Here is a 144,179-nt window from a genome sequence, read left to right on the forward strand (position 1 = left end):
TGCCTATTGTCTAGTTTAAATTGCAATGGCAGGCAAATATGGAAAATAGAAGCAGGTGCAACATAAAATTTAGCTGTGCCGAAAGAGTAGGAATTGAAGCAATGTTTTTCAGCATGCAAAGTAAATGTGTTGATATTCAGCTGTGCTCCTATTCCTTTTCCCTTTGATTGCATTCGAGATTGCATTCTACAGATTCTCATGTAGAACGTAGCTCAGTAGACATCACATACAAAAATGTGATCTTTCCAAAATCTTAGGAAAATGGGAAGTGAGAAATTTCATACTCACACTAATAGAAGTGGTAGAGATTCTCCAGAAAGCAGCATGCAGGCCATAATTTTCCTGCAGGTTTCAATTACAGATATAGGAACAGCTTAATCTGAAACAGCGTCTGTATGCAAACCATGACCCATTTCTAAATGCATATGCCTATTTGTCTGATGGCAAATATTGTAGCAGGAAAAAAAGATATCTAAGGAAACTAGGTTTATCTAGCTTCACCTTGGGGTGATATGATAGTCATATTCCAATATTTGAAGGACTGTTGCAGAGAAAGGAAGACAATTTATTCTCTAAAGCACCAAAGCTAAGATAAAAAGCTTTTCAAGCCTGCCATACCTACATTCTTCAAAATTTAGAGAGGAGAATTGACATCACCAACGTGGTTATCAGCTGAACAGTAGACTGAGAAGTATATTAAATAAACCATTATATGATAGTAATACGTGTACTGTGTATGATAGCATCCAGAACATTCTGATGTGGACAGATTTAACATGATTCTTGGTATTTGAGTACATTAAAGACAAATAAACATGTTCTGTGGAAGGTTTTGAAGATAGAAGTGTGAAAGCATAGAAAAATAGAAGAATTGTGGGTAGGAAAAACAAAATTTCAGTCCCCAGACCTGACTCTGAGACATTGTGACAAAAGTTTATTCTCTAAAAGGTTTTTTTTTACCCCCACCCCCACCCCCATGCCTTCACACTTCTACTTATAGAGTAAGATGTTTAACTTTATTTTCATCATTAGCATCTTGGTGTGAACTGATGATAGTAGGATGTCTAAGGTATCAGATCTGGGCTGAAAAAAGGTTATTTATTTTAACAGTCTACACACTTATCCATATTATAATACAATGCTGTAGTGTAGATGGTGAACAAAAAGATTAAAACAAAAGCACAGTATTAAAAAAGCAACCAGAACTGATATTAAAAAATATATACCAGATTGAAAAATACATTCCATTTCTAATCCAAGGATTGGAACAAAATAAATTAATCAACAAATCTTCCTTCAGCTCTGGTTTCAAAAGGCATTAAAGACATGGGACAACAATCAGGTCTTTATAATAATGCTACATGAAAGATCCAAAGGGGTTAAGGATATCTGATACTCTTCTAGGGGGTAACTTTATCAAAGATAAGATATAACTACTTTATCCTTATTTAACAGGCAAAACCTGGAATATGCCCATCTTTTCTGCAAAAACAATCAAAGACAGGCAGTCGCACAGATACCCTTTATGCAATGACTTCTAGCTGGCAATAAAATAATACTAAAAAAAATCTGACATCTAATAATTATGTAGATTTTTGCACTCCAGATCAAGTAGGTCTATTGGAGCCCCAATCACACAAAAGGAACAAGAGAGTTCCAAGGTCAAAATAGCAAGGAAGAATGGGCAGAGTAGTTGCCAATTCTGGCGAAATCAGCAAACAATGGCTAGGCAAGCAACCATTTAAGACATAAAAGTTCAATCACTATTTGTTCATAAAAAAGAAGGCTATCATTTCTTGCGCTAAGAAACTAACACATGGACATATGTCTGAAAATATGAACAAAAAACTTGTGGTTGGTCTGTTACCTTAGAAATGCATGCTGTAATGTCTTCTCTGCTCTGGTTGAATACTTAATAATCATTTCTCCTAGGCTTCACTAGCACATTGTCAGAAGATTGCACAATTCTCTTGCCTGGAATAATCTATTTTTCTTCTTTATGTGGTGAGTAGATTATCATTTTTGTTAGAACTCATTGTCAGAAACGAGTGGCAACCTTTGCCTCTTGTCTCTCCCCACCAAAGTTTTCCATAATGCATACTACAGTATTCTGACGGTTTTTTTTTCTCCTTTTACTGAAAAATTTGTTCCTTAACATATTAATTCACTTATCAATGGACTTAATATGCTGTTTTTTCTGCCAAAGGTTATCAGAACAGTGTGCATATGCGCGCGCACACACACACAAACGCACACATATCAAATGAAATAAAAATCTTTATTACAGGCATAGGTCAGTATAGACACCCATCACACATGCACACACAGTATATAAAAATAATATAATTTTTTTAAAATCTAATCATAATATAAAGTTCACTTTAAAAGGTTTTGTGGCAGGTGGTGTCTCACAAAGCCAGGGGTGGTATTCAGCCAGTTCTGGAAATGGAAATTTTGAGTAGTTCTGAGAAATGGCAAATACCACCTCTGACTGGTCCCACCCCCATCTATTTTCTGCCTCCCAAGTCCCAGCTGATTGGCTGGGTCTTCTTCTGTTGCCCTGCACAGGAGAACAGAGCTGGAAAGCAGGCTAATGAGGTGGGGAGGGAATGGGGATTTTACAGTATCCTTGCCCTGGAGTGGGATAGAAATGGGGATTTTGCAGTATTCTTCCCCTGCCATGCACACCGAGCCATGACCACCAAATCACACCACACACACAGAACTGGTAGTAAAAATTTTGGAATCCCATCCCTGCACAAAGCCCTGGGTAAAGAAGCATGTTTTTAGTTGTTATTATTACACACAGACACAGACACATACACAAATACAGACACACATTCTACATGGGGATCAGTTGTTTTTTCTTGGGAAAATTTTCTAACTGAGGATTGACCTGAAGGAAGGCTTAGTCCTAACCATTATAACTGCATCAAATCCAACAGTGAAAGTTGTATGGGAACGAAAATGAAGATAACTGCAGAATTATTATTTTCCCTTTGTTTTTCATGTATTATTATACAACCTGTGCCTTGTTGGGTCATCCTTTCAGAGGTAATTCCTTACCTGAACAAAGAAACAGAATGACCACAGGGCGTAACCCCCCCCCCCCTAGTGATTTCTGAAATCCTGCCAGTTTTCCCATTAATATTGCTTGTGAGAAATTAGCAGGGAATGTTGGAAATCACTCTTCCTCCTCCTTGGTTGACCTGAGGAACTTTCTGCCATTTTGTTCAAGAACCATGAAGAATACTCATCCTGTTCCACATCCCAGCATCTTCCAAAAGGGCCTATCCTTCCTGAGAGGAAGTGGCTTATCCATCAACTGCCGGCATTCCCCAGTCAGCTCTACCACACAGCATTTATCTGAGTTGCTGCTTCATCCTCATAACCCGACCATGGTTAAGAGATTTGTCCCTGGTTCCAAAGCAGCTAACTGCCACTCACTCATCAGGCTCTTCCACCAGCCAAATAGGAACAGGAAAAGGAAAGAGAGTGGGGACATACTCCTCCCATTTTCAATTGCACCGCATAATCTATGAGTTTGGGGAATGTATACTCAGTAGTGCTGAAGCTGCCAAAACTTTATCAAATTTAAATCCCACAGGAGTCCTGGATCCCAGATTTTGGATGCATTTTGCAAGTTAACCCATCTGAGTTACATTGGTTCAAAATCTGTTGCCCTATAATGCACAATTTCACCCAATTGAAGGTTGCAAACAGACACAAGAGCTTTAACAATATAATAGTTTGGAGAATATTAATTTGATAGTTGAATAATGCTTTAAATTTTATCTCCCACAACACTAGTCTTAAGCCACTTCATTTTTTTTTTCTGTACTGGATGATTTAAAGCTAGAAAAAAAGTTGGCAGATCTAATACAATGTTTTCAGCATAGCCTTAATTTTTATGCCTTTATTTACAACATCATCCTATTAGATATGGATCTGCCCAAAATTATTTACTCTGCATTGCTGTGAAATTAGAGATTCACTATAACCATTGGGGCTATTAAAAATAAATTAAATTTCTGCAGTTTACGTGTTTAGAAAAGGAAGCAGGTAACTTAGTTCAAATTTTATCTATACTGTTTGTCTGTATATCCACAATTACATTTCCTGAAAAATAATCCTTGCCTACGTTACTTTTAACAGTTAGGGTTTATCACTTAGTTTTTCCAAGTGTGTAAAAAAATAAAACACACCTTGATATTTTAAGGAGCAATTTATACGTACTTTTGAAAAGTCAATATATATTTATGTTAAAGCACATACATATCATAAACATATATTCCTGTATACAACACAGTAAAATGTAAATTATATTTGTAGAGTGAACTATTTGTTCGTAAAAGTGAAGTCTGCAGAATTATAATGTATGGTTCCTTACACTTGAGGGCCATTGTCTCATCTGACTCATATGGGAAACATCATTAATTGTGAGAACCACATGATGGGATGTGTTTTCTGAAGTTATCTTTTCCCATATGATGCAGAAGATGAAAATTTCAAAAGGAAGCCTTTCTGTCTCTGGGCCTGGTTCCTTAAGTCTCACAGATCTTAACTTTAGAACATTGTTTTTTTGTTTCTACATTTGTAAGACAGAAGACTTTATATCCCTTGGGATATAAGGATATCTGCACTAGATCAAAGAGTTTCTGCTTCTGGGTAGTTATGTATCTAGAATCAGAAATTGGTGATTTATTAGGGATTGTTCACTGGTAATTAGCTCACCTGTATCAGTCTTGTGAAGAGCTAGTTTGATATTAAAAGGTTTGGAAAGAATGTAAGATGAAAATATTGTCAGTGTTTTGCAGAGATTTGAGGAGGGTCTGCCATTAGTGGTGGTGTGTGGTGTTTTTCCAGAACCTAAAATAACTGGGGCTGACAAAGCTTGTTTCAAAACCTCTAATGTTTTATCATAATGGCTTTTTCTTGGTAGTTGAATAAAGATTTTGGTTCCTTTTTTAAATTATCGTTTCTTCTGGAACTATATTTGGCATTGAGAGAGTTAAAAGCTATACAGTTAATATTCATTGTCATTGTTCAAGGCTGACTTATCCAGCACAAGTAGCATTTGTTTTACTCTGGGTTTGGGGTCTTAGCTACACACCTCTGATTTATACTAGGTGGTGATGGCTTAATGCAGCTATCACAAAAAAACACAACTGAGAACATTTGAAAGAATTCCAAGTCGTTTTTCATTTCAAAAAGAATGAACAGGATAATTAACATTTTAAAATTAATTATCCTACTGTCTTCAGAGGAACTAGAAAGCCATTCTTTTGTCTCTGGGTCAATTTGAGGAACTGGAAAGCAAAGTAATTAGCTGAGAATAAAAAATAATAATTGTCTTAAGGGAAGTCCATTTGTTCCTCTTGGTGGGGTTTCTGATAGCAAGTATTATTAGTACATACAGTACATAAGAGGATTCAGCCAGCGGATAGGATATCATGCTCCTATTTGAGTCACTTACTCCTCTCCCCAGCTGCTAAGGGTTACCTTCAGCAGACACACAGGCAGACAGATGATTTAGAAAATGATGTCTGTCAAGTTCGTCATTAATGGAGGCAAGATGTAGATGGATCAAGGATGCGCTGTCCTCTGAAAAACTAAAAGCATTGACTTTAGAGCTGTTCAGAAAGGGAACAGGCAAGCAGTGGGAATTCATGTGTGGCTCATCTCGACTGGGCTGTTATTATGTTTTGTTTGTAAGCAATGTATAAAACACTCAGAAAGGGAAGAAGGCTCATTGTTTATTACAATAGCTCTAATTTTAGTTTCAGTTAGAAGTAAGCAATGAGATTGATTGTTTAATATGAATAAATAATCTTGTCAGGGTTTCAGGTAACACCCCTAATGAAAGAAGGCTCCAAGGCTTGAGGTTCCTCAAAGTTCCATTTTATTAGAGATGTCATATTAGCACATCTGGGAAAACCCAAATCTGAAAGTTTCCAGGTTTTCCCACCCAAGTGAAAATTCAAGTCCCTGCCAAGCATCCACATGTCCATCCCATGATCCAATCAGACACCACTCAAAACTGGAGATGCCTCCCAGTCACCTCATCACAGTTGCAGGGCAAGGTGTCATTGACTCTCTGAAATTTTTTATTTATTTTGACTATATATCTCCCATACGCCATATAATCTCCCCTCCTATTTTCTCACAGTAGAAAATGTGGGAGGCCTGAAAGCCCAATGTAAAAGATGCTTCCAGGTCTGACACATCTTTATTTCCCAAGGTGTGCAGTCTACCACTGGAATTAATTCATCAATTTTCACTTATTTTGAGGCTTTCATGGGCTTGGGAGTATGGAATTTGTTTATCCCTTCTTCCTCTCTGCCTACATTGCAGCTGATAGTAGGCTTCCAAGAAAAGCCAGTATCTAAGAAAGAGCGGGTAATTAAAAATGAAATGAAAGTAAAATAAAATTAAGCATACTAAAGCCTACACAGAAATGTAATGAATAAAGCAGAGGTGCTTTAAGTAGTCACCATCTTGACTACATACGTATGCAAATCAAATACAGGGCATAAAGCTACATATTTTCACTATACCACTGTACTACGTGTACAAAGTTGGTATTACATGCTAGTAATCATGTACTTGCACTAACAGCCTTTCCTTCCTGCTTTCCGCTGTCCATATAAAGTCTCCAGAATGGATCCAGAACAGAAAAATCCAATCAACTGTCTGATAGTCAATAACACAGAAGATATAGCAGGTTTCTTATCTTTGTTTTCAGTGCAGAAGTGGAAAGAAATGGCAGAGAAGCATAGTCTGATGAAATGTTAGCTGAACCACCTGAATTGTCTTAGTGACAATTATATAATGTCTGATCTTTTTGAAACACTACTCTGCATAGTAGAGTGAGAAGTCGAGGTTGTATTATTTGCATGGTGTGCACAATGTATACTGTACTATTAAGCTTTTATCTCTCCTTAAAGATGGAAGCTTAAGAAAAAGAAAGAAAAAAGGATATTACTGGCTCCAGCTAAAATTTCCACAGTGGAATACAATTAAAGGGAAGAAGACTGATAGTTCAAAAATGTGAAAAATAAATAAATAAAGGGCAATATTAATGCATCAAATACATGCTCAGCTGCTCAAAGCAAAACTCAATTTAACCACTTACCATAACAATATTTCAGTGAGTAATGTTTCAGGTTAGCATTCAAATCATGCAATCAGTTACCAAATTTTCGGAGTATAAGATGCACTGGAATATAAGACTCACCAAGAATTTGAAGAGGGAAATTAAAAAAAAAAGTTTTTCCACTCTTCAGACCTCCCCAAAATGCCTCCCCTTTTTTTTGCAAAAACAGGCCTATTTTTTTGTAAAAAAGGGGGGGGCATGCATAGCCTTTAGGAGGTTTATAGAGTGCTCCTGGGGGCTGGGGGGGGCAAAATTGAGCAAAAAGCGGCCTGTTTTTTGTCATTTCTGCCTTCACCAGCCCCCAGGAGCACCCTGAAAGCCTCCTAAAGGCTATGCATGACCATTTTGATGAAGGGGCAAGGTTTCGGGAGGCAAAAATTGCTGCATTCAGTGTATAAGATGCACCAAGATTTTCATCCTCTTTTCTGAAGAAAAAATGTGCATCTTATACTCCCAAAAATATGGTAAGTCCTTTCCAAGGACTCTCAAGTCCAGCTGCACCCCCACCCCACTCCATTTTCCATTTCAATTCCTCAGCTGTTGCTACTTAAGGTAAAGGTTCTCTTGTACATATGTGCTAGTCATTCCCGACTCTAGGGGGTGGTGCTCATCTCTGTTTCAAAGCCAAAGAGCCAGTGCTGTCCAAAGATGTCTCTGTGGTCATGTAGTCGGCATGACTAAATGCCAAAGGCTCATGGAATGCTGTTACCTTCCCACCAAAGATGGTTCCTATTTTTCTACTTTCATTTTTAACATGCTTTCGAATTGCTAGGTTGGCAGAAGCTGGGAGAAGTAACGGAAGCTCACTCCGTTACGCGGTGCTAGGGATTCAAACCGTAGAACTGCCAACCTTTCTGAGTAACAAGCTCAGCATCTTAGCCACTGAGCCACTGTGCCCCCAGCCCACCCCATTTTCCATTCCAACTCCTCAGCTATTGGTACTTAGCATTTGGTAAAAACTTAGCATATTTGATCCTCACTGAGCTCTATTTTCCCTACAGAAGTTCTATTATTCTGTATTCTCTTACTGAATTCATCCCGGTAACAGTTTTGTTTGCATAAGGTTGCACTCAGCTTGGCATACCCTATTCTCAGAATCATTGGTTTGGATTCCGACGTTCAAAATCTTCTGTGGTCCAAAGTGGGATCTGCTATTTCAGGGTCTTTGGTCTGTCAAGTCAGAAAAATAGTCAGGTTTGTATTTAAATTAGCAGAATTAGCAGAAGGTGGCATTTGTGGATACTGAGAAAAGGATGTCCCTCAAGGCTTCTCTCCTTACTGAAATGCATTTTAGCTGTTTCCTAGTTTACAGGAAGGTATCTGTGTTGTTCAATCAATGTCTTGTATAGCCTACAGTACATTCTAGCTGTTAGAGAAGCTTGTGGTTTTGGTGCATTGCATCTAACTGCTGCATTGCCCTGCGACATTAGCCTTCAGAAATTAATGATGCCTGCACTCACTTGCCATGTATGAGAAGCCATTACAGTATTAGACCTTTTTAATATGAATGAACCTGATCACACAGTACAGCAAGCATATAGCCGAAAATTTGTGCACCTCTATATCAGATGTTTCTATGGCTATTTTATATTTCTAAGGTTTTTTTTTACATATTCATAACTACAGGACAGAGTTTAAACTACCCATAGTTTAAAAAGCAGACAAATTTGTAACACTGTAATTCAAGGAAATTTATTACCATCTGTAATTCCTGATACTGATGACCTGTACATAGTAACAGCACTGAATACATTTTCATTGAAACAGAGGACTGATCTGTTTTGAACTTGACCTCCTCTAGTCTCCAGGGACATGATCCTATCTTACAAGAATCTGTGCTCATTATGAACATGCAACTTGTTTCTGAATGCTGTTACATTGCCAAATGTGCATTAATGAATCACTTGTGCTATTGAATAATATATTCTATTGGGCAATAGCAATTTTGAATCAGAGAAAGTTTTTATAGAGATTAAGGGGGGGGGGGTTGTACGCAGAGACACACATACCATATGTGATCCCATATTTCCAGAAATTCAGAGTGCTTTCTTGTATGTTTCAGTGGCTTGTATTTGGTCCTGATGTCATACAGCAGGGATAGTCAACCTTTTTATACCTACCACCCACTTTTGTACCTCTGTTAGTAGTAAAATTTTCTAACCGCCCACCGGTTCCACAGTAATGGTGATTTATAAAGTAGGGAAGTAACTTTATAAAATTTATAAAGCAGAGTTACAGCAAACTCCTACCGCCCACCATGAAAGCTGGAACGCCCAGTAGTGGGCGGTAGGGACCAGGTTGACTATCACTGTCATACAGTGAAAATATTTACTCTTATAATATTAAGAAAAAACAGCTAAATGGAACTGATCCCATGTTAGATACTAAGGGTGGTTTCACATATTTCTCTGGAACTCTGCATCCATGATTACAAGCCCACATGTTGAATTCATGACATCAGAAGTGAGCAACAAGTTCATCTCCCAACAGCTGTGATAATTTCCCTCCATGGCATATCGCCACCATATTTCAGCTCAAGGATTTCATAGTTAAACAGGAACTGAAGACTGCTATTATATTCCATTTTATTGATCAATTTCCTCATGCTATTATCTATTAAGCAAATACAGGTATTCCTTGAATTAAAACAGTTTATTTAGTGACCGTTCAAAGTTACAATGGCACTGAAAAAAGTGACATGACCATTTTTCACACATATGACCATTGCAGCATGCCCCTGGTCACATGATTTACATTTGGATGCTTGACAACTGACTCATATTTATGATGGTTGTAGTCACACAGCCCCTTTTTGTGACCTTCTGACAAGCCAAGTCAATGGGGAAATCAGATTCACTTAAAACCGTGTTACTAATTTAACAACTGCAGTGATTCACTTAACAAATGTGGCAAGGAAAGTCATAAAATGGGGTGAAACTCACTTAAGAAGAATTTTCTCACTTAGCAACATCAATTTTGGGCTCTATTGTAGTCATAAGTCGAGGACTAGCTGTAACCTATACAATATCATTTTTTAATTATGTAAAAAGCTCACAAACAATATTTTAATACTTTATATTTTCATATTTTCATTCTTGCACAACACATCTAAGTTTTGAATTGAGTCTTAGGAATATCTTTTTTGAATCCATATTTTCAATTAATCAATCACTAATTTTTATTTGGTCATAGACCAGCAAATAAAACAAAGATCACACTTAAGATAAAAAAGAGACATAAAATTCTAAAATATTCTAATTCTAAAATTCTACAAATATAAGAAAAATTGGAGGAGATATTACAGGGTATTATACAAACTATAGAGCACTACTTAATTGTCGTCAGCAAAACAAAATTGGAATGATCAGTTAGTAACTTGAAATAGAAAGCATTGTTTAAATTGCCACAGTCTTGGTTCAAAAGGGATATTTTGATATTTCCTTTCAATGACAGCTGTTGAGAGGGCATTACATCTCGCCAAGGATAAAGCTCTTCTAAATTTCAGAGTTGTTATGGAAGTTAGGTTTCTATCTAATTCGAAAGAATATGTAGAATGGCCCCAAAAGACGTTTCTAGGTAGGATTGATAAATCAGATCTAGATTCATGATACATTGCACATTTCTAGCCTATAAAGGTGATGGCTGCCCATGTAAAGCCATAGGATCTATTTAGCATGTATTGCCTAGGACTAGGAAAGGGACAAGGCAACTGGGGAAAAAGGAGCTTAAGCCAACAGGAGGAGATGTAAATCCAAGCATAAGTTTCTGTTTAAGAAAAGACATGATAACTGCTTTTCAAAGAAAAGCATCAGGAAGGTCATCTGAGTTAATGTTTTACCCAATACTAACATTTCCTATGGTTTGTCCTAGTATTCTTTATGGATGAAAGGTAACTTTCTAAAAAAAAATTTGGCCAGGGAACATTATCCTATATTTAGACTTGTATACCTTTATCTTAAACTGAAATGTATATTGTTAACGTGATTATATCTGTGATGGTGAACCTATGGCACGCCTGCCACAGATGGCATGCAGAGCCCTCTCTGCAGGCATGCCAGCCCAGCTCCACTGTGAATGCATGTGCATCTCCCACTAGCCAGCTGGTCTTTGGGTCTCTGCCGCAAATGCATGGGAGGTGGGGTGCATGTGGGGAAGACATGCACGTATGTGCGGGAAGTGGGGCGCATGTTCAGGGAGAACTTACATTGCATTTTGGGGATTCACACCTCTGTTTGTGTTCTCCTGTGTCCCATTTTGGGCATGGAAGCCAAATGGGGCACCGGGGCACTGCATGAGGCCCCCCAAGCTTCGTTTTGGACCTGGAAGGCCTCCTGCACCAACCTGGAAGCCAAAAATGGGCGAGGGGAGCCAGAGCGCATGCACAGGGGACACATACATATGTGTGCAGGGCAGGTCACATGTGTGAAGGGTGCATGTGTGGGGAGCACTCGCATTGCATTTTGAAGTTTTGCATGCACGTATGCACTTTGAACACTCAGCACCAAAAAGGTTAGTCATTACTGGACTACAGTATATCATCTTTGGTTTGGAAAGAAACATGCAGCCAATGAAGGTGTTTTTATTTGTAGATTGTATGTAACTCATTATGACTTAGATTAATGAATAACCAAAGGATGAACAAGTGAAGCTAAAACACAGCACCAAATAAAACATTTCAGAGCAATCTTATCATAAGGTCACTAGAGATACTAGCCAAATCTTGGGGTTCCCCCCAATAGATAGTGAAAATGGTATACAAAAAGTGCTCTGAGCAATGTCAGGTTTAGGGCTGCTCACAAACTATAAATCTGATCCCAGAGGTTTTCCCTAGTTGTCAATGGAGCATTCCATCAATACCACCTTTGCTCTGTTTTTATCTGAACTAAGTTTTGATTTACTTACCCTCAGCTATCTATAGCAGTCATATTCTACCAGGATCTGATGGAAGGAGAAACAGAGCTGAGTTTACTGCTGTGTCAACTTCCCATATCAATTCTTCATTCACTAAAGCAACCTGGACTTTGAAAGGCAGGTTTGCCAGGTCACGATGAGGTGAGATTAGAAGACAACTCCAGTTTACTACTGTTTTAATCCAGTCTTCTATCTTTGCTATAATAGAGCCTTTCTTAGCTCATTGAAATGAACTGGTTATCAAATAACAGAGTTAGCTCTGGATTTTCCCATTTCATTTAAGAAATATTTTGTCTAGTTACTTACAGTGAAACATCTGATTCAGCAATTATTTAAGTCTGTTTTTTGCATCTTTCTCAGAAAAGCTTGCTCTCAAATGTAACAAGATATAATATGGGTTTCCATGCTAAATCAAACACACAGCCCCTATCTACAGATGGATAATACGATCTTCACAACTGTTAGGTATGGAAGAAATAATAGATAAGTATATCATGAGTCATTGGTTACAAAGGTCAAAGTACTAAATAGGAAACAAGAGATAAATAGATAATAGAACAAAGGTTTAGTTTCAAATGCTGGCTCACATTCAAATCTATACTGAGAGGGAACAAAAAAAATTATATGCCAAGCCACTTGTAGCTCTTCTGAAAAAAAAAAACATGACAGATTTCAAAACTTCAGAGGTTATAAAATATAGAATTTATAATTAGTTCAAGTGCCCTTTACTATACCTTAATCCCCAAATGATAGCCAATTTCTGAACAGCCCCCCAACCAGAGAAACTCTTCTTTCTTACCAACAAATCTGCTCACCAGTTTCTTCTGTTCTTCCTAGGTCTCCTTCTCTTTCAGTTTTTTCCTGTCCCACCTAACCTTTTAGATACGTTTATTACCTCTTAGATTTATATCCCACTTTTTCCTCTCAAAGCTCAAAACAGAGTTGATAGAACTTCATTCTATAATTTTTAACCACAACAATGTGAGGGGTGGGTTGCTGCCGGTTTTACTACTGGTTTGCAACCTACGCACAACGTGTGTCAGACATGTGCTGTGCGTGCTATGTGCAGAACAATTTACAGTGAACTGTGCACGTGCAGTCACTAAAAACCAAACAGGCAGCAGCCCGGTGGCGGTGAGGGAACCGGTTCGTGGGCGTGGCAGTCCTGGGTCGCAATGTTCCCTCTAATTTTTTTTCAGTGTGAGCAGAAAAGTATAGTGTTTGAGCGGCATATTTTCATGCCTGAGCACCTGAATTTTTTTCACAGATGTCACCTAAGACAACAACGAAATCAGTATTATTTGAAACTCAAAGTTATGTTTATTCAAGGTACCCGCTTAATTAAAAGTGTTATATAATATCAGTATCACTTAACAACGGTCCTGCTTAGCAACCAAAATGTTGGCTTAGAAACTCTGGCATTGAAGCATGCAAGTCTTAAAGCTGTCAAGTTACAAGACCTTTGCACCCCTAACCCTTTAGGAAAAAAAACCCCAGGGGTCTTCAAACCTGACAGCTTTAAGCCTTGTGGACTTCAACTCCCAGAATTCCTCCTCCAGTCATGTTGCAGCAACGTCATCTGCGTGGATCTGCTCCATCTTCGGTTTTTTTCACAGGGGGCAGGGCTACCACTGAAGATGCCAACGAGCCCCCGCCGCCACTAAATAGCTGCTGCCTCCTCCTCCTCCTCCTCCTCCTCCTCCTCCTCCAAAAGCACCAACATATTTGCTGCCCAGCGCTGCAGCCAAGGTGAAGCCTCCAAAGCTCCCACAGGCGCCCCCGCCCATGGCAGCGGCGGCGGTGCCTCCCCCTCCGCTCGGAGCACCTCAGCTGGGCTCTGGGTTACCCCTGCCGCCGCCTCCACCTCCGCGGTTTTTCAGAAGCCATGAGGCCTTTTTTCCTGCTCCCCCCCTCCGCCGCCTTCCTACTAGCTCCCGCGGCCAAATGGGTCCTCAAAAGCACAGCGGAGGAGGAAGGGGGAGGGGTAACACAGGGGCCAGCTCAGGTGCTCTGTGTTGAGCCTCCACACACAACCAGTGTGCTCCACAAACGTTCCTGCTCACTAGCTCAAAAGGGCCCTCGCTGTTTCTCCAGGCAGCCCTCGCCCCTCCGTCCAGCCGAAGGTCGCTCCTGGCGAAGCAGGCTCCCCGCAGCCGCTCAGAGGCTCGCTCTCCTCCTCGTAGCGCCATGAAATCCTTGGGTGGCTCCCAGCTCCTCTGCAATACAGGCAGTCCTTACTTAGCCTCCACGCAGAGCACCTGAGCTGGCCCCCGTGTTATCCCTCCCCCTTCCTCCTCCGCCGTGCTTTTGAGGAGCCATTTCGCCGCAGGAGCTAGTAGGAAGGCGGCGGAGGGGGGGAGCAGGGAAAAAGGCCTCATGGCTTCTGAAAAACCACGGAGGTGGAGGCAGCGGCAGGGGTAACCCAGAGCCCAGCTCAGGTGCTCCGAGCGGAGGGGGAGGCACCGCTGCCGCTGCCATGGGCGGGGGCGCCTGCGGGAGCTTTGGAGGCTTCACCTCGGCTGCAGCGTTGGCGGCAAATCCGGCAGTGCTGTTGGAGGAGGATGAGGCAGCAACAGCTATTCCCCTCAGCTTCGGGAGCCTGTGGCAAAAATCACTGGGCGCAGTTTGAAACGGCTGCGCGGTGTTTTCTTGCCATGTGCGCGGCCACACAGCCGCGCACCTTAAAGGGAACAGTGCTGGGTCGCTGCGGGTTCTGTGACCCAGGCCTGAATTCCACTGGTGGTTTGGCTGAACCAGGTCGAACCATGAGCAACCCACCTCTAGTGTGAGCTAAATTGTGTTAAGCACCAGTGACTGCCACTCTCATTCTGAGTTTTCATTCTGAGTTTTCATTCTGTAGGTGGTACTTTTAATTGCATCTTCCTTCTCTTGGGCCACTCCTATAACCAGAGGTTCTCTCCTCTGGGGGACACAACCATTGTATGATCCCTACAACCTTATTGAAGATCACACAGGCTAGAAAACATGAATATTTATTGCAACCCAATTGTGAAATTAGGAAGCCAAAAAACATTGCTGGGTTCCAGCTTCTTTTGCAATTCAGAATTTGAAATTTAAGAACTGAATGCAGATGTTAGCTTGTGTCACTGTTTCTGTACTTAAGATGCAGAATGTAGAATGGATCAAGTACAGAAACTGCCTAGCCATGATTATCTATCACTTCCATGTTTGAAGAAGCACACCTCTAGAACAAGACATAGGCAGCATTCCATGGGTGGGACTGAATAGGCAGATGTTGATGTACATGAATTTTGATTTGCTGATGGTTCTGAATCCAATTCTCCCTTCCAGATTCAATAAAAATAATTTATTTAGGGTATTTTTCTGTAGGAACATCAGTGGCAACTTTGGTGCCATCTGGGATGATACCGGTTATGTTCCCTTTCAGTTCATGCTAATACTGCAGAATCAGATATACTTTTTAAACCGATGCCAACAAATTTCACCTGAAGAGTTGCTCTTTGCATATTGGGTCTATTGTCTATGACCATGAATTATTTATTTATATTCCATATTTGTTATTTTTGTAAATAATTCATGGTGGCAAACATAGCTGACATTCTTCCTTCTCCTATGTTTTCCCCACCCACCCAGCGAGGTGGGTGGAGCTGAAAGAGAGTGACTGGCCCAAAATCACCAAGCCAGCTAAAGCAAGGCTAGAACTCATGATTTCCTTGATTGCTAGCCTGGTGCCTTAACCAGTAAACCAAACTGACTATATATGTGACCATATCTGGCTTTCTGGATGATCAGATCGCAACCATGCGCTTCATAGTTGTAACTGGGTGAGTCATGTGGAGCCCCACAGCAAGAAGCAATATTTATCCTACATTCTGAAAAGAGTTGGGGCCTATAATTGCAAACATTCCTTTCTTAGTGAGTACAAGACAAGAAACATGGTCTACCTCAACTGAGGTGCAATGTATATAAGAAGTAAGCATATTTGCAACTATGCCAGCATTTCCTCCCTGCATTGGTGAGAGAGAGGATATCATCCATCTGCATTGAGAGCATTTGTCAGCTATGATGCCTTCGAAACATCTGCCTGATAGCTACTTCCACTATTGTGCAAATATCCTGCTGTACTCACGAGCTGACGCCCTGCTGCTGGATAGCATCATGGGCTGCCTAGTGTTGCCAAAGGTGGGAAGGACATCTAGGTGCCTAAGCAGATGCGGAAACAACCACAAGAGCAAAAGACACCTGGTGTTTTTCTCTTGCTCAGATATTTCCTACAATAGTTGTAGAACATATAACAGGTGTTTTCAAGCAGAACCTTGATCGGATTCCATATTATGTTACTTTTTGGATTGCTGTGCCCATTTGGGTCCACCATGGCCATGGACTCAAATTTGAAAGGACAATTCCTCCTAATCTTGACCTTTATTTTCACTCCTAGTTGCTAATTGAGAAGAACATGCTTGTTGCTTGAAGTGTTAATCTCATCACATTTTCTGGTTTAATTTCAATCATTTCCAATCAAAATAATTGTGTTTTGATTCATATTCAAAAGTAATTCTTGTTTTAATTTGTATTTGTATATCTTTGGTTTCATTTGTGAACATTGTATTCCAAGTTCTAGGCTTGAAATGGGTAATTTTCAGACTGTTTTGGATATCCCTAGGGAATAACCATTGCTTGTGGGATGGATGTTATTCATTATAGCACAGTGACGTGCGGTCAGCTTTAGGCCTGGTGAGGCACTTTTTAGACTTGTGGACTTCAACTCCCAGAATTCCACAGCCAGGCATGCTCAATTCCGATTTAAAGCGACAGCATTTTCCCTCCTTGCAAAATAAGTTTTCCCATTCTTTTTCTTCTCCCTCCCCCTCCTTCCTCCCTCTCTCCCTCCCTCCCCCCTCTCTCAAACAGACACACGCACACAGAGAACTTTGATCCCTCTCTCATTCACTCACTCTCAAACACAAACACAGAAGTTGGATTGGATATATTTTCCAAAGGCTTGAAAGCAGCTCCTCTGCCATACTCCCCCCTTCCCCTGCTGCCTTCCGATCAAACGTTTTGAATTCCTCCCCCCTCCCCACACAAACCTTTTCCAGCTGTTTCAGAGATGATTTCAACTCTGCTTCTCCCTGTCCTGCCCTGCCCTTCCCTCATGAAAGGCCAGAGCTCTGTCAGACTGAGCTAGTTGTTCCCAGAGAACTCTAAAAAGCCTCTAAAAATGCCCTCTACAGAAGGCAAGAGAATACGTGCCTCATTTGCATAAGGAATCTTTTTCTTGTTAACCCTTGCTTAACTCTTAAAAGGTAAAAAAATCCTTATGCAAAAGAGGCCCTAGTTCTCTGGCCTCCTCCTATGGTTAACACAAAGCACTGTTCCAAGTCACTGTGAATCTGGCAGCAACTACCTTGGCTTTAATTATTTTAAAAAAATTCTTTAAAATTCTTCTTCTTTTCCTCATGACTGGTGAGGCCACGCCTCCCTTGCCTTTAGTGACTGCACATCCCTGTTATAGCAATATTAGTAAAATTTGAGATGAAGTCTGGAACATCACTGAATCATCATTACAGTCTGCTTCTACATTTCCTGCAACAAACTTGATGCAGGAGATGACCAGGCTGAACCCAAGGGAGGGTCAATGCATCATCAGTCTCAAGTCTCTTTGTACCCACAAGAAATCTAAGTCCAGCCCACATTGAATTCCATTGGCTCTTATCTATCAACAATTTGCTTTGACTATTAGTAGTTCAGATTCTTGTAAGGAGCTTAAGCTTGCAATAAACCTTTTTTTTGAATTGGCTGTATTTTCTTATTTCCCCATGCTTCATACTTAAAGCATCAACACCAGCTATTTCCCTCCAATACCACCTCACTCATGCATAGTTCTGAGGAACTTAAAAGATTTCTGTTGGCTCATAGTCATGTACATAGTCTGTTCCTTATTTACTTACAGAACTCTGTGAGATAGGTTATAGAGCTTTTGAAGTCTTTTTTTTTTTAAAAAAATTCCCTCTCAAATCTTAAACACTCACAATGTATCTGAAGCAAGTGGGTTAATCTCAAAATGATCTAAGAGAAAAATCATAAACATTGGACCTGGAAAGTGATGAGTTGTTGCTTCTTGTCCAATTATGTTGATTTAGGGAGAAGACCAATTTCAGCAGTAATTACTGCTACTTAATTTAACACCAGTTGTCAATGATGTGCTGAGTTGGCTTTTTCACTAAGTCCTGAAAACAAATTGGTCATACTTATACACACCGACTAAGACTAAGGCCCATTTTTCCATTGACAGGTAACTAGGCAATGATTATAGATGACTTAGTCATTTCAGATATAAAGAATAGCAGTGTCTTCTTAGTAAATAAGTAGGAATAAAACAGCTGATCATCACTAGAGCCTGGGAGCTGTCCTGAAAAACCCTTTGATAATAACGTATCTAATTTGGGCCTTCCGAATGAATGTTTTGTGAAGTGAAATACAATTAAAATTTGCTTCTGAATTTTTCAATGCAGTGCTTCAGTTTTTAAAAATGCACGGTTTATGTAAAGATTTGAAACACACACATATTTTCAAAAATAATGCATAAAAGTTCACTAAACTAGGGGAAATGTTCTGTAAAAATAGATTATTATTCGAAGGTGCATAAGAAGATGATAAATATATATGACAATTATAGGAACAATTCAGCTTTTTTTTTTTTTTTTAAATTAACCTGTGCAAATAGGATGCAATAAATGTAAGACTGAAAAAAACAAGGGCAAATTGAAACAGATTAGTTTGCCCTTATCTAAAGAATTTCCTGATGCTGGAGTTAATTTTGGTATTGCGGTTTTGATTGCTCTATTTCCTGTCTTCTCTCCTTGCCTGGATGAACTTTGTCAGAAGTAAGAGCTTAGAAGAAAACATGTCATACGTGACTCTAAGCCACCATGTGGTTTGTTTGGAGTTTTTTTTCTTGTTCAATATGTTGTTTAAATACAGCCCTTGTGGTATGTATGCCATGTTTCATTGCTTAACACCAAGTACAAGTTCCCACTTCTGGTTCATCCAACAAACCATATTTACACAATACGTGGCTTAGTGCAATGTGGAAAACCTGTCCTTAATTGATGCAATCTGATGTCTTCAGCATTTAAGTTGCATGTAACTGCAGCCCTCACCCAGTGCTAATCAAGACAAAGACTGCACAGCATCAGATTCAAGGATGTTCACTAATATAATACTGTGGCATTAAAATATTATGAAATGTGTGATTGTAAAAATAACTGAATACATGTTCGTTGGTGATATATTAATAGGCTGCAAATCTAAATATATTGTAAAATGTGTGATCCCATTCTACCCTGTTATAAAGGTTTGATACTCTTACCATATCCCAAGTCTAATTTGTGCAGTATAACTTTAAATATTCCTAGAGATATACCATTGTGGTTCTTGCTGTGTCCCTTGGCACCTGATTACGGCAGTCTGCTTACAAACAAATGCCAATGCTCTCTGAGTGCTGCAAAGCAGCATTCAGGGAGTATAAATCATGTCAGCTAATTCACTGTGTCAAGTTATATGAAGGGACATATATTTATTTAATAACTTTCTTAGCTGCTTCTCAACACTAAAATTTTCACTGTACCTCAGGACATATAAATAATATAACTCAATACCAATTTAAACTCAAGCAATTTAAAAGTTAAAATGAAATTCCATTTAAAATATCTAACAGCTATAGCTTACTGCAAAATTGGAGTGCTGAACTGATGGGCTCATGGACACCCCCTCCCTGATACCCCTAGATTTCTTTTAAAAGTGATAGGCTGTAATTCCAACAGGTTGGAAGGTGGAATTTATTAAATATTTTAAAAAATGGAAAATGGTCATTGTAAACAAAAATAATTGAATTTCAAGTAAACACACATTAAATATTGTTTTGGTTTGGTCTTATACATTTTTGGGTGCAGAAAGGATGTTAGCTGGAAGTGGGGGTTCAGGAGAAGAATAGGACTTGGGAAATAGGACTTTAATCTTTGATTAAAGAACCACATGCCTAGTACTAGAATGATGGAACTAAATAAAATGATAAGGAACCCAAGGAGGATAGTAGAGCATTTCATTTCATTTTTTCATTTATTGAACATTTATAGGCCGCCCTTTTCCCTGAGGGGACTCAGGGCGGCTTACAATCACAAAGGAAAGGGGGTGAAGGACAGTGCAAAAAGAAATGTGAACAAAAAATAAATTAAACAATAAAACTCAACATTCACTCAACATTCGGGAGGGGCGAAAATAGGCTTAGCCCCAGACCTGACGGGCTAGCCAGTTCTTGAGGGCTGTGCAGAAGGCCTGGACAGTGGTGAGGGTACGAATCTCCACGGGGAGATTGTTCCACATTAGTCAGGAAGCATACAAGTTTAATAAATTATTATTGATGAAATAGGAATAAAAGCAATAGGCCCTAACTGATTAAAACGTTGTTTAAATTATAACAAGTTGCAGCAACATTTTCTTTCCTGAAATTGAGGGAAATCCATAAACTATAATAAATGAGCATATTGGGAACCAGATCTTCAGATTTATTTTTCTTTAAAATAATTTTTGTTAATATGAATTCAGACATGGATGAAATAGTGCAGTCATATTTACATTAATCCAACATGCTCTTTAAAACTGCATTGCATTGCTCCTTTCTCTTGTCAACACATACTGAGCAACAGCAATGACTACTAAATCTCTACTGTAGGCAACAGCTGGGAAGCATTCACACCTCAGTTGGTACTGCTGATGTGACAAAATGGGTCATTCCATGAGTGAAATGCAGCAGACACTTTGAAAATGGAACCTACTACCGAATTCATTACTCCTCAATCTGCAACATGAATCTTATAGAGCAACATAGTGGAATTATTTTGTTGTATAACTTGAATTTAATTTTTGATCTAAGAAGTGAAATGTGGCAAGTAAAATATAGCTTGAAGCATCCTCAGGAATCTCCTTATCTAGTGATGTTCCTGACTTAAGAATTTCTATGTGGCACCTCAAATTTTCAGTGTGTCCATTGAAACATTTCTTGGCACCCCTGATGTTTAGATTATGATATTTTATTTTTTAAGAAATAAAATGTTAGTTATGCAGGGTAAATATCACCCACCATTATTATTGATGGAAAATAACTAAGAAAGCAGAAGGAAGAAGAAATGTCTAATGGGAAGGAAAGTCATGGCAGAAGAGATGACAAATTACATTCTTATCAATTTATAGTTTGCAACAGATTGTTACCCCAATTGCAGGCATTTTGTGAGAGCAAGTATTCAAAAAAGGTTAGAGATCTTTGTTCATGAGTGCCACTTTTGGCCTTTGAGTGGCATGCTAGAGTCTAAAAAGTGGATAAGTGCCAGGTAAAAAACGAAAACAGGAGGTAGCAAATAATTTGAGAAAGAAAAATAGCTTTGGAAAAAGGTTGTGCCTATTTTTTAACGTGTGCATTCCTTGCATAAAGGTCAGTATAACACCTAATTACAATTTCCCCCGACCCCAGACTGTTCAAGGTGTATTTCCTCTTTTCCCTCTGGACAACAGTGAGTTGATTGCTTTTACTGAAGTTTTAGGAGGTTGCATGACTGTATTTGAACTCTACAGACTTCCTCTCTGTTTATTTTGGGCCTAAAATAGAAGGCTTAGCCATAGTATATTGCTGGCAGTAAGGGCATCATTCTAAGCATTTTTGGGAGTTGTCAGTATGTGCAACCACTGGGAGGGGGGGGGGGACTCCCACATGTCCATATTGAAAAAGTATTTCTGATTGGGATGGGTGCCTCATTTGAGGCTTCCTCTCCCCCTGAAAATAATCTCTGTTGCTTTCTCGTGTAGTTGCAAACACTGGTAACGAGGGGGTCTTTTTTTTTTCCAAGCAGGAAACAAGTGACCTAGATTGGGAGCCCTCAGTGGGTTTTTTTCCCCCAGAATAAAGGCAGTTTAATTCATAGTTGGTTTTAAAATGACTCTTGATAGAACATCTATAATAAGATCATACAGATGTTATCATACAGATGGGAAGTGCTACAAATATTACAAAAGCTAAGTTGAGTTTAAGTCATAGCTCGAGAATTCATTGAAGGTTCATGCCACAGGGCGAAAGTGACTTTTTAAAAAAGAAATATTGGAAATTGAATGTAGAGAAAAGTGCTTTATTCACTGGACTCCCTTACAATTCATTTATAATATCCTCTCCTGCACTCCACTCAGTTTTCACAACTAAAGTTTCCTCTGTTGTCAAAAGAAGAAAATATATATTGTGGACAGCAGGTGATTAGGACTTAGTTAGACCAAGTTTGGGGTTCCCACACACCTGTTTGATGTATTTTGCTACAAGGAAAAGATCAGTCCTACCGAATCTGCTTTTTAACTCCAATAAGCATCCTATTCAATTGAAATGGATGCAGTAAATTATCTACATTGAAATTGGCACATATTTGATTGGCAGCATTTCATGTGACAGGCTCAACCTCGAATTGGCCTCAAATGGTTGTGTAAAATGAATTTGGAGACTTCTAAGACCTCACTCTGCAAATGACATCTAAGTGGGCTGTCAAAACTAGATATACATAGAAGCTGAATTACTGTTGTGGAACCAGATGTATTTCTGCAGCACCATGCAGTGTAAGTGTAAAAAGGTACTGTAATATTTTGATCTTGTGTGGAATGTTCCATAAAAGGAAATATTTTATGCAGAAAAATATGTGGAAAGATTCTAAGCCAGATGTCTCCCTACTGTGGAAATGTTTTCACTCCAGAAATTGACATTTATACACACAGTACATACAAGAGCATGATACTTTGCAATGATCAAGTGACTTTCCACTGCAGGCATAGTCCTGCTTGATGTTGTGGACTGGGGCAAAAAACCATTACATTCTCCGTCAGGGTATCTGGAGAGGGGAAAGTGCAGGTAAAGCTGGTTATTGTTTATCTAGGAAAACATAACAAACTACTTTTTCCTATCTTCCGTTGAGGATGGTCCAATTTTCTCTATTGCTGGGAAAAGGTAAGTGAGCAATTAAAAGCAAGGAATGTTCCTTCCTCTTTTCACTTTTTGCTGGGCAATCTTCTCCAACTCAATGGGCTCCAGATGTGTTGGACTTATCTCAAAAACTATGCTGGCTAGCAATTACAAGAATTAAAATCCAACCTATTTTAATGGCATCAGATTAGGGAAAGGAGCAAAGCATTTTGTGCGTTACAAATCACATTGATCTAAAGCATGGGGAATGCTGGAAGTTGAAGTCCACACGTTTTAAAGTTGCCAAGCTTGAAAAACATTCCTTTATATGATGTGTTAGATTTGATTCACTCTCACAAGTTAAGCCAAAGACCAAACTAATTCATTAAAACTGAATTTTTAATTAAAATTTTGTTGAAATAATGCACGAGTCAACCCATCGAATCAATGATTGCTAGTCATCACAAAAATCATGGGATAGGAAGTTGTTTTCTTATTCTGTAGTTGACAATACTTGAAAGTGACAGGTCTGCTGTTTAAAATTTAAACACAACATTAGTATTATTAAACGTTCTTCTTTCTTGGTTGGGCATCTTAACGGACAGACGATTAAATAAAACATTAAAACCCCACTTACAAGAGTATCTTCCACTCCTGGAAGTTGCAATTGCGCTGCCCACAGAGAGAGGGCGCTCAAGGGCACCCCGAAAACTGCGCGTGAGCACTTTTCGGAACACACTACTGCAGTGCGATTCTGTAATAGAGTTGCCCTGCAAATCGCCCGGACGGCCACCAGATGGGAGCAAATAGACAAAAGACCATTATAACTTTTTGCTGCTATCTAGCGCACGTCGGGATATTTCAGTTCCGAACTGACAGCAGCAGGAGATAGGAACAACTGGCTGTCTCCCCACCCACCTCCAAAGGGAACGAGGAAATGTTGCAGAAGGTCGCATGTGCTGCTGCTTCGGTGGATCGTTCCAGGACAACTTCCAACCCGTGAGTGGATCCGGGCCCCGCTCTGGTGGACGAGAGACGACTTAAAAATTGTAGCTTGACACTGCTCCTCCATAGCAAGAGTTGCCGGTCGGACGTCATCCACGCAAACAGCGACGCACCCTTGGGGGAAGGAAAAAAAAAATCAGCATACAGAAGCGAAAGAGCAGCTGGGCAGAGTCTCGCTGTTGCTCCGCCGGGCCGCCCCGGATTTGCCGCGCTGCTCCTCCGCCTTCCATGCGTCCGCCGCCCTCGCTCCTCCCTCGCCGGCTCCAGAGCCCCGCCTCAATCCCAGGGAGGAAGGAGGGGGAGAGGCGGAGCGCATGAGCTGCCGCCGCCGCCACCACCGCCGCACACTGGAGCCATCGAGCCTGGAGCGAAGGCAAAAAAAAGAAGAAGAAGCAGGCAGGTAGCGAAGAAGCCGGAGGAAGGAAAGCAAACAGAGCAGCGGGCGGCCGGGCTAGCCCTGGCAGGCAGCGGCAACGGGGTGAGCGGGGGCGGCAGGAGCGGGGAAGCGGTGGCGGGTTTGCTCGGGCTTCTCCTCCTTGTGCGGGGCCCGGTCACCTCCCTCTCGCAGCCAGGCCGAGGGGCCCTGCAGCTTGGCTCGGAGCCCGGGAGGGAGAGAAGGGGCCGCGGGAGCGACGCTCCTGCTGCTGCTGCTGTTACTGCTGGGGTGTCTCCCACTGGAGAAAAGGAAGGGGACCCTGTTCCTCCTGCTCCCCTTCCCGTAGCGGTGGCGGTATGACTGCACCCCGGCAGCAGAAAGGGGGGCTCTCCGGAGGGAGCGCCTCTGACAGCCAGGCTGGAACCGGGCCAGAGAGTGAGCTGCCCTGGAGTGCACGTAACGTGTGCGTGTTTGCGGTCGGGGGGGAGTTGGCCCGGCGTTGGGGGTGGGGGAGTTGCTGAACGAGGGGGAGCCGTGGGTGATCGCGGGGTTAAAGTGGCGAAGTTCTCCGGCGTATCTTTTGAGGAAGGGAAAAAAAGGTAGGAGTGCCAGGTGGGAGGGGGAGGAGGAGGAGAGGAGGAAGGGAAGGTTATTTTGATCGATTTGACAGCACAGATACCTTTCCCCCATTAGTTAGAGAAGGTCGCTGCCTCTTTCCTCTCTCTTGCTTGTTTAATTCTGGTCCTTCAGGACAGGATGGAGATTTCTGCCTTTTTTTCTGGGGTGCCCGGAGATGGTGCTGCTACCAGTACAGCTCAAAGGTCTCTGGGTACGGTTGAAAGGTGGTCCTTTCCTCTAGAATAGTGGTTCCCAACGTGGAGCCCACGCCTCACAGGAGGCCAATTTGATTTTTAATGAGGGCAGTTTGAACCTTGTTTAAACCAAGTTAATGGCCTTTTAGGCTTCCTCTGCGGGAGTAGAGTTTACTTTTTGAGTAAAGTATGAATTATATGTCATTGGGGGGGGAGCATCAGGATTTTAGAGATGCTTAGGTGGGGCATAGCCAAAAAAAAAAAAAAAAAGGTTGGGAACCACTGCTCTAGAAAGACTGTTGCTGTGATGTGATTTTTCTCCATGGGACAGAGAATCCTAAGGACTGAAGGGAGCTGCTCCTTTTTTGGTGATAACACTGTGGGTGCCATGCATTTTTCAGACTAGTTTCTGGAACAATACAGTGTGGCTGACATTGGCATTGGTCTTCTGAACATAAGAGTATGAATAACAACAGAACTTTAATTCTAATTAGTTATATTGTAATCTCCTTTCTAACTAAAGGTGTTCTGCTTTTATTTGTATCTCCAGCATCCATTAGTGACAACTCGCTTTGATGTGCTGGTGGAACCAAACTTATTATTTTGAAGTCATTGGCATGCTGGGTTCTTAATGCCAAATACTTGAATTACTGCCAGAAAGACTCAACTTCCTCTCATCCCCTTCCCTTGAATTTCTGCTTCTGGTTGGTTTCATTAATGAGGAAGTAAAATACAAAATTTCCCCACGTCTCCCATGTAGCATGTAAGGAAAAGAAACTGGACACTTGACTTCTCTGTTTTGAACTTTTGTGGTTGGGGGAAGATTGCTGGCACTTTGCTGCCATCCTGTTTCAGCTTTAGCACAGCTTTAGGTCTTTTGCAATAGCAGTTTTGCTAAGGATCCCCATTTGGGTCAAAAGACATTCCTTAACTTCAGTTGCTTTTGTCTGCCTTAGATGAATAGCTCTCTCCTTGAAAGAACCAATAACTTCCTGCCAGCTGTAAACTTTGTAGCAAGCTGCCTTTTGAATATTTCAGTGGCTGAAAGCAGTACTAAACTGAATTCTGTGTAAACCAGGGATGTTTTTCTACTGTTATCATAGATACCATCTAGTATGGGGTTGGTGCAGGGGCTCATTCTCTGTATTGAGTTGTCCATAGATTGAATTATAAATTATTCGGGTTATAGTAATTTCTGGCTTGAGGAATCTGAGCAGCTGCTTGCAATTCTAGTGAATGGTCATTTTTTTTTCTCATAGAAAACGTATTTGATGTGATATCACCTGGCTGGTTCAGCCATGACTCTATGGTAAGATAAAAGGTCCATGGTCTTGAATTCCAAGTGCATATTAGACTCATTTGATGGGTTTGTATAGACTCTTAATTTATTCTCCCCAAAGCATGGAAATAAAAAAAGAGCAATGCATAAAAGCAAAAATGCCTTAGGTCTCCTGAAAGCTAGTTATTTTAGGAAATAAGTTAGGTATGCATGAAGGTGTTTTTTTAAAAAAAAATTCTTGGAGTGGCATGATTGGAAGGTAAAAATTCAAAGGGAATCCACTCAGAAATGTATATTTAGCACTTTAAGTTATTGTTTAATGCTTTCAAGTCTATATTAACTGCTAGGAATTGCCTAGAAAGTCCCTGCAGTTTTCTTGGCAAGATTTCAAAAGTGTTTTGCCATTGCCTTCTTCTCAGGACTGACAGAATAAAACTGGCCCAAAGTGACCCCGCTGGCTTTGAGCGAAAGGCTGGTCTAAATCTCACAGTTTCACAGTTACTAGTTTGGTGCCCTAACTACCAAATTTGCTTAATGGAAACTAGAATTAGTACTGATTTGCCGAGTTGATAATATTTGAACGTATTCAATTTGAAATGTTCTTTTTCAGGGAGATGGGGAGCGACTGGGTTTTGAATGTGAAAAATGAGCTTAGCTGATCATTAGTACAGTTTCCTAGCTATAGGATTTCCTATTTTGAAATACCAACAACATCTTCAAAAAGGGAAATGCAATATACTATTTGCAGTATGTCACAAGACAGAAGGGCAGTCACATTGTCTACACTTCATGCCAGTCTTCTATTTTAATATGTGGGAAGTATAATTCTTATCCATGTACATCATTTCCTTCCTGAGTAGTACCCCATGTCAGTTCATCATGTCTGTACTTGTTTGTGTATATTTTAAAGTTTAATTATCTAGATAAACACAGATTTGTAGATTGCTTCATATAGCCCCCCCCCAATTGAAGTTCCAAAGCATCTTAACAAGCTGCATGTATTGACCAATGGAAAGATTATATTCTCTCTCATTGTAAAATTTTCAGAATAATTAACTTTCTATAGTAATAATCCATGAGATATTTTTTGTGTGCCAATATTTGTTATTTGTAGAAAGACTGGAAATAGTTCAGATATCTGAGATGTTTGAAGTCAGAACAAAATCATCAATTAAAACTAAATATTATGAATATAAATGAATGTAAATGAAAGTAACATTTATATATGGGCTTTTAAAAACTTAAAATTAATAATTTATGTTTACAAAACTAGCTATATGTTTACAACTCTTTCAGATTTCAGAACATAACAATGTTCTGTCAAGAACTGGAAGTTTTCATGGCATTTACTTGTCACCTTAGTATTTTTGTAGTTGAGCTTAACAGCAGCAGTTTGATTGTCAGAATCAATACACAATGTCTTCGTTTTAATTATTCCATGTTACTTAATGACAGAGTTTAAAATAGTCTGGGTGGGAAATGGATTTTCAGCTTCCTTAGCCTTTTAGTTAACCCAAACCCACTGAAGTGCTATTTTTCAAATCAGTGAGCTATTTTGATATGTTGAACCCTGATACTTACCATATTTTTGGGAATATAAGACACACCTTTTCCCCTCAAAAAAGAGGCTGAAAATCTGGGTGCGTCTTATATACTGAATACAGCATTTTTTTGCCACCTGAAACTTTGCCCCCTTCACCAAAATGGCTGTGCATAGCCTTATGGAGGCTTTTAGAGGACTCCTGGGGGCTGGGGAGGGCAGAAATGAGCAAAAAATGGGCTGTTTGGGGGAGGTTTGCAGAGTGCAAAAACTTTTTTTTAAAAAATTTGCCTCTTCAAAACCTTGGTGCGTCTTAATACTCCGGTGCATCTTATACTCTGAAAAATACGGTATATACATACCAAAACAAACATTCTAGTGAGAGGTTTAGCAGTGCAAATTCCACTGAAATAAAGTAGTGTAAAAACAGTTACAATACTTGTATAAACTAGTTTGAAAGCCACTTTGGTTTAGGGATTAAAGCACCAGATTATAAAACTGGAGACTGTGTGTTCTAGTCCCTTCTAATCCATGAAAGCCAGCTGGGTGATCTTGGGCCAGACACTTTCTCTCAGGCCATCTTACCTCACAGGGTTGTTGTGAGGAAAAATCAGATGAGAAAGGTTGCATTAGATACGTTTGCTGCTTTTGAGTTCTTCATAAAACCAATAAAGGCTGGATATAAATTAAATAAATATATATAAACTTTGAGATAATACATGTGTTAGTTTTAAGGTGCTATGAGATGTTTGGTGTTTCTGCCACAAAAGTCGAATGTGACTCTCTTTTGGAATCTTACTTTAGAGATACCCAAAAATGCTGGTTACATTGTGCATATTAGTATTCAAACTTTGCAAAAGCAATATAAAATACTATAACTCATATGTCTATAGTTCTATTAAAACAGCATTAAATTACCAATCATTGTATTCTATTGCCATGGATTTTTCCCCAAATAATAAATATTCACATATGATTTGGAAATTACTAATATTAATGCTTTATTATTTTGTTTTTGGACTATTTGATTATTCTACTGCAGATTTGAAGTGTGTTTTCTTTACAGTTGGTGAAAAAATGTATTTATGTCAGTAGAACATATGTAGTTTTTAAGGTGGAGCTGAATTAATACAGGAAGTCCTGTGTTCAACTAATTCTGTAAACAGATCTATTTTCATACATATTATTTTGTGTGAAAGCTTGACACTTCAACAGAACAGTGGTTGCTGTTTCAGAAAGTCATAATGTTGATCCCTGCTATTTAGTATAGGTTATAATTTAGGAACAAAACAAAACAATTATATTGTATTCAATAAATATGTAACTGACAATGGCTCACTTTCCCAGATAGATTGGAGGACCTTGATTAGAATAATTAAGGGAATACTATTTCTGAATGGTAGCAAAAGTGATAAGTTGCAGAGTTTTGTATTGAAGGGGCTCTTACAATCTTTAAACTAAAATGTATGACTACTTCCTAGTTCTATCAGTGTCCTATTGCAGGAAAACATTAAAATTCAATATACTTCATAAGTACAAACATGATGACTTCAGGAAGTTTTGAGACAAAAGAATAATTGTATACTGATAAGCCATCTTTGCATTAAAGAATCTAATGACCTGTATCTCCAATAGATATTTCTTTGATTTTGATAAGAACTAACTATAGATGAACCCTCAGAATTTTAAAGTGATAAATGTTTCAATATCTATGGAGTGGTGGTATACTGTGGATATTTTACTTTCTCCATGATTGATGATTGATTTACACATGTCAGCATATTGCCCCCAACAATCTGGATCCTCATTTTACCAACCTCAGAAGGATAGAAGGCTGAGTCAATCTTGTCCAGGATCGTGGGCAGAGTTACCCTGCAATACTGCATTCTAACCATTGCACTATCACTGTTGTAATTTTGCTTATCTCACCGCTGGGTGAGATCATTCGACGGCACGGGATAAAATACCACCAGTATGCGGACGATACTCAGTTGTATCTGTCTGCCCCGTGCCAACTCAACGAAGCGATGGATGTGATGAGCCAGGGTCTTGAGGCTGTTAAAGACTGGATGGGGGTCAACAAGCTTGTGCTCAATCCGGAAAAGACCGAGTGGCTGCTGTGTTTCCCTCCCACTAATTGGCCAAGTGTTCCATCTCTCAGGCTGGGGGGTCAAACTGTACGCCCCTCAGACAGGGTTCGCAACTTGGGAGTCCTCCTGGACCCACAGCTGACCTTCGAACATCATTTGTCAGCTGTGACCAGGGGGGCATTTGCCCAGGTTCGCCTGGTACACCAGTTGCGTCCCTACCTGAACCGGGAGGCCCTCACAACAGTCACTCGTGCCCTTGTGACCTCTAGGCTGGAATACTGCAATGTGCTCTACATGGGGCTGCCCTTGAAGAGCATTCGGCGACTTCAGCTAGTCCAGAATGCGGCCGTGCGAGCGATTGTGGGTGCACCTCGCTTCACCCACGTAACACCTATCCTCCGCGAGCTGCACTGGCTGACTGTTGATCTCCGGGTGCGCTTCAAGGTGCTACTTATCACCTACAAAGCCCTTCATGGTAGTGGGCCTGGGTACTTGAGAGACCGCCTACTGCCAATTACCTCCACTAGACCGATACGATCGCATCGATTAGGCCTCCTCCGAATTCCATCTTCCAGCCAGTGCAGACTGGCAACTACCCGGAGGAGAGCCTTCTCAGTGGCTGCTCCGACCCTCTGGAACGAACTCCCCGTGGAGATTCGGACCCTCACCACCCTCCAGTCCTTCCGCACCGCTTTAAAGATCTGGCTGTCCCGGCTGGCCTGGGGTTAAGACTCTAACCCCACCCGAATTGTGTGACTGTTGTGCTTCTTTTAATATGTTGTATTGTCTTCATGTTTGGAAAATTGTTTGTCCTTCCCCCCTCCCCTTTTTGAACTGTGAGCCGCCCTGAGTCCCCCCAGGGAAAAGGGCGGCATACAAATAAAGGGAAAACTAAACTAAACTAAACTTATTAAGAACAGGATAAATGAAATTCTCTCAAATGTAATAGATAAATTTAGTCATTATTTTGTATAGCTACCTCACTCAATAAGGGTCTTTGAGTGGCAATGAATTATTTTCCCATGTTGGAAATACGTGTTGAATGTTCTGTATAGTTTTGAAAGACAAGAAGTCAGAAAATAGAAAGGACTATAAATACAAGGTTAATCAAGGTTAAAATTTCATGCATTGAAACCAAGACTGAAGAAATAAGCAGACATTTTATATAAAGATCTGAAGTTGATTTAAGAATCAGAATCAGTTGTAAATCCTATTTGAAAAAACAAATAGATGTGAGTCCATTTTGAATTTAGATAGGAAGTAGATAGAGTTCTCTGCTTAATGAATTCTGCCACCTCTGGGCTGGATTTGAAAGCTAATTAATACATATATGAGGAAGACAGAAGTGCACACACTCTTGAGGAAACCATTTTTTGATCAGCTGTATTGGACAACATCTACTCTGTCTGCAGTCCGGCTTTTTAGGGAAGATTTCTGAATCTTCTAGTCATGATTCAGGCTTGGGTATGGGAGAGAAACAGTGTTAGTTTCTCTGGTGAATGATTTATGCAAGGACCCTGATGGAGAGAATGCTCTCCTCTGGTTGCATTAGACCTCTGAGTAGTGTTTAAAATGATTAATGATAGTATTCTTTATCTTTAACCCCTGCAGTCCCTATTGGAAATGGGAAACACCTTAACCGAGTTTCTGCATCTTCCTAGATCAGGTCATTCCAGTTGGTGTACATGGGAGAGAATGTTTTGAACCCTGGATTACATCAATGAAAGTATCACAAGACCAGGCTGTCTCCCATCTAGTTTAATATATACCAGAAATTGAAACTCTGAATAAATACATTTCAATCAGATTTCAATTTGCACATCCCCGAATTAAATAATTCCTATATTTGTTTCTATTGTCTGTTTCTCAGATGGCTAAGCAGTTCTGTCACAGCTTCCTCTCATTCCATTATTGTGATGGTTTGATCATTTCACAGACAGACTTTATCTGTTCTGGATACCTTGTGGGTTGCCCACTATTAAATAAGGCATACCACCCAAATATCTATGAGTGTGCTTTTGGAATCTTAAATGACTAACTAGCCTCAAAACACACACACACACACACACACACACACACACACACACACACACACACACACCCCTATTCCTGAGTGAGGGGAAGAATTGTATTTTCTTTTTCAAATACAGCTTAAAAAAAAACTGGTGGGGCAGTGATTAGTATGCAGTATTGCAGGTTAACTGTGCCCACAGTCTGATGTTCGATTATGATGGGGCTTGAGGTTGACTCAGGCTTCCATCCTTCCGAGGTTGGTAAGATGAGGATCCAAATTTTTGGGGGCAATAGACTGATGTTGCAATATGGTCAAAAAGTATATAAAGCACTAGGGAGCGGTACGTAATCTAAGTACTATTGCTATTACTATTGCTATATTCATACAATAATTTCAATGCATGTCTTTGATAGGAAATGATAAATAATATTTGAGGTTTTAATTTATCTTTCCTAAGGTGTGTTTATAAGATAGCCACCTTGATTTAATCACTGCAGAATAAAGAGCTATTGATCCATTGATTTCTCTTAGAAAATTCATGCAGTATTTTTCTCAAATGCTAATGACTAACCTAGCTTGAAGATCAGAATTTTGGCTAGAATAAACGTCATTATTGATATCCCCTGTTTTCTGTATTCATGAAACAATGATTAGTGATATTTATTTGGTATTAACAATATAATAAAAAGGAAGTAGATTGTGATTTAATAGGATGCAAAATAAGAATTTTGATATTATTCCTTGAAAGAATTTCTTATTCTTTATTGAAAAGCAACACTATTTACATTTACTCTTTGTATAGCTTTATACTTAACTACTTCTCAAATTATACATATGTGCTTTTACAACAATTCCTGGATTTGATAAATGCCTGTGGAATGGAGACAAATCTAGAACTGAATCTATCCAGTTTCCTTGTTTGGAAACTTAATATATCATTAAAATACACAAAAGAAAAAAAAATCCCTCTTCTCTGAGTGGATCTTAGCAATTTATAGTTATAATTGTTCCAGTAAAGTACTAAAGGTAGCATCTGAAGTGATTCCTTCGGTGAAAAATAACTATGTGAAGTTATTTAAAATAAAATTATGTTTGAAAAAATACAGTTCAATCTGTACAGCTATCCTCAGAATTAGATGGAAGATTACCTGTGTTCTTAATTTTTTTTTACAAAGAGTACAATATTCTAAAAAGAAGTTGGTTACTGTCAGTTACATTGTAAATATACTAATGCCAAAATCACCATGACTTTGTACTGGACTGACTGATATGCCAATATAAAATTGCACATTACTGTTTCTTCTTTCAACTTGGTGGCACTTGCATCACATGAGTGAGAAAATGCAGTACTTTCAAAGGCTAATTGCAGACTGAGATCAAAGATGAAGTCTGCTTCAAATCAAATTCACAGCTGGTGACTTCCTGGACTTCTTCATATTGTTTTCTTAAGAATATAGGTACTCCTTGATTTACAATCATTCATTTAGCAACTGTTCAAACTTACAGTGGCACTGAAAAAAAATAAGTTATGATCTGTCCTTAGCCTTATGATTGTCACAGCCTCCCTAATGTCATATGATCAAAATTCTGGAGCTTAGTAACTGGCATATATTTATAATGGCTTCAGTTTCCTGGGTCATCTGATCACCATTTCTGACATTCCCAGTCAGTTTCCAACAAGCAGAATCAATGAGGGAAACTGGTTTTGTTTAACAACCACATGATTCAATTAACAACTTCAGCGATTTGCAGTGAAAGATCTTAAATTGGGTATTACTCACTTAACAACTAACTTCTTTAGAACGGAAATTCTGGTCCCAATTATGATTGTAGGTCTAGGACTGCCTGCAATATGGAAATTGTTAACCAACATGTTCTTCCAGGTTTTCTTGATTTTCTTGCTTGATTCTTGATTTTCATTATTCTACATCCAACTATGCTTAGCTTTTCAAAACTAATCAAAAAAAGACTGTCCTGCCATTGGGCAGATTAGGAGGACAAGGGTGGAACATTTAGTAGTAACAATCTATTTTAGTTTCCCTTTGAGGTCACATTCCTAAGAAATGTTGGGTCCCCTATTACATGCTAGAAGATGGTGGTCCCATAGTCCAAAGTGAGTGAGACTATGCACTTTCACAATTCTCTATTACTATTTATTTTTCTCGGCACACCTTTACTTTCAGTTTTATGCTATTACATTTCTCTTTTCCACTCTTCTTTCCTTCCAGAGAAAGGGGGAAAGGACTTTATTCATTTGTAGTTCCTATTTTAGCCAGTACAAATAGACCTTGTTATTTATGGATGTTACATTCCAAGGTCAACCACATATGATGTAAATGTGGATATTGAGACCTTGAAGCCTATGAGAATGAGGAGGGGAGTTAGTCTGGGAGTCCTAAAATGACTGAAATGTCCACAGATTTCTCCAAAAATACAAGTAGAAGTAAAAAAAAAAAAAAAAAAACCCAACCCCTTCTGTATCAAGGTCATAGCACAACTTTTGCTTTTCTGATTTATTTCATTATGAATAAAGGTTAGGTAAACAAAAACTAAAGCGATAATAACTCTTTTTGAATATTATAACTGTTTTAATTCTTTTTTTAAAAGCTGTAGAATACAGATAGTCCTCGTTTAGCGGCTGCTTTAGTGACTGATTGCAGTTTAATAATGATAAAAACATTAACATTGTGACCAATTGTCACATATATGACGTTCACAGGTCTGTAAAGTTGAAGTAACAGTTCACCTAGGTATCACCTCATTTTTTGGGTTTCTGGTTCCAGTGTGCTTGGTAAATAAGAAATATCTGTACAGAAGAAATAAGCAATGGAGTGCCTTCTCTGCATTGTTGGAGACAGCTGCTTTTCCTCCAGCATTTACAGTAGGATCTAGGTTTGTAATTTTTCCTCATTCCAGTGTTTTAAATCTAAAGTAGTTGTACTTCTTGAGCAGCCTTTACAAATCTTCTTCTGCATTAGTAAAGAAGTTCTCAAAGTTTCTGAGATTCTGACACCTCTTCTGACAAGCCCTTTACTTTACAACTAGGCCTGGCAAATTAAGCAACAGCAGCAAATAAAAAACAAGATGAAAAAATACCCTGAAATTCAGTCATAAGAGGAAACATCCTATGTTATTAGTCATACAAAACTTTTAAGATCTTATTTTGGATCCTTTTAAAGAAACCTTTTTCTACAGCTTCTAGATCTGGCATGATATCTACTTTTGAGCTAAATTGAGGTGTAATCAGTGTGTTAGCAGTACAGTGATTTTGTTTTCTCCAAAATCATTTGGCATAAAAGTAGGATAATATAAATATGGTTTCTTTTTTGGCTTTATTTTTATTGACCCATCAAATGGTCTAAAGCAAAGAACAAAGTATTCCATAAATGTATTTAATTCTCATAGTGCTGCCTCCTTGCATCATTTCAGCAGTCATTTTTTGCGCTTTGTTATATTCTCTTTAACACAATTGCAGCCCTGGAGATTTTCATGCCACTGATGTTGACCAACCAGGCTATTTTGGGAACTCCTGCAATTTGGATTTGTGTGCCTATCCAGAGAACCGGAGCTGGCAGACTGTTCCATATAAACAAAAAAGATCCCAGTTCCCAAAATAATAACTTAGTACATAAAGAAAAATGAATGAATCTAAGGCTGTTTTTTAAAATTGTTCTTCAGAAAAAATAGATTTATAAGTTTTATCTTATTATATCTTTTATTTCATATTCTCTTTCCATATATGTTTTTTAAGGAATGGTTTTTTAGACTAGATGCCAAATGTTTGCAAGTTTTACAGATACTATTTGTAGTCTGTCCCTTTCGTCAGTAGCATTTAATAGATCTAGTTCTATATGCAGTGTTTGGGAAAAGAGTAGAGCTTTTTGTAATTTTGCAGTTATCTTTTGATGTGCTATCACTGATAACTAATAAACCGATTAATATTTTTGGTATAGGATTAATAATTCTGGTAGGGGATCTTGCTCATCTACTCTAGTCTAAAGGTGTTAGCTTTATTATTATTATTTTATTAAAAAAATATTGATTAAAAAAAATCCAGTAAGAATGATCTGAATACAAACAGGTTTCCAGCAACTGGAAACCTTTTGGTTTCAGTGAAACAATTGGGACACTTGCTTTTTAACAAATAAAGTTGCATTATTTTTATAGTGATTATTTAGGGAAATACATTGTATGATTACATCATTTCAATATATGTAATAATATATTGGCAAATAAGGGCAGGAAAATGTAAATTCACAAAGTGTTGCAATCTGAATTTATAGAAACTAATAAAAATGATCTAGTTGTTTTGACAGATAGGACAATGAAAACATGGCTTTAACTAAGGTGACGCTAAAGAAGACCTATGCTAGGAAGCACTACAGAATGAGTAGTGCCTTTCTCATGATGCCTTTATCTGCAATATAGGAAGTATTATGAACAGTTGAGCACACCACTGGAGTAAAGGATATCCTGGAGATGGAAACACATGGAGAAGAGGAAGCATTTGAAGCATTTTCCTTGAAGCATTAATTTTTTGACTATAGGGAAAGGAGTTTATGTCAAGTTGAACTGCAGAACTTGCCTCCCCTTAAAGACATTCCAAGGACATTTTCTGAATTGTAATTCTTAATTTTTAGAGGAAATATATGGGAAACATATTGTGTATTTAATTACATTTATTTTTATCAGACTTAAATTAAAATTTGCTCTTATTTTAACCATATTTCTTCTTGTCCTGGCTGTCTTGCTTTTTAAAATGTGATGTTCAGCACACTATTCAATTCTAAGCCTCAAATTCCTTGGCCTTAAAATTGTATTAAAGGTATTAAAGGTAGGTGTTTACAGTAAGATGAGTTGGAATGTCCTATATTTATTATTATATTTTTATCCCACCTTTATTTTGGTTAACTCAGCAATATAGCTGGTGTTCCTACCTCCAACTTTCTCTCCAACAATAATTATGTGAAATAGTTTAGGCTTAGAGAAAGAGACAGAGTCACCTAGCCTGCTTTCGTGCCTAAGGGAGGCCTGGGCCTTCCGACTGCTAGTCTAGCACTTAGCCAGTGCACCAAACTGGTTCTCCTTTTCTTTGTGCCTGCTTTCTATTTTTCTTTCATGATGGAAAAAAAATCTGGTTTACACAATGAAATGTACTGGCAAGTGATTCATAATGGAAAAGAAAGGCCTTTTTCACAAAGCACATTCAAAGTTTTGTGGCTTCAGTGAGATTTCCTCCCAATTTCTTGGTAGTTGTTAATCTAAAAGCGGATGATATGGCCCCAGTTCTGCATCTGTGGTGTATCGTTTCTTAACATGAAATCTTGAAATACGTATTCATTAACTCTATTAAAATAACCTACTGTATTGCTCAAGACACTTGGTAGTATTATTTTAATCAAGTTTACTCTTTTCTAAGTGTCAAAATGTTAACTAGCAAAGTTTTAACAAGCTGTTTTACTTAAATATGGCATTAGGGTTGCTTTATTATGAATGTGTAATTTTAATTCATGTTGCTCTATAGTGACTTTCTAGGCCATATTTTGTTTGCTTATTTAATGTATAGTTTCCCATGCAATCACATTCTGTGATGGTTTACACAAATATTAAAATGCAGCTAAAGAATATAAAATATATTAATTGCTTGATCATGTGATCACCGAACCAATTGATCAGGGAAAGGGAGTTTCAACACATTATACAGACAGTAATTTGTGACTAGAACTCTTTTAAGTTCATTCATCATATTAAATCATAATGTGATATGTTTGACTTTGGTTTACTGACCAGCTACTGGGACTTAATGTTATATATGAACTGAGAATGATAATTTATTCAGTAAACTAAGGTTAAACAAACTATACTGGTGTAACTATGATGCTATTTTTAAAATAATAATATAATACTAATCACCAAAACCAGGCGATTATGGATGAAACGTCCATTGTCATCAGGGCACCTGGTACCATGTCCAAGAATTTTTCAAAATACATCAAGAAATTGCAGCTTCCATAATCTTTTTAAACTGTTCCTAACAGCAGCTGCTAGGGATACATTGTTTTGTTATTAACATTTACTATTCCTTTTGCTTAGAATAACATTGGTTGGCTGATGATGCTAAATGTTAAAATTAGACAAAAACACTGGAAGCTAGGAAATATAATTTAAGAGAGGGAAACTTTTTATATATGTATTATACAGTAATGATTTTTGAAGATAGAGAAGATTCTGAAGTAAAATATCTTGATATTTTGTTTTAAATTAGTCATGTGAAGAAATTCAAGAAAATGCTAGCTTATAGGACTTCACCTGTAGGTTTTTAGGCTGATGCTTAAATACAAGACTGGTTGTAGCTGTGTAACAGGCTGCAATATTTAGCATTAGATAATTGCAGTTGTTCAGTATTCTGATTCCAATCACTTGCAAGTAGGAAACTTGCCTAACTTAATTGAATTGAATAGTGCTGTCTCTTATAACTTACCAGAAAAAAGGCAGTATACAATTCTTGATATCCATTAATATAAGGATATAACAAATAGGTAAATTACCAATATTACTGATTTGCAGAAGATCTTCCTGGAAGAGCAAAAGAGTAGCCAAGTATGAAATTTCAGAAGTTATGTCATTTTAAGATGATTTGGTCATTAAGCTCTAAAGAGTAATGGAGATCTGAGTTTCTGAACAGAATCTCTAGAGAAATATTTTAAAGTAGTGGTGATGTGATTGTCTAATTATTTTGACTTTCTAAGATTCAGTAATACAGAGAGTTCTATTACCGTAATTATTTTGGAAAAAAACCTGGTGCCCCATATTTTGTCTATCTTGTAATTTTAACATGATACGTAGTCCAATTCTTTACTTTCCTGTATGATACATACTGGCTGAGCAAGGGGGAGGAGTCAAGCAGGGCATCAGTTTAGAGTCTCTACATAAGTTACAAGAGAATGAAGTTCAACCTCCCCTTGAATGCTGTTGACCCTTACCTAGTTTAACCCAGGTGCAAACTGTTAATCTGAGAAAATTTCTTGCAGAGCCTTGAGCAATCAATCAGTAAGTTTGAACCTTCATATGTGGATCTGGTTGTTTGCGCTTGACAGTCCCATTGTAACTGAACTATAATTTGTGTAATCTTTTCTGTTCTTAATCCTTTGTGTCTTCTTAATTCATGCCTGTGACCCTTCTAAAGCTAAACATGCCATGTGGATCTGGAATCGCCTGTCTTTAGCATAAATTAAAGTTGAAAATCAACCTGTATATCAGAATCATAAACAGGTTTTTTGGGGAGAGTATGTTGCACGGTGTAAAATGGCAATAAAAACCAAAACTTCCCTTACAATAAATTCATTCTTCTAATATTTAAACAGAAAGTATTATATGAAAAAAAAACTATAAGCAACTCTGTCCCTCAGAATTCAGTTACTTGTGAAGTGATTAAGACTGCTTTCTAATAGTAAAGTAGTCTTATGTCTGCTCAAAAAAGCTTGATCCAATCACAGACTAACTACTTTGTGTCCTGTGATGCTAAACTATAAGAGGCCTTTCTAATTTCTCCCTCTGCCCAACCTTTCTTCCCTGGGGATAGGTGCCAAATTAATTTTCCTAAGAGGTTTATGGGTGGCCTGCCAGAATTTCTATCCATTTACAACAGGCAGTTTCAAAAAGACCCCAGTCTTTGAGAAACTTTGGCAAATGTTATAAACAGTAAAAAAAAAAAGTTGGTCCCCTTCTTTGACTACTAAGGCCTAGTTTGGCATCTCCACTGCAGTGGTCTGACACACACCCGACTCAGAAATGAAGAAAACAGCTACCAGGTTAGGTATGCCACTGGGAAATTCTTATTCTCTATTATTTCAAGCCTAATTTGTATGAGTATATTTCAAATAAGTTGGATAAATTCTTGAATTTGTTTAAACTGTTAAAGATGAAAAGCTGATCTCATACTGGGACATTTTGACTATTTATGTTGATATTGCAACACAAGACTCTTGGCGGTATAAAAGTACAATAAATATTAAAAAAATAAGAACTATAAAACCCAAAGAAAATATGTGGTATCAGATCCCTACAGCCTTCAGGAAAGATTTGTCTTCAGACTTTTTTAGAAGGCAATTTTGGAAATAAATAGCAATAGCAATAGCAGTTAGACTTATATACCGCTTCATAGGGCTTTCAGCCCTCTCTAAGCGGTTTACAGAGTCAGCATATTGCCCCCAACAACAATCTGGGTCCTCATTTTACCCACCTCGGAAGGATGGAAGGCTGAGTCAACCCTGAGCCGGTGAGATTTGAACAGCCGAACTGCAGAACTGCAGTCAGCTGAAGTAGCCTGCAGTGCTGCATTTAACCACTGCGCCACCTCGGCTCTTGATAGACTATGATTGGGATAAACTATGATTAGCTAGTTTTGTACATTGATTAAAGAGCAGAAAATAGAGATTATATAAATAATTGGCAATATCCTAAATGAAGGTATGTGATTAAAATGTCCCATAAGACCTATAGTGATTATTTCTAACTGACATGTAAATAATCAAAAGTTAGAGATAAGCAGTGAGATGTTAAATCTGTATAGAAATGGTAACTAAAATATATAACTGAAATTTCACCTATTTGTTTAATAGAGACCTAGTTCAATCAGATCCATTCTGTTTTCATTCTGCTTTTAGGAACAGGTTTTTGAGCTGTCAAATTTGGAATAGACATGGGTTACACTTAGGATAGTATAGAGCTTACAAAAAGGAAGAATGATGATAAGCCAATTAGGCTCAAGTGATTATATTTGCTTCTTTTTTATTTGGAAAAAAAACTATGGGAGGGATATTGTAGAACATGAAGATACTAGATAAGAGAAATTTTTCATCCTTGGTTTCTTCTGTTGAAACTAAGATGGTGGGAAATTCAGGCTTGATAAACGCAGCGCTTCAGTTTTTAGGAATTGTTTTGAGTTCACTGATTGAGTATTCATTTGGATGGCCCAAGTGGCCTTTTCCAAGTCAGTATTTTCTATCCCATAATTCATAATAATAGTCCCAAATTTAGATGGCTTCAGGAGGGAGTTAGACCAATTCCAACAGCGACAGTGCTTGTATGTTGCAGATGCTGGGAGAGAGGCATGTGTTATGTCTGCTTCTGGGATATGGTTGGGTAGTACTGGAACATGCTGCTGAACTAAATAGTTATTGGACAAGTCAAGTGTATCTTTTAGATACAGATTGATATGGTAGAATAGACTTTATCAAGGTAGTCATATTTGTGTCTGCTGACTATGAACTGAAAACCAGCCCAGCAAGCAAATGAGAAAGCTTTTCTCCCATTCACTAATTTAATATGACTTTAGTGTGTGTTTTGCTTGTTTGTTCTTAATCCAACTATGTCCTGAAATTTTTTAAAAATTAAGAATTGAGCTTCTTTTATTATAGTTTTAACTGGTACATTCCATTCTGCTCACTCATTCTATTACATGAGTGCACTCTCCTCACTCTCTGCAAAAGGCAGAACCAAGACATTGCAATTCTTCCTCAAGTTCTCTAAAAGCCGCATGTAGCTGGCGATTATGGGAGCTTGCTGTGCAAATCAGGGACCAACTTGCTTAGATGCAAGAAATATAATTTAAAGTAGGAAAAAGGCTCATGTTGAATTAGACTAAAATCCAACTTCTATTTTCAAATGTTTTTTGAGTAGCATTAAGGATTGTGTGCTTAATAAAATGAACATCTTCATTCCCTCCTGCATTACTTTTAAAATCTTGCTACTATTATTAAATAGTTGCATGTTTTGAATTCAGAAATATTGCCACAAAAGAATGCCAGGTACCTTTGATTCCTTCCTTAGGAGCTTATGCACAGTGGATATATTGGAAACTGAGAGAGCCAGAGATATTTCCATTAACATGGTGCCTCAAACATGGAAAATTAATCAAGCATTTTGATAGAAAATATATATAAAAGGTGTGGAAAATTAGCTGTGTATTGTGCGATCATTACATATGCATCCATCTAGTCTAAGTGTTATGTTAAAAAATGTGCTCTTTGCAGTCTCAAAGAATTTGCTGAAGGTAAACAAATAATTTTAGGGCACAGGAAAGACTTTGTGTGTTGGGAAACAAATTGCTACCTTTTGGCATAATCAAGAATGTTATTCTCACTGCATTTCATTTGCATCTGATCCAGCCTGGAGTGTGCCAAATAAAATTAAAGATTGGTGATGTGGTTTGTGAAAAAGCAGGTTTTTGATGAACCTCCCAAAGTGTTGTGATTTAAAATTTAGATTGAATACAAAACTGGATTATTTTTAATGTCAGTACAATTATCATCTATTGACAGTCTCTTCTGGGAATTGTCCCATGAAAAGCTAGAGCTGAGCTCCTTAGGCATATTGTAACTGAGTTGCCTTTAGCAGTGGTTCCATTCAGTTTATTCTTAGCAATATCATACTGCCTCCCAATTAAATTTAAAAAGATATAAAGAAAACTTCAAAGAGTAAATATCTCTCTATATAGAAGGGAAAAGTTTAATATTTTAAATTTTATTGCTTACTTATCCAGCTATATTTAAATCTACATTTAAAATAAATACTTAAAACATTTACTTTAAATATAGACTTAGCTTGGCATCAATGACCTGTCACATCAGATACAGATGTGACTGGTTCTCAACATTTTTATAGTGGGAAAAAAATAAAGTTGCTTAGTTTTCAACTGAAATATTTTTTTTGTCCCGGTTGCTTACTTAATGGATGCAGAGTCACTTGGTGAGAGGGCAGCTACAGAAATAAAATGATTAAATATCATTTTGTAGGATTTAGTCCAAAGGCACTCCCTATGGATGTATCAGAAGACCTGAAGCAGAAAGGTACTGGTATGAAGAACTTGTAACAATTTTCTTAAAAGTGACATCCTCTAAAAATGCTCAACTACATCTCTCATCTTCAGCCAGCATCTGAAAGACCCTTTCTCTATCCATTTATCTACCTACCTACCTACTCATTCTCTTTCCCTACCTATCTACTGTATTTCTCTCTTTTTTCTCTTTCTCTCTCTCTCTCTATCCCTCTACCCACCTACCTACATTCTCTCTCTCCCTACCTACCTACTGTCTCTCTCCCTCCCTCCCTTTATCTACCTACCTAACTACTCTCTCTCTCCCTACCTATGTACTGTGTTTCTCTCTCTCTTTCTTTCTATCCCTCTATCTACCAACCTACTACCTACTCTCTTTCTCTCTACCTATCCACTGTATTTTTCTCTATATATCTTTCTATTTTTCTCTCTCTATCCCTCTACCTACCTACCTACACACACTCTGTCTTCTATAACTCTCTCTATTTCTCTCTCTCTATCCCTTTATCTACCTACCTACCTACCTACCTACCTACCAGGGGTGGGTTTCTCGCCCCGTTCCAACCGGTTCAGTTGGAACGGGGCCGGCGGCGTCCTCGTGCACGCGTGCGGTGCACGCATGCGTACTAGCATCTGTGCGATGCTCCAGCTGCTCCTGGAGGATCGCGCAGGCGCTGTATGCGTCCTGCACATGCGTGGAAGCGCAGAACTCATCAAAACCGGGTAAGGAGCGCGGGCGGGTGGGCCCTTCGCCATTCCCGGAAGTTACTTACTTCCGGGTTCGCCGACCAACCGGTTCGCAGGGACCGCCGTGAACCGGTTGAAACCCACCCCTGCTACCTACCTACCTACCTACTCTCTCTCCCTATCTACCTACTGTATTTCTTTCTCTTTCTCTCCCTGTCTATTCCTCTATCTACCTACCTACTTTTTTTTTTAATTTGCCTCTTCAAAACCTTGGTGCGTCTTATACTCCAAAAAATACGGTATATGTTTTCTATTATACAAGACAATTAGACGAGGAGAACTGAACTTAAGTTCCATGATTATTGTATAAGGTGAAATCTTCATATGTGCAATCTTGGCCCGTAAGGGAAAAGGCAGGCTAAATGTATTATAATAAAAAGCTACTATTTCCCATCCATATGCCTGAAGGACACTAACCTAGGGAAGGCTAAATTGCAAATATCCTTATCCTTCATTAATGAAGTTCTAATTTAATCCATTAGAAGGGAAATTGCTTCTACCATCCTTAGGTTGGATAGTCATATATTATAGAACATTGACTCCATTCTTTATTTCAGTAATATATTTGGCTATTGTAAAGACTCACTGTAGCTCTTTATGTACTATCAACATATTATGCGTTTCTTTTGTTTTTATAACACTTTTCTAAAAATACTAGGTCTTGAAGGAGGCATGTTTGAAGTTCTTTTTAAAATTGTAGGAATAGTGGAGACAATTATGTTGGAAAATACCAACTGACCTTTATAAACCTAAAATCTAATTACTGAAGGTGCATGCTCCCTGACTTCTATTTATTTCAAGCCAGTCTATTTCATATTTCTATCTTAGATAGTATTTACAAAGTATGTAATGTGTCGGTTTCCAGTGAGATTTAAGTTGGAAGGGAACTGGGAGAGCTCACTTTATAGAGATGGCTAGAAAGTTTGGAAAGCAAATGTCAGACCATTTTGGTAAATTAATTAAAGGTCATCTACTATTATTTATTTATTTATTTATTTATTTATTTATTCTGTGTATCTTGTCTGTATATGATCTGAATAGGACAGGTCTAACACTCATCTGTTTATATCTTAGTAATTTTTAGTTTACATACTCAAAATAGAGATGATAGATGACAATGCATAACTCTGTAATATTTTGTATACGTTCAAAAAAACCAAATAGGTTATGCTCTTCTGTTTTGATAACTTCCTCTATGTCCATTGGTTATTTTAGTTTAGGCTATCATGTTGAGGAAGATATAAACATACTAATATTTCATGCATATTACATAGTAAAGGTAAAGGTTCCTTTCACACATACTGTATGTGCTAGTCATTTGCGACTCTAGGGGGCGATGCTCATCTCCATTTCAAAGCTGAAAAGCCAGCACTGTCCGAAGATGTCTTGGTGGTCATGTGACTGGCATGACTAAACACCAAAGGCGCACGGAATGCTGTTATCTTCCTACCAAAGATGGTCCCTATTTTTCTACTTGCATTTTTATGTGCTTTCAAACTGTTAGGTTGGCAGAAGCTGGGACAAGTAATGGGAGCTCACTCAGTTACACAACGCTAGGGATTTGAACCGCTGAACTGCCAATATTTCTGATCGACAAGCTCAGCGTCTTAGCCACTGAACCACCTTATTACACATGTAAAATATTCATATAGGAAGAGTTGGATATAATTTCTAAAATATGGTCATATTTCTGTTTTTCTAGACCAGCAGTGAGGAACTTAGCCTTTTCTAGATGGTATTTACAGCTCCAATCATGTCTTTCAACTGGACTTGGTTTAATGTACAGCAATATCTGAAGGGTCAAAATATCCCCATAATGCACTAAATACATTGTTCTTAGGCCAGGTGCCTAAGAGTACAGGAACAATACATTTGGGAGGTCTGAAGACAATGATATTTTGTGTCTGAATAAATTATCATAAAATTGTCGTGCTGGATCAAATCAAATGTATATTTAGTTTAACATTATCTTTCCACAATGGACAATCCAATATCAAAATAAGTGAATAAACATGAATAACAGTACCTTCCTTTCTAAATGGTGCCTCTAATTTTGAGGCAGTATAATATTGCCTATTTCCCTGTGTGTTCTAGTCTTTTAAAACTGCCCAAGTTAGAGGCCATTTCAGGCCAGGGTTTACATGTGGGTGAGTAGCATGCTAGGGTACATTGTTTAGATAGTATGTCAGCATTCCTTCGATTATCAGATACAAATAAGAAATAATTGATAATTTCACCCATTGTTTATTTATCATACATTCTGAGAGTCGATTGACGTACGTAGAAGGAAACCGTTGCCTCAGGGATATTCAGATTGGTTTGAGGTGGAGGTGCTTCACGATTGAATCATATTTCCTATTGTTTTGTTTCAAGTATCCTTTAGGAATCCTCTTAAATTTGCTTGGTTGCCATGAAGGCATTTAATGTAACGCCTACTGTATGTGAAGCTAGATTGCATGCAGAAACACACATTTTTGTTTCCTAAGGTGACTGTTCTTCCAAAGATATGTATATGACTTGTTTCTACTTTTTAAATAGGGAAACATAGATGCTAAAAATAATTCAGTGCTTTTAGAAAGTAATTCTTTTAACCAAATATGGGCAAAGTTTTGATTTCCACACTTGCTTGCTTTGAGTTAGTTAAATAGTTTGCTTTCTGGTGTGGGTCGCAAATATTTATTTGTGCTTTAGTTTAATCATATAATTATTATAATATACAGTGTTTGGAAAGCTATACAAATGTGAGACCTAATGACGTGGTTTATTGCCAGAGACAAATTCAAATGGGTTTCCAAAATATTCTCAGGGTTTTCCTAACTTGTATGATTGTTATAATGGCCTGCCATTGGCTAAATTTACCCATCAGACTAAGCTACAGTTCAGTTTCTTTCAAATTAATTTAGTATTATGTATAAGCACAATAATTGTAGTTTGTAAACATGTGAATCAAGCTATCTTGGCTAGTTCAGCTAATTATAATTAAAATAGGCACAAAGTGATGCCCAAGGACACTTTCACAGATCCAGATTATTTTCTCACTCTTACTTTAGGCTAAGAGTAATGGAGCAAGTAGAATGATAGTTTGAACATACATAGAGAAATACTTTTGCTACAGCAATAAAATGCAGATTGAAACTCATTATTTGTGCAGGAACTTTCTAGCAGAATTGTCTTCCTGTGTAATCTAGAAAGAAATGTTTAACATGAGGAAAGGCTTAATAGAACATGACATTGAAAGAGAATTGGACAAACATAGAAAATGTTACTATGAAAAAATGGAAAATACCATATTTTTCAGAGTATAAGACGCACCCTTTTCCCTCAAAAAAGAGGCTGAAAATCTGGGTGCAATTTATACACTGAATACAGCACTTTTTGCCTCTTGAAAGCCTGCCCCTTCACCAAAATGGCCATGCAAAGCCTTTAGGAGGCTTTCAGAGTGCTCCTGGGTGCTGAGGAGGACAGAAATGAACAAAAAACAGGCCGTTTTTCACTCAATTTTGCCCTCACCAGCCCCCAGGAACACTCTATAAGCCTCCTAAAGGCTATTCATGCCCTTTTTTGAAAAATAAAAAAAATAAAAATTAAATAAACAGGCCTGTTTTTGCAAAAAATGGGCCATTTTTGGGAGGTCTGCAGAGTGCAAAAACTTTTTAAAAAAATTTGCCTCTTCAAAATCTATTCTGGTGGGTCTTATACTCCGAAAAAAACATTACTTAGAAAATAAATTTGCCTGCAACCAACATGCTTTAGACTCACAATGCTGAGCTTCGAATCTAGAATCAACATGTAGATATTAAAGCTTGCTTATTGAGACATAATCCTTGGGTGAGTGCTGGCAGTCATTTATGTGCTTGATCACATCCTGTGATTGTTGTTTCTAATAAGCAATAATGGAAACATAGATTCAGGAGGTTTTAAATTCTTTTTTGAAAGATGTGGACTAACACAAAACTTTTGTAAAGAGCCATCAGGTCACTCAACAAGCCATTTCTGGAAAAACAATCTGCTCATAGATTCAGAAGCAAGGAATATATACATGACAGCACTTATCTTTTGTTGGGCAAGATGAATGAATGCCAGCATATAGCAAACCTAACTTGTAGCCACATGGTACAGATTTATAGAATCTTCTAGTGTCAACGAAATAGTCTTGTGCCAAAATAACAATAATGCAGAAAGGACTTACATCAGCTCAGTTATAACTGAGTGACACTACTAAAGATGCTATGAGTCAACTTTAAACTTTGTTTGATTTGTTTGATCCTCTTGAAAACTGTGTGGAAATCTTTGCTCAGAAAGAAGTACTGTCTTGTATGTCTCAGCAGCTTCATTATCAGCCAAAATATCCTCCTGGATTAGCTATTAGAACTGGGAATTAATGGAACTATTTCCAGAATGTAACCATGGGATTACTTTACTCCATGGCAAATATGCAGTGTTTGTAATTTTATGCTGCTTTTTTTTCTATGGAACTTCTGGTGGAGATTATGGATAGGGTAATGTATTGGTTAAAGAGCTGGTAAAGCTTAGTCCAAATAAGACAACATTACTATTTATAGGAAGAAGGATGATTTCTTTGCTCACTTCAATACTATTTAGTCTGTTCTGCAGAGCAATGAAAGCACGTAAAGGATCAAATACACAATATCAAGCTGTTCTTAGACCTGTTATTGTTATTGGTGACTAAGATAGCCTTATCCTTTAGAGGTGACCTCTTTCAGGTCATGTCCATATACTAACAGTGGTCTTACCTGGACACGATAGTCTGGTATTGAAAGTAATAATCTTTTAATTGGATTATATCAATTTATTATATGTAGGATCTTCTTTAATAATGGTTCAGGGACTTCAGCTAGTTTAAAATAATACTGTTGAAATTAATTATGCTTGCTAAATAACTTGTGTAATGTCATGCTTGCTTGCTTATGTGACATCAAATCAATGTTGATTCTTAGCAACCACACAAATAGATTTTCTCCATGGTGATTTGTCCTAACTTGGTCTTTTGAATATGTATGTATGTATGTATGTATGTGCATGCATGTGTTTGTTTACTGCCTTTTAATTAATAACAAAGAAAGAAAAAGGGAAAACACAGAAATAATAATGATGGGGATACATAGTGTCAAAGAAAAGAGGGGAAAAAATAACAAAAAATGTTTATGCTGTTGTAACAATAAATAGTTATAATTCAATATATTTATCTAATGCAAAAATTATTCCATCATGTATATATTTCTAATGCATTTATATGATTATAATTTTTACCTGATGTATATGGTATAAACGAGTTCCATATTTCACTATATTTGTATATACAAAGTCCACATTTATAAGCAATCTGTTTTATAAATTTCATATCATTTCAGTGCTGCAATATCAGTTTTTAACCATAGTAAGGGCACAGAGAATAAATTTACATTGTCTAGTTATCAAATTCCATATACCAAGTATATAGTTCAAAGGATATTATTTTCTGGAACTTTTAGCTTATATCAATTTATATAATTTTTCCCAAAACTTTATAAATGCAGGACAATGTAGAAACATGTATTAAAGAAGCATTCTCCTTATTGCATCTTCAAGAAAGTGTTGTTTTGTTGTCTTTTTCTGTACAAACAATCCAATATATTCTAAATATTAATTTTTATTATATAAGTTGTAATTTGAGGTCCAAACTCTTGCTATAGATGGCATCATTGCTGGTCATCTTTTCTCTTTAAAGCCTTCTCTGGAGAACTGGATCTTGAAATAATATGCCTAAGATAAGAATTATCGGTTGATTTGTTTGATAATCCGTTTCTTTCTTTTCTTGGCTGTCCATGATATTCTCCCATAGTTTCCTTTAATGCCAAATTTCAGAAGTGTCAATATAGGCAATCCTCAATTTATGACTATAACTGAAGTTGGAATTACGGTTGTAAGTTATGGAAATCACCGGATGACAGTGCCTGATGTTATAACCTTTTTTGCACCAGCCATTAAGTGAACGCTGAAGTTCACAAGTGAACATCACAGTCATTACAAGATTTTGTTTTCCACCAAAAGGGCTCTTTTGGCGGGAAATTAGAAGTAAATGCAGGAAACAGGCAAAAAATCATGATCACATAACTGTGGGTTACTGCAAAGAGTCATGTATGCTAAGACAATTGCAAAATGCAATCGTGGTCATAAATGTGGGTGCCGCATTTCAACCTTCAAAACAAGTAGCTCTGATGACTAACTTATAACTTTGAACAGTTGCTACCTGGTCAGTCATTAAGCAAGGATTACCTGTAGTCTTTATCCTGCTTTTTCAAACTCCAAATCTCAGTACTTAAGTCATGCAAGCACACTACTCTGATCTTGGGGTAGATTCAGGCAAATTATAATAGGAGGCTTTCTGAAGAATGATTGAGAAGGCAGTTTTGAAAATACTTGTAAAACAGCTTTATTTTTCTATGCCTGTTTTCTTTTTTTAAAAAGAATTTTCATTACACTGTATATTAGGTAACTCTGTGTGTGTGTGTGTGTGTTTGTTTGTGTATGTGTGTGTGTGCGTGTGTATGTATTCTTGGATGTTTTTGAAGAAGGAAAAAAGAATACGTGTTCCGTTTTTTTAGTTTTATTTTTTCTCTCATATATACATTCACAAATATACATTCTCATAAGTACTATTAATATTTATGTATTACCTTTTAACATTTATCACTATTCATTTAAAAGTTTAAAAATATAGTCGTGGTTGCTTTCCTGCCACCCCATACATCCATCTTATTTTACAACAACCCTACTTCATTCCTCCTAACCCCCCTTTTCTTCCTTCTTTCCTTCTCTCCTTTATCTTTTCTTCGGCATACAAATCCTATTAAAGTTAAAGTTAAAGTTCTTCCCCTCCCTCTCCCCCACTCCTCCTCCCTTCTTCCCCTTCCTACCCTCTCTCCTACTCTTACTACCCTCCTTACTTCCTCTCCTTTTCCTTTTCTTCTTTCCCTCTCATTTCTCCCTCCTTCTCTTGTTGTATTTATTTATTTTCTTCTTCACTCTGATGGATTTTCGGGGTGAGATTCAAGCAGACCCATTTCTATATTTACATAAAAATAGATTCTAGTTGTATTACAAGTATAGTTGTGCTCATCTTCTTGTGGAATGTGCATTCTTAAATCAATTAAAAGGATTTATTGAAAAATGAATAATACTAGTTGTGGATTATGGAATCTGGAAACTAAGGAACATTTATCAAAATATTTTTTTAAAAGATACTGTATACAGTATACTCGCAGATAAGATGACATTTTTATCTTCCAAGATGCACTGCCAGAATGGGTATCAGCCAGTTTGCATATGGGCTTATCTGTGAGTTTATATGATATACTACATATGAATTGTATTCCCTTATACTGTGGCGATTAGAATGGAAATGGTTGTCAAAGGAAATTGGTCGCACAATATTTATATTCTTTTAAATCCAGTGTTTTATTTTTATTAGAAGGACTGTAGCCAAACTCATGTTTGTTTTGAAGGTACGGAAACTGAAAGATCCGTGACCCTCCTTTGTCTGCTATGAATGGAAGAGAAAAAGCAGATTGGGCCTTTTTTCCACCTTGGGATGCATCCTGTGTTGAAAATGCTCTGCAATGCTATGCTATGAGAGGCCTGTGCTAACTATGTGTTTTGGCAGCAGAGAATGACATTAAATCATGTGGTTTTGAAAATCATTAAACACACACACACACACACACACACACACACACACACTTCGGTTTTCACAGCGTTAATGTACAATTGTTTCTGTTTGTCAATGCAGCTTCATTATATCTCTCTTTTTCATCAACATAAGAATAACACCCACCATCATTATTTGCAAAAACAAAACAAAATATTACCCAGTTTAGATATATTTCTATTCTTCCTGTCCCAAAGACACATTCAGTGCTGTGAAATTTGTGCCAGTACTGCAGTTCATTTAGAGAAGTCTCTGCTGCCAATAAAGTCATGTTTTGTTCTAAGTAAAGGGTGTGACATGCTATTTTCAAGCTCTGCCACTGGCTTTCCTTTTGTCTGCTTTGCATCCCCTTTAATGTTTCTACAAGTATTAATTAGACAAATTAAAAGTAAAGTTTCCCAATAGAATGGTAGAAATCTTAGGTTGTATGTGAGTGAGTGAGTGTGTGTCTGTGTGTGAGAGGGGGGGGGGGACTAAAAATTAAAGCTAAAAAGTAAACATGATTTACAAGGGTTAGGGCTAGTTAGAATCTGCTTGGTTTGTTTTGATTTTTGTTTAGGAGTTGATGGGATTTAAAATGTGAACTTTTCAAGGTGATGGCTTTGTAAAAAGTAAATCATAAAAGTCACCTTAGTAGCACAAATTTGGCAATTTTTAAAGTTTAAAGGCAATTTTTAAATGGTGTACATTGAGAGTACTAAATAGTATTCCACCCAAACCCAATCTGACCACATATCACGGATAACAAATGGAAGGGCCTATGAGGAATGGCTGCTTTTCCTTCTAATTTATGCTTCAAATTAAGGGAAGTTATGTAACACAAAGATTTTAGATGGGGGAGGGGGAGAGACCAAGATAATTTAAAAAAAAAATCTCAGATGGATAAGATACCAGATTTACTGGTTTGAAATATTATCTGCCAATGCTCTTCTGGGAGATTGGCACAGCACTTGAGAGATAGTATGGAAACCCAGTCCCCCTACTCTGTTAATCTTCTGCCAGGGTTGCACAATCTGTACAGTAAGGGTTTACCCACACCGACTTCCTTGACTTAGCTGCAAGATGGCACATTTACAGTTTGTTGAGGACATGTCTTCATGGCAGAGTCTCCATTTTGTTGCTAGTCTGCTGTTCAGGCTGGCTGAAGTTCAATCAAGATAATCCAGAAGTAATTTTATATGAGAAAATGGAAAAATACGTCATATGAGAGAATTCGGTATTGTGTGAATGAAGAGCCTTCAGAAGATTGACAATTTGAAGGTTTATAATAGGAATGATAAGTACAGTCCAATCTTGGATTCCAATCCAGTTATAGCTCCATGCCTCTAGGACCATCTCTACTCTACTGACGAGATCCAACACTTCTCTTGTGCAGCTGACCCCTTTTCATACTTGTTGAGGGGAATTTCAAGCTTGTGGAAGACTAACACTTCACAAGGTCAGTATTCCCATTGCGATGCAAAGAGCTGAATCTCTTCAGAAACTTCCTTAACCTAAAGTTTAATAGTTTATTATGTCAATACTAGCAACTTGCTTATGTTTCATTTATCTCTCGGTTTCATCCACTTATATACATCAAAATATAAAGGTATCTACATTAACTATAAGAAAAATCCCTGAATCTATATTAGGACAACATTTTTATTAAAGCAAATTTAAGTCACCAAAATAGGGTAATAATAGAGTGAGAGCAGTCCAATATCAAAACTCATCCAACTATCAGAAGAATTTGAGGGGCTGGAATGGAATTCCCCTCTTCACTCTCTGACATGAATGGAAAATGAAAAGAAACCATCATACAGGGAAAGAGAACCTGGGTTTGACAAGAAGAACTGAAGAGGAACTGAGAAAATTCTTTTCCATACTGCTCTTATTGTAGAAATGACTCAAACACAGAGTTATAGTTGAATCAGTAGGACCATCACTTCCTCTTTTGTTCCTCACCCTGGTGGCATGTTGAAGCCCATGACTACTATCCCTGACAGCAGCAGCAAATGTCAATCTTTGTGCAACTCTGTCTTCCTGAACCTTGTAGAAGTTCATTGTGGGGCAGTGGTTTTCAAACAACACACATTTCTCTCCTGTCAGTAACAGGAAAAATACATCAATGGGACTGTGCCAATGTCCCTTAAGGATGCATATTAGAGTTGCAACCATTGGCTTTAATTTTGCCTCATATGACCAATATATAATTTAGTGCAATGGCTTTTAAATGGTGGAACTTTGTTAATAAAGATTAGGCTGCACAGTATTTCAATTTCACTTTTTAGTTATCAACAGTACTCTATACTGCCACTAAAGGTGATGTGGAAATTGATTTTTTAAAAAAGTTTAAATTATTTTGGATTTTGTGAATACCTATCAATTTTAAAATAATCTGGGACTGGTTTGTGGGTTGCTTAGTTTTCTATCTTCTGTAACTTTCTCAAACAGATCTCTATTGGGAAGCTGAAAGAAATAGTCAAGCACACTTTTTTTTTGCCAAGCCAGGGAAAGATGCTGAACCTTCTAATGATCTTGATTGGATTACTATCTGTTTGTGGCAGTTTTTCAACCATTTAAGAAGTCTCCAAATAGGAAATATTATGCTTAAGAATGAAAAAAGTGTTGGACATTCTTAGATAAGCTGCTCTGGTCTTGATTTTTGCCTTTCTTTTTCACAAGTGTTTGCTGAGTCATTAAATTCTGTTTTGCGTTTCTGTTAGTCTTCCGATTTGGTAAACAACTTTCTGCGCAGTTTTGTTCATTATATCAGTTGACTGAATTTTGACATCTAAGTTATACTAACAAGCCTCTATGGCAATCAACATATTTTCTGACCAAAGAGCACTGCTTATTTGTTACTTGAAAAATCCAGCAGTTAAAACTAATTATAGACATGGAATTGCAATGTGCCAGTTATAAACCTTGCATCATGTTAGCTCAGTTAGTAAAGGGAGAGAGAGAGTGAGAAAAATGGGTACATATTAACTTATCTAGCACATTACGTAATATCTCAAGAACTTCACAGGTAACTTTTCACAAAGTATTTGTTATTTGTTATTTGAAGACTGGGAAAATGCCTATATCTGTTATATCTTTGCCATGGACCTTGACTTAGAATTATTTCACTCAAGGTCAAAACTTTTTTGTATTGGCCTTTTCATTGATCAATGTACTTGTTGATTATCACTTATTATTCTTTATTGCATTCACTCTTACCTTACTGCTGATTTATTATTGTGCTTTCATTGTGGTTTTCATGACTACCTGAGAGTTAAGGTTGATGTACATACAATATGGGAGGTGATATATTAATAAGTACAATGGTAGATTTGAAGAATTTTAGGTAGGGCTAGTGTTCATTCTTAGCCTGCCATGCCTTTTATTGTAGAGTTTTATTTAGAATAGAATAGAATAGAATAAGTTTATTTATAGGCCGCCCTTTTCCCTGAGGGGACTCAGGGCGGCTAACAACTTATATGGGAGGGGTACATACAATGACATATAGCACAATATATAATTAAAAGTAGAACAACATTCATTCAACATTCGGGTGGGGGCGGATTATACTCTTTACCCCCAGGCCTGACAGGATAGCCAGATCTTGAGGGCTGTGTGGAAGGTCTGAAGGGTGGTGAGGGTACGAATCTCCACGGGGAGATCGTTCCAGAGGGTCGGAGCTGCTACTGAAAAGGCTCTCCTCCGCGTAGTTGCCAGCCGGCACTGGCTGGCAGATGGCACTCGGAGGAGGCCTAATCTGTGAGATCTGATGGGTCGCGAGGAGGTAATTGGCAGGAGGCGGTCTCTCAAGTACGCAGATCCACTACCATGAAGGGCTTTATGGGTGGTGAGAAGCACCTTGAAGCGCACCCAGAGATCAACAGGTAGCCAGTGCAGCTCGCAGAGGATAGGTGTTATGTGGGCGAACCGAGGTGCGCCCACAATCACTCGCGCGGCCGCATTCTGAACTAGCTGAAGTCGCCAGATGCTCTTCAAGGGCAGCCCCATGTAGAGCACGTTGCAGTATTCCAGCCTAGAGGTCACAAGGGCACGAGTGACTGTTGTGAGAGCCTCCCGGTTCAGGTAGGGTCACAACTGGCGCACCAGGCGAACCTGGGCAAATGCCCCCCTGGTCATAGCCGACAGATGGTAATCAAAGGTCAGCTGTGGGTCCAGGAGGACTCCCAAGTTGCAAACCCTGTCTGAGGGGTGTAATATTTGGCCCCCCAGCCTGAGCGATGGAACACTAGCCAAATTATTGGGAGGGAAACACAACAGCCACTCGGTCTTTTCCGGGTTGAGTACAAGCTTGTTTGCCCTCATCCAGTCCCTAACGGCCTCAAGACCCTGGTTCATCACGTCCACCGCTTCATTGAGTTGGCACGGGGCGGACAGATACAGCTGCGTATCGTCCGCATATTGATGGTATCTTATCCCATGCCTCCGAATGATCTCGCTCAGCGGTTTCATGTAGATGTTAAATAGTAAGGGGGACAAGACCGACCCCTGCGGCACCCCATATGTTAGGGGCCTAGGGGTCGATCTCTGTCCCCCAACCAACACCGACTGCGACCTGTCCGAGAGGTAGGAGGAGAACCACTGCAAAACAGTGCCCCCCACCCCCACCTCCCGCAGTCGTCGCAGAAGGATACCATGGTCGATGGTATCGAAAGCCTCCGAGAGGTCAAGGAGAACCAAGATGGAGGCATGGCCTCCATCCCTGGCTCTCCAGAGATCATCGGTCAATGCAACCAAAGCGGTTTCTGTGCTGTAACCAGGTCTGAAGCCCGACTGGAAGGGGTCAAGGTAACTGGCTTCCTCCAAGGACCATTGAAGCTGGAAGGCCACCCCCTTCTCAACAACCTTCCCTACAAAGGGAAGGTTGGAGACTGGACGATAGTTGTTGAGGACAGCTGGATCCAAAGATGGTTTCTTCAGGAGGGGTCTCACCACCGCCGCTTTAAGTGCGGTGGGGAAGTGCCCCTCCCGAAGAGAGGCGGTAACAACTGCCTGGATCCAGCCTCGTGTCACCTCACTGCTGTTGGCAACCAGCCAGGAGGGACACGGGTCCAGTACACAGGTAGAGGCACTCACAGCTCTCATGGCCTTGTCCATGTCCCCAGGGGCAACATCCTGAAACTCAACCCAGGGGTGGTCTACCAATTCATCCTCTTGTGCCTCGGCTGGATCTGCAGAGGTGGAGTCCAAATCCGACCGAAACCGAGCAACTTTGTCCGCTAAGAATTGGACATAATCCTCAGCCCTACCCTGCAAGGGTTCCCCCGTCTCCCTCCTATTTAAAAGGGAACGGGTTATCCTAAACAGGGCGGCTGGGCGGGACTCAGCGGACGCAACCAAGGTGGCAATATAAGATCTTTTTGCTGCCCTAAGTGCCCTGATGTACTCCTTGGTGCAGGTTGTTAAGAGTGCTCGGTTCGATTCGGATTTATCGGACCTCCATAGGTGCTCTAGGCGTCTCCTCCGGCGCTTCCTCTCCCGGAGCTCCTCGGTGAACCAAGGAGGCCTTTAATACATTTAATACATATCCGTACTACAGAGCACATTGATTAGCCAAAGCTTAAAAAGAATTTTCTTTTTAGTTCAGTACTGCACAAAAATAACAATTATAATAATAGCATTTCCTTAATTGATTACATATTTGGCTAAGCATTAATTAGTGTAATACATCACCAATTAATTATACTTTTCAAAATAATTGACAAAGTTACTTGTCTATATGTGTTTGAACTTGTAATTGTAATACTATATTCACAATAAAGTGAAAAAAATAGACAATTTAAAAAACCTTCCCTTAGGTTCTGTTGGGAACAGACAAAACAGCTTGTTTATTATTAAAGCAAGAATTCATAAAGTTGATAAGTTACAATGGTTTTAAATAAAGTTCATGAGCTAGATGGTACTTTACAATTTAATTTGTCCAGCATAAGCAATTGCTAAACACACCAGGAGGAAGATAACATGTCTCTATGATAGCTACTTTGAGCTTAAATTCATTGCATGTGTTTGAGTAATTAACCCAGCATGAAGTTTAGAATCTGTCCATTTCCTGATGAAAATAAAAATACACATTTCAGATTGTTGCAAGAGCTTATTTGTTGACATTTCAAATCACAATAGAAATCAACTGAACTATTTTATTCATTCCTGCAAAGGATGAAGATACTGTTAGTGGGGGGGATCTGAGACCAGAAGTTCTGTACTATCTTATCCAAGGGCCTACTGGACTCCCTTTGGCAGGATGAATAGTAGCATTTTTGCTCTTTCTGGTTTCTTAACTTCCTTCGCTCTCTTTGGTTTTAGACACAGATGTTTAGAAGTAGCTTTGATCAGGTGCAGATGCACTATCTTTTGGCACGTCACATAAACAACATTTCACCCAGCAGCACTGGTTTACTAGTGGACAGGTAGGAGCATAAGGAAATTTCAGGGAACCAAGATCTCTGCCTTTAGGGGGGGGGAGAGGAAATGGGAGATGGAGACATCTTATACAGTATTCAGTATCATGATGCCCAAGTCTCTCAGTTTAGATGGTATGTACAGTGTGTGCGTGTGCGTGTGTGTGTGTGCGCGCACGCACGCGCGCGTATCTCTAAGACGAAAATGTCCAAAAGCTAAAAGGAGAAGCCATAATCCAATTGAAAATTCATACTACATGTAGAATCATCCATTGCATCTCCATGTAAAGTTTGCAAAGGAGAGCTTAAAAAAAAAAACCTTTCCCAGATGCCCTGGGTTAGATAGACCAATGGTTATCTGACCAAGTCAAAGCATATTGCATTATTTTAAAGATAACTGGACTGAAGATTTGTATTTATGTGTCATGCTTTGATTAAATTGTTCAAGAGGTATGTTGTTCAATACTCGTGCCAGTTCTTGATTTAAATGATATTAAAGAGATAAGAATATTAATTTCCTTTTGTGTGACTGCCAATCTGCTTCTCCTTTCACCAATGATTTTAAAGTTCTGCTTAATCTTGCTGCTGCTTTTCATGACTTTTGCTTCCACTTTCATCCACCTTAATTCTGTGTTTTTGGGCAAATTCCAGCACCTTAACTCAGCCTTTCTGAGCAGTCAGTCATGTGCCAGCCTGGGTGCCCCCCCAGATTTATAGACACCAGTTTCAAGAATTTTCCAGCTTTACATAGCTATTGCTGAGAATTTTGGGAGTTAAAGTCCACACAAATCTCCCTGGTTAGGAAAGGCTGAAGAAATGATGTTTTAATTTCATGCTGACTATGTTGCCAGTATTGCCACAACTTTTCCGGTGGTCTAGTTGAAGTCTGGCTCTTGGTGCCACCGGGTGGCTTTTTTTAGGGGGGGGGGCTGGGGCTGTTCCAGTTGCAATTGCTTTTTCTATCTGCCATTGGTCTTGCATTTCCCATGTCCTAAAAGATGGGCACAGGACACATTACTAAAATGTATTTAGATTAAAGCAGTGAATAATTAGCTATGCAACATCCACATTAAAAATGATTATTCCGAAGTTATCATTATTAGGCTTGATCAGTTGTTACGACCCATTTTTGAAGCCTAGAAGCAATAGCAGCTGAAAATAAAAATTAATGATAGCTTGAGGTCAGTAACTGATGTCCCTTCTGATCATATTTTTTTAAGCCAGCGGGGATGGTAACAGTTGCTTAATAGCAGCATGGACTATCAAAATAGACAGTGCTCACTGCCGAATCCTCAGTTCCAGTAATTAAAATGCAGCCTTTTATCCAGAGCAGTCAATCATGTGGCAGCCTCTGTGTCTTCACCCAGGAATCACTTTGATCCTTGAATCTCAATGGGTATAAAATGAACCTGAAATCTTTTAATACTCAACACAGTCTGTTCTTCTTTATGGCTTCTCAGCTGATCTGTACATAAGCCAGTATTATAGGGAAGTTACTGAATTCTTGCTGTTTACTAACTCTAGAACAGTTGCACATCTTAACTTAGCATGTCAAAGTTTTTTTCTCTCCCCCTACCCCCCCCCCCTTTTAAAAAAAAACTGCAGATTGCTTGAACTGCAATTTCATTTTTGGTCAATTGGCCAATTTTGGTTTCTAAATACACAGTATGTTTAAATATATTGAGAAGTTTCACATTTCTGTTTCTTAAACTTAGAGGAGCGTAGCAGAAATGTAGCAGCTTTCCATTCTGTTTCTGAATACTGGTCAGATTTCAGTTGGTGGTTTTGGTAGATAATACTTCAAGCTGAATATATATATAAGCTAAATAGAACAATTGAGAGCTTTGTGTGGTTCTCTTTGACTGATGGGTAGGAGTCTGATGCCTATGAAGCATTGATGTGATTGTGGGCATTTCCCTTACTTCCTGCCAGATTCTGTATCACCTGACTTAATTTTAAAAACTTTAAATTGACCTGTTAGTCCAAAAACACTGCTGACACCTATGTTTACCTATACCACAGACATATGCTACACATATGATTTATTTTGCCTATTTTTTGTGACAAATATTATCCAGCAAGCTCCATATTAATTGAATAATTCTGACTGATATTATTTATTTCTTTATCTTTAATACTGTACATTCAGGCCTCCGGAAGTGTTCTACGGTTGCCTGAGAATCATTGTTTGTTCTGTGTGGATTATCTTATCTGAATAATACTAAAAAGAATAGAAAAGGCCCATTCATGAGTTTTGATATGAGCCATTTCTTCCAACTCTGACTGATTCTTGTTATTTTTGCACTTTTAAAAATTTGTTTCTTTTGTATTTGCATATGACTTACTGTTACTGGGTATAATCTTGCTGACTAGACTTTTTGCAGTTCTTCTTTGGGGTTAGGGCTTTCTGTGAACAGAAAAAAAGTAAGAAATAAACTATAGAACTTTTCACTTAGACTTTCCATATTTTTTTAAACCATACCTTTATCAATTTACATTTATACTCAGCTTTATCAATAAGCCCCTTGTTTTTGAGAAGGTTGGGAAACCATGTAAGTTTGAAAAGCAAACATTCTTTTATTATCCTTTAAATTATAGCTTCGATCCCATGAACTTTTTTATTTTGCTGTTGCTTCTAAACTCAGGAATTAGGGCTCAGGGAGAATACATTTGCTAAATAAAGAAATTAAATGCCTCATAAACAGAAGGCCACACATGATATAGAGCTAGATTGAAAATTCTTATTTAGATCATTTTTTTAATTTTTTTTGCTCCCTGAGTTTTCTTTTGAAAGCTGTTGAACTGTTGAATTTCAAACCCCCACCTGAAGCCTGATAACATTTGCTTCACTATTTATAAAACAGGTGGAGAAATTCTGATGCAATTATTGAAGGAGGAAAGACATAATCGTTTAGGGTAGCACAAAATCAGAAGTACTACATCTGATGAATTGAGCTGCAACTCAAGAAAGCTTATGACTGCTTACATTTATTAGTTGGAAGAGGTGATTTGATGCAATTATTATTTACTTTGGTCAATATTCTAAAATACACGGGTATACACTTTTTGTATTTCCCAGATTGCATCACTCAGCTTCCCAAATGTTGCTACAAATGTGTGATAAGAGGTTGAATTTTGAATTTTTGGATGACTCTTGGCAATTATAGTACATAATTGTTTATCTTGTGTGTAGTATCTGTGAGTTGCCTGATGAGCTTACATCATCTACCACCTTGTATCTATGGAAGGCAATGGTATGAGGGAATTATTATATTACCACTACAAGGGCCTTCTCATTTGAGGTTTGTACAAGAAGTCAGAATTTTGAGGAGCGAGAGCAATGAATCAAGAATTATTTTCCTTTCAAAATATTGCAAATATGTTATGAACGAGCTCAGTTTTTACCTGATGCAAAGAATTCATGGAAAGTTACAGATGGTAGATATAATTATTTTGTATTTCCCCCATCATTTAAGTGGAATTGTTCTGAATATCTGATTGGATTTCATGTTTGGGCAGGATTCTGAACCCTGACTTTTTGCAATGTGTCATGATTAGATTTGTCTCCCCATTATGGCTCATGGAATGATTGCATGAAATCTATTTTCGCTAAGTAGAATTATATTTCACTACCAAGAGCAGAATAGCAATATTGGTTCTTCTCCCACAATAAATTATGTTGACATTGAGGCTTGAAATGTCCTTAATAGTTCACTGTTGTGATTAAATGCAGTAGATAAGCTTAAGTTGATAGGAGAAAAGTAGTTAATATCTTAGGTTGTTTAGCATGGGTTTCCATAGGTTCTGACTCAGTGTCCCATGCTTTTTAATACCGTTGAGAGAAGTGGTCATCACTGAGGTATCTTTACTACACTTACACTTTTCAGTTATACATATACAGTTATACAATATCAGGCTGGGGTGGAGATGGTGACTAGGTGCTTGGAGGCTGTAAGGGACTAGGTTGGTCAAAATAATTTCAAATTAAATTGTGGCAAGATGGGGTTGCAGTTTATGGCTTGATCCAGATTCACAGGTTGGCTGTGGATGGAGTTGCATTTCCCCTCAAAATATTAGTTCACCATGAAAAGGGCCTCCTGAGCAAATGTCTATTGCTTGTGGAACAGGCTGAGACTATGGGGACGTTTATTCAGTTTCAGCTGGTGTTCTACTTGCAGGCTTTTCTTTTGGAGGGGGGTGTCCAGATATATATGCAACAGTATAATAACCTGGATAGAAATCATTTAAAAAAAATAAAATAAAAAAATCTGTTTATTTAAATTGGTTTTTAAAATTTAAATTGGATTTTTTCATTTTTATCAATTTTATTTTAATAAAATGCTTTTGGAGTAAAAATCTATCTAAAGATAGTTTTCTATTTCAGATACATTAATAATTTAATTTATTCAGCAGGAAATGAAGCTTAGTTATGTAGCATGAGGTTATATATTCTGCAATATTTACATTTTTTGTAAACTCATTCAATGAATCCAAGCTCTGCAACTAAATAGGAAACCTTCATTTTGTTTGCAAATAATATTAAAGATTTAACTACTAGCAAGAATTTCTTACATTTAAAGAGCACCTGTCATTTCAGATCCATCATGATAGCACCTCTTAGCGGGCATCCACTCATCTGCTGCCCACCACATCCCTCACCTTACCACCGCATCACCAGCTGTCCCATTAAAGTGAATGGGACTGTCAATGAGTCAGAGGAGGAGCTGCTGCAATAGAGAGATGACAGTTGCTCGTTAAAAATTATGATTTAAATTGAATTTGTTTAAATCAAGCCTTTTTACTAGTGATTTAAATTACGATTTAAATCATGATTTAAATCGACTTGATTTAAATCAAATGTACCCTGATAACGTATCCCCTCATCACCTCCCTGGTAGACTACTACAAAGCCTATTACAAAGGGCTATCCTTGAAGACAATTCAGAAATTGCAATTGATCCAGAATACAGTAAACCAACTTCTGCTAGTGGAAAAAGGGAAATAGGGCAGTGTAAAATTTATGTTGAGGGTACTTTTATTTGGGCAGCTTTTGAACCCAGTTGAATAAGTTGATTTAACCTGAAAAGCTCTATGTGGCTAGCATTTGCAAGATTGTCTTTCCCAGCCAGAATCAACTTGCTATGTGTGTTCCCTCAAAGGAGTTCTCAAGGTTATCACCCAATGTGTGACTAGAGGGATAGAAACCTTGAGAGATGCCTTCTTGGTGGCAGCCCCCACATCCTGCTCTCTGAAAAACAGTAGCTTACTTGCATTTCCTTTAAAACTTCAGGGTTTACATCAGGCATGTCAAACTGGTGGCCCGCAGGCCAGATATGGCCACGCAGGTCACTCCCACCCTGCCTCTGCAAAGCAAAAAACATCCCGATACATCCCGATATGGCCTGAGATGCGATTGTGTTTGACACTCCTGATTTACGGAGCATATTGAGTTGTGTTGCTTTATTTTTCTATTATATAAGATGCTTTGTATTATTAGGATAGTATAAAAGGTTTAAATAACAAAATTGCAGAACTTGTGTGCATTGTTGAAAGCTGATTGGTCAAAAATTTGAGTTGAAAAGAGAAGTCCCATATCTAATTAATTACAAAGTAAATGATGATTTGAAAAATTTAGGATTCAGTACATAGATATTATTATTATTATTAATAATAATAATAATAATAATAATAATAATAATAATAATAATAATAATAATGGTGGGAACATCAGCCTGAAAAAGTCACCGAAAATCAGATGGTCAAGATCTTGTGGGATTTCCGTATACAAACCGACAAAATACTGGCGCATAATACACCAGACATCACACTGGTTGAGAAAAATAAGGTCACAATCATAGACATCGCAATACCAGGTGATAGCAGGGTCGCCGAGAAGGAACATGAAAAAATCACAAAATACCAGGACTTAAAAATCGAAATTCAACGACTATGGCACAAACCAGCAGTGGTAATTCCAGTGGTAATTGGCACACTGGGTGCTATTCCAAAAGCACTGGAATTACATTTAAAACAGTTAAAAATTGACAAAATCACCATCAGTCAAATGCAAAAAGCCGCACTGCTTGGATCTGCACGCATATTACGAAAATACGTTACGACGTCCTAGGCCCCTGGGTGGAGCCCGACTAGTAACCAATGCCAAATCCGGCGAAACAACTGGCCGCTGTGATACAATTGTACAACAACAACAACAACAACAACAACAATAATAATAATAATAATAATAATAATAATAATAATAATAATAATAATATCTCCCATTGGGGAAAAATATGAGAATACTGGGTACACAGAAATACCACAAAATAGACAGACATCTCATATCCAAGAAGGCAGTAAAATAAAAAAAAAGTAATTAAAATGCTTTCTTAAAATGTCATGCTGACAAAATAAATTAAAATAGATGGGTCAGTACGCAGTTCATTTTTGTTATGCCTGTTCTTTTCATTGAACATTTCATATGAGGGAGCTATTAAGTATCTTGACATAATATTGTATTTGAATTTATGCATATTGCTAGGCTAAGGACTTTGTAGCCATGATCTGTTAAATAGGCTGTAGTGTCTTAATTAACTCATAAAACTATAACATAATGTTGAGTTCATATATCACAATACACTGGCAAGAAAGAAAGAAATGTTATGATTTAGATTGTCTATAAATCAGGCCAGTGAAGTCTTCAGAGTTACAGAATAAGCATACTTTACTTTCCAGTTTGTAGTTTGTCCAGCAGCATCCATATAAGGCTCTCGCTCTCATCCTCCCTCCCTCTCCCCCCCCTCTCAAAATAGGAGGGATGGTAGTTGCAGCAGTGGATTGAAACTCTGACCCTTTTGTAAGTGAATGGATGTCACATGCCTGAACAAAGGGGAGAGGTTTGATTATGCTCCCTCTTGTCTGTTTTGACTTCTCTTCCTGTGGACTTTGGTGATTTGATGAGTAATATTACCCATTTTGATGCATTCCTAGTATGCAAAACAGTACCTCCCAACATCTGAAGGACTGTTATGCAAAAGACAGGCCAGAATGGTTCAGAATTGTTCCAGAACACAGGTTAAAAACAGTGAGTTTATATTAAAATGAAGCAGATTTTGTACCAGTATAGCAACCTGATGAGTGGTGAGTTGTGGATTCCCCTTCATTGAAGGTGTTTAAATTGATGTTGGCTTTCATCAGATGATTGAGTAGTGGATTTCTGACTGATGAAGTCTTTGACTTGTTCAGAGTCTTATACTTATGCTTCTATCCCTGACTAGGTAATGTCAGCAGTCTAAAGCTAGACAACAAAGGATGTTATTGGCTTCTTCAAGTTCTAATCTTTATCTACTTAAAATGACCAAAATTTATTTCTAGCTTTAAAAATCCTTTGAGTTTTGGGACAGGCATACCATAAATAGCCTTTATTGAAGCAGACATTTTATATAGGGGATCTTTGGAAGTATTTAACTCTAAATCAGGAAGGTGATAAAACACTGCCAGGGTTTTCTTTTCTGACTCACGTAATAATTACTGGGTACTGGGGGCTGACTTTTACAATAGTACTTGTTTTGCCTTATCTTGGGTACATTTGGGAACTAATTGTGGAAGTTGCTTTCTATTCAACCTTGAGCTATTCTGGTTGATTGGTTAAGCATTTATATATAATCTTGAAGGATGAATCAAACAAGATTTCTATGTTGACCTGTTTTTAATAGCTAATGAGTACCCATTCTTGGATAATATCTTCTCGTACCACTAATCCTCAATGTTTAGCAGGCTGGCCACCCATATCTGCCTTCTTCCAAATAGAGTGAACTGAAACTCCCATTGCCCTTCTTTTAAACATGTTTTCTGGAAACAAGTGTCCCTGTGAGCCCTACATATCTGAAGAAGGGTAGGCTAGGAAACACTGGGTTGAAACTACAGTATCAGGCATATATTTCTTGACTCTATTATGTTGGTGATAAAGTCAGAATTGAATTATGGGTTTGCATGTTAAGATTTTAACTGTAGTTTCACTGGAAGCAATATTTGCTGAGGGAGATTTTATGTGAATCTGTAGATGGATCACATTTACCATACGTATAAAATAGATGAAAATATTTTGGACCATAAACAAATCCAAAGATAAATTGTGATTATTCGGCTTGCAGAATTTCCTTATTTTTCCTCTGAGGAACAAAAAATAGAAAAGCATATGCTGATATTCTGTCTGTAAAGGTTGGTGCTAGTCACTGTTCAGTACAAAATTAGATAAGTGAGTGACATGGAATAAGGCACCGTATTTTTCAGAGAATAAGATGCGCCTTTCCCCCCCCCCCCCCCAAAAAAAAGAGGATGAAAATCTGGGCACGTCTTATACACTAAATACAGCATTTTCTGCCTACCGAAACCCCGCCCCCTTTGCAAAAATGGATGTGCAGACGGTTTGGGAGGCTTGCAAAGTGCTCCTGGGCACTGGGGAGAGCACAAAAACGGGCTGTTTTTACTCCCCCCCAACCCCCAGGAGCACACCACAAACCTCCCAAAGCCACTGCATGCTCTCTTTTTTTGTGTAAAAAAATGGCCCGTTTCATGGCAGCTATTTTTTTTTAAAAAAAAATTTATAGTGTGTTTTACAAATTTGAGAAATATATAAATGGAATAATTGCAATCTGGAGTATCTGAATTATTAAACTAGAAGAACTGATAGGTTTTGCAATTATCGAGGCCTTGCAATCATCGAGGCCTTCGTTTTAAAAGATCAAACAGCTGCATAATAATGTAGACTGATCGCAGCCAAGCTTTGTTTTCTCTTGATAGAGTTAAGGACGGGCGTTCTCATTTTTTGCCTTGCACTGAGTACAGCATGACCTCATGCTTGCACATATGTTAACTGATTTTGCCACTGCCCCTTTCTTGTTTGTGTTTCTGCATAATTAGCTCGAATCACAGGGCCTGATTTCTGAGAATGTTATATATTCAACAGAACCTTCAACAATGAGTCTCTTTTCTTGCACAAATGTTGATCATCACTGACTAATTAATCATTTTTTACTCTCCCAATCCATGATCATTGCCTTGTTGATCTGCAAATCCTAACCCTACTCCTAACAGATAGATATACACAACCAGGCAACCTACACCTTCTTTGTTGATTTCTGTTCATGAGCACATTGAAGTTGTGACTGTCATCACAGGATGCCTTTACTTCCTTTCATCTTTGCTCCCTTTCTTTCTTTTTAAATAATCCCATAAAGAACTCCAAGCCCAAAATATGTAGAACTGCATAAAGCAAAGTGACAGGATAGCAGAAGAGAATGGAAGCTGATTGTAAAAGCACTGCTTATAAAAGCGCGATTCACAAAGGCCTCTAGTTATCCTTGAGCTGAGCAAATTGCTCTTAGACATTTAGACATTTATTACGATTTATAGGCCGCCCTTCTCCCTGAGGGGACTCAGGGCGGCTTACAATCACGGGAAGGGGGTGCAATAATACAAGACAAACAGTGAGTAAACAAGATAGATAATAAAACACCAACTTGCATTCAACAGTCAACCAACACTCGGGCGGGTAATTTAAAAACTTATCCCCAGGCCTGCTGGGAGAGCCAGGTCTTAAGGGCCGTGCGGAAGGTCTGGATGGTGGTGAGGGTACGAATCTCAACGGGGAGATCGTTCCACAGGGTCGGAGCTGCAACAGAAAAGGCTCTCCTCCGTGTAGTCGCCAGTCGACATTGACTGGCAGATGGAATCCGGAGGAGGCCCAATCTGTGCGATCTAATCGGTCGAAGGGAGGTAATCGGCAGAAGGCGGTCTCTCAAGTACCCAGATCCACTACCATGGAGTGCTTTAAAGGTGGTCATCAATACCCTGAAGCGCACCCGGAGATCGACAGGTAGCCAGTGCAGCTCGCGGAGGATGGGTGTAATGTGGGTGAACCGCGGTGTGCCCACTATCACTCGCGCGGCTGCATTCTGGACTAACTGCAGTCGCCGGATGCACTTCAAGGGCAACCCCATGTAGAGCCCATTGCAGTATTCCAGCCTAGAGATCACAAGGGCTCGAGTGACTGTTGTGAGAGCCTCCCGGTTCAGGTAGGGCCGTAACTGGCGGACCAGGCGAACCTGGGCAAATGCCCCCCTGGTCACAGCCGACAACTGATGGTTAAAAGTCAGCTGTGGATCCAGGAGGACTCCTAGATTACGGACCCTATCTGAGGGGTATAAAATTTGACCCCCCCAGCCTGAGTGTTGGGATGTCAGCCAAATTGTTGGGAGGGAAACACAACAGCCACTCGGTCTTGTCCGGGTTGAGTACCAGTTTGTTAGCGCTCATCCAGTCCTTAACGGCCTCAAGGCCCCGGCTCATCACGTCCACCGCTTCATTGAGTTGGCACGGGGCGGACAGATACAGTTGAGTATCGTCCGCATATTGATGGTATTTTATCCCGTGCCTCCGGATGATCTCGCCCAGCGGTTTCATGTAAATGTTAAATAGTAGGGGGGATAAGACCAAACCCTGCGGCACCCCATATATTAGGGGCCTCAGGGACGAGCTCTTCCCCCCGACCAACACCGACTGCGACCTGTCCGAGAGGTAGGAGGAGAACCACTGCAAAACAGTGCCTCCCACCCCCACCTCCCGCAGTCGTCGCAGAAGGATACCATGGTCGATGGTATCGAAAGCCGCTGAGAGGTCAAGGAGAACCAGGATGGACCCATGGCCTCCATCTCTGGCCCTCCAGAGATCATCGGTCAATGCGACCAAAGCGGTTTCAGTGCTGTAACCGGGTCTGAAGCCGGACTGGAAGGGGTCAAGATAGCTAGCTTCCTCCAAGGCCCGTTGAAGCTGGAAGGCCACCACCTTCTCGACAACCTTCCCAATAAAGGGGAGGTTGGAGACAGGACGATAGTTGTTTAAAATGGCTGGATCCAAGGATGGTTTCTTCAGGAGGGGTCTCACCACCGCCGTCTTAAGTGCGGTGGGGAAGTGCCCCTCCCGAAGGGAGGCGGTCACGACCGCCTGGATCCAGCCATGTGTCACCTCCCTGCTGTTGGCAACCAGCCAGGAGGGACACGGGTCCAGAATACAGGTGGAGGCACTTACAGCTCGAATGGCCTTGTCCACATCCCCAGAGGCAACATCCTGGAACTCAACCCAGAGATGGTTTGCCAAGTAATCCCCCTGTGTCTCGGCTGGATCTACGGCGGTGGAGTCCAAGTCCGAACGAAACCAAGCAACTTTGTCCGCCAAGAATTGGGCATAGTCCTCAGCCCTACCCTGCAAGGGGTCTCCCGCATCCCTCCTATTAAGGAGGGAGCGGGTGATCCTAAACAGGGCGGCTGGGCGTGACTCGGCGGACGCTACTAAGGCGGAGATATGCGTTCTTTTGGCAACTCTTAGTGCCCGGATGTAATCCTTGGTGCAGGTAGTCAAAAGTGCTCGGTTCTCCTCGGACTTATCGGACCTCCACAGGTGCTCTAGGCGTCTCCTCCGGCGCTTCTTCTCCCGGAGCTCCTCGGTGAACCAAGGAGGTCTCCGGGATCCGCTGACCCGGAGGGGCCGTAGTGGCGCAATCCGGTCAAGAGACTCCGACGCCGCCGAATGCCAGGCGGCAACCAGAGTCTCCGCCGAACTGTGGGCGAGAGTGTCGGGAATTACCCCAAGCTCCGTCTGGAACCTCAAAGGGTCCATAAGTCGCCTGGGGCGGAACCACCTGGTCGGTTCCTCCTCCCTACGGTGGGGGTTTGGCCTCCGGAAGTCAAGCCTCAGTAGGCAGTGGTCTGACCACGACAGGGGTATGATCTCATTACCCCTCAGACCAAGATCACGCATCCACTGCTCCGAGAGGAATACGAGGTCGAGCATGTGACCCGCTGTATGAGTTGGGCCCCAAATTACCTGGGTCAAGCCCATGGCTGTCATGGAAGCCATGAACTCCTGCGCCCCATCAGAGCGTTCACCGAGCGATGGCAAGTTAAAGTCCCCCAGAACTATAAGCCTGGGGAGCTCAACTGCCAGCTCGGCTACCGACTCGAGGAGCGAGGGGAGGGATGCTGCAACGCAGTTGGGAGGCAGGTACGTTAGCAGTAAACCCACTTGACCCTTGAGGTCCAACTTTATCAGCAGGGACTCACACCCGGCAAGCTCCGGAGCAGGGACCCTACAAGGTAACAGAGACTCCCGGATAATAATAGCCACACCACCACCCCTTCCCTGGGCTCTCGGCTGATGAAGCACCTGAAATCCCTCTGGGCACATCTCTACAAGGGGGACTCCTCCTTCTGTGCCCAGCCAGGTTTCAGTAATACATGCCAGGTCTGCCCTCTCATCAACAATTAAGTCCTGGACGAGGGGAGCTTTGTGAACAACAGACCTGGCATTTAGCAACAGCAGCCTGAGACCAGGGTCCTGACTACTCACGCCATCTGGTCTTGGAGTGGGACTCATAGGGCCGTAAGGAGGGATCTCTGTAATGTAGCGAACCCTCCTTCCCCGGTAATGGCTTGCCCTAAAGTCCCCGCCATATCTGCCCCTCCCTGTTATGACCGCAATGCTCCGACCCTCTCCCGTGGCCATAGTCCCCCCGACCACCCCGGTGACCCCCGCAAACCCCGGCAGGTCCTCCGAGTCAATCATACCCAAGCTCTCACACAAGCAGTCCTCACGAGTAATTAAAAAACACAGATTACAACAATAATAATAATAAAAGTGAGATCATTCACGCCATCCCAGACAATCCCATGCACTCAACATACCAGTTTAAAAAATTAAAATTTAAAAATTAAAAGTTGCGCAAGTTGGCAAGTCCGTACTAAGCTTGTGATAGTCCAAGGCGTCCTCCACCCTCCCCTAGGGGGGGAGGGGGGGAGAGGTACTCCACTCCTCTCCCTTCCTATGGCAATTAATTGGCAAGATGGTTAAAGGCCCAGTTCCAATCCACTGAAAATACATAGAGGGGGGAGGATGGTGCCTCCCTCCCTCTGGTAGGATTGAAAAGTCCCAGGAGTCTAGATGATTTAGGGGCCTGCCAAAGATGTTAAGTCCGGACTGCCAAACGTGTAGTAAAAGGCAGAGTCTGAGTGGCTGCAGTAGTGACACTGGGGCAGAGAGAGGTGACACTGATTGAACAGATGTAGTTCGTTCATACATATAAAAATCCGTATAAAAATCCGAGGGCTGCAGTTGCAGTAGTGGCCACTGGGGGGAGTCCAAGCTGACAGCTCGTTGTCTCTCCGGAGTAATGGCGTCTAATACAAAATGATAGCAATAGTGGTGACTAATGCGATACTCCTGAAGTAGTAGCAGCAGTGGATGGCACTGGTCACCACAGGAGGCCTGTCGTTGGGTTCCTTGAGTCCCAGTCCGAGCAGAAAGATGGTCAGGCAACGTGGGGCCTCGTAGGGACAGCGGCAAAAGCGAAAGAAAACGCCGCGCCAGGAGGGAAGGGGGGGAGTCCACAGGGCTATGGTGGGGGCAAGAAGCCAGTCCCCCAGTCCCGATAGGCATCTCTCCTGGGCTCCCCACCCCCTCTTCGGGGCACACACCAACGCCTCGGCACTGCTCAGTCAAAGGAAAAGTCCAACACTTCCCAGGGCAACGGGGCCGAAACCGCCGCCTCTCGCACAAAGCCGTCTCTGCCGCCGCCGCCAGCCAGCTGTGTAAGTAGGTCAATGAAAGAAACGGGGGAGGCAACGCCGTCCAGGAGCCGCTCAAATGCAGCCCCCTCCTCAAATAGTTACCTCCCTGAAGAGCCCAAACGTCCGTGCTCTGCAGGAACCCCTCTGCTTCCATGTCCAGGGTCCTGGTCATCCGAATTATTTCTTTGCTGTCTTTCGGTAGCCGGAGCGGTAAGACTCGGCAGCCATTCTCATTCTCACGCATGCGCAGGCGTTTAGCCTTTTGATGAGGACAGTTTAAAGTAATTGATAATTGAGTGGGCTCTTTAACTTAGCCACTTGTGCATTGTTTTTGCTAACTGATCATAATTAACCTTGAAATTTGAACTCCAGTTTAACAGCCATGCAATTTCATTTGTTTGTTTGTTTGTTTTAATAAGTGGGAGCAGCATTTTTCTTTTTTTTATTGTATACTTTTTTATTTTCCATTTTCATAACATACAATCACATGTATACTATACATAGCCAGTATCCTATAATATTAAATAGAAATTACATCAGTTCCCCTTGTCATTAACGCCCAAAAAGATAAAAACCCATTATTAGCTCTTCTGCTCTCCATACACCTCTTTCTTCTACCTCTCTCCTACCTCCTTTCTTCCCTCCATCATCCTTTCCTACTCTACTTCCCCTTCCTTTCTCCTTCTCCTCTCTCTACATTCCACTCCTCCTTATCCTCCTCATCTTTACCCCCATTACCCTCTCTCCTATCCCTCTCTTCCCATCTTTCTTCTCCCTTCTGTTTCCCACTCTTCCTCTCGTTGGTGTATTTCCACTTCCATATCAATATACTTAACATATCCTAGTTTTAAAGAAAAAATAAGAGAAGAAGGGGGAGGGAAGGCTGGGGGGGTTGGGGGAGAGGGTGGGAGGGAAGGATATATATTAGGTTTGACAAAAGGTGTTAGATTTTAATGTAATTTGATCCCACATGAGCAGCATTTTTCTTGATGAAAAGTATCTTATTGGCCAATTATCAGTCTATACTTTCCCCTTATCCCTTCCAAATGTTTTGCACTAGTTGAGGCTGGCCAAATTTTTTAAATTTGGGACTAACCATTTCCTTTGCACTAAACATTTTGTATCCGGGAAATCCCTATTCAAAAGATCGGCCTGCAGGCAGGAATCCAACATAGTGTGTAGAGAGCCAGGGCTACATATGCTAACCCACCCCTTGACCTTAGACTTTGTTATGAAGATTTGCATAGTTAGTGTATTTAGGAGGCAGTGTTTGAAAGCTTCCCTGAAATGTGGAATTCTGTATTAGCAGAGGTTGCAATTGAGAGGTGTTTTCTACTCATGTTAAATTACACATACATACACACAAACACACACAGAGGGTGGGGGCAGGCATTCAGGCAGACACAGAAAGCCACAAAAATCAATCTCTAATACCGTATTTATCGGCGTATAACACGCACCGGCGTATAACACGCATCCCCCATTTTAACACAAAAATTTGAGTAAAAATTTTTTTCATTAAAAATAAATGACTTGGAAGCTCGGAACTTAATGTTGGATTAAAATTTATAACATTAGAACATGAATTACTTCCCCACCCTCTTCTGTCACATCATTTTCCCCCCTCTGATCCCCCTGTACCACCTAATCCCCCCCCCCCAGATCCACCTGTACAACCTAATCCCCCTGTACCACATAGTCCTGATACCACCTGTACCATATAACCCCACCCCCCATATCACATACTCTTTCCCCCTGCGCCACATAACAAGCCCCCCCCCACATAAACCCCTATTTCTATATGTTTTTGTTTTCACCACAGTACCTGGCCTGTGTCGCTAGCAGACTCAGGTTACTCTTTAATTGCGCTGACGAGTAACGTCCTCAGCGTAACGTCAGGGACGTCACTCGTCAGAAGTACGGTGGCCTCGGAGGGTCCTGAGGAGCAGCCTTTAAAACAGCAGCGCGGGCGGCTGCGGACTCACAGCTGATTGGGAGAATGCCGGCGCGTACACTTGGGACCAGAGAGCAGGCGGGCGGGAAGGTAAGCACCCGCAATGATGGAGAAAAAATACAGGCAGCGGGCGGCTCTCTGGCCGCTGCGAGCCGCTGCTGCTAGGATGGGGTTAAATCAGGCAGCGGGCGGCTCTCCAGCCGCCGCTTGTTCAATGATGGGGTTAAAGCGAACAGCAGGTGGCTGGAGAGCTGCCGCCACTGCTGCAAGGTAGGGGTTATATCAGGCAGGGTAGCTGGAGAGCCGCCGACGCTGCCATGAAATGGATGCTGCACTTCTATGAGTATCATGAGCGCCGGTGAATCAGCTGGAGCAGGCAGTTTGGGACCCGGCGTATAACACGCAGTATCGGCGTATAACACGCAGGCAGGGTTTAAGCTTGCAATTTTAGTTTTAAAACTGCGTGTTATACGCCGATAAATACGGTATTTCTCACTAAACAAAATTCTCGGAAAATAATCTAAATTTATGGAATAAAAAAGCTTGATTTAAATCAGCTCAATTTAAATCATAATTTTTAAAGAGCAACAATCATCTGTACTGCAGTGGCTTCTCCTCTGACCTATTGTTGACTCACAGACAGTCTCAATATTGCAGAATATACAGCCTCATGCTACATAACTAAATTCCATTTCATGCTGAATAAAATAAATTATTAATGCATCTTAAATAGAAAACTATCTTTAGATTTAAAAAGCATTTTATTAAAATAAATTTGATAAAAATAAAAAAAATCCGATTTAAATCATAAAAAAAACTGATTTAAATAAATACAATCCTTTTTAAAAAAAAAAAAAAAAACATTGATTTTTATCCATCCTGTTTTGTTTCCATACCTCTGCCTCCAGGTTTTTGAGGGCCTCACAGACTGAATTTGAACACCTAAGCAAGATTAGTGCTGGGACTTCATGGTCATAAGGTCATTAAGTAGGAATTATTTAGTGATGATAACATTTTAAAACAAATCTGCAAAACAATAATTCTGGCTGAATTCCTTGTGATGCCTAAAACATGTTCTCTAGAAATAGATGTTGCTGCAGTTGTGAGTGAAATGCCTTTTCACGATGATCCATGAGGTAGTCTAAATACGTTTCCTTTGATTCTAAAACACATATACTTTTTAAAAAATAAAAATATGTGGGTGAGGTTCATAAATAGAAGGGAGTAGTATACTAATTCTGCTTTTTTTTAAAGTGCTGTCCCTAATTTTTGAAAAATCTCTTTTTACATCTGAACAAAACACATCCTAATGAAGTTTTCTAGTTGGAGCAAGCAGACTTTAATCATTAGATGTTTATAAATTGCTGAGTTCAAGATGATATAAGTGCATGATTTATTATTTTAATGTGATGATAAATCCAGATGAAGGGTCAATTTATGGAAAGTTACATATGAATTATTTCTGCATTGCACATTGTATATTGTTCAAGTACTAACATTTTCTGACTTAATTCTTTAATTTTAACCATTAAAGGATAGAGAAAAATTGCACTTTATAAAACAACGAGAAAGCACAGCAATATATAATGAAACTCTGAATTTCATGTTGACAGGTATCTTGATACTTCTATCTAACTACAGGATTCAAATAAAGTAAATCGTACCACACTCTTCTCATTGCCAACAGAAATTTATGGAAGTTTACAAATTTGTTGTTTTTAATTGTTTCCATAAACATTACTCAACGAATGAAAATCCTAGCCTTATTTTACCAGCAGTAGAATAGATGCACCTGAAACCTTTGGACATCATGTTGATCTAATATATCTCTTTGGACAAATTAAAGTTGATTAAAAGTTATAACTTGAGATATATTCCATGCACATCTACCTAGAAGTAAATTTTACTGAATTAAATGGGACCTGCAGTGATTCTGACTTGAAAAAATTATGTAAACAGGGGGAAGCTGGTAAAACCTGATTATCTACCTGCAAAAGAGAGCTGGCAAAATTGGAAACACATTCTGCATCACTTTAAAAAAAAAACTTGGGATAATGGCCATGCACAGATACAAAAATGGGAGTGAATAGATTATTATTTAAAGAGCACCAGTTTTAGGTTTCCAAAAACAAACATAAATTGAGGAACTGATGACGCATATTTTGTTAGTGGAAATAAAGAAATGTCATAAACAAATAAATAAATAATATTCTAAATTAGGGCTTGTTTTGAGCTCACCCTTTTTCCATTTGTGGCACAATTACAAAGAATTAACAGCATAGTTTCTCACAAAGTTGAGGTAGAAATTACACAATGACTTCACCACCTTCCTTCAGATAGGCACAGCATACAGTGAAATGTATTAAAATAATAAGATAGCTAGCATAATTTGCTTGGTTAGTGAAAGAAGGAGTTACATTGTTTATGCCACCCAGCTAATGTTGGTTTCTCTGCTTCATGTTGCTCTTTTATCGTCTCTGTTGAGGGTGCTTTTGGTTTCTCTGCTGGAAGCTAATACTACCCACAAATGGCTTCAATGGATTTTTGGAATATTCTTTTTTTTTCTTTTGGTGTAGAGTAAAAAAATTAGTTTCTTAAATTTTCCATAAGAAATCTGTTGGGGTAACTGTAGAAAATTAACCTGTGGAAGAATGCAGAAACAATATTTTTGCACAGTCCTTTGTAGACAATTTCCAGATGAATATTTGCAGGCTAATCTTGTGTAGTAAATTTCCTATGGTTTTGGAGGGTTATTCCTAGATAATACAGGAAACATAATTTTGTTATATTTAAAGGCATGAGAACATTTTTAAAAAATGCAAAACAAGCTGCTCCTTTCTGGAAATTAAGAAAAGATGAAAGAAATGATGCTTCCGGTGGAAGGAAATGAAGAAAGTTGAGGGCTTCTTATCAAGAGCTGTTTGATTAGAGGGAAAAGTTAAGTATCAGCAAGTAGAGGCATCCCCCACTTTGGGCCCAGAATAGCTGAATAGCAGAGGAGGAGCTAGCAATCTATTAGGCATTAATCTTGGAATGATGCGTAGGCAAAGAGAATAGTAGCTGTTTTCCCCTTAATTCCCAATTATTTTGCTGACTATTGTTTGCCAGTGTCTTTAAAGGGAAAGCTGATCTGCTGCTATACTTTTACAATGACAAAATAGCAACATAAAAAGGATTAATACATTGTAAAGGATATACCTTTGCAAAATGACATTAAACAGGTACTACTACTGGTAAATGTACCTGTTTTTCATTTTTTTCCAAGCATAATAAAATGTTTAGGAAGCAGTATTGAAAAACTACATGCATGTTGGTTAGGATTAGGAAACTCTGGGACTTGAAGGGAGTACACATCTCAAAGTAGTGAAGGTTGAAAAACACTAATCTAAACCAGGCCTGCATAAAGTATGAACCATGGAGTATATGCGCTCTTCCCCCATGCAGTGTTCTATAGCATACCTGCATTTAAAAGAAATAATAATAACCTATTCACTATCACTAAATGTTGTACTCTGGACTCCAGTTCTGAAAGCCTTTGCTTTCAGAAAGTCCACCATCTGATACTTTACTCAGATTAAGTCTTTGTCTTTTTTTTTGGGGGGGGGGGAACCTCCCAAGTGAATAACAAACCTAATATCTGGCCATCATGTCTCCTGGCCAGGGGTAGGTGGGCAGGGGATAAATTGATTTAGCCCACAGGTGTCAAACTCACGGCATCGCGTTGCCATCACATGACATTTCACGGTGTTTTTCCCATTTCTGGAGCTGGGTTGGGTGTGGCCAGTTTGACACCCCTGATTTAGCATGAGCTGGTCAGATGAAGTGCATCTCCTCTACTATTGTCAGTGACTTCCACATCAAGGTTGCTGGGGATTCTGCAACAAAACACAATTGAAAAAAATGATTTTTTTAAAAAAACTTTCCATGCTGCATAATGCTAGAGCTTGCACACTGGAGATTTTTAATCTGTATTTCAGCTGCCAGCCTTATGCTTTGTTGTTATAAATGTTGCACAATGTGAGAAGTATAGGTTAAAAATAAATTTTATTAGAAAGTTTTCATATTCTTTTGTAAATTTTATGAGAATTTCCCTGAGATTATTTCCATGTTTTCTCCAGGATAAAAGTTGGAGAAGTGTGGTCTACATCACTAAGTAAACCATTCCAGTATTTCCAGTGGTGTCTGTTGCCTGGCCTATGTCAAAAGGTTGACAATGGTTGGATGTTTTGTGATTGCTTCTTTGCACTGAACTGAGCCACTTCCAATACTGTTCTAGAGAATTTTCCAAATTTTCACTGGAGATTTTCATAGATGATGAATAAATGAATAGTTAGACCCAGAACTGTTACCAAGTAAATCTTTGTGACCTGGAAAGTTTGGAAGACAAAGCAAAACAGATAACTTAGTTTTGTTAATTATTAGATTGATTTATTTATTTGGGCATGGCATTATTAGATTAGCTAGATTATTTCTCTGACCTTTATGGCAAATGTTAAAATACTATGAGCCAAACTAGATGCAGTAACAAGTAGGTCCATATTGTTATTATGAATTTGGATAAAGAAGATGCCAGTTAGGATGTATGGAAGAGCATCCTGGAAGAAAAGTATTTTGGGGGATGTCCTCTCCCTCCATACCAAATTTGCCCTATCTGTTACTTCACCAGAAACACACTTTGGTAAAAGTAATAACACCTGTCATTTCTATGCAAGTATTTCGGAAAGGTTATATATTTTCTATAAATGCGGAACTAGAGAATTTAGGTAGAAAAGGAGTTGTTAGTATATATCTGCCAGCACTGTTTCTGCCAATATTGGCAAACATTAATTTCAGCGACACTGTATTTTTGCTGAATTTCTATTATAACCTAGCATTGATGTAATGACAAGTCTTTGTTAATTTCAGTGCTATTGAGCATGGTTCCAATGGGCATTTTGCTTATATATAAAACATTTGACCATAGCTATGCGCGTGAATCCAGTTCTGTTTCACAGCAGCCTTTGAAAATATATCCCAAGAAGGATCCTGTTAAATTTCATGAATTTTGGACATGTATTCTGTCTAGTTAAAATTTTCTTTTCTATACTGATACCTGCAGTCTATAAGAAAAAGAATGCATGTATGTCTTATAGTTTTAAATTGAAGGCTGATTTATTTTATCCCTAAGAAACTGGATTGAATTTGGTCTTTAATTTGGTTGCATGTCTATCTGTGATACAGAATAAAGCTTCCTTTCCTCTCCCACATTCTACATTTGTAGAGAAGTTGGAAGCTCACTGATACTGCAGTAAGCAGTTGTTTCATACCTTAATCAATTGCTAGGACAAACATTTGTTACGTATTATATACCTGAAGTGAATGAATGGTTCATTGTGCTGAACTGGCATGCACTGCTGGAATTGCTTAGCAGAGTAAAAGCCAAGTATTTAAGTGAGGTGCCTTGCTTTTATGAAGCACTTGTTTTACCAAATAAAGGATAAGGAGACTGAATGGAAAAGGGAGTAGACACCATTCTTGCCCCCTTAGTTGCTTGCTTACACAATGATAATGAACAGGTTGAACTTCAAGATGCCCTGAGATTGCAAGGCTGGAAGGAAGCACCCTCTATCACTATTCGTTGGTGGTAGATGAAAGATTACTAGTGTCAACTTGTGAAGCTATAGATAGGGGATGGGGAATCGCGCCTTGCAGCTGCATTGAACAATTCGCATCTTAGTCAAATCGAAACACATCCTAGCCTGCTAGAGTCAAAGCCATATCCATAGAGACCCAGAATGGCCAGAGGGACTGTCTTCTATGACCGTGAAATTGCTTCATTGAGGAATGTGACTGATGACACACCTTTCGGGGAAGTGGAAACAGGGTCAGAGGTAAGATGCAAACTGAGTGAAGTTACAGCTGGCTTCATTTGGTCTGTGTGGATATGGCTGACTTTAAACAACTGGATTTTTCTTGAAACCTTGCTTGAGGCTCCTGCTTTTATGAGGGCATCGTTTGGAACCCTAATAAAGATCTGACAGGAAGCTAGTTCTAACTTCACTCAGTTCACAACTTGCCTCTGACCCTGTTCCCCCCTCCTCCCAAAGTATGTCATCAGTCACATTCTCCAATGAAGCAATTTTGTGGGCCATAGAAGTCACTCCCTCCGGCCATTGTGGGTCTCCGTGGAGATGGCTTTGACTTTGGCTGGCTGGGATGTGTTTTGTTTTTACTGAGGTGTGAATTCCTTGTTGTAGCTGCAAGGTCTGATTCCCATCCCCCTGCCTATGGTAACTTGGGAGCAGGTCAGGAAAGCTTTGCGAGTTGACATTAGGCTTCCCTCACTTCCTGAAGGCAACCTGTGCAAAGCAAAAACAGTTTGAGTACAGGTATATCTTTATTCCCCCCCCCCCCAAGGCTTAGTCGGGTTCTTTTCATGGAATTTGGCTATGAGGTGATCAGCTTGAATGTTTCTGGTCTTTACCCAGGATACCCCTGATAGAGTGTAGCTCTTCCACTTAATTAATATTGGAGCTGCCCCCTGTGCCACCTAGAGTCAAGGATGCGTTGCACCTCGTAATGGTTTGGCACCCTATGACCACTGGGCCCAGAGGCTCATGGGGTGGTGGTCTCAGGGTCGACCCAACCACGGGTTTTAAGAACTAGTTTGTTTATTATGTAGAAGTGATTATTATAATATATCATAAATCATCTAGAGCAGCGGTATCAAACTCATATTGTCTAATTGTGATCATGTGACATATCATGCTTTTCCCCCCCTTTGCTAAAATGGGTGGGTGTAGTTTGACACCCCTGATCTAAAGGATCATTCAACTGAATGCAGAATATTTAGCATATAATATATGCTATTTCATATGCTATTATTGCAGTGTGGAAGAAAACGGTAAGGCTGAAACTATAACTACATCAGTTGCATATTATAAAGGAAATATCTGAAACAAGCCAAAACCTTTTTTTAACTCATGTGAATTAGCCAACAAAGAAAGTGCACTTGGAGTGTGTGATTGTCTAATATATACCCAATGCCTTGAAATATCTTAACCATACCTTGAAGGGAATCTGTTAAACAAAGGAAGTTTTTGGCCTTGTATTAGCTTTGTGATCCTAGCTGGAAAAGATTATATGCTTGTCAGAGTTACCCTTTCCCTATTCACTCAAAGATTGTCTTATTGGCACTTATGTTGAAGGAAAACATAATTTTTCCATCATCATTTTTCATTGTCTGTCTCTAATCCAGCTCAAAAGAATGGTAAACTTCATAAATCAAGAAATGTATAACCAAAGTTTTGCATAGACTTTGTGCCTAAACATTCAGATAACCTGCATTCCCAGGCAGTAGCTTTTTGAAGTGCCGTATTCAATCCCGGGAATAGCCCAATGAAAAGTCCAAACAATACATTCTAAGAAAGGATTTCTAGCCTTACTGATTGCCCAAGGTCAAGCCAGCTGGTCTGTAGCTACTTAAGACAAAGCCTACTCAGGATGAACTCTCTCCTCAGTAACCTTGTCCCTAAAAGACTCCTTTGGGCCTGGAGCCAGGTCTTTCACAGTTCCTCTAATGGGCTGTCATCTCTCAATGGAGACATTTTGTTCTGCTTTTCAGGCTGTGAGTAAAACTTGCTAATTTTAGCTCCTAAGCATTTCTGTGATATTGTGGAGTAAAGAATGCTGAAATATTAGTTGTCTCACAAGTTGGCACAGCAAAGAAGAATGTGATAGCCATTTGAAACAAGGAGAACCTCTTTGGAAATAAGGCAAAAGGGAACTATCTTTGTCTCAATTCAATGTGCAGGTCTTCAGAATAAAAATAGAAGACCGAAGGGCAAAGTATTTAAATCCTAGGATTTCTCCTTATATGGGGACCAATGTAAGTGTATATATGTGTTACTGACACTCCCTTAACTGGTGTTTAGTATTGCCAAAAAATGAGGTATAGAGGATTCATTTTAAGAACTTGTGAGCAAGCTAGCTTTCTTTGCTTCTGATGAAATGTTAAATGTAATACCCACTTTTATCTTGCTATACCGGCAACATCTCAGGTTAATGTGCATCTATTATAATTGACTCCAATAACATTACCAGCAGTTTTATATCTGTTTGTGTCCATTACTAAGATAAATTTCCTCTGGTTTCCCACTGAGAATCTTCTGCCACATTCTGCTCGAGGAGAAAAACTGCTTGCAAAATACAGGGAGTGTTAGGGCTGCACATGTATTTTGAAATAAGTTCTTCAAATCATCAGGAACATTTATAAAATACCTCTCTTTAAATGTTAAAGCAGCTGCATTTTTTTCAGATTCCTATATCTGCTTCAGAAGTTCCCCCAGCTGTGTCCACTTGTGTCCCAGCTAAGCAACTGTGTATGAACATGCATGTGGAAACAGCCAGTAGCATTTTCCAAAGTAACCCTGTAAATCTGTAAAACAACATGGCTGCTTTAATGATTTGCTCTGAATATGCATTGAATGCTTTTGAACAATCTGTTTTAGAAGGACATTTTTTGAAGAGATAGAATTTGCATAAACCGAACAACTTGGAGACCTCTATACTTCAACAAAAAAAACTGAGTAGTTTGTGTTTTGTTTAAAAAGCATACTTTGGTTTAAAATACAATTTAAATGTAAATTACTGCTGGTGGTAGGGATGTGGTCTTTTAAGAAAATACAACTTCTTAAAATACTTTAAAATGTAGATTTCTTAGAAAATTAATACAACCATGCCAAACAATGCATAGATTTTACCTGTTTTTGGAATTAGGTATTCAGTAGAATGTGATGTTTATAGGACATGATCATGTTATACTGTTTAGCAACCAGCATAATATAATAATGTAATAGGGGAAGAGAGAGGCTCTGTAAAGGGGATCAAATTGCGCTGACTTTACCACTACTTTGCCTGATAATTCGGAGAAATGTAGTGCATTTGGAAGAAGCAAAGCAAATTTGTGCACTATATTATTGGCTGGTATAATATCAAACGTGGCTATTTTAACAGCAATAATTTATGTTCAGGTACACTTTATTGGAGTTACACAATCATATTGTTCTTTTAAATCTTACTTCAATAATATGATTTCCAGTTTCCAAATAGTTTTTGTTTTGAATCAAATCCCAGTGATTACAGGGAGATTCCTGTAATCTACATTCATGTAATTTTTTGGCAACAATTTGAAAGTGGTTTGCCCTATCTGTTTCTTCTGTTCACAAATTTTTAATCTAGTATTCAACCCTGATAATTCCTGGTGGTCTCTCATCCAAGTACTAACCAAATCCGAGCTTGTTTTATTTTTCAGATTTACCCATGATCCACTAGGTGCTCCCATTTAGTGAGGCACTGCTTAATAAATACAGCAGCCAAAATGTATGGTCATTTTTAATTTTCTATTTCCTAAATTCAGTTACATGAAATTGCATATATTTTGTATTGTGACACTGTATTGTTATCTTTATTGGTGCACAGAATGGGAAGGATAAATAGTATGAGGGCTTTTTGAATGTGTTTCTGCAGTCACGATCCTTAAAGCAACCAGTCTAATTGCTTAAAATGTGCACTTTTCAGTATATACAAATATAAGTTTTATGTTAATATTTACATTTTTGAAAATGAATTCCATTATTTTTCTTTTCTTTTCAGTCCCTTAACGGGCGTTTGGGAAAACCTCTAGCAGGTGCTGTTCACACGGATGAAATATCTTATATGCCAAGGTTTGAACTATTTGTTATATTTGCATTTTTCCTTATACTGAGACAGACTCTTGATTCCTCTACACATCACTGTAGTTCTGTCCATCTACATTCTTACTCTACATTTCCCCCCCCCCCCCCTTTTAATCTACCTGGAAATATCAGGGATGAACTAGGGTTGTTTTCATTCAAAAATATATGCTTTCCCACTGTGTTATGTTTCTTCTCTAGTCCAGTGGTCCCTATTTGATTGTAGCCCTGGCTGAGTAGTAGCCCTGATTGAGTCAGCCAAAGACCTTTCTTGACCCTAGTGCCAGAAAATACCTAATTATAAATGCCTAGGCCTTGATCTATATGTCCTCTGTGTATAGACAAAACTATCCTTGAATTCTCACTTCTAATGAATTGGAAAAAAATCTCTGATTAAAATTTAAGAATTAAACAAACTGAATTTTGTTTGCAAAATAAGTCTTACTCATGTCCCATTCCATTGCTTCTTGCCGAATAGATATACCGGTATCTCATTGACAATAAAAAGTATCTTGTTGCAACCTGGGATACTTTAGCAGTTTAGATACTATTATAGTTTACTAAAATGCTATCTATCGAGCTCCAGAGAAATTAGGAGATTCAAGCAGTTCATATGAGTATAAAGATTTATTGCAAGCATAAGCTCTTTACAAGAATCTGAACTACTAACTTCAAAAGGAAATTGGTGGTAGATAAGAGTAGAAGGAATTCAAGGTGGGTTGGATCTTTTGTGAGCACGATGGGATTCATGATTGATGACACATTTGACCCCTTCCATGGACTCAGGCCTGATAATCTCCTACACTATCCACAGACTTATTGAGAGATAAGACCATAGATAAGGGCACTTCATCAGGGTACTGCTTTTTTAAATAAAACTATATTTTTAGAACAAAATTATCTGAACATTTTGTTTCGCTATTGGAACTTTTCTACAAGTTAGAGTAATATTTTCCTGAATTGCTTTTGAATGTTACACCATGGAAGCAATTCAGGTCAAGGGAATTAGTAGTATTGCTTTAGCAGAGCCTAATTAATGGAATTCCTTCTGATGGAAAATAGATTGGATCTGTTTCTGATAACTTATAGCTGTCCAACAAAATATTTTGATTCCACCTGTATTTTCATGGTACAGGGTTTCAAATTAAATCTGCCTAGAAGTGATGGTGGCATATTTTCTTTTGCACTTTATTTTGGGGACCCATGACAATGACAATATCTATAACTCAATACAATATCTTCCTATTGCAAATATGAAATGTTCATGCATCCATTAATTCCCCCAGTCCTTGACTTACAATCATTTGTTTAGTGACCATTCAAATTGGCACTGAAAAAATAACAATTGGTCCTTGCACATATGCCTGTTGCATCAACCCCATAATCACATGAGTTCTGGTGCCTGGCAACTGGCAACATCTCTGGGTCATGAGATAAAATTTTTAGCCTTCCTGGCCAACTTCCAACAAGCAAAGTCAATAGGGGAAGCTGGGTTCATATAAGAGAGAACTACATTACATGGAAGGCAAAGAATAGCCTACGTACCTGCCAGTTTTGTATGATAAAGTCAGGGGTTTTTTTTACATGGTGGAATATATGCAGCATTAAAACAAGCAGCATGAGCTGTAAAGCATTTCTGTTGTGTAAGGTGTTCCTGTAAGTCATTCAATATCAAAATGGATAATCGACAGCATATTTTACCATGTTAGCAATATAGAGAAAGCATTAAGTGAAAGTATGATGGACTGAAGTGTTAATATTTTCAAAAAAGTAAGCTCTTTCTCATTTGTTTTAAAAAACAAATCCTACTCTGAAGCACCTTTCCCTTTCTTTTTTGTTCTTGGCTTTAATCATGCAGTGTACTAATTAAAGTTTATACAGCACTTTGCAAACTGTCTTCATTTATAGCTTCTAAATTGGGAATTTAGCTGAATCTTGTAAAGCCACAATTGTACAAAACTTACTCTTCAGGTGAGTTTTCATCCAAATCTGTCTGATCATTGAAATGATCAGGCTTAAAGGACTTTATAGTGATGATGACCTGGCCTAACATCTTCCAAATCAACTTTTCTAGCCTCAAAATTTTGCACTTTTAATGACTATAGAACTATATTTATTGAGGTGTTAAAATCTTTGAAATTTTCTGGGCTGCTGTACATTCACTATGCTCACTTCTGTATGTACAATAATATTGATCATATTTATAATCTGATTATTTCTAGTTCTTGTTTTATATTTAATTTAAATTTATTGGCCAGCTCTAATGGACTCTGTTCAATCAACATGTGGTTCAGAGGTGGGTTGCTCCTGGTTCAGCCAAACTGGTAGTGGCAGTGGCGGAAGGCTCTGCCTACCCTCCCGGATGCTTCTGCGCATGCACAGAAGCATTGCGTACAAGCATGAGCAAACCAGTAGTAAAATGGTTAGTAACCCACCACTGTGGTTGTAAATTGCAAAGATAATGAAATAAAGCAATTATATAAGATATATTAAAACCAAAAAACAATGTAAATCCTTAATTAACAGTAGTCAGGCAATATTGATTGTGTATTGTGTTACTGAACATATTAATTTTCTGTTCTAAGGCCTAAATTTAATCAATTTAGTAATAAAATCCAAATCAAGCTTCCTTTTGATTAATATACACTATACCTGAGTGAAGCTTCAGTATAAGTTCTAGTAGTATGCCTTTAAACAGTCACTTAAAAGACCACTTTTTGTGCATTTATTTATATAATAAAAAATTAGCACCTTATAGCCCAAATAAATAATTCAGTGAATGCTTTAAAGACATGTGGAGTTAACATGATAGTGTTGAAACTGAATATGGGGATTTTGTTATATCAAAATGAGTTTTAGTATAATAATGTGTTACAACAATTTCTGTCCTGCATTTCTATCTTGCATGTTGCTGCATTTAGCAAGAGTATTAAATACATTTGTTGATCTTCATTAAAAAATATCACATTATTTAAATTAAGCAGTAAATCTTCTATTTGAGGGGTCCTTGGTGTTCTCTGAGCTTGCTAGCATTGATGATGTTAGCTAGTTTGGGTAATGAAATGTCTTCAAGAAAACAAGCAAGCTCAGAAAGCACCAAGGACCTCATTTCAGCCCTGAGCTACAATTGGTGCCATCTTCTATTTATTAGGATTTTTGAGCTGGAAATAGCATTGTTTTATGGGTTTTACAGTTCATTTAAAATAAGTCTGTTTAAAACTGATATACACATTGAAACTGGCATCTACCTTCCAATCAAAATTTATTTTATAAAAGACAATCTCTGACCCATTAGGTCATCATTTCAGAGATATTTCCTAACCTAAATAAACAGAGTAACCGTAGGAGGGGGGAAAATTCAGTGGGAGTGAGGCAACTTGAGCAGGGAGTTGGACTACAAGACCTCCAAGGTCCTTTACAACTCTGTTCTTCTATTGTAATACAGTAGTAAGTAATGTAGTTTGTGGCTTTATATGTTAAATCAGATATTCAGACATTTAGGTTAGATTGACCTAAGAACAAGATGTCACACAATAGACTAGATTTTGCTAGGATATTTGGCTTGGACTTTGCAAACCCAACCTTGGCATTTTATTTGTTTTCTTTTCACATGTAAAATGCAAACATTTTAGTATACAGCTGTTCTCCCAGAAAATGATTCAAAAAGTTTTGTATAAAGGAATGTTTTGGCTGTTCATGAACACATCGTTGCCCCCAAAAGTCTTTTCTTTCTGGTGTTGGACTACAACTCCCATTGTTCCAGGCAACATGGCAGAGAATGCACAAAATAGGCCTATTATGTGAGTGAAGAAGCAGCTTTTCCCAAAAAATATTCCCCAAACAGAATTCAAAGAACTCTTCTGAGCTCTATTCTCACAAAAGTTTGTACCACAATATATAATTTGTACCTTACGAACTATATACTGGTTGCAGTGTAGCTCAAGTCTCCAAAAAAGCTGATATTTAGACTGTTTTGTGCCATTGCTTTAGTCTCAGTTTCAAAAAAGGCACTTTGTTGTTTTGCTATTCTTGCTTATTTATTTTCTCCCTTTGAATTACCAAGCCTTTTGACCTTTTGTTCACATAACTGTAGTATTTCCTGTTTATATATATATATATACATACAGATTTTATGGGAACTGTTCGGAACTTATGAGAGATAATAAGGTGTAGCATGGCTTTTCCCAAATGTGCTATTTTCAAGTATATTATGTTATTGAGGAAAGGAAATCCCAACTGTGCTCTGTTCAAAGCAAGCAAGAAGTGGGTTTTATTGCCTCCTCATAATCCCATCTAAGATCCCACAGGCAAAGTGACACTTTTTGTTTTTGTTTCCCTATCAGACTTGGTACAAGTTGTTGGGTGTTCCGGCTTTGCAGGACAAAGCAATGTGTGTTCATTCCCTAGATGCACTCTCACTAATCTGACTAGCTCTGTTAGGGTTGCGTGGATGAAAAAGCCTTTGCATTCCTCTTTAAAGTGAAATAATGAAAAGAAAGCCAAGCATAGAGAACTTAAGTCTTCCAAAATAAGTGAGTTGATGCTGTGAAATTCTTCCGGCAGGCTCCTGGCAGTTCGGCTAAAATGTTGTTGGGATTTTGGGGGGGGGGGGGGGGAGCTTGATCATTTTACACCTGCTCTCCTAATTACATTTGTCATGTCTGCCAAAAGCGTTATAGCAATTACCTAATTAAGCTTCCCAATGTGGCTGTGAGGAAATGAGACCAGGTGGTATTATTCCACTCGTAGGGAAACCCAAATCAAGAACTGCAAGTCAGTGATAAAAAGGTGCCTCTCAGATCAAAGGAAAGTTTAGATGTTTTGGGGAAGAGTTTATGTAGTATCATATGAAGGATCTACCTTGGTATTTCGTTGTGCTTTATACTCCTATTCCCTCTTAAATAAAAGGGATTTTATAATACTACTTTTATTTTAAATGGTTATACCACCCACTCTAGTAGACTCTGGGCAGCTTACAAAATCTAAATAAGGAGTTAAAATAGTTACAAGCACAATATGGTTAAATAGTTTATGTGTAAAAAGCATACCTCCCAACTGCTGATTTTATAGTTGATCCTGCCTTTAACAGCTTGGTGCCCAAGACACAATATTGAATGTCCAACTCAAATCCATGCTGACATTTAAAATATTTTAACAAGATCCATATTTTAAGGCAGAGTTGTGATAAGAGACTTCTGTCCTGTCCTGTATAATCACCAGCTGTTAAAATTCTCAGTGTTTCAAAAACAATTTTTTTCTCCAATGTGGAGTTCATGGAGGATTGATGAAAAACACAATTTGTTTGAATTCTGTATTTAAATTCATTCCATTATCAACTGTCAGAAATATTATATTTGGAAATGCCTTTTAGGAAGAAAGTGTTTTTTAAGTGTTTGTCACTTCTTATTTCCATAAAAAGGTTATGTTGCATAGATCAGAGTAATAAAACTTCAATTTAAACTCTATTCCTAGATTTTTTTTCAGGCTTGCAAAGCAATAAAAATCACACCTAATAACTGTACACTTTTCAATTTGCTTTGGCATTGTCTTTTTTTCTTAATTCAAGATCAGATTCCTTTAATAATTGCATGCCACACTTTCACCCAAGTTATTTTGCTGGCTAGGAATAGGCCTCCTAATGTCCTGGTACACCACAATGTCACATTAGACAGACAGCTATTCAAAAGATTCTTTTGCAAACCATTCTTTCAAGAAGAACCAATGTAGTCATTGTTCAGAACTTCACTGCTCTTTCCATAGCTGCCAGCCAGCAGAATAATAGGCAGAACAGTTGACTTGATGCCTGCACAAGCAAAGAATTGTTATCTTCTTTATGACCCACTATCTAAATGACACACATATAAAAACCAGTGAAACATTTGAAGAATTGTATTTTCTGGCCAATTCCTCTATGTGCAACTCAAAGAATCTGCTACCACAAATTAGTTTTGACCAGTTACATAATGGTATTAAATTTGCTCACTTTTCCCATGTGTGGAAATCTAGTCTGTTATCCCTTTCCTCTGGCATTTCTCAAGGTTGTATTCTCTCTCCATTCCTATTTAACATTAACATGAAACTGCTGGTGAAGTCCTTTGTCAGGCCTCATCAATACATTAATGACACCTAGCTCTGTCTTAAGCTGATCAAGTGATTATATCCATGTTCTTAGTATTTGGAGGCTGTGGTAATCTGGGATGAATAGGCTTCAGCTCAACTCAAGCAAAACCAAGTGTGTATCTTGATTCTTCCAATGCTGATGGTTCTCATCAGTTGCTGGAACCCAGGTACAGGAAATGACACTCATGTCATTTTTGTTGTCGTTCTATCTTGTTGGCCTCCAGGGCTTTGCAGTTCCTTTGAAAGAGGTGCTTTGCATTGCACTTATGAAGCATTTTCTTCATAATTCAATTCATTAGAACAGCTGCCTTTATTCAGGCATGGATAGCTGTTTTGCAAGTTGTTCTTAGAGAGGGCATAGGAAATGTCCTGAAGAAAAACAAAAAGAGCTGCTATTAAGGCAAAGATCAGACAAATGGGACTTTTTCCAAGAAACTAGTTTGAGATTCTCAGACACATTTGTTCCTAATTCAAACAAAGATAAAGTGCAAGATTTTGTCACTGTATCTCAGGGGTGTCAGACTCAGGGGCATCAAACCAGATCCGCGGCGTACTTAAAGATGGAAATGGCAAAGGACCAGCCTGTGGTGCCTCATGCCCTCCACACCCTTTTCAGCTTAGGCGGCCTCCTGCAACACTTTGCCGGCCAAAACAGGGCGCAAGGGGGTGCATTTGGCACCCCCATGCCTCGTTTTGGCTGCCAAGGTGCTGCAGGAGGCATCCATCCTGGCTTCCTTCCCCAGGCTGGCCCGCAGAGGAGAACTACAATGCTTATGCAGCCTTGAAGAAATCCAGTTTCACACACACACACACACACCGGTTCTAGCTGATCTAATAAAAGTAGTTTTAGAGCTATAAGCATTGCTTTCTTAGTTTGGTCAACTTCAGAAGACTTATTGTTCCTCGATGATTCCACATGTGTGCATGTACAGCAATTTTGCTTTGTGTCTGCACCCAGCAATATGCTGTGGCTGATGCAGATTCATGCACAGCCAGCCAGGAGAAGCCAATGAAGTAGCAACATGAATGTGAAAAAAGACAGAACTGCTGTAATCTTTCAAAGGGTAGTATTCAGATCCCCTATGTTAGAAAGCACTTTACAGGATTTGCACAGTCCTACTGGACACTGTGGGAATAGAATGCTAGACTATATAGGTCAGTGATGACGAACGGTTTTGACACAGTGACGAAAAGGGAGCATACACCCTCATCTGGGCCGCAATCTGGAAGAACTGCCCAGCTGAACTTCTGTTTCTGGTGCGCACATGCATGCCGGCCAGCTAGTCTTCTGGTTATTGGCTCACATGTGTCCGTGACAATCAGCTGGCTGGCGCTCATGCTCACCCCAGGAAACGCAAGACCAGCTGTTTCAGTTTCTAGCAATGCCATACACATGAAGGCCAGCTGATTGTTGCAAGCACATGCCAGCCAGGAACCCAGAAGAGGAACGGGCAATGCCGCTTTGGGCACATGTGCCATAGGTTCACCATCACAGATATAGGTCTTTAAGTTGATCCGAGTTTATTTTATCTAGAGTTTATTGTTCTTAGCAAAGTTGGATTATGGTGTCTCTGATGAGGCTTTTGCTGTTTCTGAATCCTTACTTGGGAGGGCTGAGGAGATCATTAGTAAATGATGTCATGACTTGGCTGGGATCAGTTGAGGCAGCGAAGGCTGGTTTATAATATAAACACTTAAAATGTTTATCATAGGTTTTGCCATTTTCCATATTTGTCAAGTAATCTTGAAGAGAATGAAAGGTTTTCTGGTACAGCATAGTAACTAGAGAGATTTCCATAAAAAGGCACAGAGAATGCTTTCAGGAACAGAAGATTTCTCAGTTGGCAGTGGCAAGTGAGGCCTGACCTTGTACAGAGGAAAAAAATGTCTTAAATCACTCCCTGTTGGGAATATGAAAGCAATCCTAGTTGCTTGCAGCTCGCTACTATAATTTTATTGCTCAATGGCACATACTTCTGTGCAACTGAAGGTGGAAACATAAATTATGTAAGTGAATATTAATGCATTTGAAAGTAAAATGCTAATGTCTTCGAATTCAATGTAGCCGTTTTACTGATTTCTACAAAATTTTAATGTGCCAGGGCTGTATTCAAACTATTTGATTTCAAATAACAGAGAATATATCTCTATCAATGCATAGAAATTTTAGGGTAAAACATATATAATTTATTTTATCATAGTTATAAATATATATTGCTCTTTTAATCTGAAGTCTGTTCAAATCTATAAGGAGCTCCATCTTGCTGTATGCACCTGTGATTTTTTTTAACCCAACAGTCTTTCAGGGTTCTTACTCAGATAGAAACTGGTGCCCAGGTAGGTTTTGAAAATGTCAACCATATACAGTTGGGTACTTGCTAAACTGGCAACATCATCAGTGATGTGAACTTCATGGACAGTGGGATATATCAGGGACGTACACTCACTAGAGGCAGGGGAGGCAAGGCCTCACCAGTCTCCTCAGGAAAGGAAGGAATTTTAAAGATTTTTTTTTTTAAATAATTAAGGCCAAGCTAGTTGCTACCAGACTTCAACTCACAGTGATTTGGAGTGTATATAGTGTTTAAGTGTAGGAGGAGGCCAGAGAACTCGTGGCCTCCTTTGCATAAGGATTTTTTTGCCTTTTAAGGGTTAGCCAAGGGTTAAAAAGCAAAAAAAAATTATATGCAAATGAGGCCCATAGTTCTCGGGCCTCTTCCTGCAGAGGGCACGTGGTGGCTCTAGGAGCCACTATCCTAGCCTGCCTGGCCCTGGAGCCTAGCTAGACCGAATCTGGAATTTTGGCGTAGCTGGAAGGTATGTGGGTCAGAGAGAGGGGGGAGGAATTCAATTTATTTGTAATTTAAGTAATTGTAATTTGTTTTTATTGTGTGTGTGTGTGTTTCTTTCTTTCTTAACTTCACTCAAACAAACTCTCTCTTAATTTGAGAGAGAGTTTGCTTGAGAAGAGAGGGAAGGAGCAAACACAGGGAGGGGAGCCTTGTTTGTTTGAGAAGAGAGGGGCAGCCCTCTCCCCCCCATCCTGCTCTCCTCTTCCTTTCCTCCTCCTCCTCTCCCTTTCCTTCACCGGCTGCCACCTCGCCCCCTCCGCCTCCTCCGTCCCCCCCGCTGTGTCCGCCAGGCATCTCGCGTTTATGGCAGGCATAAACGCGAGACGCCTGGCGGACACAGAGGTGGGGATGGAGAAGGTGGGGGGCGAGGAGGAACCGTGGAGGCGAAGAGGGGTGGGGGGTGTTTGCAGCCCTGGTTCCATCTTCCAGCAGCCCCAGGAGGAAAGGCGAAGAGGGGTGGTGGGTGTTCCAAGAGGCCCCTTCCCCTTTTGGCACTCCGCAAGCCAGGCCCGCAGCGGCAAGAGGATCCGCTCTGCTTCTATCGCCCCCCCCCCGCTCCAGAGAAGCCAGCCGGGCAAGTCTCTGCAGCCCCGGTTCCAACTCACAGCAGCCCCAGGAGGAAATGGGCCAGCCCTGCTTCCCTTCCCAGACTTTCTGGCAGTGGAGGACAGCATTCCGCTCCCTCTTCCAAGCCCCAAGTGGCCAGCCTTTTGCCTCGATGGCTCTCGCTCCAGCCTTGTCCGGGCTCCTCCTCGGCAGGCCTGCCGGAGCTCTGGGAGAAAGCGACGGGAGCAGAATGCTGTCCTCTATTGCCGGAAAGTCCGGGAGGGAAGCGGGGCTGGCCCGTTTCCTCCTGGGACTGCTGGGAGAGGGAACCGGGGCTCGTGGAGACTCGCTCGCAGCCGGCTTCTCTGGAGCAGAGGGGTGATAGAAGCGGAGCGGATCCTCTTGCCTCTTGGAACACTCCCCCAACCCCTCTTTGCCTTTCGCCTCTGCGGCTCTCGCTCCAGCCTGCTGCTGGGGGGTGGGTTGCCTCACCAGCCAGAAGCTTCACCGCACGTCACTGGGATATATTATATCCTGATGTGGCCCTTTCATTGCATGCATGCCTTAAGTTACTGATTAGGCCTACTGTCACCAGATCTTTTACTTGTTGTTTCTACCTTCCTCAGTTTTTTCCCTCCCTTTTTTATTTTTTATTTTGAAACAATCTATTTCTTCATTAACAACATCCTATCTAAATTTTAGGGCCTGGAAGCAAAGAGATAGTTGAAAGTTGGACTCAGTAGTGTTGGACTCAGTAGTGATGGCAGAGTTGGCTTACTTTGTTTTGTACATTTTATTTCCATTACTTCGACTGTCTCTTATTTAACTAATAAAACAGCTGCATGTTCACAATCTGTCAAGTGCTATAAGCTCAGGAAAGAAGAACCACTTGAATTTTTAAAAAGATCTTTATTGCTGGTAGAGTATTCTAACAGAATCTTGAAAGCCTATCAAAGTGACTCTCTCACTCAACTTATACCTAGTATTATTAAAGCAGAGTTGCTTTGCATCTCTTTGTCATATTTATTCCTTTATAAGCTTAAGGAATATTTTTGAACTGATTTCAGCTATCTTGTTTAACTGTTTAGTTCCATACTCCATGCTCCTAGAATCTGGCAGGCATTCCATCATTTAAATGTAACTGGTTGGACACTTAGATTCTCCTGTTTTTTTAATACTAGTGTAACATTGTCATTATGTGAAAATCAATGGTTTGGAATAAACTATTCAAAATAAATAGAGAGAAACATTGAATATATAGTGAGTTTTTTCAGTTTTTCAGTCTATAACAGTTACATAAACGAATTTCTTTTTGAATATGTTTTTATTTTATTGAAAACAAAATTAAAATAAATTGCCATGCTTTCCATAAGGAAGGGACAAAGGTTATCCAAAACAACATATATCGAAAGAAAAGGAAAAGAAAAAAGCAATTAGAATCCAGAAAGGAGTTGAAATAAATCATCATTCAAGACTAATCAACAAGTAAACATATTAGTCAAAATATCTTGGTCATTACAGACTGTAAATGAATTTTATTGTGCATTTTAGAAGATTTGGGTGAAAAGTAGAAACAATACTTTCTGTCAATTATAAGACTTTTCAAATATCTTATAAAATCTTATATATTTCTTGTTTATAACTGAACAAATAAATATATCTCAAAAACTGGCAGTCTTTGCAAAATATGCTGAAGTGTATCAGCATAGAAAAATTTTGTTTTATTAATTACTAATTTCTCTTTTACAGCTTCTCAGTATTTGAATAGACCACATCATGCGTGAGTACAAGCTAGTGGTCCTTGGCTCAGGTGGTGTAGGCAAGTCTGCTTTGGTAAGTTTAATGCTCAGTAAAAAGCAAAGTTTCTCACTTCTTCAAGAATTTGATTTAAAAAAAAAGTGTATTTGGAATCTTCCAAGTTTGACCCTTGATACAATAGTCAAGATGTTTGAATTTAAAATATTCAGAAAAGAGATATTTCTTAAGTAGTTGCTTCTATAATATTCATATGGCAAAATTCTGAATTGAACTGAACAAGAAAACTTAGAATATTTACATCAAGGTTATCTGATTTCCATTTTCATGTGAGCTTCTATATCATCTAGAATGCCTGGGAATTGATATTTGCTTAGTAAACACATTGCCGCCTTAAAGCTTTTTCTAATAACCAATTTCTAAATTATTATGTATGTAAACTCAGCAGTGTGTGTGTTTGTGTGTGTGCGTATATTTGTAATCTCAATACATTAAACATCTTTAAACATATATGAAGTTGTTACACTTTTTTCTTGATAAATGAACCTTGTACCAAACTTTGTAATATATTTTAATTAAAATTTGGAAGAAGTACCAGCAACCAAATACAATAAAACAAGTGATCGCAACAAATCTAGAGAAACAATTTGCCACCCTTAATTTAGACCAATGGCATCTGTGTGCATTTTGAATGAAACAGGTGTTTTTCACAAAATGTTGCGCTTTGAAATAAGGACAATACAGTAGGTTATAACTGGAAAGCAACAGTCAGGCTTTGGATCCGTGCTAGATGCTCTCTGAGCACTTAATTGCATCTCTTGGACTACCTTTGATTTTTAATGTAATGCAAGGTAGATAATTAAGTCCCAATCTCCAGCATTGTAAAGGGTTTAAGAGCGTTTTGAAAAGTTTATAGTTAAAACCCATATTGTATTTTTAGTTAACTGAAACTGAATTGATGCAGCTGAATATTGTTAGAAGCTTAAAATACCACAGTTTAGATGCTGATAAACACTGATGCTTACTTTAAATTCTAAGCCTTAAATTACTATGCCTCCATGTTTACTTTACTGCTCTTTTAAGTATCATACACATATGTAGCCTTGAATAAAAAAAATAATATGTTTGGTGTTGGCCTTCTAAAAGGAGTGGATTAGATAGTGTAGGTTTTTGTAACATTCTGTGACTAATGATTTGTAATGCTGAAATAGATGAGACTAAAAACTGCAATGGTAAATCTCTTTTTAGTGGTTGTCCTCATTATCCTTTAAAGTAATAAAATTAGAAAGAACTGATTCCCAAACAACCTTTTCTCGAAAAGATTGTGATCACAAAGCAAGTGAATTTAAATTGATGTGTTATACAGTAGATAGGTATTTTTAAAATGTAATCGATTTGAATCATATGGAAATCATTAATTTAAGAAGACTGAGTTTAATTATATAGATCCTATTTATTCACTAGTCTGGAAGTTTCTAAAATTGTTTCTAGTACTAAAATGGATTCTTGATTTTGTGTGTTTGTGTTTTCAGGACTTTTGTATTTCCACTATACTTTGAAAAAAGTTGTATTTGAAAAATGCATTTTAAAGATTCTTTTTATTAGAAATAACAATCACTGAGCACAGAATTCTCTTTTTAAAATACAGGGAATTTATGTGCAATACATTTTTATACTAAAATCTTATACTTTGGCCAGATAGATTTTTTAGTTTCTCCTTGGCATTCTTCTTTATTGTTCTTTTCATCTCTGCACTCAAAAAAGTCCCTCCTTGATTGATCTCTTTTTATTATATTTTATTTAGTGGTGACAAAGTCAATGTTAATATTGTTGAAGCTGGCCTTGCTGGATGACCCTGGGAAAAAAAGCTTTATTTTTCACTATTAGGAAATAGCATTAACTTATTTAATTCTGATAAGATGATAGAAAGTTGCTATCATTAACCCACAACTTTATTAGGCACTCTACTGAGAGCTATACTTGCTTGGTCTGAGTACTTCCAGATGTGTACATTTGAAAAGAAGAATTTTCCAATTCACATAGTCATTGCTAAGACATCTGAGAGTTCAACGTTGTTATCGGGAGGATATTCTGATTGAAGAGGGCTGTTGAAAATAAAGATAACATAGTCTATTTTTCTGATGTACTTAGCTTAGTCTATGTAGTTTTGATCAATATTCAGTATAGTCCCACATTTTGGATTAAAAAAGTGAAATTTAGTATTTTGGCTTCACAAATGGTAATACTTATCTGGTTTTATGTTATAATAAATCTACTTGACATTTTGTAAAGTTGTAAATTCAGTTCAGGTTTCTTACATGTTTAAGCAGACTCATCAGGAAGACAGTATTTAAAGATACAGCAAAAGAGAATCCAGAAATAAATTGAAGCAGAATTTTTTTCTGCCAGTTACCGTACTGACCTGTGATTGTTCCCTATCTACCAGTAGCTTTTGACTCCATCCAGACACATCCACACTTAGAGAACTGCTTCCTCTCATATATTCCATTTTGGATCTTGAGATTATCCTTGAGGATTTATTTTTTAGTTGTTAAGTGAAATAAGGTAATAAAAAGAAGAGGAACTACTACACTTTTATTTTGATTGCATCTTCTTGGAGAAGAGCATACTTAGTATATGTAGTCGTCCAATAATTACGACAAGCAGGATGGATAGGCAGGATTGAATTGGTGGACTTGATATATCTTGATTTCACCAAAACATTTAATAATGTACATCAAAGATACTAATTAGCAAATTAGTTGAATCAGGATTGGATATTCACAATTAAGTGGATACATAAAATATTCAGTATCCACCTGTGCAATTTAAAAGTTGCATAACTTACTCCAGATTCCTACATATGAAGGCATGTATTGCTGAAATAAATAAGTTATTCCTATAGCAACTCTTACTTTTTGTTTCCACTTCAAATTTTAGATTACAATCTCCTTCAGGAAGAGATTAGTTTTCCTATACTCAACATAGCACTAAATGTGCTAATGGTGATAAATAATAATAAGCAGTTGCTTACAAAAAATATTCTACTTGGCTAAATTTAAGCCACAGTACCACAAGTCTTTACCGTTCCTCTTATGCAATTATGCCTTTGATAAAAATATAAAAATATGATATAATTAATAAAATGCATGTTCTAAATAATTAAAATAACACTGATGCATACTCTTCTTTTGCTATTTGAAGGAAAGCTATTACAACATACGTATTTACAGAGTAGCTGCACTCCTGTATTTAGAACACTGGCTCTTTTGCAAATGGCTTAGGCAAGTGAGAATTTTCTATAATTCTGTGTTTCTTTGGCAATAAATAACTATGTTCGAATCATTTATCCTATGTCCACACTGTACTTCAATCTAATTATTTGGGTCATCTTCCCCATTGAAGTTAAAAAAAACTAGGATGAGTTACATAAAAACAGCTTAAACTGGTGTTCATTTTGATTATATATTGGGAGACCTTATATATAGGAGACAGTGTAGGTTGAGCTAGACTGGCTAGTATGTCCGTTGTCAACCCTCCCTAAACACAATTGCAAGAAAGCACCTATGAGCATGAAAAGTATAACATTGGTTTCTTGCTTGTTAAGAATTTTCTGAAGCATTCATCAGTTTGTTGAATACAATGATGTTTTCTGCAATTAGACTTTCAAATCTGAAACCATTTATTAGGAGCAATAGTACTTCTATTCCTTGTTCTCAAGAGAAATTTTGCAACTAAACAAAATGGGGTTTTATTTAAGGATGTAGTAATTATTTTTCAGTCACTGCAGAAAAAGCTCACTCAATATAAAGGGAAAACACCCAAATCCTATGCTTTTGAATTATTTTCATTTAATTGTGGAAAGCAAAGGATTTCATTTTTAGAGTTAATGCTTGTTCAAAAGTGAGAGAGGCCTATTTTGAAAGCTGTTGGTTGGCCTTAAATGAATGTAAAATGGTGGTGGTGTGTTTATAATATAGCTCATTGACAGTAGTAAAGTTGCTGAAAAATAGGAAGATTATAACAAAGGGTAGCTTAAGTCCATTGGAACCTTATTCCAAATTTCTCATTGTTTACATTTTTATTTATGGATAAGAAGCACATATTGCTTCAGTAATGAACTCTAATTTAAATTAGAACTTCTTTATGCACAACTATCAGAATCTAGCTTCCTATAGTATCTTTTTTGACTAAAAGAATGAGAGAACAACAAGATAACATACATACATACATACATACATACATACATACATACATACATACATTTAGTGTCACAACCCCTGGTATGCCCCAATTATGGGAGGAAGCTAACTGCTTCCATTATCTGTCAATCGGCTCGTCACAAGAGTCCATCACGACATATACATATACATATACATATACATATACATATACATATACATATACATATACATATACATATACATATACATATACATATACATATACACACATACATACATACATACATACATACATACATACATACATACATATATATATATATATATATATATATATATATATATATAGAACCAGCACAAATATAACACTATATATATATATATACATATACTTAAAGTCACAACCCCTGGTATGCCCAAGTATGGGAGGAAGGTCACACTTCCACTCTCTGTCATTAGGCTCGTCACAAGAGACCATCCAGACAGAAACCCAATATTTTTTACTGTTGCCTTTTTTGTTACATTTGTTATATTTATGCTGATAAATAAATAAAGGGAGACTAGTATAGATCTATTTCAAGCTATTTAGCTCTCATCAGCTAGCCATACCCAAGTTTTTTTTGGGAATCGAACCTGTGCTCCATTGCCTCCCAGGCAGGGAGTTAACCTTTTGAGCTACAGAGAACGACTCCTTTATCAGCCAGTTAAAGTCAGTTGTGACTTTAAGTATATACCTCCCACCCTGGCTGGCTGATAAAGGAGTCGTTCTCTGTAGCTCAAAAGGTTAACTCCCTGCCTGGGAGGCAATGGAGCACAGGTTCGATTCCCAAAAAAAACTTGGGTATGGCTAGCTGATGAGAGCTAAATAGCTTGAAATAGATCTATACTAGTCTCCCTTTATTTATTTATCAGCATAAATATAACATATATATATATATATATATATATATATATTGAACCTTTTGGCCTTACTTCAGGTTTATTATTTCATGCCCACTTATCTGTGAGCCATGATTGTCAACATATGCCTTGATTCTGAAACATCACATCTTTAATATATCATCTAATAAGTGTATCTATTTGTTTGTGTGTGTGTGTGTATGTGCATAATACGCACACATATATTGTGTTTATACATACATACATACATACATACATTGAATTTCCTAACCCTAACCCTGGCTTAGTTTACACTATATGCTTTACGTGTAACAAAGTACCTGATTAATAAATTAGAGTATCCACAATGGAGGAAGGTCAAGGTAAAAGGGGGAGAGAATACATGGGCACTTAGTTAGAATGACAGTACATCTATATTAAACCATATTTCTCTGTCAGCATATATTTTATTCCTATGAGGTGCATTCAGAATATGTGTCCTTTATTACTAGAGCTATTTCAGTCGGGGTGTGTGAAAGAGAGAAGGGGGGGATATTGCACTTATATAGAAACATGGAAATGCTCTACAGAATTAATCCATGAGCAAGTCACAAGATAACCTTGGACATTGGATATCAACTGTAATCATTTCCGACCAGGCCATGAAGGCTTTTGAATTAAGAGAAAATAGTCTGATTGATCAGTATTGGAATAGTTTAGGAACCAGTATGAGAGGAGTTTAACATACGCTAAAGGAATTCAAGCTGGTTGCCATAATTTCTTACTTGAAAACAGACTAGTTAAACTTTATAACTGGACTAGTGTCATACATGCTTTGAAAAGTAAACCCATTCATATGTTTTGTTGAACTCATGAAATATATAAATATATATTCTTCTAGACCTTGGAGCATGAAATGAGATTCAAATAACCAAACTTAAAACTGTATTATTACTTGAATAGTCTGTTGTAGGTTTTTGGCTTCAGGCAACTAACTGAGGATATGTTTCCCCTTTCCTTATTTTCTAGACTGTGCAGTTTGTTCAGGGAATTTTTGTTGAAAAATATGACCCCACAATAGAAGACTCTTACAGAAAGGTAAAATACCAGTTTTTCAAATGTTATGTCAAATCATACCCTTTATTTTAATCAATGAACTTATACATTTCATGCCTTAACTGAGATAAAATTAACTTACAATGATCAATAGTTCCCTGCAATACAGATTCTGATTGTAGATCATTGGTTCTTTATAGTACTATACTTCTACTATATATTATACTATGCTATAACTATAAACTATACCTATAATTAGATTTCTTTGTTTTTATAAAATGATAAAGATATGATCTGAACTAGAATCATGGCCCTCAGGGAAAAAACCCTTGATTCTTCTTCCATTTCATTTCACTGTAAACAAAAACAGATATTTGCTCAAAAAGGGGTGTTGGAGCAAATTATACTCATAAGATAAATAGATTTAGCAGTGATTTGTTGGTAGAAAGTGAGGAATGGTCTTTGAAAAAATGGCTCAATCAGTACTGTGTGAACTGGTTTTTCCTACTTTTGTAGTTTCTGAAATAATCAGCCATCTTTCCAAAGCCTCTTTCCAAAGAGTTCATTATTAGAAGCCTGTTGCAGCCACATATGTTAATACCAACAATTCCATGGAATGAAATTAGAGTTAATGCAGGCATATTTTACAATATCAGATGAAATATGTAAATCAGAATTTGTTAAAGCTATTTACTTATAGCATATTAATATATCATGTTTATGTGACCTGAAGATGAAATTTAAAATGGTTCCACCATAAAAGTATAGCGGTTTTTTTTTAAAAAAAATATCTCTATGCTTACAGTATTAGTGTACTCTCAGCTAATTTTCAATTGAGTTGAAGTTATTTGGGGAAAACATTTTTTTCAGTATGTGAATTTTCAACTTGTATGTGAATTTTCAACAGTATGTGAATTTTCAACTTGTAAAAGTAACACAAGCTAACTAATTATATGAAAGGTTTTTTATACAAAGTATGTGACTTATATTCCCCAATTATAATTATTGCAGTAATTTGTAACTACAAGCCACAACATTTATAAAACCCACAAGGTAGATAAAGTCCTTTATAATTTCATTTCAGACATTTTTACTGGTGATTATAATACATGTCAACACTGTCTAATAAGAAACTTCCAAAAATGAGTACAATTGTCCATTTGGATAAGTATTCTAGTAAAGCTTGACATATGAATAATCAAAGACATGCTTTAATATGTTTAATTTCAAATTGGCAACCTGTGGTAAAGCTAGAAAAAACTGTTCTTTGTTTTACAAATATTAGATATTGCTAAATGAAATTGTCTCAGTAAGTTCCTGCCAAAACATATAGAAGTTTGGCAAAGATTGGGTTCATCCAATGCATTAAACCATAATATAGCTTTTTTGGTTTCATCTTAGTATAATTGTCTCCTGTGTAGTTGGGAAGCTATGGCTAATAGTGTATTGTGCAAAACTTTGTATTCAGTATAACATAGCTAAACAAACTGGTTTAGAGTAATGTGCAAAGCACACTACTAAAAACCATGTTGTTATTCTAACAAATTGGAGAATTTGTAGAATAACAAACTATATTGATTAATCTGTGTATTTGTAAACACCTGTGATCATGTCTCACTATAGTTGTGGTCTAAAGCACTGAATTTTTATGTGTCTTGTTCCTTTACTTTTCAGCAAGTGGAAGTAGATTGCCAACAATGTATGCTTGAAATCCTCGATACAGCAGGGACAGTAAGTACAAATCTATAATACATTTTGAAATACTTCCATTTGAAGACGGAAGCAAGAACTTGAGAACTAGTGTTTAGGAGAATGTATCTATCTTCCTTAGTCTAATTTTGCTTATAATATATTCAAGAGTAGCTCACATGCAGTTACATATTTAAGATTGCTTTTATGAGAAATAAATTGGAATCTCATGATCTATTCCAATAATATTTTAAAAATATTTACCCAATTCTGGAATACTTTAGCTTTGCTTAACTATAACTTAACTTTGGTCACTTGTAGGACTCTTACCAGACCAACCTGTTATGGTCATTAGCTAGGGTTAATGTTAATTGAAAAGCAGATTAATATGGAGTTAATCTCTACATTAATATTGACCTTCCTGTATTTTAATACAGCTTTAGTCTTTACAGCAGAAGTTAATAGATTTGATCTGAAGCTATGTATTCCCATAACATATGGTCTGACTACAGTTTTCTAGAGCTAGCTGGTTGTTTCAGTTGTGCTGTGTAAGTGTATATAAGAGAGAAGAAAGAAGAATCTAGTTGGAATATTACACAATTGTCTTTCACTGGAAAAAATAGAGGCACACTCATGTAAAATATGTATGTAAAATATAAGATAAATCCTAAATCAACAGTGGAGAACATCATTGTTTGGGATACATTTTTTTTCATTTCTAAATTTTCAAAAATTACATTGAAATAATTGATACCGTGTTTCCTTAAAAATAAGACAGGGTCTTATTTTCTTTTGACCCCCCGGAATAAGCATTTGGCTTATTTTTGGGGAGGTCTTATTATTTTTGAGGTGCAGGAGGCAGTGAGCATGGTCACCTCATGGCTGCAGGTGTGTTGCAGTATTTTCAGGGAGGCCTTATTTCAGCACTTGTGCTCAAAAGCCCGATTGGGCTTATTATCCAGGGAGGTCTTATTTTCTGAGAAACAGGGTATCATTAAAAATACATTTGCATGCTTCATTGGTTTTCTAGAAGAGCAGAGTGAAAATTTCAACATTAACAATGGCACTTTTGTGTCTGGTTTAACATGAGCTAACTCTTTTGAATAGTTAATTTTTAAATATATGTATATATTGATTACAGGAGCAATTTACCGCAATGAGGGATCTGTATATGAAGAATGGTCAAGGATTTGCACTAGTTTATTCTATTACAGCACAGTCCACGTTCAATGACCTACAAGACCTGAGGGAACAGATCTTAAGGGTCAAGGACACTGAAGATGTGAGTAAAGAGGGTTTTTGTCTTATGAAATGTAGCATTTTTAAACAAGGCACCATCTGTTTTTGTGCAGTGTCTATGTGACTGAAAAACTGTTCTAAATATTTTGTATGATGCATTAACATTCTCAATTGATTGAACATTTTTTATGTGGCTATTACTGGAGAATTAGTCACCAATGTTCAGCATCTTGAATGGGTACTGAACTCTGGAAAAATTCAAATCATGCAGTAAAGGGTCATTGCATATCTTTTGCTATAGACAAGTTGACCATTAAGCTAGATGCCCCATCCTGTCCTCCCAAAGCATCAGCTTCCACTGAACTATGTTGCTAGTGTTCTCAAAGACTCATTTAGTTCCATTACTTTTTTTTACCTAGAGATGCATTTGTCACTCTTAATAAGAAATGTTTCTAATTACCCTTACAACTATTTTGTGGCTTTTTAAAAACTGCATAAAATTATTGGTAAATTAAAGAATCAAAAGTACTACCAAACCTAATTGCATAACGATTTTAAATGTTGCACTTACAGTAAATAATCCTTCATTAACTTATAGCAACACAGGGTTTTTTTTTCTTTCTGGTACTCCTAATTTGGAGAAGTGACTTCCAGAATGTGGCTTAATGACATAGTATTCAATTCCATTTGGTGAAAACGAAATTCATAGAATAACAAGGTTGAAAAAGGCCTTAGAGGTCTTCTGCTCCAACCTCCTGCTCAAGCAGGACACCCTATGCCATTCTGGACAAGCAGTAATCCAATCTCTTCTTCAAAAACCTCTAGTATTGGTGGATGCACAACTTCTAGAGGCACAGCATTCCACTGATTATTGTTCACACTGTCAGGGAATTACTCCTTAATTCTTGGTTTGATGAGTCTGTGATCATCTTCCACCCGTTACTTCTTGTCCTGCTCTCAGATGCTTTGGAGAATAGATTGACACCCCCTTCCCCTTTTCTGTGTGACAGCCCATGAAACACTGTAATCATGTCACTCTTAGTTCTTTTCTTCGTTAGACTAGACATACCTAGTTCCCACAACCGTTCTGCATTCTTTGTACAGCCTCAGCATCTTTTTTGTATCATGAGACCAGAACTGATGCAGTATTCCAGTGCAGTGTGGTGTTACCAGTGCACTATAAAATAGTACTATCACTTCATGTGATTTTGAAACTATCTCTCTGTTGATGCAGCCTAGAATTGCTGGGGGAGGGAAGGGGGGGAGTTGCAGCACACTGCTGGCTCATACTTAAGTAGTTATCCATTAAGTCACCTAGATCCCTGTTATAGTCACTAGTGTTGAGCCAGGTACGACCTATTTTGCGCTTAGAGTGGTTGTACAAAATTTTATATTCAGAAGTAATGTTTCTATTACTTAGTTTGGCTAAGGATTCTTCAGTATTTGAGCTGTTTTTGGTCACATTTAAAAACATTTGCTACTCTTCCATCCATAGTCTAGTGATGTGTGTGAATGTTTGTGTGTGTGTGTGAATATAAATACGTTAATTAAATAACTCATTTTCCAACCAAAATGACTGACCTTCTTCCCTTTTTTTCTCTTTATGGTAAACTACTTACTTATTGCATAAGCTTTGGTAGAAGCATTAACAAGTTGCCAATTCTTACTATAGACAGGAAACGACATTGCTATATTTGTTTTATAATATAAGCATCTCCCTACCTTTCTCTGGGAGCTGAATTGCTATTTAGTATTTTATCTACTAAATGGGACAACAAGTGATAACAAACAGTGATAACAAGAAGATGTGTATGTCAGGGATACACATACACATTTGCACGAACCAGTAGGAATTATTGTCGTTGGTTCAGCGAACCAGTAGTAAAAAAAAAAAGCTTTCGACAATCGCGCAACTCACAGCTGATCTGCGCAATTATCAAAAGCTTTTTTCACTTTTTAAAACATTTTTTTCCTGCCCGAACCAGCAGGAAGTTGGTTAAAGCTAGAATACTACGTATGTTTTCCTTTCCCCAAAATTGGAATAACTAAGGCTGCAGCTGAAAGTGAAGACTACATAGTTCCATTGCAAATGGAAATAATTTTTAATAGGAAAAATATCAAGAATTCAGTAGTTTATCCTAGAAATATCAATTACACAAAATATACATTATTTTGGCAGTATATTTTACTATTAATGTGATAATATTGATCTAATCTGGTCTTTTCCAGGCATTCTAGAGTTGAATCACAAATGAGAAATGAGGACCTAACTTTCCTTTGCTTGAAATGGAATCATAATTTTGTTTTTATGAATTTAGTTATAAACTTACCTGCTACGGAGATGAATAAAATTAATGGTGAAGTTTACCTTCAAATCTTCTCTGTCAGAGTAGGGAAGTCAAAATGAAGAAGTGGAACTGGATAATAAATTTCAGTCTCTGTCTAACAAATTAGATGTGATAAGGCTGAAGATGGCTTTATTTTGAAATCAGAAAATACTATATTTAAATTGTTATTGTTGAAGAATTACCTACTAAGATACATGAGTAGAGGGATTTTAGTTGCATATTTCTGCTTTTCTAATGTTATACCAATCATTGTTTCATTTTCTTTTCTATAAGCTTTTCCTACCCATTCTGGCTTAAGTAGACATATAAAAAAGGTACTTGTAAAACTAATCTTCCTTAAAATAGGGATTAGTTTTCTTACAGAGCCCTTGAAATCCAATTCTTTTCTAAGCATCTAAGTCAAAGTCCTATAGCTTGCGAAGCCGTTTTCACCCATGAAGTGATACTTTTATCAGATGACACTAGTCTTCAATCTAAATGAATTAAATTGAAGACTAGTTCCATAATTCTGCTTGTTTCTGATTTTCCTTTTTTACTAACACATTACTTTTCAGGCTTTAATATGCTAAAATGTTCTCATTTGTACTGTTGTGAATGGCAATGCCAGGGGACATGAATGACTTTAAAATATAGTATAACTTCTTTTAATCAAAATGCTTTCTCTTCTATTTGGAATATTACATTTTCAAAACAATGTTAATAGTCAGCTTGAAGTAAGTTGAATACGATCAGTGTGCAGTAGTTGAGAACAGTGTTCCCTCTAAGGAGCGCAGGTGCGCGGCTGCACATGTGGCAACAAAACACAGCGCAGCAGTTTCCAATTGCTGCGCAGTGATTTTTGTAAGACACAATAATAGGAGAGGAGAGCCAGCCTGGAGACAGCAATCACTTCTAGGTTCACAAGGCAGAAAGTAGCTGAGAGAGGGGGTGTGGGGGTTGGGAGAAGGCATGTGACGGGCTCATAGCAGCGGCTGCTCAGATTTGCCATTTGAGAGAGAGAGAGAGAGAGAGAGAGAAAGAGAGAGAGAGAGAGTTAGTTAGTTAGTTAGTTAGTTAGTTAGTTAGTTAGTTAGTTAGTTAGTTAGTTAGTTGGTGGGCAGACTTAGCACTTTGTTAAGTTTGTTTCTTTGTGTGTTGTATATATACATGTCTCCATGGGTGCAATTGTGCAAGCATTTTTTCCTCGTTAAAAGAATTTTTGGATTTCTCCTCACCAAACCTTTAAGACTGAAAGGGTTAGATTTGAAATATGAGGAGATTGTCAATTGCCATACTGTTAGATTGATAGGCAATTATGGACTATATTGATTATATCCTCCTTAGAAAGAATATGCTACTGTATGGTTGAGAAAAAGATCAAACTTCATTCCATGGAAACCAACAACGTTCATAGGGAGGGTTTCTTTCTACAATGGGCTTCTTGGGTCAACAGTGAATATCAGTTATCAAAAATGTAGGTAGAAAATTAAGCAGGCAATAGGCAATTACAAAAAGGGAAGCCAACTTTCTGAATTCTGTTTCTTTGCACTTAGTGACTTATAAATAGTAGACTAATGTTCTGAAAACCTGACCTAAATTACTATATATTTTAAATACCTGTAAAGCTGTGCTGAAAAAGTTATTCTCAAGATATTGTGATAAATTCAATAAAAAGAAGGGAATCCTTGATGAACTTAAGGAGAAATGAGAGTATTCGATAGTAAATGGACAAATAATATTACCAATCAAAGAGAATATTTGCACCTCAGGGTTGAAATGAGATGTTCTCTCTTACTCTTTCCTCTTCCTCTCTTCTCTCTCTGTCTCTCTCTTTCATCCTCTTTCTCTTTGTCTCTCTTCTCTTTCTCCTTTTCCATTCTTCTCTCTCCTTCTCCCTTCTCTCTTCTCTTTGTCGCTCTCTGTCTCTCTCACCCTCTTTCTCTTTGTCTCTCTTTCTCTCTCCTTCTTTCCCACTCTTCTGTCACTTTCTTTCCCCTCTGTCTCTTTCTTTCTCTCTTCCCTTTTTTTTCCCTCCCTCCCACTCTTTTATCACTTTCTCTCTAACACCCAACTTGTCTCCATACTTATCTTCGACTGATCATGTTTGCAATAATTTACCTTTTCTAAATAGGCGCAGTTCCCTTACCGGATCCCTCTCTCACTCAAACACACACACACACACACACACACACACACACACACACACACACACACCATTTTTCTCCATTCCAATTCGGATCCTACAAATCAATTGCTCTGTGAAACATCTGTGAAAAAAATTCAGGTGCTCAGGCATGAAAATATGCCACTCAAACACTATACTTTTCCGCACACACTGAAAAAAAATTAGAGGGAACATTGGTTGAGAATATGTAGCACCACATTGTTCATACTTTACTTAAATTCAGAACCTGTTCAATATTCATTATTAGGTTGTAATTTGAAGCACAGGTATGCAAGCTAAAATGACGGAATTTCACAAAGCATAAAAAGCTTGCTGAGAAGTGAGTCCTATTCATGTTCATCACTTATCTGTCTCCTACAAAAAAGCAAATTTTGCCAATGTGTGGAAATTATCTCTCTATCTGATAGTCACCCAGAAATGGAAACTCCATTATCATTATCCATAGTTAAACATGGATTTTCCAATATCCTGTCCAGTATAGCCAGGTTTAAAAATGCTGTTAGGACCAACATTTATAGAGTAATCTCCTTTTTCCTTTCCATTCTCACATTCTGTGGGTCAGGTTTTAATTGAAATAGTCAGGCCAGCCTCAGGTACTGTATGTTGGCTCTCAACAAAAAAATTAGTGACAGTAGTTTTTGTATTTGCTTCGGAATATAACGGAAAAAAACAACTCCTTTAGATGTTCATTTTATAGACTTGCTAGCAAGTACAAAATTCATCGTTATTTACATTTTTGTTCATGATCTTTAAATTATCTGAGCTCATGACAAACCTTAGAGATAATTTCTTTTGTAAAATCCTTTTACCTCAGCTCCCAGTTCTTTATGAAGTGCCATCCTTTTCTAGAGTATAGAAAGTTTAGGGTATGGTATATTTAATAGATTGCATTCCATCAAACTGTAAGAACTAATGTTGAAAAAAGTAATTCTTTGTAATTTCCTGCATTGTAATTTCCCCCCTCAAACATCCTTAATTTGGCAGGATCTTTATTAAGCGAAGCTCAGTGTCTACTGTTCAAATATATGAAACTACACTCGGGAAATGGTCAAATAGAGGAACAAAGATCTCTGTTGATGGAAAGAATTAATAGTAATGCATTTTAATGTATTCTGTTCCTCATTTTGTTTCTGCAAACATAACTTGTCAATAATGGTGATTCTATTATAGAATTGCAAAACAAATAGCTAGAGATGTCCACTATTATACGATCTTTTTTGGGGAAAGAGAGGTGTATTAATATCTACTTAATTTTTCCCCTGGGAGCTCAAAGCAGTGTATTTAGCAATCTTTTAATGGGTAAACTTGACTGAGAGAGCATGGTTAGCCCCAATCATTTGATGGGTTCAGAGGAAACTAGAATATCCCTTGTCACAGGTTCAGCACCTCAATTAGTGTGCTATCAGACTTCACAAACTCCTTTGGGGGTGTTATATTCAGTGAAGATTAAAACTGAGGGTCTTGTCTGTCTACCTGTGTACGTATCTTTTTTGTTTTAATAGAATTTTTCACCTTCATATAACTTGGGATGGTGGGAGGAAAGCTTATAATAGTAATAATAATGCAGAGCTGAACAAACGCAAAATCCCTGTATTCTTTAGAAATTAAATGAAGTAGACCTAGTAAACTAAAGATGGGATTGTGCATTAAACACCAGCAAACAAAACCTTTTCATCTTTTGATATTATCCTGATTACATTGCCTGAAAATTATGAATTGTTTTTCCAACTATTAAAAAAAAGTATGAATGTTTGGAAAGTTCATTGATATGTTTACTTTCTCATGACAGGAAACTAGCCAGAATTTTTTTTTCAGACCAGCCCAAAATAAGGAACTTAAGCATTTATTTTATTCTCAGTTACATACCTTTCTTTTCTCTTTGTACAGGTGCCCATGATTCTGGTTGGCAATAAATGTGATTTGGAAGATGAACGAGTAGTTGGCAAAGAACAGGGACAGAATTTAGCAAGACAGTGGTGTAACTGTGCCTTTCTAGAGTCATCTGCAAAGTCTAAAATCAATGTTAATGAGGTAATATTGGTTGATTTTTCAGAAGCCATTGTATTACCTGACTTGTAAACATGAATGTATTTTCTATTTGTATAGTTCTATTGCATTTTGCCAGTAGAGTTTCTCAGAAATGTTCCCTTTCATGTGCCAGTCTAAAAAAAGCTTTTCAGATAATCACCATTGATATTTTTGTTCCAAAAATTCAATTAATTAAAAATGATAATTGCCCCATCAAAGCATATAAGCCTACATTGCTGCCTGTTAATGTTTTCTTCTTAATGCAGAAGTGATAATAAATTCTATTATTTCATTAACAAGACAAAACAAATGTCTGAGGAGAAATATCTTTGACTCCTGATGAGCAGATGGAGTTATTCTTATTAAATGATGAATACCCGGGTATTTTGAAGGCAGTAGCATTGTTTTTTTTATTTATTTATAGCTTTACAGTACTTATAACTGTTTGGTACCTTCAGTAAATGGTTAATTTTACAGGGTTTCTTACATACATACATACATACACACACACACACACACACACACACACACACACACACACACACACGTATATATTAAATGATATGTTGTATTTTTTACATTCTTTGACTTGGATTCTAAATGAACAAATTCATAGAAATAGACCTGAGCGCAAAATTTTTTTAAGTAACTAGTTTATAATGCCACCCAACTCCATTGGCTCTGGATAGCAAAATAATAATTTAACATGTCCACACACATCTCATGGACATCTATGAACATGGTTTTAATATTTTTAAAATAGTTTTAATATATATGGTACACCCTTGCTTGTCACCCATGTTGTTCCATTCTGGGTCAACTGTGATTTCTCATCCATCATTAATAGCCATCCTGCAAGTGGAAATTTGTAGTAATCCAACCTTGAGATTACTATAGCCTGGTTTCACTCATCTGAATATGATAAACACACTGTCTAGCAATGGTGCCACATCGAGGAGGACCTTCAAGTTGTGAACCTGGTCCTTAAAATTGAGTGCAGCCCTGTCCAAGTAAAGTGTGCCATCTTCACAACAGAATCAGCAAGATATTAAATATATGCCTGAATGATAAGATATACAGGGCAGGTTTTCTTAAGTTGCCATTCTGGCTGTAATAATGAAGTTGTAATACAGTGCAATGGGAAACTATCAAATTGTGCAAGATTGGTAGTAATGTGTCTTGCTAAGACTAGAAATACAAGATTTAGAATCTCCAAAAAGAACTCCAAAAGTTAACAAGGTTAACAGGAGAACATGAATTGCCTATTGGTTACTAAGCTCAGTAATTGCACTAATAAATTAAATAGACATTCTCATCTACCCTGTTTCCCCCAAAGAAGACCTTCCCAGATAATAAGCCCAATCTGGCTTGCGCTATGCGCTAAAATAAGCCCTCCCCCAAAAATATTGCAACACAGCAACAGCCATGAGGTGACCACGCTGGCCACCTCCTGCTCCTCAAAAATAACCTCCCCAAAAATAAGGCCAAGTGCTTATTGGGGGGGGGGGGGTCAAAAGAAAATAAGACCTTGTCTTATTTTCAGGGAAACTGTAATGAATGAAGTTTTTAATGTACTTGTCTGCATTTATTTTGAAGATGAAAATATGTATTCCCTTATTTTTCTTGTTGCTCTTCTCTTTCCCATCTCTTGCTCTGTTTCATTTTTCTTTTTTGAGAAGACTAGTTTCTGTACTGACCTTTAATATTCTTTGGACTCTGCCAAGATTGTGGAACTGCTAAAGATTACATTATTATTTTATGTTTTGGAAGCAAGAAGTGACTTCCTCTTGTAATTTCCATTTTTCAAAATCAAAAAGAGTTTTATCCAAAAGAGCTGTTGTTATACTTGCTTTGATTTTCTTAAACAAGAGCCATTATGGAAAGCACACTTTTTGCCAATCTAGTTCTGAACAATAGAATAAAAGAGGAGTCAGCCTTCCTTCCTTAGGAAAGGAAAATTGGACTTCTGGTTCCCATCCTTCACAAGTAGAATAATTAAAGAAAATTAAGATCTAAGTATGAATTATAAACTTAAAGTCTAATATATCTGGTGGATAACATTTCTAGGAGCTCATTTTTTCTTGCTTCTGTTGTTGCAATCAATATTTTTTAACAAACCTAAAGAATCTGGATGTCTTATTCTATCATTTGAGAGTATGAAGTTAAGGCTTAAATATACTGTCTGCTTTTACTGATAGTATCAGAGCATTTCAATCTCCCTAGATACATTATTTCATTTGGAAAAGTGAGACTTTAATAGTACTATTGAATGAGAGATTACCGAAATCATTTATATCAAACATTTCACATAATCTTAAAAAGTCTCAACAAACTCAACTGGTTTTAACACATTGCAGTTGTTTCCTCTCAAAAAAAAAAAAACATTTTTTGTTCTCTTACATACCGTTTTAAGTATACATTCACATAATTGTTATTCTTCTTTACATTTGTCATTCTTATACTTTTATTATTTCATTTAATAGATTATAATACACAGTTTGGGTTGCTTTGCTTACCATCCCTTCCTTACTTTTACTATACCACAAAAAAGCATGCCAACCTAGTTGCAAATAATGACCCTCCAATGTCAATAATCTTGTATTTTGCAGTAATATCCCTTCTTTCATCCAAGCTAATTGCTTGATAAGACAATTCTCAGTTTGGTAATCCAAATTGCAGTTGTTAATTGATAAGGTGCTTGTAATCTGTCTCTCATGTAAACTGAATTTGCATAACTAACTCCCCCCTCCCACATCTAATCCCAATTTAAATCCTACAGTACATCAGTGTAACCACTTTAGGCATTTGATTAAATGAGCTGCAGCTCACAAAAGTTTATAATTTTTAATAAAATATATTAATCCTTATTCTTGGGGGAGGGTTATTCTTTTTTCTTTTTGGGAGAAAAGATTTGGCAGTACGATATTATATAGGGCTGTCGGGATTACATATTCCTCTCATTTACCAGGAAAAAGGATTATGTTGCATAAACCATGAAGCAAATGATGATTTCAAAGAAACATTTGAACTCTGAAGTTCATGTTACCAGATTCTACATTTTTGTAGAACCTTGAATTTTTTTTCATAAACATGAATGGTGAATGACTCAACCCTGAATGTTTAAAAATTAAATAATCTATTAATAAAAACATTAAAGTCAACTGCTAACAATTACATTAAAATAAAAATAATCAGGGACTTCACATAATTAAATAATAATTTAAATAAATAAATGTATTATTAATAAATTAAATCCTCTAGAAGATGCACTTGCTTTAAGGATCTTTTCTGGTTGAGTGAAGATTGAAGGACATGGAAACAAAATAGGAGGATCTTGAAACGGCCACTTTTAGAGATGTAGCTACTTTGTATTAATTCACTTCCTTACATCTGGTTCAAATATTTTGAATAGTCTTAATAAATGATTAGTAGTAAGATGGAATGTCTTTGAGGCATTGTTATCTGAAAAGGTAGTAGGTACTGTCTGCCTATTCCTCCAAAATCTTTTCTCAAATCTGTTCATTGCAATCATTGACCTCTAAATTTTATCAACATCTAGCAAGAAGCAGTCAAGTTGATCTTATTAGAGTGCTGATATGTTTTGCTTGGCTGACATCAGAAACTCATATAACTGTTTATGGAATATTATTTTATTGAGTAAAAAAGATGCTGGTTTTATCATGCTTTTATAAAATGCCTGGTTATACTTTAGAGCTTTTAAAGATAATATCGGTACTAATTTCTGGATTCTGCAGTTCACAAAATACCAATGCTTTTTGGAATCTTCAGAGCAATGCAGGATTGGAAGGGAAAAATAAGTTAAATTAGGTTATAATTGAAGAGAATATACATGGCTCAGGGTTGAACAATAGTGTCCTTGGTGTTCTCTGAGCTTAGATTGCTTATACTGATGATGTTACCAAGTTGGGTAATGAAACATCTACAAGTAAATGACCAAGTACAGAGAGCACAGACAACTTTGCCTTAAATGACATTTCCCTGAAGGTTGCATTACTACAGAGCTGACTTTTACAAGAACTTGTGTCTGCAATCCCTGAGAGAGGAAGGTGCCTTTATTCTCCAGACTATACCCATACCAATAAAATGTGTCATTTGTATTTATAATTGCATGTACAAGATGATCTATCTCTGAGAGCAGCGCGTTGCAAGTGAAACACTTTGGCATTAATGATTTGTTAGACTTCTCTTAAGATTACTTAGCACAGCTTTTGTTAGATTGACTATTCTCAGAAAGTGTTCATACGTCCTGCAAAAATTAACTCTCTTATAAGAGAGAATGAAAAGGAGGCAAATAATTATAATGGCATCAAGGTGTTACGTGTACAGAATTTACATATGGACAGTAGCATATAATGTTTACAATAAATAGCTAGTAGAACGGTGCTATTTTTAAAGGATTTTTAGGATATGATACTGTCTTTGTTGAAGCAATAGTCATTTAAAGTAATGGGAATATTTGAAGAGCACTTTTTGTTTTGTTTTGCATGTGCATAGTTTCCATGGCTAGGAAAGTCCCAGTAGGAAATCAACTAAATCTCTGTTTTAACTGAATTGTCTTGTGTTTTTGTGACAAACTCTTCTTTCTGACATCAGATTCCTTTCCACTTCTTTCTCACTTGATGACAGAACAAAGATAGAATTTTTGTAAGAAGTTTCCATTCCGTAAGACCCATCTCTCTAATTGCTCTCGGTGCTTTTTTATGTCTTTCTTTTGTAGATCTTTTATGATCTTGTCAGACAGATAAATAGAAAAACACCAGTGGAAAAGAAGAAGCCTAAAAAGAAGTCTTGTCTGCTGCTTTAGACCCACAGCATGCAGCAGCTCTGAGCCAGGTAAGGAAACACATTCCCTTCAGGGGGACTTCTAGATGGGTTAGACTTTCATTACCAAAGTTCTCTGTCGGCTGAACAGTCAAATCCGATTATTCTTTTCTTGAGACATGTTTCTACTGACTTTACCCTGAAGCTACTCTGTTATGTAAGAGCAACTGTGGACTGGGGAACAGAAGCTGTAGTGGAAAGCTGTTTTCTGTAAAGTTTTCGCAAGCATTCTTTCTAATTTAGTACTTCATATAAAAACCATGCTTTAGTTTCAAAAGATCTGGATGCAAAACTTTCACACTGTAAACATGACATGCACAACATTTGGTGTAGTGTTTTCTTCTGATAAATTATTCTTCTTTTATATACTGTACCTTCTTTAGCCAGTATCATGCCATAACTGCTTTTTTTCTATTATAGATAAGAGTTTCAGGATTACAGTATATCCTGGGATGTTATTTTCCTCCCTATTCCTTGTTTTATTTGCTGATAACTCAGTGTTGCCCGGGAATTTATTTATAGAGGGAAAATATCCGGACCAAACGTAATTTCTAATCTTACCAGAGGAGGACCCTTGTGGAGTATTGTGAAGCCATTAACGATGGCAACTCCACTGCACTGTACAGTAGAAGACAGTATGGCACAACAGGCTGTAACATCCCCCAAGGGGTTTTAGGGGTATCTTACCCCCACAGTATTTTTCTCCAAAGAGTAAGTCATCTGTGTACCAAGTTTGTTGAAATTGCTCGAGGTGTTCCAGAGTTATGCTGGAACACACACACACACACACACACACACACACACACACACTAGATTTCTATCTCACTGCTTGGGGCATGTCTTCATACATTTGTTAGAAGACATGATTGCAGCTTTAATCTACAAACTCTAAAAGGATTAACAAGTATATAGACAGCAGGCCAATAATTTGTAAACAGATTAAGTAATTGAATAGTTTAAAATGCATTTGGCCTGTTTTGCAAGTGGGGGAATTAATATTATTATATTAATCAGCATTCAACCAGTGAGGATGTAATGTCATCGATATAATTTACTTGGACTTCAGTAAGGCATTTGATAAGGTAGACCATAACCTACTACTAGATAAAGTAGAAGAATGTGGGTTAGACAGCATCACCACCAGATGGATTTGTAACTGGCTGACCAACCGCACTCAACTTGTAGTCCTCAATGGAACTGCATCTTCATGGAGGGAAATATGCAGTGGAGTACTCCAAGGCTCTGTTTTAGGCCCAGTACTCTTCAACATCTTCATCAATGATTTAGATAAGGGAATAAATGGGGAACTCATCAAATTTGCAGAAGACACCAAGCTGGCAGGAATAGCCAACACGCCAGAAGATGTGCTAAAGCTACAGAAGGATGTTGACAAACTTGAACATTGGACACTATCTAATAAAATGAAATTCAATGGTGAAAAGAGTAAGGTTCTACATTTAGGCAACAAAAACGAAATGCACAGGTACTGTATAGGTGGTACTTGCTCAACAGTAATAACTGTGAAAGGGATCTTGGAGTCCTAGTGGACAGCCATTTAAGTATGAGCCAGCAGTGTGCAGCAGCTGCCAAAAAAGCCAACACAGTTCTAGGCTACATAAATAGAGGGATAGAAAAGATGTGGAGACTCTAGAAAGAGTGCAGAGAAGAGCAATAAAGATGATTAGGGGACTGGAGACTAAAACATATGAAGAACGGTTGCTGGAACTGGGTATGTCTAGTTTAATAGAAAGAAGGACTAGAGGAGACATGATAGCAGTGTTCCAATATCTCAGGGGTTGCCACAAAGAAGAGGGAGTCGAACTATTTTCCAAGGCACCTGAGTATAGAACAAGAAGCAATGGGTGGAAACTAATCAAGGAGAGAAGCAACTTAGAATTGAGGAGAAATTTCCTGACAGTTAGAACAATTAATCAGTGGAACAGCTTGCCTCCAAAAGTTGTGAATGCCCCAACACTGGAAGTTTTTAAGAAGATGTTGGATAGCCATTTGTCTGAAATGGTATAGGGTTTCCTGCCTAGGCAGGAGGTTGGAGTAGAAGACCTCCAAGGTCCCTTCCAAATCTGCTATTTATTGTATTGTATTGTAATGTGTACATTGTTAGATTTTTTTTTCTAAAGCATTTTTTCTTTTTGTTTTTTCTTTTTTAATATTTTGGTATTTTGTATTTTAACTTTCCTTGAATAAACTAAATATTATTATACAAGCTCTAAAAGGTGTTTTTACTCATGTGATTTATCTTTCCTGCTCAGTGCAAGAGCTGAAACTTGGGGATGGGTGCATGCACCATAAAATCAACATCTATTGACCTAGTTCCTTCTCTGTTTGGTAATCTTGCGCATTCAGAGGAAAATGGGGTCTTGAATTGAGGTCTTTTGAGAAGCTTACATAAATATTTGTAACATTTTAGTTCATTCAGTGAAAAAAATAAATTTATTGAATTAAAGTATTTACATCCCAACCTTCTGATGAAAAATGTTTTATGATGAATATGTATCATTATTGGCAAAAGATGCAGTCAATAACACAAGGGTAAAGCAGCAGCTGTAGAAATCATAGACCCATCCTCTTTATACCCATCTCTCAACTGCTGTCTCATATCCTATACCATTGCAGAAGGGCTCCTCACCCCTAGGACTGACAGCTGTTGAAAGAAACTGGGAATCCCCTTGTGTATATGTTTGCTTGTACTCACATTTACAGTGATTAATCCATTAACAAATATGAGAAAATTAGAACTATTTTAAACAGTGCTGTCTATACCAATGAAACATCTTTAGGGAGAAAGTTACCCAGTTGGAGTATTGATACAGAAAGAGCAGGTTCCCCAGTAGGAGGTCCTTCTTTCTGAAACCTAAATCATGGTGTGTAATCTGGAAAGTAAATAAAAAAATAAAAAATATAGTGTTCCCAGTTTAAATGACTCAAGATGTATTGGACAACATCCCAGAATTCCCTGCCACTGGTGCTGATTGAAGATGACTGGTAGAGCACTCAATGCTCTTTTATGCTGCTACAGTAAATAAGACTCTTGGTAGCTCACATTATCCTTTTTTCCTAAAAAGTCTATTTTGACTTGGATGGTAATGTTTCCCTTTGACTTCTTTACCTAGGATCGCAGGAATGAAGAACTGTTGCCTAATTTGGAAAGTGCCAGCATTCCAGAAATTCAAAAAAGCTACATCACAAATTGACATCATATCTGAAGAGGCTTCTGTTTTTATATATTATGTGAAGAAATTAGATCTTACAAAGGTTTGCACAAAGGTCCCTGAGGAAAAAAATAAGAAAATAAAATTGCTCTGTGTATAACTCTTGGAATTAAAGACAATAGTACTTCTCTTTTGCAATAGCAGTTAACAATGTGATAATAAATATAATTGACTCTAGTTGTATGATTATACAAGAGCATGGATGCATTTCAAATGTTAGATATTGCTATTATAATTTCATATTGACCTCTTCCCATAATCCTGTGCCCATCAAGCACTAAAAATGATCAGTCATTAATATTTGATATCTATCATGATAGATACAACTATACAAATTATACTGTTCATATTCACTGCAGCGAGTCATTTCCAAGTCATTGACTTCATTTTATATTTAAAAAGTTATGGACTATCATTATTTTCATTCTGCCCTATATTCTAATTAAAATTGTGCATTATGCTTTGGAAACAAATGGGTCTTTTATAGGAAAATAAACTGGGATAACTGATTTCTATGGCTTTGAAAGCTAAAATATATAATATACTAAACCAATTCTAATATTGCTTCTTGTGTTTTACTGTCACAGATTAAATTACAGCTTTTATGATTGATTAAATTTTAGTACATTTCCACTTTGTTTGTTTGTTACTCTTTTAGGTTGCAAGTCTCGGTTTTAATTGAAAAGGTGAAAAATATTTGTAATAGTAAATACAAGTAAATACACTAGTAGTTCCCACTTTGGTTGTACCAGAAAGTCTCTTACTGCACATATAGTGCATGCAGAAGTGGTTTGAAAATGCAGTTAAGAATGTTTGTATAAGTAAACAATCATTAAAGAATTCACACCATTGTATTAGACAAACACAGTAACTAAACAGTAATAGTATATTCAAATAGATATAATGGACCAGTAGATTATGAACATAGGTACCTTTTAAGTTTCAATTCTGGAAACTAGTATGGATCTGTTCTCTAGTTTGATTATATGTTGGATCCTATAATACAAATCTTTTGAAAAACTGTGGTTTGGAACGAGGGCTACAATGCAGTGGGAATGGGAAGAATATTTAACAACTTCAGATTTGTATTTTTGCCTACAATTCAGGTTCATGTGTCCTCCATAATGAGAGTTGTCATTTAGGTTCCAATAAACAGTATTCCTGTGCCACCTAGTGGATATAAAAACAGAGTAAGCTTTTCCCCCATTGAGAAACTTTGATCGTAATATTGAAAAATACTGATAATTCATTGAAATATTTCCTATTGTTGGAGAGAGGTAGATTCTAGTTACTGACCAGGAATTTTAGTAATCATGTTAAACATGCAAATTCAGTAAAATAATGGTTTTTCTAACTATATCTCCTGTTTGATCACGTAATTTCTAATATGCGAGCTAAGCCACCTTCTACTAATGGATAAAAACATAGGTAATAAATGTGATATGTTATCATTAATTGTCCATTGTGAGGCTTAACTTTTTCCTCTGCTGAACTGAGAATGTATACCTAGGCCAGGAGCAGTCAAGAAAGTCATAACATTTGTAAAAAAAAGAGCTAGTTGTGGATACTATTGCAACTCTTTTGAACTTCTTGCAGAAACCCCTGATGTAGGCTCTCTTTACTAGGCAGAGAAATTTGATGTAGCAGACAAAAGTTATCCAGAAAGCTAGGTGCCACCTGCCTTAACTTGACAGGCAAATTTCATCAGTGGTTCCCAAGCTTCCCCATTGCATCAGCAGTGAAAGCTTTTGTGGGCTCTCACATCAGCCAAAGATTTGCAGTACAGTGCCTGTCAGAACAACAATAGTTCTTCTCTTGATATGTTCACGGTCTTGGCATTCAACCAAAATTTTTTTTTAAAGTCCAAGCTTTTACTAGGCTACCAGATCAGCTGAAATGATTTCCCTAGTAGTTATGAGTAAAATGCCAACATCTCATGAGAGCTAGTAAGGATATAATCCATTTTCATTTTTATGGTGGCACCCAGGACATACATCACTTGCAATATCTTCACAGGACCAAGTTGCCTTTGGAGATCTATGTTCTTTTTTTAAAGACTGAAACTGCTTTTAGCTGCCACTGAAAGCAGCAGAGTTCCAGGATCCATCTGCCACTCTCTCCCTTCTTTCGGCCTGCTGATCTGCTTGCTTCTGCAAGCTACTCCTGGGTAAGTTTGGGTAAAGGGAGGCAAACAAGATGTAGGGCTCAGCAAGCAAGCAAATACTATAATGGCATCATGCAGCTTGTAAAATAAGCCTCAAATGACACAGTTGTCAGTTTATATTAAACAAGCTGTTTTATAACCTGCTAACACAACTTAATTTCCAACTGGCTGGTTTGTGGAAAATATGTACTAAGACAAACTTCTTCCCACCTACCCAAAAAATTCGCTTTGAGTTCATTACTCACAGTAGAGTAAGTATATAACTTTAGAGAGATCCAGAGAAACAAAAATATATGTGTATGTTCCTTAAGGTTAATTTTAAAAGATAGTTGTCAGTATGTGATGTAAGATATTGTGTATGTACTTTCCTCTCCCTCTAAATTTCTTTAGAAACTATATAAGCATTAGATGTTTTACTGTGAAGTAGATATTTTTGTGGGAGCCAGGAAATGGGGCTGAAATGAGTATGCTTGTCTTCTAGTCTCACTGGTTTTGTTAGATTTTTTTTGCCTAGTTTTTGTGATTTCACTGGGTTTTTGTCAAGAATTCACAGGCCTCCTAAATTTGGAGACTCCCTACTCTAACCCTAAACTGCAGTGCATTTCCTTGGATAGTTGAAGTGAAGTTTTTCTTTTTTCTTTGACACAATTTCTTTCACAGCAGAAAGTATTTTCATTAACTGGAGAGGCAGAATGAAAATCATATGAATTTTTTTCCCATTTAAACCAAAATATTTTGAGCTTATCTCAGAGCAAATTAGGCTTTGTAATCACTACAGGCAACTATTGTCAGTGTCATCAACATCTTAGAATTAAGTAGAACCAATAGACTTAGAAGGTTAACTAAATAATCAAGTGAAGAATAGGCAAAATTGCTCTTGATGTGTTTAGTGTAAAGGCATATTTCTTTCCCAGTGGGCAGTAGAGCAGCATATTGAAATTTATTATATTGATATTTATCTCTACCAGATGGCGTGTGAAGGCAATTTTAGTGAAAGTGACTGCTGTTTGTTTCAGGAAAATAATGCTTTATATTTTTCAAATGGGATAAACCTTTAACCCAAACTAGGTCTTTCAATTTCTTTAAAGAAAAACAACTTATTTTAACAATAACTTATGTTGTAATATATTTGTTAGTCTTGAAGATTCCACAAGACTCTTGATTGTCATCACACCCTAATACAACTGAGATTTCCTATTCCCTTCCTACTAAATCTGTTAGGACCAAAGAAGAGGGATAGTGCAAAGCCCTCAGACTAGTTTACAGAAATGAAAGAGACTTTACTGGAAAAAAATATTTTGCTCCAGTGTGGGAAACCTGTAATTTGCCCCCAAACTACTTTTTATGAGTTTCCTTTGCCCACCACTCCCAGCTACAATTTTTGCACGTAGATATCAATATTTGTGTTTATTAAATGCATTGACTGCCCAACTTCATTGCAACTCTGTGAAAGTTACAATATATGAAACTTAATGCAGGCCACACACATAAAATGTAATATTGCCCCTCTCCCCAAAACCTCCAATCGTAATCTCGCAGATCAGACAACCAAAAGGTCCTTGCCATTCACTATAACCCAAGGCCTGAGAACAAAAACCAGTTCTTAAGGACTTGTCTCAATAATTTTAGGGTAAGGCCATCCCAGAGGACAAACATGACAGAAATCACATCAATTGAACTTGCTTGGTCACTGGAGCATGCTTGCTCTATCAGATGTATAGGACAAACAAATTATGGAAGACAGAGATCCCTCAAGCAACTAGGACTTATGTCAAGAATGACTTTACATGTTTTAAACAGCATCTTAAATTTGTACCTAGAAGGCTACAGGTCACCAATCAAGTTCATAAAGCAGAGATGTTCCATGATGGGCCTATCATGACATGCCCATAATGGTGGTACTGCCTCATTGTGGAGCAGCCAATCCAAGACATTGTTGTCAGTTCTCTTCCAATTGAAGACAAGAAACCCAAACTAATGTATCTCCTAAACTAGACTTAATATAACTAGGTTGATATATCTCCAAAAGCTAGGGGGAATGTAGCATGATCCACCATGCTTGGCATAAGATCCATTTAATTTACATCATTTAACTTATCCCCACTGCAGCTTTCAGCCTGCCCACTGCCCATTTTTCTGTTTTTTAAACATAATTGATATTTCAACAATAACAAACTACTGCAAATAAAGAAACGTGGGGAAATTCTGTAAGATAACCAAGAAAATGGTCAATGCATATTTCCTTATTAATTTTCCCTTGATGTAAAGAACATTTCTCTCCAACAAGCCAGTAGATGGCACTTCAGTACTTCATATTACAGCAGAGAAGGTAAGTTAATAAAAAATAAAAGGTATGACTATCTAGCTCTCAAGCAAAATAGTAAGCAAAAAGATCTATAGAGTAATCTCTATTTTTAAAATTGTAGTTGGTCAATGTCATTTTTAAAAATAATTCTGATGATGATGCAGCATTTTTTCACTAATTATAGTTATGAAATGATAGAAGATGTGTGTCCCACATGATGATAACTTATGCAAAAGGAAAAAAAGATCTTGGTGCAAACTTGTTAAACTGTAAAGCATTAGAATAAAAGATGTTCAATTCGCTCTTCACACTCAGAGGGAAGCATCTACCTCCAGCTGTGTTTTGCAGGAGATTTTAATCTTATTTTCACAGATCCTTTATTGGGCAAGTACAATCACTGTTAATATTAATGTCTTTCAGAAGAAGCAGCTGTGCTGTGTGAGGTTGCCTTTGTGCCCCAAACTCTTTCTAGTTTCCCAGAGTAAACCAGCAAATTAGTTTGTGGATAAAAGTGAAAGTGCTGCTTTTGATTTGGGAAGCCCTAGTATACAGCTCACTGGAAAATCCCTCTTTATATAACCCCCAAACCCACATATTCTCTGAACCCATGTGTGGGGATTCAGTTGCAGTTGTCATAGGCTTAGTGACTTTGCACTCTAGTATCTTTACAGCTGCCTCAGTTTTTTTTAAAAAAAAAAACATTTTCTTCTGTGATTAGCAACCTAATTTCTTACTTGGTTTTTAAAACAGAAGTTGTAAACCAAATCTTTTAAAGAGTTTTAATTGTTGGATTTATTTAATTGTTTTAAATTATACTTTCAAGTTTTTATGAAATTAAAATTTCATACTCAAATGTTATGTCATCTTGTCACTAGGAGACTTAGTAGCTGGTTATATGAGAGAAAAAGAAAAGAATTGACACTCATGGGAGGTATATCACTGGAGGTTTTTAAGAAGAGATTGGACAAACATTTGTCTGAAATGCCATAGGGCAGTGATGGCAAGCCTTTTTCTTATGGCGTGCCAAAACTGTGTGCAATATAGTGTGCGTGCCCATGCCCACACCAATTCAATTCTCCCCTTCCACCTGCCCATGTATGTGCAACCTCGCCCTTCCAGTTGGCCCGCTGGGTCTGATTTTCGCCCTCCCCAGCCTCTGGAGGCTTTCCTGAAGCCTGGGGAGGAGGAAAACAGCCTCCACCAGCCCTCCAGAAGCTACAGGTTGCAGAAACTAACAAGACTGGCTGTGTCTGGAACAACTCAACATTATTGTGCACCCATACTGTGTCTGTGTGTTCCACTCTCTGCCAAGTCACTGCACATAAAACAGCAGAAAAATGAAGAAAGAACAATCACAGAAGACTCTGAAACCAACTCACATATTCCTCCCTTATCTCAAATCTCCTCTGCTTTATTCACACTGAAATTGTACTCCATAGCACTTATGGTACTGTGCACTTTTAAAATCTAAACTACAAGAAGTTTTATTTGCTTTGAAATCAATATGTCAAGCCCTGTGCTAAATTTTCATGTCACTCAATTTACACAAATATACAGAAGGAGTTCAGCTCCTCACAAAGGAATTGTCCCCTTAAAATAAAGACAATTTGTGTTCAGTTCTGAAATGCAAAGGATAGGCAAGTATAAGTTCAGAGTTGCAGCCATTCCATCTCCCTAGAGTTGTGTTTAGAGTTCTTTCAAATTCCTTTAATTTAATGGGGCCCAGAAGAAGTTTAAGCACCCTTCCCTAATTCTGCAAAATGATAAATAGTTTGATTTGTTGTCAAAAAGTCCTGAATTTAAAAAGCGGATACCTGCAATTCCCAAGTATAGGTTCTAGGAGAGTAATAGTTGTTTACTTCAAGAGTTGTTATTTTAATTGTAAATGCAATGTACCTGCAATAAATGTCGCTGAATTTCAGTCTCCATATATGCTTGCTTCCACGTTCATATTTTCTCTATGAAAAAAAAACAGAGAAAGGCATTTTTGTATGCTAATTTCCAACTGTCGCTAAAAGAAATTATGTGCAAATTTAAGCAATGACTGAATGATGAATAGTCTCTGGAGCTAAAATCCAGAAACTTTGAATAAAAAAATAGGTGTATTTTTAGGAGCATTAATAGAGCCAGCCTAAATTTCTAGAAGACATGAAATATCCTATGGGATAGGTCTTTATAAATTATTTCATGTGTCACAATAGAAAATATAGGTAGAATTAACAACTTCCTTTAAAGTTCCCTATCATCAAAACTAAATTCTGACCCCAGTAATAAATCTCAAATATATATCCAGCAGGTCCTAATAAGTTTTATAATAATCTGATGGCAGGAATTAATTTCATAGAAATAGTGACTTGCCATTCCTTCAAACACCTACTACCTTATATCAGTCAGGGGCTGTTTGCATGGTTGTAACATTGATATTGTAAATCAGAGCTCGGTCTGTACATGAAAGGCATTGAAGAACTTACATTGGATGCTTTCCAGGCTGTTCAAAAGGCTGCAACTTCCGTCTGTTCAGTAGCTGCCTCTGGCCCCTGAGATTTTAGACAAAAGTCTCAAATAAACTTCTGGCAACAGTAAAAGTGTCTGAGCCAGAGCAATTCATGATACTGAGAAGAAGGTAGCAAAACTGCAGCAGCTGCAGGAAGCTATCCTTCTAAATGCTGTGTCTGAATGCAAAGCATGCCTACAAAAAAATGGGGAAAGAGCCAGAAATGTATTGTGTATCATCAATGGCATGTTGTAGACATTTGCCTTTGCAGCTGTACTGGGTTCTTTAAAAAAGAAATCACTTTGCAGAGTTTTGAATTGATCTTGTAAAGAAGGTAACTCAGCTTCCTGCCAATTCCATCAACGAGTCAGATGACAGGGAATGGAGAGCCTCTGATGGAGAGCCCAGAAACATTTTTTTTTCATAGATTTTTTGTTGTTGTTCCTATGTAGTTTAAACACTTACTTCAAACAAGTGTGTGCAAATTGTGAATGCTATTTGTGGTTGAGCAACCACAAAGGCACTAGTCACAAAGGGGACACAAAGTCACAAAGAGGTCTGGATGGAAGATGTGACCACCATTTATTTAGTTTTAATTTAACTGATTTAATATAAGAGGGACATTTACATAAGAGTTACATTATTTATAGCTATTTACACAAAACACAAATGATAGCCTAGCATGATATGTAAGCAAACTCATATTTATTATTTTATTATCTCTTTTATTCATTAAACATGAAACGTAGTCAACTGAACATCTAAAAACATTTTAAAATGTGTCACAAATACCATTGATTGGTGCTAAAGGTTTCTGCAGCATCCTAGGTATCAACCAAATATCTTCTTAAAATATATGATGTTCCAAGTAGCCCATTTTTTTGCAGTTCCACTGAAAAACACTGGTGTTATTGCAGGAAGCTACAATTTTTGATGTGTTTTGTAAAATTCTTGGACATGGTACCAAGTGCCCTGATGACAATGGATATCACTGTTACATGTTTCATTCATAGCTGTGTAGATGACCAAGTCGTGATTTCATGATTTTTTGCCCGCCCTCCTCCTCCTCCTCCTCCTCCTCCTCCTCCTCCTCCTCCTCCTCCTCCTCCTCCTCCTCTTCCTCCTGTTGTTATTGAAAAGTCACAGCTCTCAGTTCTTTAGTTGATGTTGCCTTCATATGGATCAAGTTCCTCTCAAGAATCTAGGATGATGTAAAACACAGTACATGTCTGATTTTGCAAGTGACAGATGGAAATTTTGTCAATGTACAATGGGTTTTCTAAGAACCATCAAGATATTTTGGTATGGCACCCAGTGTGCTGGTAACCACTGGTACCATCATGGCTAGTTTATGCCAAAAATCTTCCACTTCAGTTTTGAGATCTTTGTACATTGTGATGTTCTCCAATTCTTTATATTCTATTCCACAATCTATTATTCTATTACTATCTATACAATGTTGGATTAGAAACCTCCAAGGTCCCTTCCATTCCTATGATTGTATGTTCTGTTGCTACATATATTATCTATACTTTCTTCTTTTCAACTAATTACATCTGGTGTGTTATGAACCAAGACTTTATCAGTCTATATTAATGAAATCCCACAATATTTTAACCTGCTTATTTTCAACTACTTTTTTCAACTATTTGTTCCTTCTTATTCTTCATTATCGGTATAAGACAATTTTACATATATTGCAGTGAATCATTTTGGTGGCTATGTTATGTCTTTGTTTATAATTAATTTGCTATATTTAATATTGTGTTATTATGTTTTTAAGATAGTTCAGAATAGTGAAAGCAGTGGTATTCCCCAAGACTCTAAAGTTGGATTTTGAAGAAATGGGATAAAAAAGACAACTGGAACTTTTGCACTTTGCTGTTGGACAAAATATCTATGTGGTTGTCCCTCAAGATTACTGGGAATAAAACTACCCCCACCCAACCCTCTCCCCCATAATGCAACATGACATATAGGTTCCATTTGGGTCAAGAATGAGAGCTATTGACCAGTCCCTGAGATTTGCACTAGACCAGTGATTGTGAACCTTTTAGACACTGAAACCCAAACTGCACATGCGCATGGCCAAACTGAAAGATGTGTGCACGCGCACAAACATGCGCATGTGCAGACATGCACATGTGCAACAGACACCCAAATACCAGCTGGCCAGTGGGAGGCAGGCATCCCAACACCAGTAGTGCGGCAAGAGGTAAAATATTTTTCTTTCGTGAGCTTCTATTTCGTTGTTTGCAGGGAAACAAGCTCATGAAAGAAACGGCATAGAGATCTGACCTGGGGCGACAGCATGCAGGCCAGCAGAGAGGGCTTTGTGTGCCACCTCTGGCACACATGCCATAGGTTTGCCATCCTGCACTAGGCTTTGAATCAGATTTCTGGTTCCCAATATGTTAATTAAAGCAAATAAAATTGCTAGTTTCGAATCTGGTAGTTCTTATTCTAATCCCTTATATTCTAGCATCAGGATTGCTCAGATTTTAAAAAATGAATATATATGGCTTGATTTGGACCAGGTTTTTTTTTTACAGTTGTCTTAGCCATTTTGAGGGTTTCTTAGTGAATTCACTTATCAATAATAATTCTCATGCAGATTTGCGTTCACTGGCCTGCTCCTTATATCCATTTGTTGGCCCAGTCTTAAGAGTTCATTTTAGAACATATTCCACAAACCATCCATATTGGGGTTGTTATTATAAATACTATTTCTAAACTGATCAATAACTCTTTGGTTATTTCTTTATCATTAAAATATTTATATTCTTTCTTTCAAAAGAAAATGTAAGTAGTGATTTAAAAAACCAAAGCAAGCCGCAGCATCACATATGTTTAAGGAAATAAGATATTTCTTATTCATAAAGAGTTCAATTAAACATATCAACATGCAAAATTAAAATGCCAGTTCTTCAAAAACAGTCCTCTTCGTATATATGTGATTCTCATATATACTGTTTCTTAACCTTAACAATCAGTAGTGGGTTGCTACTGGTTCGCACTGGTTCAGGTGAACTGGTAGTGGAAATTGGCACTTGCTTGCTGAACTGGTAGGGACAGCAGGCTAGACAAGCCCCCGAACTGGTTCCCCGGTTGCCGTGGATATTGCTGGCTTGGTTTTGAATCATTTTTTAATGTTCTGCGCATGCCCAAAATAATTTACTCTCAACTGCACACACGTATGTGTGCAAAACTTGCGCGAACCAGCAGCAATGCCGGCAGCAACCCATCCCTGTTAACAATCATGTTAGGAAATTTCTACTAAGAATAGATAGACTGGATAAGAAGTGGCTCAGATGATATTCTGAAAATCTACAGTGGGCTCCACATAGCATCACAGGGCTGTTGTGGGGAAAATAGGATTCTAAACTGAGTTTACAAACCATTAATTCTGTGATCTGAACCATGGTATTTCCAAGCAAATACTATAATATGGCTTAACATAAGCTGGTTACACAAGGGAGGGGGAAGTTCTTTGCGACACACTGAACCATCAATGATTCAACCCTGTTTTAGACAAATGCAGTGTATGGTGCGAAGCCAATTGTTACATCAATAAAATATTTTGAGGTTTTAACAATTAATGATGAAAAGTCAAACAAGGTAAAAAATATTTTAGTCCTTTTTTATTATGGATATCTTTATGGGCAGATGGAAGAGAGAGAAAAACAAAATGGGGACAGATAAATACCGCCTGGCAAGAGAATGAAGGAACTTCATTGAAATGTATAGTGGAAAAATTGAGTTATAAGGTTAATAAGGAAGGCTGTGGACTGATAGCATTTTTGAACCAACTCATAAATGATATACTCTGGGTATGGTAAAAATATGGTTAACACCTAAGAATGTATTTAATAATAGTAGGAGGGAAATCTAGTTGTGTACAAATTGAAATTGAAAGACCTTGGATAGATAGAGACATGATCTTGGAGAGATAGCACACAGTGCAAAGGGTGAGGTTGGAGCATTAAAAAATTTTTTCCCCTACTATTCTAAATAGTAAGTGGACAACATTTTGATAGTTGGGAGCCAACTGGCAGTGGACAATCTTTTGCTAGCTGGGAGCCAATATTAACAGTTTGAGGATAAGGCCAAAAGCTACAATAAATTGAGGGAGACAAAAAAGTGGTAAGCATCAAACAGAATCAAGATTTTTGTTGTTTAGAGCAAGGGTCCCCAACCTCTGGGTCACAGCCCACTATCAGGCCTTGAGTCTTTTAGAATTGGGCAGTGGAACAGTAGTGAGATTCAAAATTTTTTACTAGCAGTTCTGTGGGCGTGGCTTGGCTTGGTGGGTGTGGCTTAGTGGGCATGGCTTGATGGATGTGGCAGGGCAAGGATACTGTAAAATCTCAACTTCCTCTCAATCAGCTGGGACTCGGGAAGCAAAGAATAGATGGGAGCAGGGGCAATCAGAGGTGGTATTTACCGGTTCTCTGAACTACTCAAAATTTCCACTACTGGTTCTCCAGAAGCTACACACATGCTTGCCCGCCACACATGCAGATTCCTCTCCTCCCCTGCCCCCCCCACCACCACTGGCCCACAAAGCTGAAAAGATTGGAGAACTCTGGTTTAGAGGATCTAAGTTTTGCTGCTTCAAATATTTTCTCCCTTTAAACAATGTTAAGCCTATTTTTGGTTCATGCTTTAGTTTTTCTGTTTCCTGCATCCAAATGTCAAGAAATCATGCTAGCAATTTTTAGCAAGAGTAGTCAGAGCAAAAGCATTATAGGTAAGATGCTAGACCAGGAGGAATTCTAGTTCTCCCTTAGGCACAGACACCAGCTGGGTGACCTTGAACCAGTCACTCCCTCTCAGCTCTAATCAATGTCAGGCTCTTGTGACAAGCCATTTAAACTCCTTGGTGTAGCATGCATGGATGGATTCTGTATTAACCAGGTAAGCACAGAACAAAACACATGGACCCTGTAACCAAGAGGGACAATTGCTAAGAAAAGGAGCTACAGCAACAAAAGAGCATCAGAAGAGACATGGAAGATACAGAGCTCAGGCTCTGGATGCAACCATGGGGCTTCAGGTTGCTCCCCTCAGTTCTAAGTCAATCATCCATTCACAATGATGCTTGTTGGTAATCACATAGTATTCGAAAAGTGAGGTATGAATGACCTCACTTTATATACTGGATCTTAAAAATCTTGGGAGTAAAGTCTGTTCTTTATATTTATTAAAATTCAGCCAAGCAGGCTAATTTCTATTCCTGAGTTATAGGCTTGCACATGAATTTTATTAGTCCAAATAATCTATCTTTTAGACTGCCTGTCTAAAGTATTGCTTGGAGTAAAGCCAACATCTTTTTGGCCAAGTCTATCATGTGATTTCAGAGGGGTAACCTGAAGGGTGCTATAGCTAAAGCACTCTATAGTAACCTACAGGAATGGTTTCATGTTTGAACAATGGATTATTGCTGATTGCAATTCATTAAAGGTATCTCTGCTTACTTTATGCATTTTTAGGTCCATTGGTCTTCTTTATTACATGGGGACTGGAAAACTAACAAGACAAGGTAGCAAGGGAACAGAAGTACTCCCCTAAGCTTAATAAATACTGTAAATCACTTACTTGAATGTTTGTTGGAGGCTCCTAGTAAGATCTGAAATTTTATCATTTCAAATCACTTCCCATAAGACCGTCTTTTATGCTACAGTACCCTGAAAATGTGTCCTCCCTTCCCCAAACTGCTAGAATGTTTAGCTAACCTCTATTTTCTAAAAATTCTCATTCAGCTCCTGCTGTGTTACTGAAAAGTGGTGCTCAGATTACATTATTCACAAACAAAGCCCAAAAAGTTAAACCCTAGAACATACAGTGTTTGTATCACATTCCCCATCTCTCTCTCTGTAACACACACAGCCAAAGCTCGTGTCCAAGCCTGCAATCTATTAAGCCTTTAATTTCAGTTTACCAACTCTCCTCTTTTGCCACTATAGCATTTCTGAACCACCATTTGCCTATATGTTTTTCAGTCTTCACAAGAATAAATGTGGTGGCAGTATTTATATTTGAGGACAAATGACAGAGAGGGAGGCAGGAAGAGAATGATAGTGACTGTGGGAATATGAGCTGGCCTTATCACAGACAACTGCAGATTGTGTCTGAGTCAATGTGACTCTCGGGGTTAAAAAAAGTGTTTCTCATCTCCCTGACATATATCGAAATATACAGTAGTTATGAACTGAGATTGGCAGAAAGAAACATAGTAAGCTAAGATTCTTAACTTTCAAAAAGTTCAGAAAAGTGTTTGACGGGGTAAGTACTTAAATTCAGTGAAACTGTGCCACTGCGTCAATATTATAGCTGGAAGAGTCAAAACAATAGAACTGGAGAAAGACTTAAAAGTTGTACTGTATAAACCAACATGCAATATGCTCTTAACCTCAACAAGTGATGAAATGGGCAGGAAGCTGGCTCAAAAGGCTTCATTCCATTTTAAAGTTACATTAACTACCAGGAGTCACCATTTTAATGGTTTCATACTTACTAGGAATTTCTAGATATATCCAGTAAAGCTGGGTGGATTGGAAAGTTCAAGTCCAAAACATCTGTAAGATGTTAGGTTGTAGTAAATAATTGAAGTCCTGGGGATCAGTGGCTGTTAGTCTTGAGAGCAGTGTGACTGCTCTGAAGGCTATCTGTGGAGAGGTTACTGGGCTTCCTTGCCCAGCTTATTATCAACTGTGAGAACAAACTAATGGACTAGATGGGTCAGGATATTATGTTCTGCTCATTTAATTTACCTTCTAATAAATGGTTAATGAAGACTGTTTTTCTTTATAATTTATTATTATCAGTTCCACCAAAGCACAAGTGCATGATGAGAATATTACTAACTAACATCACAAGGCTTTGTTTCCCATCTGTCTTACTGTGCATGGAGATTGAAGTGATTATTCAGTCCCACTTTTACAAAATGTATGTATACACATACAGTATATGTGTATGCACATGTAGCTCTTATTAAACCTATGAAATATATTAAGAATCGAGTTCAATGTTCTATACCAGTGTTTTTCAACCTTTTTTGTGCAAAGGCACACTTTTTTCATGAAAAAAATCACGAGGCACACCACCATTAGAAAATGTTTAAAAAATTTAACTCTGTGCCTATATTGACTATATATAAAGTAATTTTCCCACGGCACACCTTACACTATGTCACGGCACACTAGTGTGCCGCGGCACAGTGGTTGAAAAACACTGTTCTATACAATGACAAAAAGAGGAATATTCCAGCATTTTCATTATTGAGTTTGAAGGATCTAGGAAACACTTCTGATACGCTTTCATATCTTTTTATCATAGTACATTATATGTCAGCTTATTTTATTCTGGTAGTATAAAAAGAAACCTACTTTGAGCTAGAAAAGGAGAGGACAGCTCATAGGTTTAGTCTCAGACCTCTTTGTTGTGATCTCTGGAAATTCCTTGGGGCTACCCTGAATGATTTAAACCTTGAACAAAAGTACTCAGTAGTTTGGTTTATTCTTCTGTTCAAAAGTTAGAATTTTGATACTGCAATCCTGTATGTCTTTTCCAGAGGAAACAGTCTAGTGGCCTAATGAACTTTTAAAGTTGCTAGGAATAAAATTACACCACAAAGCACTCCAAAAATTGTTGACAGGAAATGATCTTATGTTTCTCATATCTAGCAGGCCTCAAATGCTTATGCTTGCTTTCCCCAGCAAGCATAAACTTTGTTGAAGATTCTGAGAGTTGTCTATATATTGCTAAAATTGGAAAATATTGGTGACATGCAGAACTCACAGGTTTCCAGAGCTTCCTGAATGAGAACTCTTTGCAATCCTTACCAGTTAGTTATAGCTACTGAGACTTATGATTTAGCTCCAGTAAGGATAATAATGGTTTCCACATCTCCTTTCAGAAAACGCAAGTTACTGCTTCTGCTGTGTTCATCTTTGAACAATTTCAGGTCTTAATAGAAAGGCAACTTTTTTAATGGCATGACTTGCAGAATAGCTCTGTCTTTGGAATCCTAATCAGAAGGAAAAGCCCCTATTTTTGAGTCTAGTGATTAGAACAATTCTGTTATGTTTTAAGAGTTGCAAGGAAGCAAAGCTGAGGTGGCAGCCAACCATAAGACTTTGGCTGAACTCCAGGCATTATGTGCCCAAAACAGAATGCACTCAGTCCCACAGTATCCAACTGATCCTTTCCACTGCAGCAGCTGAAACAGCAGCCACAAAAGATAACTTCATAAATGAACAGTAGAGCATTTTGTAATCTGAGCACACAGCCTGAACTGTGGAGGCTAAGAACCAGATGTGGTCCTCCTATATCCTAGCATTTTTGCCACAGGACCATTGCAAAGAAAGTTAAGGCTGTTCTTCTCATTATTAGTGGTCTAAAAGTATGTGCAGATGAATTCCCACTGGCACACATATGTGCTGGTAGTAGGACATGGTAGCTGCTGCCTCATACACTGGGGTGCTGGTTTGTGTGAAATGATTTAAAGCAATCTTTTTCAAACTTGGCAACTTTAAGAAGTGTGGACTTCAGTTCCCAGAATTCCAGAATCACGATCTAGAAGCAAATTTCATTCATTGATTCATTGATTTCATTGGTTTCATTCAACATGGATTCATTGATTTTAATATAATTGTTTGCACTTTTGTTTGTTTGTTTCTATTGTAAACTACTGACTATACTATACTGACTACTATAAATAATCAGCAATGTAACAAATTCAGGCAAGCAAGGTTCAAGAAATACTGAAGTGGAAGAATCTGTTCACCTCCAAATCGTATCTCTCTGTCTCGATCTTTACATTCCAATGTACAAGATACTTTTTAAAAAGCCAACCCCAATCTTTTGGGTTCAAACACACTTTTCTAATTGTGAAAACATTATTGCTGGAACCCAGGATGACATGAAGGCCCTAGTCAGAAGGAGCTCTGTATTAGGAAAAACCACTCTTTCATCAAACTGATATGGCTGTTCAGATTGTTGATTTGTCAATTAAAATATTTTTAGTAAGAGAAATTATTTTACTGTGGAGAATAAAATATTGACTACTAACAAATGGAATAAGTAGGGTGTCAGAAGGAAGCCATCTTTTACAGGCCTGCGACATTTTCTACTATGGGAAAATGGAAGGGGGGGATATGTAGTCAAAATAACGTTCTTTCTCAGAGAGTCAAGGATGCATTGCCCTGCAGCTGTGATGAGATAACTGAGAGGCATCTCCAGTTTTGGATGGTGTCTTATTGGATCATGTGAGGGACACGTGGGTGCTGGGCAGGGACTTGGACTTTATTTTTGTGGGGGACCTGGAAACTTTCAGATTTGGGTTTTCCCAGATGTGCCAATATGACATCTCTAATAAAATGGCACTTTGAGGAAATTCAGTCCTCGGAATCTTCTTTCATTGAGGGTACTATTTGGAACCCTGACATAAGATTCATTTTTCTCCATAATACTCTCAAAATTGCAAACTCGAATTAAAGAGAATAGTTTTCAGTCATAAGGGATCAACATTTTTCAGTTGCCAAATCAAATCATATATCAGAGAAGATGTGTGAATAAGAGACGGTCCTTTAAATTCAATGCTGTCCTTATCACCTATAAGGGATGCATGCCCTTAACATTTAACATAAGATCCTATTTCCAATTTACACTGACTGAGCTAGTCAGCATTTAAAGAGATTTTCCATCAGATTTTGCTTCAACAATATTTTAGTGGGTCTAGGAAAACATGGTAGCGATTAGCAAAGAATGTTGAATAAGAATTCTAGCATATATTGTAAATCATTGGCAAACACTGACATCAGGACACACACCTTGTAGACTAAATTCTCTACTTTTATGACTTCTTTATCCTAGCCAGTTTTGGGACTGCAATTAATCCCCATCACGCCCCACACTAAATAACTCTTAACCTCACAGGGAGAGTTAAATTTAGATTTCCCACAGAATATCAAGAGAGTTTTTTAAGAATTTAATGCTGTGGGGGGCAGTGAGAAGGTTCTGAAGAGAACCTTTGGTATTGTTCCAACTTTTTTTGTGGGGGAATTTTTAAAAGAGACATAGTCTTTATTCCTTATTGCACCTAAGCATGGAAATGAAAGGGAAACTCTTGAATATAAAGGTACTAAGAGAGAAGTAGACTTATGTAAAGAAACTTCAAAAGAATAATCTTTCCAACTATTTCATTTGGGTGGGGGAACTTTGACAGTTAAAAAATGACTCTTATTTCTGAAAGCTTAAAAATTACTAGCCTTTACTGTCAAAATGTAGATACATTATCCGACCCTGATTAATGAAGTTTTAAATTTGCAAATGAAATGTACTTTGTCAGTGCATAAACTAGATGACTATAACATCATTTTTTACAACATATTCAGCCAGACATTTAAATCTAACTGCAAAGAAGCTGTCTGATTGATAGGAAAAATCCAGAATTTTTTTCATGCTCTCCTTATGTAGAAACCCAGCTGTCAGAGGAAGAACCACTCCAAACATCTGGCTGAATATTCTATTGCCTTGCTATTATGCCAGATACCTCCATCCTCTAGACAATGAATATAGTTTCTCTCTGCATTTTTGGCATGACGGGACAGGAATGGAAATGGATTAAGTTGCTTCAGACTGCCATGACAAAAGTAATTTTGGAACTGATGAAAAAAACAGAAATTATTTCTGTATTTATTTATTGTATTTATATATCGCACCTGGAGACCACTCTGTGTCAGTGGTGTATTAACCATTAAGCAGACTAAGCACATGTGTAGGGCACCAAGCCCAAGGGGGCACCACAAAGTTGAGAAAGAAAAAAAACAATGAAGATTTGTACAATATGTACAAAGGAGGGGCGTACCAAGATTCATCAATGCTTAGGGCACAAGTGAGCCTTAATCTGCCACTGCTCTGAGTGACTTTATTTCTGTGAGTAATATAAAACAGAATTTATGATGATGTCAGGTTAATAATTATATTATGTTTGTCACAGATATTTGCAATCTTATTTAGCAAATCTTATTGAGAGAGTAATTAATGATGAAGCATATTTATATTTAGGATGATTTTTTAAATCATAGCTCAATTTTAAGAAAACCTTATTCAAACATGAATGACTGATTTTAATATTTCTAATATGAATTGAAGATAATTACTATATTATTTAATAAATTAATATATATATATACATATAATATATTATTTAATATATTATTTAATATAATTTTATTTAATAAATTATTTAATATAATTTACTGTTTAATGAATTCTATAAACCCACTGCATTATAGTTTAATAAACACTGACTAAACTATTTTGATCATTGGAATTAATAGCCAGCATAAGAATAATTCTAGGAAATTTTATCCCTAACATTCCTGGAGAACATAGGTTAGGAATGCTGAGATATTAGCCAAAGTTTTTAATAATGATGATGTTGATGATGATGATGATGTAACCATAGAGTTGTATGTGAAGAACATAAATACTGTAGCTCATTCCAGCTATGCCATTTTCCCACTTTAAATTATAGCCCAACTACAAAAACATAAATTGACCAGAGAATCATCTGAACAGCCATTTTGATCATTCCTTCCACCTATTATGAAACCCAAAGGTCTTCCGTTGACTAAATCTTGCTGTTCTAGTGCCTGTACAGCTATACCATACTGTAATGTAATGTACAAATGAAATGAGATTAGTTGCAAGAGAAAATGATATTTTATTTACTGGCAAGAAGCCTACCATGGAATCAGAGCAGCTAACTCCATGATACTAATGGTGACAATGACTGTTTATGGTGACAATGACTTTCGGAAGCAACCCAACACTATTCTAGAACTCCTTTTTGGACTTGGGACATAGCAGATTTTTCCCAATGGGGAAATCACTCAGAAGTACAGAAAATGCACTGAATAATATATTTCTAACCTGAAGCAAGGGAGCAAATAAAAAGCTGTTTTCCCAAGGTAATCAAAAACTGCAGTTTTTCACTGTTTACAGTAGAAGTCTCAAAACTGAAAACCCTGGGAGTCTGACATCTCTAAAGGGGTGAGTGCAGTGGTGAGATTCAAAAGTTTTTACTACCAGTTCTGTGGCCATTTCTTGGTGGATGTGGCACAGCTTGGTAGGCATGGCTTGGTAGGCATGGCAGGGGAAAGATACTGTAAAATATCCATGTCCTCCCCATTCCAGGGGAAGGTTACTGCAAAATCCCCATTTCCTCCTGATCAGCTGGGACTCGGGAGGCAAAGAATAGCTGGAGGTGGGGCCGGTCAAATATGGTATTTACCGGTTCACCAACTACTCAAAATTTCTGCTACCAGTTCTCCAAAACTGGTCAGAACCTGATGAATACCACCTCTGGGTGAGTGGGTCAACAAAGTCAAACAAATATTTTAAAATTTCTCTTCTTAATTTCTAATAGAGTACATACTATAAATAGATACAACTCACATAAACCAAGACTTTTTCAGGCTTCAATCATTTTTAAGAACATAGAAGGATCCTGAGACCAAAATGTTTGAGAAATGCTGTTTTATAATATGCTACTGCTAGTTTGCTCTCAGACTGATGCAATGAAGAGATGTAATGCAGCAGATATGTGATCACATAGTGGTGTGATAGGATTCCATGCCTTATTTTCTCAGACAGCTTCTCCTTCCTCAGACCAGGAACCAGTTTCATACCACATGCATCAAAAGTCTGACCCTGATCTTCTTTGAAACCTTTAAACCCTGTTATACAAGAAATAAATATAAGCAGAAGGGAATGTCCTTTGGGACCAGAGAGAGAAGTCATACAAGACCTGACTCAATCTAGTGTGATTTGCTTAGTCTTTCAAGCAAAAAACATCAAGCTGTTGTATTACTGGAGTCAACAGAGCTCTAAGGAAAACTCACTGTGTTCTGATTGAACTGACCTATTGAAAATGACAGTGCGGGAATCCCCTGAAGAATAATATTTCCAGTGAATGAATATTTGACATGAGGGCTACTTTTTGTAGAGATCTGTGAACTATTAATTTGTAAAAGAAATTATACACTCAGTCATATCTAGAGTAGTATGGCCAAGGTCTACGCTTTGTCAAAGCCCAGAAATTCTAATTACTGAACAGGGATAGGCTGAAGCAGGGATAAGCTGTGCAATTATTAGTGTTCAGGCCACAAGGATCTCAGGACCAGGACCAGTTGCCTTCTCCTCCTCCTCCTTCTGAGGCACTATTTTATTTTCTTATCTCAAATGTTATTTTTTATTAAGATTGATACCATGTGTTTGGATTTGATTAATTAGAATAGAATATGGAAGGGTGAACATAGTAACTGTTTGCTACTCTATAAATCAGGTACATATTTCTGCATGTATGTGTTTCTTGAAATTATATGGTAGAATAGGGTACTAGAAATGATGCCTCATGGAAGTATCAAATGTGGCTGCAAGAAGTCTACAGTATATTGAACTTAATTGGTGTTATGTTATACACGTGAGACTAAAAAGTACTCTGAAAAATCTAAGTCCTTAAACCTTTAACAATATTTCTTTAAATAACACAGATTCACATTTAAAAGTAGATATTTAATTTAGAATTGATTCCCTTGTTGGCTTAAGTTATTTGTTTATTGAGAGAAGTAAGATGGTAGAGAACTAATATGAAGAAATTATACTTAATAGAAGGGCAGAGAAGAATGGAAGGAAGAAGACATTTTTACATTCTCTGTATCTTTCATTCAAGACCTGACAATATGGACTCTTTCTCTCAAAAAACCTATATATTCTGCCCAGCTGTACAATTATGACACATGTACTGCCCATTGCATGTGCAATGAGAAAGAGATAGGAGTGAGTATTGCAATTTTCTGGTCTGATTCATCATTGTAGGCAACAGATGAAGTCAACTGCTTCCTAAACTGAAAAGATGAGTCCTCCAATGGGCATACATCCATTGACAGACAGATGTGCACAATTTTGCTGTTTTTATTAACAAACAACAAGCACAGCCATCTGAGTTCATAAAGTGCTGATTATAATCCTGTTGGGGTGGTTGACAAGCTAAATATGCAAGCTAAAGAAAAATGCTGATGCAGAGAGTAGCTAGTCTAATAGCTCAAATAAAATGCTAACTTAAATTGGACCACATATCTCAGTTTCCCAATTTCAGTAAAATATATAGCTGCATGACTAAACTGTACAAGCCAATATGCATTTGCCCTTTTGTCCCCTCCTTCTAAGATTCAGAGGCAATTGTGATTCAATGTGTGATTGAATTCACACATTGAACTAAATTGTGGTTTACTTAATCAGCTTACTGAATGAAACACAATTGGCTGAATCTTACAACATGCTAAGCCAAAAATCATGATTTGGAAGGCACAGTAACCAACTTTACCCATTCTACTAAACTGAAACCACATGAAGATTCAGCTGGATATGTAAGGTGGACACCAGGTAATAAATATCTTCCAAATAAATGGATTCAGGTGATATTTTCTACAGAGTGGAAAAATAATAGTGCATCATCAAAATACATAAGCACCATAGCCTTATTCCAGCAATTAATATAAGTAAGATAAATAAGTAAGATCACAAGGCGGAAAGACAAATGTTGATATTAAAAACAACTATTGGCAAAAAGGAATCTCATCAGATGTATGCCTGACCTGGTAAGATGGAATCTAAATTATGTGATTACATCCTGTCTCTCCAGATAATTTTATCTTGCTTGGAATCATTCATTTGTGTTCAACAACATTGTGCTGTCTAGCAATGGGAACTGAAGCAGTAATAATTCATTTCAGTCCATTGAATCTCCATTTCCTTGATCCTTTGGTATCTCTCTATCTCATTTTTAAATGAATAACTTGGAAAATATGGTATTTATTTTTAGATTCAATTCCATATTAATATGGGGGGGTTTGTTTTTTGTTTGTAAAACCAACAGCTCTTTGAGCAAATCCATTATCTGCTTGAGGTTGTAAGCTGTTAGGAACTGCTATTCAGAGGATGGGGGGAAAGAAAACCACTGAAAGTATCAGTGAACAGAAAACAGTTTCAAATAACACTCTACTTCTATAGCCAGGGCATAACCTGGATATCGCACAAAGAAAAAAAATATTTTCAATGTTCAGAGTTCATCTGTATAAATATAAAGATGAAAAGTTTACAATCAGTAGAAAGGAGACAGAGAACTCTTGTTCTGGATTCCAGCCCTCTGGAAAAGATACCTTATGCTTCTAACCATTCCTTCTTTCTTTGATCCCCTATCCCAGGTCCCATTCTGATGTTTAGTAGGCAGTTCCCCTTAATATTGGTTGCTTCTCAGAAAAAAAAGTGGGCTCTCCCTCCCTCTTTGGGCTATTTTTGATCTGTTTGGGGTCTACATTTGGGGAATGAATTGAAGTTCATATATAAGGTTTGCCTGGACTGTCAGCAGATATTATGGATTGTTCCTGCTCAGAATTTCAATCAGTAATACTGGTGTCCTTAGTCCATTCCATCTCATCCTGTTTCTACTTCACTTACCACTCAGGCATTATTTTGTGGCTCCTGAGCTGGCAAATTTCAGATCCTTTCAAACCTGTGTATGCATGTGATTTAAAGTTGTTCTTCAGTTTATTTTGGTTCAGTATTTTCCTATAAAGATTTTTGGGGTATGCTTTTGGACACATAAGAGTTTCTCTAACACTGTCTCAAGGGTGCTTTTCCAAAAAGCAACCAGACTTTCTTGGGGATTTTTTCCTTGGAAATGTTTTACTTCTCATCCAAGAAGCTTTTTCAGAACTGAAATGGAAAGTTTCAAGGGGAAAAAAAGAAAGAAAATCCAGTTGCCTTTTGGAAGGGACCTTTGGGACAACCATGACCTGAATGATTGAGAATCTCCTTAGCCATTTTTCCAACACTAGTTCTTTGATGGAATGTGTATAGTGGTTTTACTAGAAAATTAGTGAGGAAGAATTGGATAGTGGTGTATATCACTTTTTCTTAGGTGCATGGTATATAGAACTATGTATCCCTGTGAAATGGTTGGGTATATAAATAAACTCAATAAAAACATTTATTTTACTTACTAGAGTGTCATATTAGAGTCATGCTTTGTTTTGCCCTATCTGAAACACCTGTGTAGGGTAGGATGGTCTTTCTCATCTTCAGTTCTAGCCATCTGTATAAACAAATACTCCCTAACCTTGATGGTCTTATTCTTAGCATGTCAGCCAGTATTCCAAGGGCAAGTTAAGATAGACTTACCTTAATAAACTCCAGTGAGATGAGATCAAAAATAGGTGTGAATATTGGTGGTTCGGTGCGTCTATAAATCCACATGGGATAGAACTGTGGTCTATATGTTATTGGAAGGTTGTTGCATACTTGTTTGGCTTTGATGCCATCATCTCTTTCAGGTTCCTTGACTGGCAGAAGGACCACAACTTCTTTATCTTATTTATTCCTGAATGTTTTCAACTCTAATTATATTCTTCAGTATTCTTGAATTCTCTTTGACTGCTATCTCATATTATGGCATTGTGTTCTATCCCACCCCCTCCACTTGTATTTCCTTAGAATAAAGCCTTAAGTGCTGATGAGGTCATTGCTTTCAAATCCAGAAGATCCCATGACCGGGGATGGGGCAATACAATATGTCATAGATCTTTATGGCTCTTGGTAATGCCAAGGCAGTTCAGCATCAGACTGAAAGTGGGTTGCAGTTGCTGCCTGAAGATAAGTCAAAAATAGCATTGCCATTCTGATTTTCATCATCTCTGCATCACAGAGGAGAAAAGGGCAGGGTTTAAACCCTGTGGTTGCAGCCACCATCTTAGCTTTTTTCAACCCACCTATAGACACCCCTGTCCAGAGGGCTAACCAAAGACTTCATCTGTCATTCAAATTTTCTGCTTTGTGGCACCACACCAAGATATACTGGCATTAACCATTACTACTTCATAACTATTTGGGAAAGATGGTACAAGAGATTTTATTCCTCTTATCTTGGTCTTGTATACCTGTTTTTTGTCTCTGAGCTAATTTACTATACATCCTGTGAAGGTTACTCTGAGTTCTGACTTCTAGACCCCACCTGCATTTTTTTTTCAGCATGGAAGGAAAAGCTCTTGACAAAGTTACTATGACGTTGGCTCTGTGGATATTTAACAAAACTTTATTTTTTCTTACTTCCTCTGTTCAAATGAAGCAGAATATTATTTTAAAGCTCTATTATGCAGTTGCAATGGAATTTCTTAGATGTTTTATGTATTTTCCTAAGAAAAATTTAAAGGACTTTTCATTTTCTCATTCCACTTCAAAACCCACCTCCATCTCGCTTGCCAACATGGCAATCTTCATTAGAAGGAGCCTCAATATATTTTCTAAGTAAAATTATTATCCAGTATAATTCTGTTTACAATTTCAGTTGGCCTGTAAGCTTCAGCAACTTAAAGCTTGTCTAAGGCAATATATATAAATGCAATAAACAATACCGCTAGACCAGTTTTTGTCCAAATATGCTCCACAATGTTTTTTACTGTAAGAGAAAGTTCAGAATAGAGGTGAGGCACCCAGGTCAGCTGTTGATATTGTCAATGACAGCTGTGCTCCTGTACTATTAATAACAAGCTTCATTTTCCAGAAACCGCTTGAAGAAATTTGATAGAGTGATTTTTTTCATAGATAAAGTGAAATGTTTGAGCTGTAACCCTAGCCAACAAATTAAATTCAGAGGTGTAGCTTCAATATGTTTAACAGCAGTTAGCTTAGGATATTTCTGCTGGATTTATAGCAGACTTTATGGAACAAAAGCTGTGTGGCTCTAAAGTTTGCATAATATGCAGCCCACATAACAAATGGCATGGTCTTTACAAATTGACACAGTTTTTAATTGGATATATGGATCTCTGTACTTTAGAATCATTATACTTTATCAATAGACCTTTTTTTAAAAAAATGCTTATAGGAAAGAAGAATGTCAGCTCCCTCCTTCCTTCCTTCCTTCCTTCCTTCCTTCCTTCCTTCCTTCCTTCCTTCCTTCCCATTCAACATCTGTTGCATTCCACTCAAATCTTCAACTCCTACAACTGAGAATGAATGACTCCATTTAGGCATAATAGTATTCTGAAATATGCTGAATAATTAGACAAGACAAGAATGACAGAGAAGTATAAGAAGATAAGTAACTTTGCTTTGAAAAAAATCTGTTCTTCAGAAACAGCTGTATAAATAAATATGCATTTTCTGCTCCCAATTTAATCATTTCATTTTTGCTTTTTAATATTAATTAAACATTCCTCAGGGATTGCTTGCATCCTAATTAAATTGGAAGCTGACAAAAAGGTTCAGAAGGAAACAAAGTGGGGGAGGGAAACAAGAATTATATTCCATTTTCATGAAGTCTGTGATACCTTGGAAAAATATATGTTCAGCATTTAAAGAATTTAAGAAGAATTAGCTTGCCTTGTTAGACATTTATCTACTGGAGGCTCTAGGCTTTGATTTAGGGCAGTAAAAAAAAGAGGAATGGCTTAGATCTTAATTTGGGGAATCAATTGGCTGTCTGCTTCTCTCCTCCCGCTTTAGTTAGACATCTTTGGCAAAGACCCATGGATGGTATCAAAGGGCTAATTAGCTGGCAGCTGCTGTAGAAAGGGGGGTAGTGGAAAATAAAGGGGAGTGAAAAGAGACAGATGAATATAAATTCATACTAAGAATGACAATCAGAAAGATAGCAGCTGGGAAGCGAGCCCATCCCATAATAGTAAGTTAGTGAAGAAGTCTCATATTGCCTTGTGGAGCCATATCAGGTGATAGGATAGGGGCTTGTCTCCCCATGCTAGAAGATGAGGCACCCCTAAAATGTCAGTTTTCACTCTAACAATGATTCTTTTTCCCTTATTTTTATTTGTATTACACTGACATTTTGGTACATTGATGAATTATAGCTAAAGCTTTACCGAATTGCATATGGAAGAAATAAAATAACTACAAATACATGTCTCTTGGCCTCTACTTTGTAAATATAAATTTATTTGTTAGATAGTTTAATATATTTCTGCCTACTCATACTATACATCTGAAAACAATTAACATAATGTACAACAGTAAAAAATACATTTTAAAATTAAACCAATATTTTCATTAAACAGTTGGCGAGTGA

General features: G+C 37.8%; 1 protein-coding gene across 4 annotated transcripts; it reads left to right on the plus strand.

The window, feature by feature from the left end:
- Positions 1-24,231: 24,231 nt before the first annotated feature.
- RAP1A (RAP1A, member of RAS oncogene family) lies at positions 24,232-118,803 on the plus strand. Of its 4 annotated transcripts, XM_032218355.1 has the most exons (10): positions 24,245-24,522; positions 26,492-26,541; positions 83,055-83,125; positions 94,402-94,485; positions 100,500-100,568; positions 102,201-102,257; positions 103,357-103,497; positions 109,854-109,997; positions 114,733-114,848; positions 117,968-118,803. In XM_032218355.1, the coding sequence occupies exons 4-9, from the start codon at positions 94,429-94,431 to the stop codon at positions 114,817-114,819; spliced, it is 555 nt and encodes a 184-aa protein (XP_032074246.1). In that variant the 5' UTR covers positions 24,245-24,522; positions 26,492-26,541; positions 83,055-83,125; positions 94,402-94,428; the 3' UTR covers positions 114,820-114,848; positions 117,968-118,803. The 4 variants fall into 4 exon arrangements, with proteins under 4 accessions (XP_032074248.1, XP_032074246.1, XP_032074245.1 ...); XM_032218354.1 differs by lacking the exon at positions 26,492-26,541 and having other exon boundaries at positions 24,246-24,522; XM_032218356.1 differs by lacking the exons at positions 24,245-24,522; positions 26,492-26,541 and adding an exon at positions 24,862-24,883.
- The last annotated feature ends 25,376 nt before the right edge of the window (positions 118,804-144,179 follow it).

This window comes from Thamnophis elegans, chromosome 5 (assembly GCF_009769535.1).
Source record: "Thamnophis elegans isolate rThaEle1 chromosome 5, rThaEle1.pri, whole genome shotgun sequence".
Lineage (NCBI taxonomy): Eukaryota > Metazoa > Chordata > Lepidosauria > Squamata > Colubridae > Thamnophis > Thamnophis elegans.

Bases quoted from the DNA above. Each gene is read 5' to 3' on its own strand.
- RAP1A (XM_032218357.1), top strand. From the start codon at position 94,429: ATGCGTGAGTACAAGCTAGTGGTCCTTGGCTCAGGTGGTGTAGGCAAG. The intron at 102,258-103,356 runs GTAAGTACAAAT...TATTGATTACAG, and splicing joins TCCTCGATACAGCAGGGACA to GAGCAATTTACCGCAATGAG. The intron at 103,498-109,853 runs GTGAGTAAAGAG...CTCTTTGTACAG, and splicing joins GGGTCAAGGACACTGAAGAT to GTGCCCATGATTCTGGTTGG.